Source organism: Lepisosteus platostomus, chromosome 11 (assembly GCF_059453375.1).
Source record: "Lepisosteus platostomus isolate fLepPlt1 chromosome 11, fLepPlt1.hap1, whole genome shotgun sequence".
NCBI classification, from domain to species: Eukaryota; Metazoa; Chordata; class Actinopteri; order Semionotiformes; family Lepisosteidae; genus Lepisosteus; species Lepisosteus platostomus.
In genome coordinates this window covers 44,850,728-44,994,906 of record NC_142621.1, presented here as the reverse complement: position 1 = coordinate 44,994,906, position 144,179 = coordinate 44,850,728, and the positions used below count along the sequence as shown (strand labels likewise).

General features: G+C 39.9%; 2 protein-coding genes across 2 annotated transcripts; both read left to right on the top strand.

The window, feature by feature from the left end:
- Nucleotides 1–47,154: 47,154 nt before the first annotated feature.
- Nucleotides 47,155–93,236, top strand: cox10 (cytochrome c oxidase assembly factor heme A:farnesyltransferase COX10). Its single transcript, XM_088599971.1, has 7 exons — nucleotides 47,155–47,283; nucleotides 48,557–48,696; nucleotides 49,261–49,588; nucleotides 52,006–52,130; nucleotides 84,352–84,422; nucleotides 88,990–89,222; nucleotides 91,936–93,236. Exons 1-7 carry the CDS (start codon nucleotides 47,253–47,255, stop codon nucleotides 92,346–92,348), a joined length of 1,341 nt encoding a protein of 446 aa, XP_088456097.1. The 5' UTR covers nucleotides 47,155–47,252; the 3' UTR covers nucleotides 92,349–93,236.
- Nucleotides 93,237–100,224: 6,988 nt separating this feature from the next.
- On the top strand, nucleotides 100,225–125,516 carry hs3st3b1b (heparan sulfate (glucosamine) 3-O-sulfotransferase 3B1b). The gene is made up of 2 exons (XM_088599972.1): nucleotides 100,225–101,190; nucleotides 122,294–125,516. The coding sequence occupies exons 1-2, from the start codon at nucleotides 100,619–100,621 to the stop codon at nucleotides 122,910–122,912; spliced, it is 1,191 nt and encodes a 396-aa protein (XP_088456098.1). The 5' UTR covers nucleotides 100,225–100,618; the 3' UTR covers nucleotides 122,913–125,516.
- Nucleotides 125,517–144,179: the final 18,663 nt, after the last annotated feature.

Genomic DNA, 144,179 nt, shown 5'->3' with positions numbered 1-144,179 from the left:
CAGTCTAAATATTGGTTTTAAATCGAGCCCAGGGAAATCAGAGGAATATTTATTAGCTTTCAGAGAAAGTGTGTAGATGTTGCTGCCAAGCTTTAGACCTGGAAGTGTCAAGTGTGATATATGGCAGGTTGGGAAAGGAAGGTCTGGTGTTTGTAGGATCACCCGCCTCTGTTCATTTGTTCTTCCAAGGGTACGTCAGCAAACGCCCAGAATTATATGCAGGACACACATATGTGGAGCGAATGAGATCAAACTGAGCAGAGACATTTCAGAAGGGACCTTGAAACTGGAACAGCCATGACTCTGACAACAGCCCGACATATTGGAGAAAGGAATAAAAAAAACAAATTTGCCGAATACTCGGAATGAGCATCCAGGGAATGCTCTGGAAGGAGTCTTTGCAGGCTGCTTACTGTTCAAAGGGGCCTGATTGTACCCCCAAAAAACCTTTTAGGTTAATGAATATAGTGACAGCATATTAAGAGCAATGCCTGTGCAATGCATCGCTTTATGAACTCCCTGACACCTCCAGATGCTTTGAGAACAAGCCATGCTCAGTCCTCCTAAGGTGCCTCTGGAGACTTACAACACCATCTGCACAACAAACCCGCTGTCACTACACACCATGCAATCCTCAGCCTTTTCCCCCACAACACACCTCAACATTGTCTATGCCAAAACAAAAATAGATGAGGGCCGTGAGAATCTCTTGCCTCACTTAACACCGGAGATTGTTTTTGAGAAAAGGGCTACATAAATAGCGCCCTTCTTTTTGATTTTTCTGACACCACTCCACAGCCACTTGTGCTAAGAATCATGCAGTCCCTTCTAATGCATGCAGTTCTGCTGGAGGTGACCAGTTTCACTGGGGGAAATTTGGAAGGTGCAAGATGTGAGCGGTCTCTAAAAACAATCTGTTGCATGGCATTTGAACTTCACCAGCTGCTACAGAGGGCCTTTGATTCAAGTCCCATCTCCTGCCATGCTTGAGTGTTTGCTAGGGAACTTCAGAGGAGCATCTTGCTGGTTTGTGGCATCCCACAATCCCTTGCAGCCAAGGGCAAGGAAAATGTAAGTCAGTGTAGCCAATAGGCCTCTCCTCCTGATTGGGTACATTTAGTGACTGAAGGACTTATCTTTGTAGAAAGATGGAAAAGACACCTATTGATCACTCCTCTCCTAAAATCAGACCTTGGTTGATGCAGTTCGAAGTGAGAAATTGCACTGCAGTACTTCAGTGAAAATTAAGATGGATGGCCTGAAGACTGTATCCTGCAAAAATCACGGTTCACTTTCTCGGTAAGAAAAAAGAACAGTCATAGCACGTGCACCTGTTATTAGTATGTGGAAGCTTTACTTTCTTTGATTTCACTAGTTACAAAAAAACGTGCTAACAAGGAAAACTGGTAGAGACGAGAAGAAACTCCAGAAGAGAACAGTGCTGAATGACATCCGTGCTGTAAGTAAAGCTCTAAGGCTGCACCCTAAAATGGACAATTGGTAGATATGAAAGAGGGGGAAAGAAATTCAGTTCACCCGGCAATTTATCATTGTCAGATGAGCGATAAAAATTACCATCTTTCATCAGTGATAAGCTGCTTTACTCCTGACTGCATGCCATCTTTCATCTTAAAAACTGAAATGATTCAAATAAAATTACTGAAGTCCCTCAATATTTACATCAGAGATCAGGCCTGGTCAGTCGGAAAATAAGTAATGAACATCATTTGTTAACGTCACTGTGGCTTGATGTATTTTTCATGGCTGCGCACACAGGGAGCACATTCCCCGTTTATACAGTTTGTTTTTGAACCTGGTGGTCTAATTAAATTTCTGCTCCGAACGTGCTGTTAATATCAGCCAAGCATGAAAGATACCTTGTTAGCTGTGCCATGTAATGAAAGCAGTAGACAAATTGTTCCAGTCTTGCGGCTATGTAAGGTCAAATATACTATCAGCGCCGGACAAACCTGCCGCTTTTTCTGTGTCCAGACTTCAGCTATGATCTGTCAGTCCGTGCGAGAGCTTGATGCAAAAAATAATCCCAGCAAATTGCTACCAGATACAAATTCATGCATGGCATTGCCATTTTATATTACAGTGCAGTAAATATCAGGAGATCTCTGCTAGACACATGGAATAATTAAAGGTCTTTCTGCAACAGAAGTGTATGAGTCATGCAGAGAAATTTACTTTTTAAGCCACATTGGTTCTTGAAAAGTTTTACGTATTTTTAAAGAGATACACGGATACATAATGCTGGCGAAAAGTACAAAGACCCCAAGAATGACTTCTACATCAAAAGCATGTAGTGTTACTACTGTGCCAGATTCTGTCATTTCTGTCATTAAGAAACACATGAAAAACACTTACAGTATGTATACATGTTAAATGTTTTTTTATGCAGCATATCATTGTATCATTGCAATGATACCTTATCACATTCCAGTATAAATCACACATGCAGGAAAATGATAATTTAATCTTTTTCAGTTCCGTATTAGGATTCCAAATAAATGTACAGTACCATGTATTATGTGAGTAACCTTGTCAGGTGGTGTGCAATTGTGTTTGTGTAAATTACTTTGTGTTGGAGGGATGTTGTGAAAAATGCTGAATAACCAAAGAACAAAATCCTTTCTTTTTCAGGGTATTTAAAAGGCATTTCCAAACCCCAACGTGAGGTACAGCAACTGTCAGTCAGTCACCAACACGTCACTACTCCTTCATTTAAGGCTCAGTAGTTTTACTTCGGCCAATCAGAGAGAATTAAACCACTGTTGACCAGACCGATTGCTATGACTATAGTACTTCAGCCGCTTGCCTCTCATATTCCTGTGTACAAGTACAGTACCTATACTTTTTTGTAGTGACATACTGTAAATATTTAAAGATTGCTGCCTGGGTATTTGGGTTTTGTCAGCGAATTGGCAAAGGTATTTTTTACAGATCACCGCATTTCTGGTGACTATATTTGACTCATTTCTATCTAGGATGTGGTGGTATATTCCAAAAATTGTATTTCCTTTTTAAATACTTGTAATAGTAATGCCCTATCACAGAAGGGCTCGCTTATTTTCAATTCACACGGCCAGCAATTACGTTAGATGCGTGATTCTGCCGGTGGCAGATTCGATGACGATTAGTAATGAGTTCGTTACAGTTAATTGTAAGCACATTTTACAATTACAAACTACCGTAACTACAGTTTTTACGGGGTACGATAAATGCCTTTTACAAACAAAACTTAACATTCCAATACAAAACCCACCCCCACCTATCTAGATTTATGTATTTGATATTTGGAGTTGTACGAGTAACATTTACAATTGGCAAGGCTCTGTAAAAAGCGAATACATCAGCCAGAAGCATTCAGAGTTAAATTCAAACGACACCAATGTTTCAGAGAAATGCGCTTTATTATCCTGTGCTGATGTAGCATCGTGATAAAAAACTAATTGAACACAGCTTCTAGTTGTTAAATGCTGACGGCCACGCCTGGAAATAAATGTTGGATTGTAACATTTTCTGAAATCTTAAAACCTGCTTTACAATCGCTTTAAAAAACGTGTTCTGTAAATCTAACCTCAAGCGTGCAGGATTTCGAATTTCTCTCTAGTCCTCGATGCTGTTGTCATCAGTCATAGAGACTTCTCTCCGAGCAGCTGCTGAGGGAACACCCAGACACCTTCATTAGTTGATTATAAACACCGACACTGGGATGCAATGAGTGACACGACGATAAATGATGAATTGGGCGGTCAGGACTCATTAACTTTTCTTCCTGAATCTTTTCTGACGAAGCTGATAAATGAAAAGACTTTCAGGCATGGTGGTTTTCAACAGTACGTTTCGTTCTGCTGCAGTACTCTGAATTTTATTTGATATTTTTGGAAATGAAAACTTCATTCCGAGCCTAGGTCCAATTTAAATGTCTTTACTTAATCTGCTTTCATTTTGCTGAATTAAACAATGTCGAATATTCAGATTTCCCAAGAGAACTGCGTGCGCGCCTGTTGGGAAAGAGTCCACAGAGGATTAAATTGGGTTTCTGTGAGCCAGCCCTGTCATTTAATTTTATTGCCCCAGAAAGAGAAAAGCAATTTGGGGGGAAATTAAAAAAAATGGAATTTTGCGAGTGTGTTATGTTTTCTAAAATACCTATTTCTTCTGTTGTGCATTTTATCGCTCTCGGACAACAGTAAGAGTAGTATATCCCCACACTGCTCACTCTCGTCAACAGCCCCTGCGGTCAGGAAGCTTAGCATTTAATTAGCGTCCTCTTTTGCTCAAATTGGGTGTGACATCATCCTCTTCTTTGCAATTATCGCTTCAAACAAATATGGAAAATCAATTTTCGTCAATGTTGCTGTATTGGAAGGAAAAACACTTCCTAAGTCCATTTAGCGACCGATTTAATGTTTTGGTCAGTAGAACTGTTTGGTGTGGCCATTAAATTCAGAATTAATACGTCATTACTGAAGAAGAATTTGACTATTTTATCGCCTTTTGACACGTGTTATACAGATGCTTTCTACCTATTCATAATTTGCTACAGGGATAAGAGCCCTTCGGCAGTGCAGGGCTTGTAATCAATTTCAAAGTAATGCATGGCAGCTCATACGCTGAAATAATTTCACAACGAATAACAACACCCAAGAATTAGATGCGTTTGAGTATTTTTGTTTTAATATTTAGGTATGGCTTAACACACGCAGCTGAGCCTCGGCCCCCTGGCTGCAGGAGAAGCAGGCTGAGACCCCCATGCAGACTGAGGGGTGACCAAGGGGAGCTGTTATGGTGGGGATGGGGTGGAGGAAGGATGCAGGGGATGGAAATGAAAAGAGAGAGTATTTGTGTATTTGTATGATATACACAGCTTTGAGAAATGCCGCCATGACTAATAATGATTTAGAACAGCCCGACAAAACTGGCTTATCTGTCATTATTCCCTCCCAGACCTAAGTGAAGAACAGCCATTTATAATGATCATCGCCACAAAAGTGTACTTGCAAGAAGTTATGAAGTTGTTTGGATGACACAAGCTAAAAGTATTCTTTAAATTATTGTGTATAGTTCATGCATCAGATGCATTATCTACTGTACACCTTAAGAAACTATACTTCATCTTTAATTAAAGGATTACAAGGATGTAGTGTTTGATGACTTAAAATGTTGGATATTTGCCATTAACCTGAAGATAGTTATGTGATACATGTGGTTCTTCAATCTTTATGTTGTACAATTTATTGTAAATCTTCACGTATTTTGTGAAAAGGTAAGAGGCATTTTCGAACACATACAGATCTGTTGACTCACCAAGTTCAAGGGCCAGTCAATTTCCCAGGAATTCCTAACAGCTCCTTATCCAATAAATGTGGGATCGGAAATTACTTTAAAACATCCCATTGGCAAAGCGAATGATGCAGAGAACAAATGGAATAATTATGTCATATCCATTTAGTGAGTGTTCTGCTCAACTTAAACGAAATGCATTTCCTTTGTGTGAAAAGAAAGAAGCATCGGAAAAACAACGACAAGACAAAATACACTGCAGCCGTCCCATGGGCAAAATATCCTCAAAGAGCTGGGCTTTGCAGGCAAATATTTTTTTTTTGCGAAATATTATATTAATCGTACTTCACCATACAATGCAGCCTGAAGCAGAAATAAATCAATGATATGCCTGTTAAAAACATTATAGATGGGTGTTCCCCACTTTAGGAGTCATCCAAAAAGCACATGCTCAGTTCCGCTGACCTCAAGAGCCCATACAGATGTGCCTTGATTACAGAACCTCACACACATCTGGGCTGTCGCTAGGTGTGAAGACCCTCAAGACCCAGCACCAATGGTTATCCAATCAGACCTGGAAGCATTTGGATACTACTTCTGTAAAAATCGACTGTCTACTGTGTGTTCAAAGTGTTCAATTCTGCACGCATTTAACCACAGTCTCTTATATGCATTTAACATATTGAAAGTTAGGAGTCCTTTTTCACCAAATGAAAATAAGTTTCAAAAGTGCAACCCTAAGTGTATGAAACAAAAACAATCTAGTATGTAGGAATGAAAGTAATGAATTTGTCTGCATACACTGTATACATAAAAACGCACAGCAGTTCTACAATACCATTAAATTATAGAATAATTAAATTCTTTCAAATATAGTTTTATCCATCCATCTGTTTTCAGTTTGCTTATTCTGGTGAGGGCTGTGGTGTAAGTTTAAGCAAATAAATAAAGATACAGAAGGAGTAAATCCTTTATGCTTTTTTTGGAGATCGGCTTCGAAGGGTGATTAAATACTGTATGTCCTGCCTTGAAAAAAAAAAGATTTTTTTAAAGACCTGTTTGTGAGTTAAGACCTGTTTTTGTTCTGATTTCTTCACTGTTGTGTTTTCATACAGGGTGGCGACTCTCATTTCGGTGGCTCTGATGAGATACAGCCAGGCTCTGGTCATGAAGTTTTACATAATTCATTCACACCCAGCCTTTCATGACACACAGAATGTATTACTCCACCAAGGCATGACAATAACAGAAAAACATCGATCAAACACGTCTTTTGCAGGCATGTGTAATAAACGTTATCTCTGGTTTCCACAGTCTGTCTGAGTCTACTGGAAAGAAATCTACATCCAGGTTTCTATTCGGCTGGTTTAGCAGAGCATAAATATACCATTTAATAGTCAATGACATTTTAATAAGCTGCATCTGACAGCTCGGCCTGCACACAAACACCTAGTTGTTCCAAGCCTCGCTGGAAAATTGTGATACACACTAATAGTTCTGTTTGAAGAAAAGAGACATTGTTTCTCTAACACACATACTGTAGCACACCCCATTATAGTCTGTTACCCCGTAAAATGAATTCATTTATTTTTTCTCCAGTCAGAGAAAGCTGCCCTTTCTTACCTGTGTTAAAGACTACAGTATGTTAGGTGTTCGTATTGTTCTGGATTGTTATTTCCTTTTTGTGTTTGTGAGCTCCTGGAATCTTACATATAGAGGTCCTCATTGTGTGATGAATGTGACATTGCTGCCAGTTGCACCTGGTTGTCCAAATTACTCATCACTTTCAAAGGCCCTGTATTTGCTCAAACGTTCTCTTGGAAGTGTAGCAGTGGTGCATCTGGGCGTGTTGCAGGGAAGGTGGAAAAATACTGCTGATCCTCTTGCACATTATGTGGCCGCACAGAAATAACAATGTGCTACAAAAACAACAAGCACCAGCCACCCCTCTTCAGTAGAGGTTGCCAGACATGTTGAACTGTCTGCACAAACACTGGGGGATAAGCAGGGTACTTTCGCTCATTTTGCACTCGTTCGGTGAAATGATTTTGGCAAAAAGAAAAACAAAACCTCCCAGAACGAAAACAAATCGAGGCGAAGACTTAATTATTTCCGCAGCACATCTGCTGCATTTTCTCTGAACGCTTTCGCTTTTTTATTGGAAGCCACGACCCAGTGCAGCAAAATAAAGACACTGGGTAGTGATTGTCCATGTAATCTAGGTGTGTGTATCTCAAAAATGGATAGATGGCATGAAAAATTCATGTGCAATTCTCGATGCAATTCTCGGAGGTTAGTTTGACTGACCTGATGGATCGGTCCTCTCATGACTTACTTAATACTTACACTGTAGCTCTCTTAGAATTCCAAGTCACTGATAGGCCACAATAGGAACACATTCCCGTTGTTTGCTGGCATAAGCCTGGTGAACAAAATAGCCACTACGGGTCATCTCTAAGGCTGATAGAGTGAACAATCCATTGCTTAAGAAAGAATAGTTGGTTAGAGTGTCATCTGAGGTATGCTGGACTCATACATCCAAAACAAGGAGAATGAAAGGGCTGATGTACTGTAGAAATTGTTTGTGGTCTGGCTCATGTGCTAGGTGTCTGGAGTGTAGAGTAGTCAAATGTGCATTTCACATAGAGAAGATTTAAAATAGCTGAAAAGGAAAGAAAAACATTCTGGCCATGCCTTTGGTTATTTAGATTAAATTCTCTCCAATTCTCCTTGGTACTGATTGAGATCAATGGTTTCTGCCGAATAAGTCTTTTAAAGTCCAATTCTAAAAGGCCATCAGCAATGCAATATATATGTCAGAAGCCCTCTTTTGTTTTCAGACTCTAATTGCATGATCAAATCTGAAGAAATCAGTATTAAAAGGAAAAATCAAGTCCTTCTGTTTACGTTGGGACCACAAGCAAAAACGAACTCAAAGTGGAATTTTACTGAGCATGAAACACAATTCCTTATGGAAAGAAAAGATTTGCCATTAACAGTGATAGACTACAATGATACTTGGACCACTGTGTTCCATTGTTTCTGTGCCATGCAAGCATAGTTTGTCTTAATAATAGATATGACGTCTGTAATGAAAAATCACGATCGTTAAAAAGATGGGAGAAAGTGCAGGAAACCATGACATTAGACATGTAACCTCATTTGACTGTAATGTCATAGCAAATAGAGAAGGAGTTCTTGCAGAAAGGCATGTAAGTGTTCTCCAACATTTTCTTTCCTTATGCAGTGCTTTTTGGAGACTGGCTTTATAACTCTGCTGTGTGTGCTGGATTATCATCCCTATTGAAACTGTTTATACACAGCACCAAATCAGGCCCTTTTGCAAGAAAAATGTGCTGTGTCTCACAGTGTGTCAGCCCTCCCCCAGACACTGCCTAAAGCCTCACACTGAAGGTGCTGTGGTTTACCTCCTGCTCTCTTACTGCCATTAAGGCTTTTTCAGCACTTTAACTGAAGGTTGTATTTATATTTACAGCAGAAGAGAAAGTGCATGCATTTGTTTAGTAGTGTAGGGTGGGTTTTTAGTGTGGAGGTTTTAAATATAAGAACAACAACATTACTACCCACCGTAACTGGAAAACTCAGGTAGTTTTTCTTATTTGGCAAAACATACAAGTATAACGTTTTCTCATGATCTACGAGTGATTATAAAGCACAAGGGCCCAGGAGTAACAAGCATTTTAAGTATTTTAATTTATAAGGTGCATTTTAAACACTCAGGCTGCCGCTAGTTACTGCAAACCTATATACAGCAGTCTGGCGTGATTCACAGCTCATATTGACATGAACAGCACATTGACTGTAACTCGGATACAAAGAGCACGACTGTACTTAGCTGTCTGGAGATCCCAAATGGGTCTTCAAATTTGGCCAATCAACATGAATTTATTTGCAGTCAGGGACCACACACTCCTGAAGCACTCTCGAGAAATGGCTTTTAGAGGCAGAGTTGCCTGTGGTACTCAGCTGCACTTTGCCATCGTTTACTGCTGATGGTATTGAAGGCCTTTGCTGAAATCTGTAAAATTGCCAATGCAAAACTTTCATAAGCACATCTTCCAAAGGACAAGATGGCAATAAGGAACCTCTTGAACCTTTTTACTAAGTATCGTGAGCTCCCATTTATGTCTGTGTGTTCAGAAAGATTAAAATACAGAAAGATCTAAAGCACCAATTTAATTTCAAATTTATTCCCTACTACAGGATTTGCATGGCTAATTAGTGGCAGTTCATTTTTTTCTATTGCCTAGCTTTGTACTGCCAAAAAGGGAATGAGGTATGTACATTCTGAATGGAGCTTATTTACTGAAATTAAGTTCAATGTATCTTAATGCTGCTGTAGCTTTTATGGGTCTTTCTCAATGTCAGACTCAGTTTCATGGCCTCTTAATATGTTTTATAATTAAAGCTGGAATTCGTTAATGGCAGAAGTGTCTGGTTTAATAACCAAAGTGTTTTCATTCTTAGGCAGCCTTTTGGGTCCTGGGATAAGGTCCTTCTATTACACTCAGGCCCGGAGAGCTTGTGACTATTTTTTCCTGCATACCACTATGGGATTAGGAATTATCTGTGGAAAGCATTATCATGAAAAATGGCTTTCTGCCTCTTATCCCTGCCATGTACTTTGAACATTTCTGCCTTCAAATAAGTAAAAGAATAGATCTATTAGAGCAGAAACTCATGTAAATAAGGTAGTCCTTCATACAGGAGAAAACTCTTTTAAGGATTATGATCTTCAGTTCTAACAAAAAATAACTAGGGCACAGTGCACAATAATGTGGAAAAAGACTGTTAACACCCCAGTAAAACCCAAGTAATGGTGACTAATAATTATCATAAAAGGATTTTAAAGAACATTACAGGGCTGACGTCAGTCAAACATTGTAGTTAACTCTGATTAAAAGTTCTCTTTAAATAAGTACAGGTTTTGTCCAGTGTACTTATATACAGTATAAACCTCTACAGTGCCCATATATGGTATATGTACTGTAATACTACTCTGTTATTTTAAGATTCACAAATAAAAGAATGAGTTTGTCAGCACAGTAGTATTATGGCAAAGTTTTGAGTACAAAAGATAACTCGAACCAAACAAGAACTAAATGAGTCAATTAATTTCAGGCTGGTTTAACAAAAGGGAGAGAAATCCTAGGGCAACCCTTCATGGAGTCTCTCTGCACAGTGGGATTGCAATGAAAGCTTTCGCACATCAGTGACTGTCCCAGCACAGGAGACCTGCAGTCACTCCTCACATCTCAGATTCATCTACAAGAAAAGCATAAAACCTGTTTTCATTTTTATTCTGTTCATAACATTTCTTAATACGTAAGTACTGCAAAGGAGAGAGTCTTCAAAACCTTGCTCAGCTGATCCCTATTATTATTTCAAATACTGTATATATTATTTTCCAGCAGCCATATCACCCTGCGACTCACAACTGGCAACTCACTGAAGCTCAGCAGGTGTGAGCCTGGTCAGTACCTGGATGGGAGACCTCCTGGGAAAAACTAAGGTTGCTGCTGGAAGAGGTGTTAGTGGGGCCAGCAGGGGACGCTCACCCTGTGGTCCATGTGGGTCCTAATGCCCCAGTATAGTGACGGGGACACTATACTGTAAACAGGCGCCGTCCTTCAGATGAGACGTAAAACCGAGGTCCTGACTCTCTGTGGTCATTAAAAATTCCAGGGCGCTTCTCGAAAAGAGTAGGGGTGTAACCCCAGCGTCCTGGCCAAATTTCCCTTTGGCCCTTACCAATCATGGCCTCCTTATAATCCCCATCTCTGAACTGGCTTCATCACTCTGCTCTCCTCCTCACTGAGAGCTGGTGTGTGGGGAGAGTACTGGTGCACTATGGCTGCCATCACATCATCCAGGTGGGGCTGCACACTGGTGGTGGTGGAGGGGAGTCCCCATTACCTGTAAAGCGCTTTGAGTGGAGTGTCCAGAAAAACGCTATATAAGTGTAAGAAATTATTAATTATTATTATTATTATAAATTATTTTCAGATTACATTCCTAAAAAACGTCCATCTTTGTCATCAGGAGAGACTCCATGTTTATTTTCTGTGTACAGAGGCACACAAACATATGACAGCAGCAGATTCCACTCCTGTTCAGATATTTTGCTGTATTACAGATCTGCAGATTCCTGGATCATTTTGCTTAATTGATCGTTCTCTATTAAACCAGGGTCTGCATGTCATATCTGGACAGTGGGTTTTGGTTCCAGGTTTGTAAGCTTTTTAGTCTGTGCCCATGCAGCATTTGGGCACATACTTCAGACTCCTCAGACTTCTAAAATCTCATCTTCAACCACAAGCACTGCACAGAGCCCCTTGACTGTGTGTTTTTTTAATCATTTGCAAATTAGGCCCATGTCACTAATAAAAATGTACAAAGCCTAGTTCCCTTCCCCTGAATGAAAACAGGGATTGTACAAAGTTTGGATTACACATTCCAGTTCACCGTTACAGTTTATTTTGTAGCAAAAATATTGTATATTGTGTACAGAGCCTTAATATAAGACTCTTTTGAGAACAGTGAATGTTCTTTAATTGGAAGTTCTGTGTCTAAAGTACTAAAGGCAGTAATGCCAATAATGAAAGTTCATTTTAATGTTGTTTTTTTTTATAGGGCTGTCTCACATTACACATCCCTTCGATGTGGACAAAAGACTTGGTCTGTCAATGTTGTGTATTTGAGAAGGATGTTGTGTGACATACTTGAAGGTGATGTATTCCAAAGACTCTGAGACTTACAGGTCAATTTGAGCACTTTTAATAACAAAACTGAAGAAACTACAAGACCCTTTTTCTTTTTATACATTTCAACAGGCATTCTTTTCTAGACCATGTACACTAATCATCTCAGCTCTTCTGGTGAAATCTCTGTCCCTTTTGCGATTTTTTAATAAACAGCATTACAGCTTCTTAAACAAAATTCTTTACAGTAAAACTGAGACCACACCCTGATCTTGTGTACTCTTCCTACACCATTATCATGAATAGTGTTTAAAGCATGTATCATCATGGTGTTAACAGTTTGCCGATATAAACAAAGTTTTTACAGTCACAAGAAGTACTTACATGTGTTTATTTGAACAAGCCAAACCTGTTATCTGTTGATTCTGCATGGTGTTGTTTGTGTCATCTGACAAGAGACGACAGGGAAGAATGAATGCCTTCTAACTTCAATATGCAAAACCACGGGCATTACTCTCACAAACTCTTATCTGACTGCTTCACAAAGAGTGCGTCAATGGTGCACTCTGCTCTCAAGGCAATCTCAAAAGCACATCTTAAAAGGGCTGTTTTTTTTGATACACCGAGAATAGTATTTTTAGCCTAGACCAACATGCCATGGAGGTATGATAAAGAATGGAGGAGGTGCCATAACACTCTGTCTTAGCTCTCAGGTGAGAGCAGTGTCTTTATGACCAGGGTGTATCTGGTCAGTTGGAAAAATGCAGGGCAGGGTCCTGACAGCCAGGCAGACAGGCTCTGTATGTTGAAACCGAAGCTGCAAGTGAAAGTTGGCCCAGCTCTGCTTCTCTAAGGATGTCCTTGACTGTGGGGCTCATCCTGTAAATAAGCCAGGAGTCACATTTTGGCATTCCTAAAACAACTCTGGATTTTATTTTACAATCCAGTTAATGTCACGTTGTAAATCAGTGCTCGACACTCTGCCGGGCGCCTCTGAGAAGTTTAGACCCCCGGGTCTTGTGAACCAATATCAAAACAGGTTCTAATAAAACAAATAAAACAAAGAGCCATCAGAAAATAAAAGCTGGATTTTGGCTGCCTGACTAGAACATTTACAAGACAGAAAGTCAGAACAACATCTATACTTCTATAGTTACAAAAGGGCCCCTTATGTAAGATAAAGTCTGTTAGAAATTGCTCACAGCATCTGCAATTTTTGTTATTGACCTTCCAAATTAAAACGATTCTGAACTCAAAACATGTGTTAGCAAAGCAGAATAGAAATGTGTTTTTGCCCTGTAATGTTATTTTGCTCTGCACAAATACCTACGTTCTCCTCGCCTTTCCAGTTTAAATTTCCTATGGACAATAAATGCCGTTATGCATAATATTGTAGAAGGCTACTCAAATGCAATGAAACACTGTAGATGTTTCTTGACTTCATCTTCTGGGTACTCTGGTTTCCTCCCACAGTCCTAAGACATACTTGTGGGTTAATTAGGGTCCTGGTGTGAGTGTGTGTATGTTTGTGCAAGTCCAGGGTGTACCCTGCCTATCACCATTGCTTGCTGAGATAGGCTCTGAGATAGGCTCTGGCTCCCCACGACCCTGAATTGGATGAAACAGTTAGAAAATGAATAGATGAATAGAAGTTTCTTGATATTTTTTAGGGAAGACAGGATAAATTCAAAGGTAAGAGAACATCACAAAGAGAAAAGGAGAATAAATGACAGACCTCTCACAAAGACATCTAGTGCAGGAAAGCTAGCAGATACCGTTTTCTGTGCCCATTCCACATGCAGACAGCAATTCTATCTGCCAATCAACTGAAAGGACTGTATGATTGTCATTTTTCATTCACAGGTAACAGCAGTGGGTCACAGATGAACTATTTAATGGAGTGTCAATAGCAGCACTTCCAAAGACACGTCTGAAAACTGTTTTCCAGAATCCTAACCCAGCTACTGATGATATTGTAACAGAAATTCACAATTCATAAATATATTTGTATAATAAAAAAAACACTTTATGCATCAAAGAATGCATGCCCTCCACTATTTGTCTACAGTGTTAGGATATATGTTTTGTTAATAAAATGAACTGTTCATAGGATCTGTTGAATGAAGTTATTATTCAGCAGAAGTGCTAACAGTGGAGACAATTATGCAAGTATAATAATACTAAAACTGAATCTAAACCTATGAACGCCTTCATTTAAAAGACACGGTCATTTATTGCCTCATTTTATTTAAAGCCCCAATTAGTACAGAACTGCTATGACCCAAAAATGACTCTTTAAATGAGCAAGGATATTTTATTATTATTATTTTAGAAAGGGGGTCATGGCAGTAAGTGATTAATTAAATTCAGGGCTTTGGCACACAGAACCTATTTTTGTGTACACATCTGGTATTCAGTTATTAGGTGATTAATGGAGGGTACACTTTACAAAGACTGTGTGACAAACTTAATTTGGTCCAGAAGACATTTTAGAAAAATGAGAGTCAAAATGTCACAGTATATTCACAAAGGATCTGTTACGGCTGAAGGACACTTAACCTCAGTAAATGGTTTTCAGCTACAGTGTTCAAGTAGTATTTATTTGTTTGTTAATATTTTATTGGTGTGATATTTCAGGCTACAGAGGACAGTGGAGTAATTACTCACCAACGCTTCTATATTCCGGAACAGTACTGGGTTCAACATAGAAAGCAACTTTGAAGCTGCATGTTTTTTCTTTGTCCATTTATTTAACTTATTAAGGAGGTAATGGTGAGCCATGGACTCACAATAACACTGTTCTTTAAGGTTGCCTTTCAATTATAAGACATATATTTTAAATATTGTGGAAAGAAAACAAAGACAAAACACTGTTTCTCTGTCAGGAGTCACAAAATTATTCATGGCAATCACTGAAACATCTATTTCTGGAGACAGACATAGACAGACACAAGAAAAAAACATTCCAGGAATCCCTTTTAGAACCATGGAAAACACTTTTATCCTTCCTTTCTCAGAAAATATGGATCATACTGAGTTAACAGATGCCTTTATCCTAGGTGATTTATATAAAAGAATCACAATCTGTGCAACTTCATTCACTGTAATTCAGTCAAGTAATTTAACGAACCTAGAGCACATTATAATATATTCAAATGAGAAATATAGTACAATACCGTACTTATCACAACAGCCTGCACATAACTACAAAGTCTGATATAGAATCTTAAGAAAATATCAGGATGCCACCTTAGCTGAGGAGGTGTAAGACTGTAGGATATATTGCAGAAACCCTCCCAGTGATAGTGATGGATAACTTAACCACCAGTCACCTGCCCTGCCTTGCTAAGTGGGGTTGTAGAAATACCCCCCAGGCAGCACGTTGCATAGCCTACAGGGCTGGTGAACTCTCACTGATAACTGAGACTCTCATCTGAAAGTCTGTCCAGCAATTTGCTTGACCTGATATTTATTGGCTGGGGCCTATGACACTGTGCTCACAGGAAGGGTCACAGCTGTTCAGGCCATTGAAAGCACAAACCTAGGCTTTGCTAAGAGCAAAGGACAAGGGGAGCACTATCATGACCAAAGCACTTGCTGGCTTACAAACCTGGGGATGTTCCTGGAGCATTCCAATGTCATCAAAACCAACACAGGACAGGCAAACACAGAGTACAGTGCCCTGACATCTAAATAAAGCTTTTTCCTGATGATGCAATAAACTAATTGTAAATGTTTTGTGTTAACATGATAGAATGTTGATATGACCTGGTACACAATGGAATTCACCTCTCAAACACAGACCTCTGTAGGGGATAAATTGAACAGGCTCAGAGGTTCCTTTTAATAATAATAATAATAATTGCTTACACTTATATAGCGCTTTTTCTGGACACTCCACTCAAAGCGCTTTACAGGTAATGGGGACTCCCCTCCACCACCACCAATGTGCAGCATCCACCTGGATGATGCGACGGCAGCCATAGTGCGCCAGAACGCTCACCACACATCAGCTATCAGTGGGGAGGAGAGCAGAGTAATTTAGCCAATTCATAGAGAGGGATTATTAGGAGGCCATGATTGGTAAGGGCCAATTGGAAATTTGGCCAGGACACCGGGGTTACACCCCTACTCTTTTCGAGAAGTGCCCTGGGATTTTTAATGACCACAGAGAGTCAGGACCTCGGTTTTACGTCTCATCCGAAGGACGGCGCCTGTTTACAGTATAGTGTCCCCATCACTATACTGGGGCATTAGGACCCACGAGGCCCACAGGGTGAGCGCCCCCTGCTGGCCCCACTAACACCTCTTCCAGCAGCAACCTTAGTTTTTCCCAGGAGGTCTCCCATCCAGGTACTGACCAGGCTCACACCTGCTTAGCTTCAGTGGGTTGCCAGTTGTGAGTTGCAGGGTGAAATGGCTGCTGATGTGCAAATTCTTCAGGTATATTCAGAAACGTTGGCAAATAAAATCTTATGATGACTCAAACAAGCCATTAAAATTCATAGAAGTGTAGAAAACACAGTAAGAAGTAAAGACAAGATATTAGAACTATGTGAGTAAAATGCATGTAGAAAACAACAATTATATGAAATGCAGAGTAAAGAATAGAAAATGTGAATGATAAGAGCAAAGCAAATAGTAGAATTAAGAAGTGTGGACAATCACAATCTAAAAACACAACTTGGAGTGACTGGCAATTCTAAAAATGTAACTATCCTCCTGACCAAATACTGTAGTTGAGGCTTTTAAGGTAATTAAATTAATTTGGAGAACAGTAACTTTAAATCTAAGATAGATGACTGTTTCTGCAAGTTGGAAAGTAAAAAATGACTCATGGCTGAAAGTGTGAATTGCTCTTGGAAAAGCTGAAAAAAGCCACTCATATCACTCTCAGTCTTTTGTTTGAACAGGAGGTCAATAAAATGCCCTCCATAGGCTATTATACTGTAAAGAGAACATTACTGATGGGAATTGATTGCAATCAAGCTTTAAAAGAGCTCGATAGGAGACGGTTGGGGGGAGGGGGCTATTGGGGGTGAGATGATCTGTACAGAAGTGCACATTAGTCGTTTTATCAAGCACAGGCAGAAGTTTCCCTTCTGTTCCAATTGATGAAGCTGTATGGATGGTACTAGCCCTGTTTAATGCACTCAGACTAACACCTGTCTGACTGATGACTTTCCTGAATTTAACACCAGCGAACCCTTTGTTATTGCAAATTTGGCAGCTTTTCTGATATTCATTAGCACCAGGATCTAAATAACAGATTGATCTGAATGAAGTACAGCCTGCCAAACAAACAGAGAGTTTGGGAATGAAAACTGAAAGATTTAAATCACACTGAAAGGTTAAGGTGATGTTTTTTTAAGGGGAGACTCACAACACCTTTTATTTTTATATTCTCTTACTGGTTGTTTCATTCTGCATATAATACTTGATGCCTCACTGTCCCTTTTGCTTACATTTCTATTTTCTCATTAAATTTTTAAATGCAGACAACTTAAAATAAGACATGGCTCTTTGGTAATTGCCAGCAATGTTGTGGCTGAAAGAGAACAGTAATCCACTATTCTCTTTCACAAACTGGGCTGCGTTTGAGACCAAAACCTGTTCCCTGTACTCAACTAGATAGTGTATCTGTGCACTTCTCTTTAAAAAGCACTTTAATTCCAAGTACTGAATGCCATCACTATGACAAACAAATAGCCCGCCACATTCCAGGCTTCATGAGAGTGCTTCATGCTGCTCAATTAAGATTATGAACCCATCTACATCATGGGAATCTGCCACACTAGAGCACGAAGAACCTAAGAGAGAACTCCAGTTAAGCATTCTAATGTCATGATGTTGTATTTCATGAGAAGAACATAAGAATGTTAGAAAAGAGAGGAAGTCCTCAGTGCTTGTTTGTTTGATGTTGCATAATGATGCAATGATCCCTTCCTGCCTTTTCTGGTTTCAAGGATCTGGTTTCAACAGCCTGGATTCAGCCAATCCAGGTCTTTTGACATGGATACCTGTGTCCTAGACACCCATCTACCTTTATGTAGAGCTGTGCAGCTAATAGCAGCCATAGCAGCCTGTTCTACAGAGTATTTGTATAGAATAGTTCATTGAAAAGGTCAGAGGACAATGCAAGGAGTTATAAAAAAAATAATAAGATTAGTGAAAACAGCTAGGAAAATGCAGATAATGCAGGCTCACCAAACCACTGACAGCTGATAATTACTGTCTCATGTGCCTTCTCCAACACTGACCACACATTCCTGACTTCACCAAGGGTGACAGTCTAGTTAGCTGAAAAGAAAGCAGAAAGCACCATTTTGAAAAGCATGACTTGCAAGTAGATTTTCTAAAAAAATGATTTGAATGTCAATCCAATCCTTTTTCTTACAACCTCTTTTGTATGTTTTTTGTGGAGTGTTTACATTACTGTTCAATTGCACGTGGGAATGATGGAGGATGACTTCAAAAGACTAAACTTCCCTCGCTGTGGGTCTGGAGTTAGTCATCAGTCCTGTAATATAATGAATGGAAACGAATGGAAAGTTCTGCCATGTTCCTTTGAGTAATTAGGAATACTATGTAGGACCCTTAGCAATTAGATTCCCGGAGATGATTTCATCCAAAGTGACAGCAATCAAAATGGAAGCAGTGGTGAGATGAATACGCATTCTTTCTTTGAAGTGCACAGTATACAATAAAGCTGATGGAACAACTTCAACAAAATAAAACTCAATTCTTTGCTTTAAAGGTGTGGGAGAGCTGCAGAACATGCCTCCCAGACTGTTTGTAGAGCTCTGAGTGCTCTAAAGCCATACAGTACCTTGCTCATTTGTGAATGCCCCACAGATAAGCACAACTTCCGAGTGCAGCCTTCCCTGGAGGCGGCTAAACACTCTGACCTTACGGGAATCTTGCCAGTGTAATGGGGGCTAACGAGCATGTGGAAGAGTGTGGCACACTTAAATCCTGATAGATACACTTAGCACCCCGTCCAAACGGAAGAACGCACTTGAAAAGACAAGGCGTCGTGCTTTCTTTTTAAAGAACAAATGATGATGAATGCGTTTGCTTTAATTAATATGCAGTGACAGATTAGAAATCGGGGTGGCTCTATCTTGCTCCTGCATGGGACTGCGCTAGGCAGACAGGTGGCAAGAGGCAAAGCAGGACTCGGTTCGCTCCTGATTTGCATACATATGACAACCATCTGTGCTAATAGCACTGCAATGTCTCTATCTGGCTCCATCTCCGACAGGAAGGGTTGCAGCAGGGGGGTGCTGCCAGAGAGGGAGCTGCAGCCTTTTACTGTGGGCTAACCTTCAGAGATCAGCTGATGGCTTTTACACACCAGCCGAAAGTCCTGTACAACATTTAATGATAGGAAGGTCCAATGTGGCAATATCGTTGCCACTTACCCAGTGTGACAGTAGAATAATTAGGGCTGTTCCTAGTTCTCCAAATGATTTATGCCACAGGTAAACCTTTAATTAATCTTTGTTGACTTGAAAAGCGTGAAAGCTTGTGAAAGTTTTTCAGGTATAGTTATAAAAGGAATGGCCCTTATCTAGCCATCGATACTACTGTAGCATATTAAAAGTCTTGTTCCTCCAATGTAAAACATAGTGGCTAATGGCCTGAACACCCCTTTGCTGAACACATCAGCCAGACTTTCCCAGCCACAGGCGAGAACAGGTTAGTGCCCATTAGTCTAGAGGTGTCCGATAGAACATCTTTCCGCAAAAGGGGAGTACCAGGAATACGGAATACTGCAGCACTGCAGTAACTATGTTCAGAAGGAAAACCCTTAAAATAAGGTAAAAGCCCCACAAGAAGGCATGATGGCAAACCAACACCTGTCTCTCCCTCGGATGCAACCAGACGAGTGACGGATTTGAGATACCACTGGCAGGGAGTGAAAGAGCAGGGGATCAGATGGAGAAATGCCAGAGAAATGAATATTGGAGTCCGTGACGTAAAGGTGGAAGAATTGAAACTTTGCCCAGTTCTCACATTTCAGCATTGCAGCATCACTTTCTACAGGAAACAAATGGAAAGTACTTGAAAGTACATTTAAAATATGACCACATCTTTAAATAAAAGGTTGTGGGAATGTGGATTCTATCAAGAAATGGTTGGGTGAGATACTTAGATCAATAACTGCTCATTTCCAAATTGGCTAAACAAACTAAATGGTCTCTTCTTGTTGGTGACCTTTCTTATGTTCTTAACCCCAAAGCACCAGGAATGTTCTGTACAACAAGTACTACTCACTAGAAATGTTCTGCCAGTTACAGAACAGTTTCATAAGATGGACTTTCGATGGTCATAGGTTAAATGTTACATGTGAGGAGCAAGATAAAAATCATAAATAGGTTAGTAGTGGACAGTTTTCTCTGATGTTCAAATGCTTTCATCTTGTAGGATAGAGGATAAAGGATAAAGGGTGAAGGATAAAGGAAAGAATGAGTAGGTATAAATGGGACAAATGTATTGTTTTTCAAGCATATAAAATACCAAATACAGCAACTTCACAGTCATCTGAGAAAAAAAGCTTTTTATCATCAAAGAAGACAATTTAGATTCATACTATAGTAATAATGATTTTCAGCGATTCCTAGTGAATATTCTAGAACATGCTCAATGTAACATACGTCTAAATGCATTCATGGAAAAGAAACGTGTATGGTCATTTTTGAAACTATGTTTCATGTCGGTAGACCACATCAACAGACCTGCAGACACATTCCGCCACTGGTAGTCAGTGTGGTGGGAGGAGGCACACAAGAGGCTGTGAACAGCAGCACTGCAGGTCACGGGTGACGAGCCAACAATAAGGGCTGATCATCTGGCGTTGTCTGACAAGCCCATGAACATGTGCGACCCTTTGTCTTCGAAATCAGATACCGTTAAAATCTCGGACTGATGAAAACCAGTGACCGTCTCAGATGACCTGCTTCAACCCTTTAATTAAGTGACCCCTTTCTGAAATTTCACATCTCGTACAACAGGAGGCAATGTGGAAACAAGGTGATCAAACATGAAGTCGTGGCTCTGGGGGTGTTGACTATATCCCTGCGTTAACTTGGTTTAGAGGTGAAGACATCATAATCACAAGGTTGCAGTCTTGCTCCAGCCTTTCTCACACATACACATATATATGCATTTTAAAAGTAAATTATTTCTAAATATCTAAAATGTGTATTTTATAAAAATGAATGTATGAATACATATAAATATATTATGAATTAAGTGATGTAGTAGTGTTATTAAAAAGGCACCTTTGAAATGAAATTCCCTTATTATTCTCTATTGGCTGCAGTAGCTCACAATTTTGAGTTTCCAATACATCTCAGCCTACTTCCTCTTCTGGTTCAGCCAGATGGTCTTGTCCATACTTTCAGTGGCAGACTTTTTAACGAAATATCCCCCCCCCCCCACTCCTCTCACAAACAACCATTCACATCAAACCCCACACCCACAAAACATACACATGTCATGAAAGCTGGATGTTCAATAGACCATTGTTGGTAGAAAGTCAGTCGCTAGAATATCCAAACACGCAGCTCTTGGTGTTTCATCACAGTTCATTTCAACTGGGCCAAGAAAAGATCATAAAAAGCATTAGAAACCAGACCAGCCATTCCAGCTTTCCATGGGAATGTCAGTAGATGCAATAATCTTATTCAGCCATTTCCTTAATGATCCCATGGAATCACTTTTTAACAACACGGTTGGGTAGTTTGCTCCAGACACCCAGGACTTGCTGTCGTTTATTTCAAGTCTTTATTTAGATTTTAGGAATAGGAATTTGGGCTCAGTAGTGGAAAACTAATACTAACAGGGTTTTGCTCTGAACACTTTTCTGAAAGTAGGGAGAAGGTATGCATGCAATAAGATTCACTTCCTAGTCTTTTGTCCCTGTATGCTCTTTTTGTATAGCAGAGAATGAAGTTCCACTAGACTGACTTTGTCTGTGCCTTTCAGAATCCGAATATGTGATACAAGTACTCTTTTAATGCCAAGTTGAAAATGCAGCTGCTAGTTGTACTAATAATATAATTTCAATCATATTTACTGTTTCAGACTAATCTGTGCCACAGTTTGCATGAATCTGTCATTTGTTGTTTTTCTGAATGACATAGGTTTATCAGTATAATAATAATAACAACAACAATAATAATTCCTTACACTTATATAGCACTTTTATGGATACTACACCCAAAGTGCTTTCCAGGTAATGGGGATCCCCTCCACCACCACCAATGTGCAGCCCCACCTGGATGATGCCATGGTAGCCAGAATTACACCAGTACAGCAACTGTCAGTGAGGAGAGCAGAGTGATGAAGCCAGTTCAGAGCTGGGGATTATTAGGAGCCCATGATTGGTAAAGGCCAATGGGAAATTTGGCCAGGATGCTGGGGTTACACACGCCTACTCTTTTCAAGAAATGTTGTGGGACCTTTAATGACCACAGAGAGTCAGGACCTCGGTTTTTCATCTCATCTGGAGGACAGTGTCTTTTTACAGTATTGTGTCCCTGTTACTATACTGGGGCATTAGGACCCACACAGACCGCAGGGAGAGCGCCCCCTACTGGCCCCACTAACACCTCTTCCGGCAGCAACATTAGCTTTCCCAGGAGGTCTCCCCTCCAGGTACTGGCCAGGCTCACTCCTGCTGAGCTTCAGTGGGTAGCCAGTTGTGAGTTGCAGGGTGATATAGCTGATGGCTGTAGCTTAAACAGCATACAGGAGTTTGGTCCAGATAAGAAAGAAGCTCACAGAAATGATGAGAGTGGACAAGAAACAAGATAAGCATCCCTCTGTGGCTGTATAGAGCTATGTAAAGGAGGAAATTCCATAGTACGGTCGTGGCTTGTGGTTAGCGGTTCAACCGGTACCAACAGGGAAAAACCTGGACCTTCTTCACTGCCAAGCACCTAGCTCAGTGTGAGGGAAAGAGAAGCCGCTGCATTTTACTGCAGATGTGAAACATCCTGTGAATCTTAGAGGAAAGACAGCAAAGGTGTTGACTGTGGACTGTGCCAGATTCTCCCAAAACACCTACGTCTGACTTTTGCAAGCAAAGCCCTGCCAGTAATACTGTTTCTCCACTGCTGAGCCCAAACTCTTATTCCTTAAATCTATAAAGGACATGGAATTTGAATAAATAACAATGGATTCGGTCTCAAGGTGCATGTAGATGGAAAACAATCAAGGTAACAGTATCTAGAGGCCACAATCTCACAAGTCTGACTAGCACCACTGTTTCGGTGTTTTCTATTTATACAGTGATGACATTCACAGGGGTTCGAAGAAGGAATCCTTGGCTTTCTCTGTTTATTCTCCCCCAGCAACACCCACGATCAGGGCTGTGCCCCTGCGGAGGACTTTATTTAAAAAAGTGTTGGCGTGTGGACACCCTCCATTCTCTCCTGCTTGCTGACAGTACTCACGGAGACCTGCCTTTGAGTTGGGGAAGTCGGCACAGAGGACAGCATAGGCGGAGGGGAGATATTCCTGCACCCCAGCAGGGCTGTGGGCCCTGACAGCTGTGGAGGTGTGAAACAGCAAAACGCCAGCTGCTGTCAGCCATTAAATCGGTGAGATTGTTCTCCCAGGGCAATAATGGCTGCAGGACAAATGATGATGGCAAGCTAAAGGGTACCATTAGTCATAATCACAACTTCTTCTACATTCATATAAGCCTGTGGCTGGTTATAAAAGCTGAGAAAGAGAAAAGTAACACTGAACAAGGAAGACCCCGGTAACCTCACTTAGAGAAACAGCAAAAAGGCTGTAAATGACACAATTGTGCTGCAGAAATTCCAGCTATTATCTGAAAAAGTGACACTGGAGGTGGGGAGGGGGGGGAGTTAAAAACAATGATCCATGCAAGTACAGAGAGGATATACACAAAATTATAACAGAGCACATACATTTACTGCAAGCAGAGATTCCAGACGGCTTGACAACTAAACATCTCTCTCTCTCGTCTCTGGTTTCCAGGATGGTGAACTACTGAGATTTGTTACCATCGACATTGATTTGTTACCTGTAATCAAACTCACCTTCAGTGATAATTAGTAAACCCCTCCCTCGTAAATTTATTAAGGATCTCAGTGAAATATCTGGGATAGAGTAAGGATCTAACAGTGGCTGAAGCTGCCAATATACTGTTGGAACACCTTGCAGCTGTTGTTCTACACTATTAAAGGAATGTTATCTCCTATCTGTTTTTCTCCCTGGCCTTCCATTTTGTGTGAATTACAGCTGTGCTCGGGCAGCAGGCAGAGCACTCACGGGTCTCTGAGGTGTGGTGATAAACCTGGTCCGACAGGCCTTCCATCCGCGCGGAGATACTTTGATTAAAGCGATTTTCATTTTCTGTGGCTGATGGCGCTCCTCAGAGGACGCAGGGCTTGAACCACAAGGAGAGGCAGAGATAGGAAGCTGAAAGTAATTTTCCTGCAAAATATTTCTGTCACACACAGTAGGACGAAGGACATAAAGCTAATAAATCAACATTCAGATAAACTTTCCCTTCAGAACAGAGCTGCTGTTCTACACCTGTCTAGAATTCCTAAGTACTTATGCTTTGCTCACTGACTCGACATCAGATTCCCTGTCTGCTATATTCTGTTTACTGAGGAATACATCTACATCATGAATTTCATTCTACATGAACACACTTCACAAAAATACATGGCACGTTCTACAGATTGAACTCCAAAACATTTTTTTAAATTATAATGTGGACAATATGTTCTATTGTTCCACCCTAATATAAATATGAACCCTAGCTTAAGACACATATAAATCACACATATGGTAATTAACTCCTGACTAAGGAAACTGAAATGAATTGCTGATATATTTTTCATTTAAATGACAGTCTTGATTATATGAATGGTTCATCCCCAAGGACACAGAATGACGGGATCAGATTCCCAAAACTCGCTCATCAGATATTCAGGAATCTCCTGGACTCTATCGGACCTCCTTCCCACACACATGTATGACTGATGTGAGTCTTTGAAAGATTCATGAGCCTGAAGAGAAGAAACCCAGAAACATAAAGCACATTCAGTAGTGTTCACATCGCTGCAGGTCTGTTTTATGTGTTAAGCCACCTCGTGATGTGACTTTTGGGATTTTTGTGTGTCCATGCTATATCTTTTTTCCAATTGCACATGCAAGTCGATTTTGTTGTTTTGTTTGGAAAATTCCAAGATGGAAGAATGCTACTTGTGTTCTCCGGTTCTCATCAGAAATTAAACCCTGTGTGACTGAGCTGAACTGATAACTAAAGTCAAGTGACTGCAAATAGGTCACTGTGTGCAGAAGCTTTTAATTAAAAAACAAAGGAGTCTAAGAAGGGGTAGCTTGGAGAGGAGAAACCGTTCATGCCTTTTCAAGCTGTTCAGGAAGGAGGATGGTTCGCAGGGGTGTTATTGGTAAGATGACACTATGCTAATATAGTGAAGTGACTCTTTGAAGGAGGAAGTAGGATGTTTGTTTCCACTTACATGTGCAGTAGAACTAGATTCATTCCAGAAAGAGAGGTTTGTAATCAGACAAGTGCACTTTGAACACACAATAGCTTGTGGTCTGAAGGAGTTGGCTCTTCACAACACTTGATGGAAGATCAGAGCTGCTACATGGAGCATTTAAAAGGAAAGACACAGGAATCTGTTTTACGATTCTGGGTATAGAGCCTTTTATGCATGTTCAACCCAGAAACTTAAATTTGTCATCAAGCAACAAGTGAAAAATGCTGTCCTTAACTACAACCCAAGATCATAGTTTCTGTGTCAAAGTACGTGCTAAAACATTCACAGGTGTGAGAAGCAGAATACTTTTAAGTATACATTCAGGTATAAATGACAGTTTTCAGGTTAACTAGGCTGTTGGCTTATGTGAAAAGTTTCATTCAATAATGCTACACTAATTACTAGAATTTTATCTTTTTAAAATGATATATCTCATTGAAGAGGATGAAGCTTTTTTGGCATGATGCTTTTTGGATTAATTAAGGAAGTCAACCTTCAGGATCAACAAAGAACCTCCTTTAAGATGCAATTCATAAAAATTCTCAGCTCGCCTATTTGGAAAAGAAGAATGAAATGAATTTTAAAACGTTAGTACTGCATTTTATCACTTGGACACTTGCTAAAGTAATTGAGCAATTAAAGTGATTGATTTATTCCAAGAGTCACGTATCTGTCTGGGGATTCAGATATCTGTACTGTAGCATTGAATTAGTAAGAAAAATGTCCAATTAGCATTCAAATACCTACTAGCAAGAACAAAGACCTCAGCTACAAAATCATTGAACACTTGCCATCCCAGTAAAAGCACTGATATGTTGCATTGATAATTCCTGTGCAACTGTTGGTATCTTCCAAGAATGGCATTGGAAGGTGGTGAACAAAATTTCCTTATTATTGCAAAGTGTAATCCAACATGTGGAGTATGTTTAGAGAAGACTGTTGTTCCAGGCAGTCAGTGCCTTGGATTAAACACTGATGTCATTCCAATTAGTTAAATCACCCCCTTGATTTAACATTTCATTTATACTGAATAAAAAAAAATCAACACACTGTTGGTAGCATATTTCACCTCTTAGTATTCCTTGGCCTTTATTTACCCTTTTTCAGTCTCACAGTGAAATTGGTTTTAGAAATAAAAATCCACAATCCTTCACCTGCATCTCCAGTGAGCAAAAATAGAGGAACACGAGTTCATATTTTCCCTTATAAGATAATGGCTGCATCCGAGCAGAGAGACCAGAGATAATATAAAATTTGTTTAGGTTTCTCAGAGTGTTGACATTTTGTAAATTCTGTAGAAAATAAACTCTACACTAAATATACCAATAATAAAAATAAAAATAGCAGTGATACTTATCAATTGTTGAGAAAGAAGTTGTTTATTTAAGACACAGTTACAAAAATGTCTTACAGAATTTGAGATTGCAGTAGATAATTTTATTTAGCTATAGTCCTCTTGTCATCCTTCCTGTTGTTTTTTTTACAAAGAAATGATCCCATTTGAGTGTTTGTTGTGCTTGGTATTGTTTGCATTATCATGATTTATCCTAAAGGATGTCTTCCATTTTCTAAAGGCCAGAGGTCAGCCCATAATGCATAATCTTGTTGACCTTAAGCTGTGCACAAAAGGCCTCCATTTGAGATGATGCCATATCTCAGCTACTGTATTGTTCTCAACCCTACAGAGGGGCAATTGACCAGTGGAAGATGAGCCTTTAAATGGAAACGACGATTGTCTCAGAGATTTGTCTGCCCAACCTGCACATATGGTGCTGTTTTTTTTATTGATATATGAACGAGATTAAACATGACACCTGTGTCAAGTGAATCCCCATGATACCGTTTAACCAGAGCTCTCAGCAGCTGCTGTACAGAGATTACCTTGAGGCAAAGGCCACCCAAGCAGAACAATATCTTTACATTACGCTTGTCCTCAGTAGCTTTGAATGAGATTTCTACACACAGCAAAGGGGTAATTAAATAGTGGTTTACTGGGGGAGAGTCGAGACCGCCACATCCAGAATAAAATGTAATTAGCTATTTAGAGTGCAAGGTATCAGACTTTACCTTTGGAATTGTACAGTATATGCTTTGTGCTAGTAGATAAATATGACAAAGAGAGAAAAAGAAGATACAGCATCTTATTTTTCATTGTTTTTCAAAGCATTGCCTCAACAGATTTTGATTCAGTCTGATTTCGTGATAGATGATACTCTTGTGAATAAGTTATATAAAGGAGGTCTGACTGACTAAACTTTAATTACAGGACAGACACTAAAATGCATTTAAATTGCCTTGTGATTGCATTCTTGTTCAGTTTCATTGTGTATTTCAATGAAACTTTCACTCCACGCAAAATAGGCTCCAAATGTCACTGCAATGGGTGTTACTTCAGTATACTACTGTAGCACTTGTGTAATATTCACAGAATTAAGTACTTTCGCTGTGGGAATTCTTTTAATTTATGTCACCTATCTAACAGGAGAACTCTGAATGTTTTGCTCATGAACTGGCTTTCAGACTGGTGATAACACACATCAGAAGAAAAGGTTTCCTTAATGTACTCAAAAGTAAGATCTTGCAGTGTTACATCACTGACAATCTCACTAACCAGCACATCACAATTCCATCCATCCTATCATTTTCTAAACCAGCACAGGGTCGCAGGGGAAGACGGAACTTCACCTGGCAAGCAACAGGCACAAGGTAGGACACCTGTCCATCTCAGAGAACACGCAGACACTAACAAACACACTCGCAGCTGGGCCAACTTTCCCAGACGTCAATCTACCAGCATGTCTTTGAACTGTGGGAGGAAACTGGAGCACCAGGAGGAAAGCCATGTGAACACGAGGAAAACATACAAAATCCACACAGACAACAACCCAGCTCTGAAATTGAACCCAGGGCCTCAGCGTTGCAAGGCAGCAATGCTAATCACTATGCTACTGTACTGTCCAACACATTTCTTTCTTATCACCATTGTAGGAGATTTACTCCTGATTATCCTGTGGATAACTCCTGCTCCCCATATTATAGGTAACATAGGTAACATGGGACACCAGCATGTCTTTGGGAAGAAACTGGAGTACCAAGAGGAAATCTATACAAACACAGGGAGAACATGCAAGCTGCACACAGATAAGTAGCGCTTATCTAAATCTATTTAGGGACTAAATCTGAGAGCTGTGAAGCTGGATACAAAGATCATGATGAACGTCATATGATTGTAGATAAAAAGCAATGTATCTGCTTTACAATACATTGCTTACACTTTTTAACATTTCAGCATATGCCAGGGAAAAAATGGAGTAAAAGGAAAGATAGCGTAGTTTGCAAAGCGGGCCACACTTCAGAAGAACAGGATATTAAACCAAAAAAAGGTTCTTTCTGCTCTTCTGCCAAAGCACTTTTTTTCTAAGTGATACAATATGACACTCCAGAGAACATTAAAAACAGGAGTGATTGCAGAGCCTCTCGGAACCTATATTAGAGGTGCTTAACCATGATCTTCGGCAGACAAACGAGATTTCTTTCAGTTATGAGATTGGAAACAGACCATGAAAGGCAACAGGAGATTACTACTCAGAAATTATTGCATTCACTGCATGAAAAATGAGGAAGGCATACATTCTGGAAACATATCAGAGAGAGAGAAAATGAGGGAGACATTTTGAATTCAAACTGCATTTGCTGCTCTTCTGTCTTCGGAACAAAGGGTCTCAGATGTGTTTTTACTGAAAATGTTGATAGGAAATGACCAAAACGTAACTTTTTTAAATAGGGTGTCCCTTACTTAGCACTAAGCTATAGCATAGAACACCTGCTGGAGCTCTAGAATCTCGACACAAAGGTTGTGGGTTCAAGTACTGTCATGGATGTCAGAAGGCATGCCGTGGAATGGCCAGGAGAGCAAAAAAGACCCTATTCGTAGCGGCAAAACGGGGGTTAGCCAGGCTCAGGAGGTCAGACGATGTCCTCAGGCCGTGGGGGAGATGACCTGGTGCTAGGTGGGTCTCAGGACATCCGAACCCTCAATGCTGAGCGAGGAGGAAAGGGTGACCCGGAAATATACAACCCCACACAAAGACAAACCTGAAGGACAAGCAAAGCACAGGGAAACCAGGAACAGGGCAGAGTAGGAGCGCCCCCTAGCTGTAGAGGGCGTGACAAGTACTTACTGTAGTAACTTACTTGACTGTAGGCTGCTGTATCCCTGAGCCATGTACTCCACCCTAATTTATTCCAGTCCACCCAGCTCTATAAATGGATACGAGCAATGCTGGGCATCATATAGATTCACATCCTGTTCTGGTAGAAGTGAAGTCTCCAATACCACTACTCTCAGCTTAATGCTACATAAACAAAGATAACAATCAGCATGATGAGCTACTATAAGCAAATATGGCCTATTAATTATCAGTTTATTATTTGTTCAGAATGTTTTTTTCAATCCCTCCGTGGGGGAAGTGCTGTGAACCCCTTAAGATTCCAGTGAATTCTTTTGATTCAATTCAGGAAGGAGAGAGCGAGACAGACACAAATTATGCACAAAATGTTGCCAGATGCTACTCATGGTGGGCCCTGTTCACAGTTTTATATGCAAATCTGTTTTTCACCTTTAAGTGAAATGGAACAAGTCAAGGGTTTTGATGAGGAGGAATTCTAGTCTTCCCTTTCACTGTTTTCATCAGCTTATCCTGTCTGACAAGGAAGCTTTAAATCTCTCAGTTCTTAACTCAAGAGAACTATGTCTGAAAGAAAAGAAAATAGGGGTTTTGATTGTACAGATGTGAAAGTAGGGAACAAGTGTCATGAAAGAAGAAAAAGTCTTACTCTCGTGGAATATAAAACTAATGAGAGGTTGGAAAATGACAACTGGTTCTGACCCCCTTAGTGCCAAAGAAGTCCCAGATAGACCGCTGAGAGGAGGGATGGTCTCAGTATTTATAAAGAAAGCTAGATATCTGGTGACCCCTTCTTATGCAAACGTAAACTGAGCTTGTTTTACATGTGTTTTTAGAGCTTCCTCCTCAGCCCCTTGTTGTAATTATTTTTTGATCTCACTTGAGAACAGATTCCAGTAAGGTAAGCTAACAGGCTGATCGGTGATAATTCCAGTTACTGCTTGAACATGTTCTCTGTTCTTGGCAGTCAGCACAATAGCACAACTCCATATGCACACTGCCACATGGTGATAGGGCTGCACCCACACTGCTTGAACCAAATCCAAGCTTCTTTTATTAACTTTCCCAATGCTCTTTAATGATGGAAGTTCTTTGGAACAGACTCAGATGTCTGTGGTAATTATGTTCGATGGGTGGAAGCTATATTTGCTAATTAAAATGGCAAAGTGTTAAAAAGAACAGAAATTCCTTGTTGGGGGCTCTCATAAAGTCCCTTTTCATTCACCACTTAAAACTAAACAGAGCTGTAATGTTCTTGAATAGAAGTGGCTTTTTTCTATTTAATTCCATTAGTCTTGCAGGAAGACCAAAACCTCAGAAGGTACCATGTTTTCAGATCAGAATGACTGTCTATACCCACAAAATCATCACTGACATACTGTACTATTGCTCAACTCAAACGATTTTACACAACAGAACTATTGCTACTTCAAATGCTACTTAGCGTTGAAGAGATCTATACAAACAGGGCATAAAAGGAGTATTACATAATCAGAGTCAGGAAAACTGAACTGTGAGCAAACAATCTTTGCTAAGATTAAAAAGATCAGATCAGGAGTATCGTTAATGTTCATCATTGATGTAGAAAAAAGACTAATCCCTCTAAAAACATCAAGTTGTTTACTTAAGTTGTTTATTTTTTATAGTTGAAAAATTAATAAAACATAACATTAAATGCAGCGAAGAGCAGGCCCCATCGTGTTCATTTTCAAAGAACATCAGCTGCCTTTGGAGAAGAATGTATACAGAATCTGATGCCTTTTTATTCAGAACAGTGCCTTTTGTTTTTCGATTAACAGTTGCTATGGGTGGTATTCTACTGAAACTGTTACTTCTTTCCCGTTGCGAGAACATAATATACAAACAGTGATTCAAAATGAGAAATCATGCTCAAGAGGCAGGCAGATGAAAGTTGGCATTCTACAACAGAGCACAGATCAAAATCCGATTTCAGAATATTAACCATTACTTCTGATTCCTGTTCTGTATCAGTTCACTTTACAAGATGCCCAATGGGAAATGTTTTGCTTCGGAAATTATTTCCTAATCTCTTGTACTGTCCGTTCAGACCACACAAGCATCGAGCACTTTCCCAGCTATGACTGAAACTCCTTCCCTGTACCTGCCTGATTTATGCCCCAGTGTCTGTGCAGTAAATGCATTAGTAAAGGAAATAATCCCTCTTAGCGTTCCCCTGTTGAAACATATTTGTAAAAAAGACTCTCTGTGGCTTGAGATGAGCTTAATCTTGGTGGTACTGTCAATCGGATTTATGACGATACAACGATTTGGACTTTCTTTCAAGACTCCAGGCCAAATCGTCCAGAAAATTCCATTTACCATTAGTAACATGCCAGCTGCACACACATGCACGAATCAGACTGTGCCACAGACATTACAGCACTTCTTCCTGGATGGGACATGCACTTCATTTTCGCACAGTAAAAGTATACTGTGACTAATTTTCTAATGCATCATCAGAGCTCTCTGCCTGTTAATTGCAAATATTATGCATTTATATGCATTTATATGCATTCACAGTGCAAATATTTTTCACTCTATGCATAATTTATTATTCATTTATTTTGCCTGCATTTTATTATTCTTTATTTTTCTTTATAATTCTTTGCATGGAATAGTCACTGATTGATGATGTTGCATTAAGAACTGAAACAATACTGTTTTTTACACCTTATAAACCATGTATGATGTGGAGACTTTCGCAACTAGATTTTCTTCTGCACGTACTATTTACTTTTTACATAATTGCTATTAATCTGGGAAAATGTCTCCATGAAGATAGTAAGTCTTGACAAAGGGCTAATGTGGTGGAGTTCCTACAATATAATATACATTATTTTAATTTTTTTATAGATATCAAATGGCATTCACATCTAAATTATAAATTATAAACTGCCAAAATCACTTTGTCTACTTTCACCCCAGGTGGAATTTCATTTTGCAAAGAACAGCGAAGAAATAGATTTAGAGTGTGTGGGAATCCTTCTAAGGATTGGAATCCAGCTTTCTACGTCTGCTGGTTCAACAATGTGTGAAGCAAAAGCTTGAGACTTTTGTGAGATACAGTCCACCAGCTCAAAACGAAGCAGCTGGGGACATTGAAGAAAAGAATGCAGCAACCTGCCAGCCAGATTCTCAAGCAAACAGCAGTTTGTAATTTATCGGTTACAACATGCTTCCATTTCCATTTAAATCAAATTAACCCCAGGCTATTTATAGCCTCCATGTTCACCTACGAGAGGCCCAAAGCCTTCAGGTCACCTCAATCTGTCAAAGATATTCCTTTGATATGATTTGTGTGGTGCATAGAGGCTCTCTTGAGATGTACGTTCCCACCTGTCTGGATATTTGAAGCTATCAGACCTGCATTCTGTGACATCTGGATGGAGGAAAGAAAGAAAAGTAAACGGTGTACAAATAAGATCCTTGGAAGTCGGCAATGACTCTCAAACTCCACTTGCCTCACAGTCACATTACAGCAGGCCCATGGGAAGCATTCTAAGAACAAGGACAAGTCAGGGCTATTAAAGCTATGGGGGCTTGAATATTAAGTTCTGGTGTCATTTTCAGCACCTCAAAAGGAATAAGAAAGCAAAGCAATATCACTTTCAAACACTTGAGGAAAACCCGAACAAGGTCACGTTAACAACAGGAGGAAGAAGAGAGAAAGACATGAACCAGAGCCTTGGCCAGGATCGAACTTGTTAAGTCTAAATCTACTCAGCGATGGGGTCACATCCTGAAATACATGTTTCATTTAAGCAACAGTTTGTGTTTTTTTGTTCCCTTGAATGTGGAATTTTCTATTACCTAATGGCTCCATCTGTGTGTTTTTTCCTCCAGAAGAAGAAAATGGAGTCATTTGAAATGTGGATTTCTGCATGTAGGAGCAATGAGTCGGGAATGCTGCCTTTGGTCGGGAATGAACTTCAGGAGATTCATGGACTCTCTGGATTTTCAGTAAAGTGGGAAGACTTGGCGCAAGGGCACACTACAGCGACCTAGAGTACTTTTGATTTACACCTGTACATACACATTGATATCTTGACATTACTTGTTTTCCTGAAGAAAACTGATAGATAAGAAAAACATAAACCTCATAAAGCTGGAAAACTCTGACATGATACAGGATGGGCAAAAAAGATCAAAGAGCTCCATCTAATGAACATCACAGGGGTGATGGGTATGACAGAACAATAACCCATCCATTCATTTCTAACCACTTTATGGTTCAGGTGGCAGGAGAGCTGGAGCCCACTCAGCTAGCGATGGGTGCAAGAATGCCAGTCCACTGCAGGGCTCACAAACACTCACACCAGGGCCAATTAACCTACCAGCATGTCTTTGGACTGTGCGAGAAAACTGGAGGAAACTAATTGAACCCAGGTCTCCAGCCCTGTCTACTGTGACACCAGGCTGCCCTGCACAGAAACCACCAGTTGGAGGATGAAGCACCACACAGACTCTTTTCGTCATTGGATACACATTTTCAAAAAGATTTTGCGTTAATAAAATGTTCTATGAGGATTTAAGAAGCATTCAGAGGAACACGGAGAGACAGACGTTCAGTGGCACTCTAAAACAGGATATCCTTTAGTGAAAAGAGGTCCAAAGCAATTTTTCAATTACTGTATGCCTATTTACCTATGTCTATATTTCCAAATGTCATTATTAATTTCCTCTTATATTAGCAGACCTACATGACTGTTTCTTTAACCAGAAAATTAGAATTACATATATTAAATTCCTCATTTAAATAGTGCTAATCCACTTACAGATATAAAAGTTAAAAAGATGTCTAAATTGTATTTTTGCAACATCCTAAAGAAATAAAATAATGAAATTTGTTATTTAATTGTTTGGAAGGTTATTTTTTAGAAAGTCACAATGCTTTACTAAATGGCATTCTTCATCTTCATTTCAGAACCAGAAAATTGAATATTATCTGATTGCCCTGATAATAATTGCAAAACCATCAGAAGATAAATGAGGGGGCAAGCAATTGGTAATACAGGTTCACAGTGTGTCCAGCAGACTGAGTGAGTGTATTTCTTCCATAGCTTTGGCTGTATATTATATTTACAAATGCAATTACTTATATCCAAAGTGCATCTGCTGTCTTTTCCCTGTGTGTTTCTTTATGCATTTGTGTTTGCTATGTACAGTTGCAGCTATCTGTTTGAAAACCCTCCAAACTCCATGTCACCTATTATGGTTAATTATTAATTTGTGTATTAAGTATTTTTGTTGAGCTATATTAAATTAACAGAAATATACAGTTTAAGTTTAATTGAACACCCCCAAAAAGTACTAACGTATATAGATAATTCGAACAGACGTGCGAGTTATTTCAGAATCTTAATAAACCTCTATGGAATCGCAGGATTACTCACACTGTATCTTAGAGTAGTGCCCTACAAATTTTAGTCACCGTTCGCTAGGATGAACAGTAGAGTGTATATCATTGTCCAATATGTATTTTGACAAACCGTTAGATGTGTGTCTGACTTTTGCAAAGGCATTGTTCGCAAATCGTGAATGTGTTCTTACTTGGCGTCTTAAAAAAAATGAATTGGAAAAATGTAAAACGTGTCACATTTCCAAAGTCACTGATGCAAGTGTTGTTGAAAAACAAATGGTTCATGGGAATGTCAAATGACAATCTACTGGAGTTTGTCCACAATGTTCCTTTCATAGTTCAGAATAACCATTCTTCGGATATACAAAATAATCCGGGTTAATGAGATCTTGGCGCAGCGGTCTGTGTTGAAAACGGTCTGGAACTGTGCAGCTTGGTGCCCTGGAGAGCACACCTTACAGGAAAATTGACCTTCGATATTGATTTTAACCACCTGCTCTTCAGTGCATTCTTGAAGCGTGACACGCAGAGCAGGACGTTATATCTACAATAAAAGACGAAAACCCCCTGTGCAAATGTTTTCTGTTAAAATGTAAAAAAAAAAGTTCCGACTTCCCAGAAATATTGGTTTGAATAAAAAAAATACATTGGAAAAGCACGAGTGCACTATCAATTAAGGAACGCTCTTCATATCTACCTTTTCCTCATTATGTGGAAACGATGGCTGTTAATTAAATTTATGCACTGATAGGATTTGCTAGTTTTCTACCGTCGTGCCTTTTGCTCTCTGTCATCCTGGCGCTTTTAAGGGCGGATGAAAAATTGCTAGCGCAGGCGAGCCAGTAGAGAAGGGGATAAATAACGCAAGGGAGCTGATCGCGCCCGTCTGTCGGGAAATTTCATTAAATGCTGATGGCCCCTAAATGAGATGAACTGCGAGGGACGCTGCCTGTTGTTTCTGTCGCACTCCTGTAGGCCGTAAACATTTATCTAGCAGACACGCAACAGCGAATCACCCGCGGAGTCCCCGGCAAGTTGGTACTTTAGTTCATCGCTTGAACTTTTCGATCAGTTTGTTTTCTGGACAGTCGGGCTGATGTGTTACAGTTACAGTACATGTGATTCCAGGGAACGCCGTCAACGCTCGAAATGCATTTTCCACAAATTCACAGATTTATAATTGCATAGTTTTTTTTTTTCTGGAGCCAATAAACACCAAGATAACACATTAAAAATACAATACATTTAACGCCTTCGGGCTTATTGCATTTTACCGATTGTGATTATCACACCCTATTTGTGTTTATCCCGCTACTTAACCAGGTTAGTTAACTGAGAACAAATGGTCTGTTATATGACAACAGGGAAACCCATCTCGGCCTTTACTGGATCATTCAGTGCTGAGTGAAGCGCTTTGTTGAACTGTACAACAGCTCCGCTCCAGCTAAGACTTGAACCCTTTAAACTGGAATTCTGAGCCTGGCCTGCTGGTGTTCTAATGGAATAGAATGGCGCAAATGTTTTCACCTAAGTGAGTTTACTTGACCTCACTGGTTTACAAATCAATTAAGCACAGGGCACGTAAAAGCAACATTGTAACGAATAATTGACACCTACCCCCAAAACTATAGGCAGTTTAGTAGGGGGTAAAAAACACAACTTCCGAGTTAACTTTCTTTTAGTTCTCTAAATTTCTCTACGTTCTAAATTGATCAATTAAACACAGGGAAAGAGAAATCCAAATGAAACAGAAAGGTAATAAGGAATCACAGAAATTGAAACATATGTTTCTTAACCAAAAAATGACCTGTAACAATATATTAAGTTAAAAGGTTTTTTGTGACACTTTTATTGATGGGGAATTGCTATCACTATTATGTTCCAATAAATGTCAAAGGAACCTGCCAATATTCTACAGTTAAATCAGATCTGATGACAGGACTTGCTTCTGTGTACATTTTCTGAGTCTGAATTTTATGTTCCTTCAGTCTTAAAGGGTTTTAAAATGCATATCAGTCAGTTTACCCATTTTCATTTCTTTCTAAATATAAACATATCTTATTTAGCAAATATGTAGCTGGTCAGTATCATGTTTTCCTCTTTGGAAAACTATATTGGATTTGATTCAGGCAGTTAAATTGTACCGCGTGCATCAAAAGGGTTATTCCTAATCTGAAAGGTGAACTTTTGATCACAGCTTCTAAAACAAAGAATATGGTATGATTCACTGGGCTGAGATTGCTCAGGTATTTTTACCAGGGGTGTGCACCATTAATAAGAGTTGACCATTTAAGTAAGACATCTCATGAACCCTTACTCGTTAGTGAGTGTTTTGGCACAGCGATGACTGTATTCCCACTGTAAATCTGAAACTCTTAGTGAAGGTAAGGACTTGGGTCAACATTGCAGACCTCTCAGAAATTAAATAAAAACAGGAATTAAAAATATTGACTCCGGTAAGTGACTCAATGCAAAAGTTTTTATATAAATGTTTTGCAACAGTTATTTTAATGACCAGCTTACACAAGACAGACATAAGGCTTTTAAAAGAGCCACTTAAACAATGTTGCAAATTTTGCTGAAGAAATGCAGCCAGATTTATTCACATTCACATTCTCTCTCAAAAAATGCTTTCAAGCTTTAACTCTTAATGCATGGAGAAACAGAATCCTCTTTTTTTCCTATTATGAAGCACATCATAACAGCTAATTAACTCTTTAAGAATTAAGGTAAACAGGAGTACAAATAGTTTCCTTGCATGTGAATTATTGATATGCAAATACTGTCCCAGAAAATGTTGCTTTACAAGATCACTTTAAAAAAAACTTTGTATTAGTATGTGTCAATCAAAGACACTTTGGGAAATACTGCAGTGATGTTTGAGTTATTTAACTCTGAGTTAATGGGTATAAAATAGATAGTACAGATAAGGAGTAATGTTATTAATGGTAAACCAGAGGGATATGTATTGGTGGTGGTGGAGGGGATTCCCATTACCTCCGAAGCACTTTGAGTGGAGTGTTCAGAAAAGCACTATATAATTGTAAGGCATTTATTGATTTTATTTTTATGCACGAGGATCCCTGATTTCCTAATTTATGCCAATGATCTAAAATATAATTAATAAAGTACCAAAACGGAGGATAAGCAAACACTAATAGAACCAGCAAATGAAATTCAAAAATAATTCAAACCTGATGACACCTAATGTAGCCACTGGCAGAGTTTTGCATGAAGGTAACAGAAATCTAAACTAGACATACAAATGGCAAACACCAAACCTGACTCATATGAAAAGGATGTCGGTGTTTATGTTGACACTTCGTTTGCATTTTTTAGACAATATGGGGAAGTGATAAGAAAGGTAAAACAGAATGTTTGGATATGTGTATGATATGACCTCATTGAGAGTGCAGTGTACAATTCTGGTTCACGTCACAAGGTAGATGCTGCTTCTCTAGAATCGGTCCATAACAGAGTAACCAGACGCATTCCCAGGATTATCAAACAGTCTTGAAAAATTGGAATGTTTTTTTAGTACTCCTAAGCCAAGGACGTTTAATTTTACTAGACCAGAATTAGTTTGTGCAAGAAGCAAAGTGTGACATAGGGCTGAGATACATTTAAGTAGAGTTGTAAAGATGATGTTTAAAAATAAGATTTTATTTCAGGGTGGAATGTAGACATGCATCCTCTTCCAAAAACAAATCCTTCTGGACCTCATCCTGTGGTCTTCCTGTAGCCTTGGTATCTGTGTATAAAAATATAGCACAAACAGATTTTGTTAGATACTCGCAGATTTATGACATAAAGTGAAGGGCCTATTCTCATCTGGGCACTGAGCCACCACTGGCTAGGAGATTTACAGCTCAGATGACACTTCTGATTACTTTCGGACACTGAGGAGAATTGGACATGGCCCGTTTTTACAGAAGGAGCAAACCTCAGCCATACAAATACGTCTAGGCCTGTCCCAGCAGAATCAGCAGTTCTGAAAACGTAGTCCCCTTGCTGGAGTGAACTCCTCCCTTTCAGCATCAAGGGGTTCAGCTATACCCAAGTGTAGGCCAAATTGGACTTGTTAAAGGTCAATAAATAACAGATGCGAGCTGATGGGAAAACCACAAGGAGGAACAACGACTGAGAATATCCCTGGAAAAGGAGAATTTCACAGACATTTCTGTGATTCCTTCAGCCACATATAGAGTAGTTTTACCCTTGTTTTATATTTCCTTTTTGAAGCTTTATGTTCACCATTGTCCAGGCCTTAACAGCAAAAGGTCAGCCAAACCTTAAACTATGGCTTCCAAATTCTATGCAGCTCAGATTGGATTTTGGACTGGGGAATGTTGTATATTGTGAGATGTGCTCGATCTAAGATCTAGCTTGAAGGTATATGATACTGCCAAGCCCCTGGTGGGGCTGTAACACCAGACAACGTTCTGCTTCTTGAGTGTCAGAGTCATGGTCAAATGAAAGTGAAGCACATGGTCTCCGTTCATAAGGGATATGCCATGCCGTTTGTTATTTTTTTTATATTGGGATAAAGAGCATGGTTTTCCAAAAGGTGAAACCCAATTTGTACAAATATCCTTTTAGGTTTTTCTTATTGATTTCCACAGCTTCTAAAATAATTCCATCTAAATGAAAATGTACCTTCATTTATTTATTTTAAGGAGAGAAAAAAGGCACACAAGAGGTGAAATACTTGCACAAACTTTTTTCTCCAATTTTTTTATGAAGAGGGTGTAAAAGGATTGTATGCTTCATTCACACAATCCTGATTCAAGCTGATTCAGTCATGTGAGTGGATGGTCATTTGCAATTCATAGGGGTGTTTTACTTTCTGATTTCCATGGGGCACAGAGTCAGCACTTTCTCACGTTTTTTAATTTTCTCTCACGACTGCTCCACACTGTCTTAATATCACTTATTATTATTATTATTATTATTATTATTATTGTTATTATTATTGCTTACACTTATATAGCGCTTTTCTGGACACTCCACTCAAAGCGCTTTACAGGTAATGGGGATCCCCTCCACCACCACCAGTGTGTCGCCCCACTGATGATGTGACAGCAGCCATAGTGCGCCAGAACGCTCACCACACACCAGCTCTCAGTGGAGGAGGAGAGCAGAGTAATGAAGCCAATTCATAGATGGGGATTATTAGGAGTCCATGACTGGGTAAAGGCCAATGGGAAATTTTGGCCAGGACGTCAGGTTTACACACCTACTCTTTCCTAAAAACACCCTGGGATTTTTATTGACCATAGAAAGTCGGGACCTCGGTTTTACGTCTAAACCGAAGGACGGTCCCCGTCACTATATTGGGGCATTAGGACCCACACAGACCGCAGGGTGAGAGCCCCCTGCTGGCCCCACTAACACCTTTTCAAAACCCAACTAGGCGAGCGACTGGTGTCCCCCATGTGTTCTCCCCCTGACGATGACTCTTTCAGATAAAACCAACACACCACAAAGGATTCCAAACAAGACAGGCCTTTCAAAACAACGCTGGTTTTAAACTTGTTCAAAAAATGAGTTGCAGATAAAAGACCAGGCCACTGTAAAGAAGCTCCAAAATAAGCTCTGCTATGGTGGCTGAACTGAGTAATAACATTCACTGACTGAACAGAGCTGGTTCACGAGACGCCAGACCTCAGTACTGATCCCCCTTGTTCCTGTGGGAGGTGCACATGATAAAAACACTTGTATGATCCGGAACAGTCTGAGTGGGTTCTTTCCAGCGACAAAATATCTGTCCACCACCCTTCTGGTTTTGCACAGGCATCTTCTTTTAGTGTGTCAGGAAATGATCTACGTTATTGCATGAATAAAAGAGCACAGTTGACATCAGCTACACATCAGCATGGTTTTCCTCAAACCACAAACTCAGCTGTTGAATCCACCCATGTCCCGGTTTTAGTCACTCAGTAAATGGCTTCCATTCTATGGGCCTCATGTCTTCTGTTAGAACTTGGATGGGACTATGGCTGAAAGGGTCACTTAACAAGATTAATGATCCTTAACCAGTTATTAATTTAGCGAGGGAATCCAGTTTTAACGAGGAGGCCATGACCATGAAGTAAACAGGCATCTGGAGCTTTTCTGACCTCACTTGTAAACTGACAACCTGCAGTGCAGGCAAGTGAGTGCAGTATCACAGGCTTGTCCAGATTTCCGGGGTTTTTAATTCTTGGCTCTAACCTCCGCAAGCTCCTCCTTTTTTATCCCCCTTGAGAACTGGAAAACAAAATCCAATTCTTCTTAAAAAAACAATTTTCCTCGATTGCTGGCTAATCCCTTTATCCCATGCTGGTGCCATGTGGGAGAGTAGCTTTCCCTTTCACATCTTCGGGTTGACAAGGTCTAAGACGCCAGTGCAGTGGTTGTTAGACAACTCTGACAACAGGCTCTTGCCGTTGAAATCAATTATAGACAGGAGAGCATCCCTCCATCTGTTTCTACTTGGTTTTGTAGCAGTTTTTTTTTTAATGCAGCTCCACAGCTCTTCAAATGGCGCAGTACAGAAGGCCAAATGATGGCATGTTAGCTTCTGAGACACTATTCATAAATCCTGGAGATTCACTAAAGTGATGACAACGTGTGGGCTCCCTCCTTATCGTGGCAGACACTATATTAGTCAGGGGGCCCGTCTCCATTGTCAGGCCTCTCTCACTGCTTGAGATGTAAAAAAACATGACTCAAACAAACTGAAAGGCCAGATCTGGGGTGGCAGAGTGCAAAGGACCCCCTTAATTATGCCTATTAATGGCCCTACAGCGCTTTGCTTATATAACCTAAGGCCAAGGTTACTCTCAATTGATTCAGTATGTCACCTCTTTCTATTGGGTGCCATAATATTATTTTTAAATTGGCAAGCCAGATAAATACTCCTGCTTGCAGATCCATTAAAACACCTCTTCTGTCCCACTTTTCCATGCTTTGTTAAAATTTGAAATTTGAAATTTGAAGACAAAGCCTGGAAATGAAAACTGCACAGTATTTTCTCTTTTATTTAATTGAACTTGTAGTTTATAAATGGGGGCTTCTTCCAGTTATAAGGTTTAAAGCTGTTAAAATAAACACATGGGTTCTCGTTCTGTGATAAGTAAAGAGTTTTCACATGAATTTAGCTATTGAAACTCTAAACTGTGTCTGCATATGTATGTACTGTACATTCTCCCCAGTCCGAATGAAACCTCTTCTGTGGCTGGGTCTTTACTGTGTTTAATCTAGTGTGGTTATCCTTACAGCAGGAACGTAAAAACCACATCATCATATTTAAATTTTAATTTGTTTAAAAATTCGGGCTGGATCATCAGTGTATTTCTTAATTAAACTTTTTATTTTTGTGAGTTAAAAATGTTTTAAAAAACTATAAAGACTTTGTTAAAGTTATTTTCTAAACACACTACAAGGAGTTTTGAAAGCTGCAGTGTTCCTATGTTGTTTGTTTTGCAAATTCAGAGTTTGCCAAACTATTGATGTGAACACTTTTGTAGGCACTTCATTGGTTTCAAAATGCAGAATGTGTTCTTTGTGGTTCCTCCTCTTTTACAGCACACATTTCCATGTGATGTATTAAAATATTTAGATTGGACTAACAAATATTACATGCTGGATCATGAATTGATGTTTTTTTTCCTCTGCAAAGAAAAAAAAGAAACAGCTTCTTAGAGATGTTGTAATACTGTTGGATGAGTATGAATAAAGTCCTGTAGTAAGACTTCATAAGCAGGCAGCGAGTGTTTAGATAAACTCATTATGAAACTCTGTGCCATCAGTGGAGAAGACAATGTAAAATTCTTGTTCTTTGCCCTCCATATTTGTTCCATCTGTTCAACAGGTTGTTTAGTTTGCTAACTATGAAAGGGACAGAAATGCATATGGCAATAAAACTGTTTTATGAATTCTTTTTACTGCTATTGGTCTCCCGGGACATTTAACTCATGTGTGTATGCTGAGTTCATAACTTTCACTCCTCATTGTTCACAGTAACTGCAGGGTTTGTGTGTTGGTGGTTGGACATTTTGCATGCAAGGATGGAGATGAATATTCTCTTCTAAAAGTTTATTTCAACAGTCACATTTCCAGCTTACTTCATTCTCTCCCACTTCTCCTGATAGCTCTCTCTTTAATTGCCACTTTATCCAGTAAGACCAATTGGAACACAAGGATACGTATATTTAGTAAAACTATTTACAAACTGAAACAGAGAATTCTATATAACTTAAAATACATTAAAGCGCATGACACCACAACATTAGAACTCTTACTACATAACTGAATAAAATAATAACAGATGATGTAAGCTTACAACATTAATATCTAACTTGAGATTTTCAAAATTCACCTGAGGAACACGTAGCGATATGAAATCAAGACAGATGGAGAAGGCTCTGCAGCTGAATTGTTGTGTATTTCACTCTTTTTTTTCTTTCGCGAGAGGAAATAACCTCCATTTGTTTGTTTTATATTTTCTGACATAGCTCAGAACCTCTTATGTACAGTACAGTTATTTTACTGCAAGTGAAGCATGAAAACAAAGGCATTGTAGTTCTCTTGCATGCCTGTTATTATTCCTTTCTGATTTATACCAAAACCTGACTCCTTGGTGGTCTATGGTATTAACATATTCATTGTCTTTTACAGCAGACTTCCATTAAAACACACTTTGGAGGGGCCTCCTGATAGGCTCATGGGGTAAAGGTGGTCTCATGAGTGCCCGAGTCATGTCACTAGCTAACAGTGACAGGGAATACCCGAGTGGGAATGTTGGGATTAGTCGCTAGGGCTCTATGGGCTCTCAGTGACACGGTGATCCCTGAGGCCTTCAAGGTGCTGCCAGTCTCTCTGTCAGTCAGAGCTGAGCCTCCTGTGACACGCTGACAGACGAGCAGCTTGAGGGTGGGAGGAGCCTGCCTCCATTCCCTGTGTGCGGCTGCAGGGTTTGTTCATACTTGAACTGAGACACAGAAAACGCACAATTGCCAATTCCAAAAAATAACTGAGTAGAATAACGTATTCTACACAAAAAAAAATATATGTTTTGGAAAGTATGGTCAGTCTGGCTGGCAAATATTTACACTGACAGTCCTTAGAGAAAAGCTGGTTTTAAGGACTCTACATTCAAGCTTAGTCAAGGTAAATTCAAGCATAAAATAATGGTTGTGTGTTGTGTCTAGACGATGAAACATTTCTCACAAATAAAAAAATGACCTACCTAATGCCTAGGGTTATTATTGTGAACTAGTGTATAAACTGAGATCTAAGTATCAGGCTCTGATTCATTTTGCTCAAAGCAGCAGGCTGACTAAATCTACAGCGTGCTCATTGAGTGATCCAATGGGTATCTAATCACTCTTACAAGTTTGTTGATTTTGTTAGCAGTAACATAATTAACTGTACTGAAGGCAGGGGCAGTAAATTAAAGGGGCGATAGAAGAAAGCAAAATAACATCCGCACTGTCACAGCATTCAGCCTGGCCTCAGAACCTTCCTCCTTCTCCGCCAGAGTGAACCAAACGAAGCCCGTGCAAATGTGTAAACAGGGCAGTCAGTGTGTTGAAATATTGCACTGGTGACTGACTGAAACCTCCAGGTCTTTGGCAGAGATGAATTATTCCAAAACACTAAAGATAAATATTGTTTCTCGGCTTCGCTTGTGGCGGGAGTCCTGTTTCTCAAAGTTCTGAATGAGTTAGTGTTAACACGTGAGTCCTGACACACTACGGAAGTTTCCAGTGACCTGTACCACCAGCACAGATTCAACACACACCAAGCTACATGCCTCAGAGCTGCTCGAGGGTCTTCCTCACTTACAGCTGTAATCTGTTAGCACACAGTCCTAAATGAAGCCTCCTGAATTATATGTGGAAGAAAATATGTACTTTACAGTCTGTTAAACACTAGTTCACATTTGAAAAAACACATATCAATCTCCGTCCTATTTGTATAGTATGATTTTGGTAGTAATGTAATTATCCATCCATCATTTTTCTAACTGCTTTATCCAGTACAGGGGTGTGGGGAAGCCTGAGCCTATCCCAGCATGTCTTTGGACCATGGGAGCAAACAGGAGCTTTTGTAATTATGTGCAACTTAAATTTTCTTTGACAACCTTTTTTGTATTGCCAGGGTTACTGTTAATGCTGCTGTGATCGGCTACTTCCTTAGTGTTTTATGTAATACAGTATGTTTTACACACTCAGTTTTAAAGAAGCATTTTTCTCAGTTTCATGTGCAATAACTGATATATATATATATTAAAGAAATAGTGTAGATAACTCTAATGAAACATTAATACTGTATTTCCTTATAATAATCTAACTTGAGATAAATAGAGGGAGCAATATCTACTTGTGATGTTCCAACGTTAATCAGCAACTTCATTGGGTTTGTACGAGACGTACACACTTGACAAGTTCAATACTTCTCATTCATGTATCCATTTTTTTTCCGAATTCACAAATTTAAGCCTAGACTACTGACATAATATCACAAGTGCATATTGTGCGTGGAGTGGCTCACTGGGTTACACCCAGCAGAGATCCAGACTCCCTGATATGAGCCTGGGACATGTCAATAGTCGGGTCCTCTCAGGTTTGGCTGAAACAGCGACCCCTGTGGCAAGGCAGTAGGCTTGCAATGACATCAGCAAAAGACCTGCCCCTTTTCCTGCTGGTGCTAGCTCTCTGGAAATCCAAATGTAGAGGCTGCAGCATTGTGGGAGTGCCAGTGAAGCTCATGGCCATGAAATGCTTACAGTGGGAGGAAGGCATTTTGACACAAGCTGAATAGACTACTATATGATGGATGTTAGGTTTTGCACTTTAATTTATCAATTTGTGTATCTGTTACTTTTTGCACTATCACTATTTTCTTTTTGCAGTTGTACCTAATAAATATATATTTAGTGACAAGAGTTGAAATGTTAATAATCTAGGAAATATTATTCTGAGTTTACCGTGCATTTCATGTTAAAATGATTAAAGTCAGTTTATCACCTGAGATTCATTACATTTTTCTCCTTATCTGGGTTTGATCGTATTCACTGATATTATCAGTCCTGTATCTTGACTGGATATATCGTATGACTTATACGCTCTGAAAGAGAGAGCGTGAGACCAGTGCAACGTCTCTAGAGCCACAAGAAGTCACGGCACTCATCACCGTGTAATGATAGCCGTCGGTGTGTTACAATAACAAACAGCGCAGCATATGGCGACAGTGAGACGGCGTGGTACGATAGCGGCAGCACAAGCAGAACTTTGCTTCGCGACCGGGTTTGCTCTGCGCCTTGCAGAAACTCTGCTGTGTCCGGCAGGACTGATGAGGCGTGAGGTCCGCAAACGGGGTCGAGCCCAAAAGACGTTTGGGAGTGTGGGGCGAGACAGAGTCCCAGAGGGTCTCATTCCCACCAAAACAGACGAAAGAAGCAAAAGCAAAAATCAGCTTGAGCGCCGTTGAAGTTTCCTCAGGTCTCCTGTTCCACACACAGCAGAGCCTGAAGAGTGTTACCGCAGTCCTGCCGTGTGCATGCTGGTGACACGGGCCGGCGCTCAAGTCCATGTCGTCACTCGGTTGCTCCAGGGGGTTGTCCTGTCTCTCCCGGGCTCCTTCCCAGAGATATCCTGGCTACAGGTGACCTATGTGCTTCGTGTCCTCAGACCGAAGAAAAATCAATTCACTAATAGTAAAATTAATTTACTATTAATATTTCGTTGTAACAACATTTTTGTCTAAGTAAAAGAACACGAGAATATATTTCAATTATCGAGGTGAATTTTATTTCTAACTTTTTGATTTATAATAACATTGTGCCTTCGGCGCTTCAAGTTCCTCACATTAAAGCATAATGTACATACAGGGGCGAACACGTGTATAATTCCCAAAGATAAAGGGCTAATTTGTTTCTCGCCCTTTCTGGAGATGGAGAATTCACCCTCACTCCGGCACACTTCTGCGTGCGTCACATTTACTATCCCTTCCCTATTAGGAAGTAACCCGGAAGGGATTCGGCATCTTGGAGGTGAATATGGCGGCTTACAGTACGTAAAGAACACGATGTGAAGCCGGCGCTTCATGCTGCACGATCATGTACAAGACTCCGTGTAGGAAGCTGACAGGTATGGATCCAATACCTGATAAATTCTGTGGGGCGAGTATTGTGGCCCTCGGTTTTGACAAACTGTCGGAGGTCGTCGGAGACAATAAAAAAGTGATTTTTCAGTTTGCAATGGCCATGTATATTTTGCCTGACCTTCTTTACAACCTTGAAATTAACTTGACAGTGTGCTTCACATTCAGCAATTTAAGCAAAATAGCGAGTCACTTAGCATTGTAAGGATATTCGAATTTACATATTAGGAATTTCTTCTGTGCCTTTTTTTTCATTTACGCTTTAAATGGTGAAACCCCTTCCCCCATACTGTATAGCTGCTCACTCGTACTCAACACTTTGCAGTTATTTGTAATAATAATAATAAGAAGAACAAGAACAACAACAACAACGTCGGTGTGTAACAGTTTTAAATGAACTGGATTGGCCTTCATATAAGTCATCCAGAACATATTTAGAATTTGCTATTTTAGCACTGGGTACACAATCCGTTTTCCGTCCCAGTTAATCCTCTAGCAAAAGTAACATTCAGATAGTGATTTCGCGAGTGAAATTAACAATATGTTGTTCTCTACTTGACCTTGATGTAACAGAAAAGTGGTAACCCATTGCTGATGCAAGAGAACTAGAACTTTGCTATTGCCCTAATAGGTCACCGATAAACCGTAAATGTGTGAAGATTTGGACCACATAGGAGTTTTGATCTACGAATTGTGCTTGGCTCATATGACTCGGGAATAGTGAAATACGGTCTTTGGAAGTTACAGGGCTTTGATGTTTTTGTGTAAGCTACTTAACTGACCAGCTCGTCTGTTTCAGTGGTCAAAACGACTACTTGTTTCACCTGTTCGCAAATTAGTGATTTAAGGGTGGTAGTTACTAGCTAATTGATCCAAAGATCAGGTCCAGATCTTTCTCAAAGCAATTCAGTATATCACACATACTTGTATAAAGAAACATAACCTTAAAACCTTCTACGTTGAGACTCTCCAGAACAGGGTTTGGCCACCTGCTGGATTTCAACATCAAGCTACGGTCAGTAGGAAATCTGTGTGATGATATGTACAGAGTCAGTAAAGTCAAGCAGTGTCATATTATTGACTAAAAGCAATATCTGACTGCCTAAAAACCCAGTGAAAATGAAATCTGATTTATTTTAACTGTGATTGAAAGCCCATTAACACAAGGTGAGAAACTGTTTTAAAACAGCTTTCCTTAGAAAATGTCTTTTGAAAATCATAGTACTGGCCCGTTGTGTGAATGCTGTGTCTGTATTCCAGGTCTGGTAGGTGCTTGCGTTTTCCAAAGTCTTGAAAATGGAGCCAGGAGTGGCCACAGCACTCGCTGCCTTTTACAGCTGTTCAGATCCAGCACTTGTGAGCGCATTACCTTTCAGCACCTTAACTTCCTAAAGCGCCAGGTAAGAACCGTTGTTCATTTTATAGACCTCCATGGCATTCCGATAGTTCTCTTGGATTGAGGCAACAATGAGTAACGTCACAAAGAGATTGGACAAACACCATACCTTCAGCAGTAGATTTGTAGATTTTTCGCATTTTTTCCATTCAGTTTTATAATCTGAAGTGAGCAGTAAGACCTGTTAGTTCATTACTATTTGATTTTGATCTTGGGGCTCTGAACCCACATGCAGATCCATTTATTATTTTGCCTGTGAGTACAGAAACCACATTGTTGTGCGTGTCGGAATCTCCAGTGTCCTACAGTAGAGACAGAACCTGGTAGAGGAGGGGACTGAGGCTAGTGCCCTGTTGGCCACATGAGTCATTGTTTTGCTGGAAAAGTAAGAGCACTCTGGCTGAGTAGCCAGCTGAGCCTGAAAAGGCAACATCAGGACCTCGGGTTTCAGTCTGTGCTCTAAATGCCTGACTGTGCTGCTTGAGCCTCTCGGGAGAGCATGTGATTTCTGATGAGCGCCAGTGTGAAACCCCTCCTTTTACTTTGTTTTGTTTTCTCTTTTGTACAGTATGTCACCAAAAACACCAGGGGTTTGTGCCAGAGGGCGAAGGCCAAACAGGAGCATCTGGTAGCCCCCCTAGAAGATCAGCAGCCCCTCCTGCAGGAAGAAACGGTTATCCGACAAGTGCAGCAGATTCCCACTCTCAAGCCACCCCCATGCACTGTAACTTTACCCAGTGAGACCTGCATACATGAAGGCAAGGCATCTGTCCCTGTTTCCGAGGAGCCTGCTACTAGTCAGGATGCTCAAAAGGAGAAGCAGTGGAAGGAGGTCAAAGTGAACCTGGAGGATCTTCCTGGGATCTATGCACGACTGTCCAAAATCAAATTAACAGGTACTCTATCTGCTCTCTGTTCCCAGTGTACTGTGATAGCCAGGGTTTCAGAGTTGTGGACAACCACAGTTAAGTGAGTTTGGGTGGCTTTTAGTTTGATTGAAATTGCATTTCAGCATCATGATCCACGGTAAGTTTTCAGTGTTTGAAGCCTACAGGTGTTGTTCTTGTTATCATCTAATGAAAGGAAAACAAAGTGCACTGTTTCTTCAAGCTTAAGGGTTTTGTTTCTTATTCATACTCATGCAGTGACCATTTGAACATTCAAAATCAATATAGGCCACTTGCTAAGTCATTCATCTGTATTTGTTCAATGATTTTGCATACTGTGAAATCTACAAGGAAAATGGTTTAGATGTTTGTTGAGAGCCTAATAGCATAATTCTCACATTGGTATATTCTAGTAACCCCTCTGTTTAATAGACTTGGCTTTAACAGACTTTGAATTTAACCAGACGGGGAATTTAGTCTGTAAAAAATACAGGACTTTCCTAATAACAATGGGAAAATGTACAGAGAATAAAACAAGGTAAAATGCATACTACATAGGTTTAAATTCCGAAATATCAGTAGTGCCTAATATAGGGTAGGTCAGTTACATAAGAAAGGTATTGTTTTGTGTTTCATATGCTTTAGCAAATTTTATACAGTATATTTCTGACACATAATAAAGAGCTTATGTTTTTGATACAAAAAGGCAGAGACTCAATTTTCATTAACTGTATTGATTGCTATTGTTAAAAAATTATTCAGAACATCCTGAACCCTTGTAGATATATATTTTTTCTTTTCATATGATATTGTATTTGTAGGCTGCGAGAACTTGATTTGCGATTGAACAGACATTCAGCAATTACATACACTCCTTCCCCCCATCACTCCGTTAAACTGAGGGTTTACTGTGCTTTCGACCACTGGTGTGGCATTAATAATCTGTTCACGTATCTGTTCTGGAATGCCCAAAATCTGTACTTTTTATAAAGATGACATATCCGAGGAGATGGTTTTGTTTTTTTAAAGACTGGGTGTCAAGGTTTGAGAAAAGAAAGGGAAGCAACCAGAAGCTGATAGAGTGTGAGCCCATCAGAGTCCAGTACTTGCCTTGCCAAGAAGGATCAGAAGAAAAGTGTGAGCCGTGGCTCTTGAATCAAGGCTGTGTGGGTTTCCCTGTCTCATTGTCTCCCTGGTCTGGGATTAAGTATAAGAGGAATGACTGCCATGAGGAGGCACTTCAGCCCTTGTAGTCCATTTGGTAGTTAGCAGCTAATTGACCCTGTGTTATCAGCCATTAGTTCCTTTAAAAATAACAGGGTGTCAGCTCCAACAATGTGGCCGAGCAGCTCGTTCAATACTCCCACGGCACAGTGGTTGAAGATGTTTCCTGCACTTCCATGTAGTTTCCACCAGTGTCCTCTTGTCTGTGTTTCACTGTTCGGTGTTCTTGTGTATTTTGATTACTGTGACGAGGTCCCCCTGTGATCTCCTCTACTGAAGACTCACGGAGTTCAGTTCTTTCAACCTGTGAATGTAGGACGTTCCCTGACGAGGAAGCACGGTGCTTCTTATTGATTTGTGTGTCGGGCAGCATGTAGACATAGTCAGCACTGCTGCTGCCTAACTACTGGATCTTGGGATTGATTCCGCCTGGCTGTGCCCTGCTCTGGACTCCCATTCTGTCCAGTTTTTGTCCCGCCCTGTGAATCCAGGATGGGCTCTGAGTCGCTGCAAAACCTTATCTGGAATATGTGGCTTTCTGACAATGGATGGATGGTTTTGTGTTACTTTTACTGATACAAAAATGCAAAACGCCTCCAGGTTACACCGTCTCAACAGGATCTTTTCTTGACTTAATCCTGGGTAGAGTAAGATATGGATGTTTGCCTAACCTCTTGATTCATTGTTACGGGGTATTTGCACAGAAGGTTTTTCATTTTCTTTTGTAACACTACACCAGGTGTTTTGTATGGTTTCTGGGAACAGTGAATTGAGACCATAGATAGCATAACTGTTGAAAAGCAAGCAAAAGATACATGTAGAGGAGCAATTAACAGTTTATATAATGTCCCTGTTGTTTTTGATTGATTTGAATTAAAATCAAATGGAGACTGTCTTGCCAATTTGAGTATATCTACTTGGATTTGTATCCCACGATGCCATCTGGCAAAACATTTGATGTCTTGCCAAATGAAACAGATTTGCAGCAGCTTAAACTTAATCTGTCAGAATTAGTCTGGAATCAGGTATAATTATTTATGTATTTTGTTTTCCTAACAAATTAATTTCTCAGTAATGAAAGACTGATCTCATAATTGTGGATAAATGACAACACAGAAAGCTCTGGTAAATAAAATCAAAATTCTCCTTTTCCTGATTTGTCCTTATCTGGCTGAACATTTTCTTTCATCTGTCTTTTCTAGCCTTGGTTGTCACAACAGCCTCAGCTGGTTTTGCGATGGCACCGGTGCCCTTTGACCTTGGCTGTTTCCTCCTGGCCTCCCTGGGAACGGGCCTGGCTTCCTGCGCTGCCAACTCCATCAACCAGGTCAGTCAGTCAATTTCACATGCGTGCGGCCGGCTGGGCAGCAGCTGGCATCTGCCACGTTTTAAAGGGGGTTCTTAATCATTCTGCCCGATACAAAAGGATAGCCTGCTGCTCGCGTGATTGGTGCAGTCACTCCTCCATTGCCAAGACTGACAGGTCTGATACCAGTATTAAGTGGCACCAGTGGGAACCCATTCTCCTGGCCACCCTTGACGTGTCACGTTAGTATTAAACAAGGCTTATGCCTCACTGATACAGAGAAGGATTTCTGCAGGACAAGAGGTAAACTTGGAACTATTCTGAGCATTTTAAGACCAAAGCCGTAAACAAATTGGTGTCCTTATTGATTTTTTTTCAGAAGTGATTTAAGATTTTTGCAGTGTAAGATGAGCGAGTCAGTGTTTAAGCACGGGTGGAGTACAGTCATCTGGTAAAATCTACTGTTTTATGACACAAAGTCAAAAAATATGTTTCATATTGCATATGTATCCATTGTTTCTAAAAACCAGGAGAGCCGGTTATGTTATTTTTCTGGAGTGGTGCATTCCTTGCCTGCGATGCATGTTTTGAAAGCAGCAAATCATAGAACACAGACTATTATTTTTCTTGCCGAAAGCTTTTCAAAACCCACAATAACAGGGCAACCACTCGAAAGTTTTAAATACCTAATCAGCTTCTTCTTTTTGCTTTGTGTTGACATTATCCATAGGAATGCACTCCGTGACTTAACAATATTAGTTTAATGGCTGACCTTTCCTGCAGCCCTTCGTTGAACTCCATTTCAAGTGGCTGCAGTCTATAATTTAGAGTAGGCGCTGATTATACAGCAGGCTTAAGCCCTGGGGCTTGTTAGCTTGCCTGTAGCCTGCCTTTGCGATAATTTGTAGAGCCTCTTGCCTAATTGGATGTTGAAACAAAATTGAATGACGGCAGCATAAAACCCTCAATTTCTTTTTTGCTCTTCTCTCGTTCTTCTGGACCGAAGTGATCCGATTTCTCCCAAACAAATTGTCTTCAGACTAACTTCTTAAAAGTAAGGTATCGGATATGTATGTTGACCTTACATTAGGTCCCGTGCATTTGATAGTCGTTAGGCTGAAAAACCACTTAGATCACTTTTAAAAAAATACAGAATGAATCTAATTGTGTGAATTTTGTCTCATTTTTTTTTAAGTGTGCATGATCCATGCGAGCAATAGTTAGACATATATGTATGCTCACGACACGCGCGGAAGTTCTTTTTTCATTCACAGTCTAACCTCGTTTTCACCCTTAAACTGCAACAAGTGTGCTTCAGTGTTTTAAAAGGGCTATGAATTCCAAAAGTAAGTTGACCACAACTGGGATACAACAGACACGCCCCGAACTGAGATTGACATTAAAATTTGTCTCTCTCTCCTGCCGCGAATCTATAGTACCGGGCAAAAATTGCGGTGTCTTTCTCCTTCCTTCCACCCCTCTTTGTTCCTGTGAGTATTTCTTGTTTTGACTGCAGAGGTGGCCTGGGGCGTACAGACGGCACTGCCTTTCATCTCCTCCCTGATCAAAAGCCTGCACACGGTGCTTATTACAAGCGTGGTTTCTGGTTGAAGGTTAAGGTGAAGTGAGACGATGTTGGAGTGATAGTTGTGATTGGGAAGGTGGGGCCGGTGTGTGGAGGCTGGACTCATTTACAGGACATGATAGATGGAGGAAAGCTGAAGCTTCTGAGACCTATTACTGTAAAAAGTCATGTCAATTCTACTGCGTTTGATGTGCCATGCCTTTGAAGTCTAATAGGCAGGCAAGGTTAAGGAAGTGGTTAGTTTCTTGGGTTAATTTATGAATCAACTGCAGAATATGGGGGAATAAATTTTAAGGAAATGTAAACTATCTTGGGACTCTTTGAAATGGAATTATACAGTAGGGTGATATGAGATCGTAGAAACTAAGGACGTTATTATTAAAGGTGACTGATTACTTGTGGATGTCCATTTTTTTTGTCATGAAAGTCTTCTCTTTACTTTACTTTTGGCACCAGCTACAGTGGATGTTTATGAGGACTGGACTCTGGTTTCAGGCTTGACGTCCGTGTTTCCCACTTGGTGTGGCGAGCAGAGCTCACTCGTTTGCAAGCCTGTGTCTAGATTCCTATAATGGATCCTTGCTCACCTTGGTAGTAGCTTTCATGCTTTAAAGCCTAGCTTTAATAAAAAAGCTGCATATTTCGTCTTATGCTCCTTGTGACACTGGTCTCCATTGCCAGGTTCTAACTCATACTCTTGAGTACATGGTATTTTTCAGTACAGTAGTTGCAAGCAAAGTATTCCATCTCACAAAGTGTAGTATTGGGGAAAAATAAATGATTTCTACCACTGGTACACACCTCCTGTCCAGACGTGTGGCAGTGTTTGCTGGGTTTTGCTCCAGCTGATGATCTAATTGAGCTAGTTTAGCTTAATTAGCTTAATTTGAGCAGTTTAACACTTTTCGAGGGTCATCAGCTGTTGATTTAAAGAGAACTCTAAAACATGCTGGATTCTCGCCCTTGAGGACTGGTGTTACACACATATGGTCTTTTTTTAAACCAGGCTGTCTACTTGCTCATTGTACATTTTGTGGTTATAAGCAGGCTGATGCCCATTCTGATTCGTCTGCACAAACCTATCTCAATGTCTTGGCCAAACCAATACAAGAACTAGTCTTGGACTCTGGAGACAGTCTTAAGATTTTGCTCCTGTTCCACTTAACATTAAAATAAATTATGAAAAAACTGGATTTGATTTGGTGTAGAGCAGAGATCTCCACCTCTGGAGAGCTGGAGAGGTCTAAGCTGCCATGTGGTTATTAAATTAACAATTCCTAAAGCCTTGGTACAACTTGATTGTGATTGATTTAGCAGGTGATTTGTTAAACCGAGTAATTTAGTGATTGTTTGGAACCAAAACCTGTGTACCCTCCTATCTCCATGGACAGGTTTTTTCAATTGCACAGATGCTTTGTCTAATTGATCAATAACTTATAGGGGTTCCCAGTGTTTAGACCTTATAAGACCAACTCGGAGGTTGTCCAGGACCTGGGTACGAGATGTCTGGTGAAGGGTGACAAGTACTTTATGTAAATGCCTACATCTGAAGGCAGAGTGCAAAGAGAGAGAGAGAGTGACTAGTTACATTTTCTTCAATCAAACTGCAATGTGGGACATCCAGGAATCATATCTAAGTCTGTGTCTTTACTAGGTGCTAACATTGTTCTTCTTTGCTTAATTAAAAGGTTAGCTAAAACAAGGAGAGTAATTAAATATTCAGCGCTCTTCATTTTAAAGTTTTGTTTTCGGAAGAATGTAATTTTCTTAGCGTAATTATACGCATCGCAGCTGAAAGACGTCAAGTGACGCGTAATAATACAGTGTTCGCTTATGCGGCAGGCTTCAGATCTTCTGATGCAGCCTGGACACATTCTGCACTTCCTATCATGTTTCCATCCTCTGAAAAAGAAAGAAAGCGGAGGTGGCACGCCCTTACCTGTGTAATAGATCTGAACACTTGGGTCTTTTTTTAGTTTTTGCAGTCCAAAAAAAAAGCTTCAGATGTGGTGCCAGTTTTGTAAAAACTAAATAATGCCATAAAGAGAGGACGGGGGAGGGGGGAAAGCACGGGCTGATCAAAGGCTCTGTGGAGATCAAGAATAAAACAAAGGGCAAAAAATGTGGTGGTTTATCGTACGCTGTCTTCCATTGTTTTCCGGAATCTGTGGGCCTGGCTTGATCTTGAAACTTCACAGACTTGGAGCAAAAGACTGAATGTGACCACATAACCCGCCGACACACACACACACACACACACACACACACACACCCCCGGGCTCATTCCTTCCCTCCTGGGAATCTTTTTAAAGGATTAACTTTTAAAAACGTAAAGGTTGGGGAAACGACAAGAATGGAATTGCTGAACCTCAACACCTCAGCCTCCGCCAAGGCCTTTCTCTCTGGAGTGGAAGCGCTGTGGGCCCTGTGGATTTTTGCGTTTCTTTTCTAAAAAAAAACAACAAATTGGCTCGCGGCTGAGTGCTGAAGCGAAGGACAGCTACCTAGGGGGTTAGAAAATCTGTAAATACTGTACCTGGGTCTCCGGTGGCTCTGACTGGTGTCTTTTCATCAGTCAGCATCTCCAGACCAGCAAACAGAACCAAGGGTGTAGGAAACACTTCTGAAAATGTCAGTGTTGTAAGATTGACAAAAACAAAGCTGTGGGAATTTTTTTTTTTACACAGGAACCTTATCTAGAGCCAGTACCCTGCAATATGGACGGAGAAATCGAGTTAGTCTGGCTGTGTAGGAGGGGATTGGTTTCCTGCTTAGGTATCACCACTCCTTGTGTTAGGTCAAGACAGACAAAGTAATAATTCTGTAAAAGTCAAAAGAATTGCCTAACAAAATTTCGCTACTGAGTTCTGGAACATAAAACTTAATTGCTTAAAGTCATAAGGGAGCTTTGGGGTTCATGACCTCAGTGCTTGGGAAGGAAGCTGTTTTGACATCGAAAACCCTGAGGTCAGCTTCTGAAGATTAAACCACAACAGCAAACACTGCAAACTGGTGGGTGGGCAGCTCCAATATGCTCTGATATAGCATTTACAGAATTCATCTATTAGTCGCTTGTGTTTTCTAATGAAGCAGCTTTGGTAATGTAACTTCTTAAACCTGCTCTAATTGCATACAAACCTTGAGAGAGATGGTGAGCAAAAGCCTCCATGATTGACATTCTTGCTTGACAAAATTAGAGGCCGTGATGCCCTCGTGGTAGGAGCCCAGACCAGGCCTGTTCCACAAACTGGAAGCTCAAATGGGAGCCCTTAAATGAAATGAAGAAGAAGCTGAACAAAGCAGGCGTTGTTCAGGGTGCAGTGTCTGTGCTAGAGGTAATTTCTTCAAGCGAGTGTTGCAGGAATAAGGCTGTAATTGGCAGTGAGTGTGTGCTCCCTGAGGTCATCAGAGGAATGGGTTTCAGGGTGTTCCAGGACTCGGCTCTCCCCTGCTGCTATCAGTCCACACTTCTCGCTAATTCACCTTAATTAGATAATTGGCTTAGAAGACTGTTCCAAGCTGTGCTAAGAATCCCGGGGGCAGGGAAGGCCAACAGCAAAATAAATAGAATCAGTTGATTTTTCTTCATTGAACCGAGAGATTAGAAGATTTATTTTAATTATTGGTTCCCCCTTGGACAACCACCCTAAGAGCTCCATAGTCCCATTGAAACGGGGCACATGCTGCTACATTCAGTTGCTGGGGTGTGTGAAAGCCTCAATTTTGCACCTTACCGTCTTCAGACAGTAAAGTCGAGGAATGAATGGGCTGCACATTTTTCCTCTGATTGGCTTCACTAATGTTTCTACACCAGTAAGCATTTTTGTTGGCTCCTTCTTGCCCACTGAGCCCCATGCGATACTGTTTGTGTTGTATGGAAAACGTGCAAAGGGGAATAAAGCAATTAAAAGATTGATTGGATTTTTACTGTTTGAATTTCTTCTTGGAGAGGATCTTGGAGAGCCTCGTTAAGGCTTTGTTGTTATTCCTGGGGGACAATGTGTTCACCTTATTTGTCTGAACAGCTGAAATATGAGCAGGAACAAGGCCTGAAGCGGTCAATAAGCTATCAGCTCCTGGCTTCACAAACTTGGTAAGCTCTTCCTTTAGGGCTGTGTGAGCATAGCTGGCAGGCAGCATTAAAGCAAGCAAATGGCTTTGCCTGTTTTCACTGACAGGAAGGAGCTATGGGAGAGCTCTTTGCTGGCCACAGGGTAGAAGAGCACACATCGTTTAGTAATTTGTTCAACACAGGTTTCATTAATAAGATATAAGCTGCAAACGTATTAATCAATTACATTCATATTTAGGATCGTTTGATCGGAGCATTCTCAGTGCACTTCACGTAAATTATGAGAAGAAAAATGTGCAGAAGAAGCAGTTGGGTCATAGAAAAATTCACATCTTTTCGGCTGTGGATCCTTCTTCTCTACAGCCGAAACATTGTGTTTCTTTTCTTCTGTTTCTTTTCTTCTCCCTACTTGAACTAATACAAAAATTGCTCTAATTATGAAATTAAAAGGAAGAATTAAGTAAGGTATCGTAGGCCATCGGGAACAAGTAAGTCTCAGCAGAGTGGGCGTTTTTGATATGATCAGGAAGTGTGTTCTAAAGAGAGGGGTCTACCGCAGAAAAGGCTCGATCCCATTATGGTGTGAAGTCTTTTAACATTGCGGATCCTAGAGACAGCCGAACGAAGTGAGCAAACTGGGTTGTGTGGGAAGAGTAATTGGAGGTGTGCAGGAGACAGTGTAGTGGCCTACCTTGATAGGTCATGAAGAGGATATTAAGGCCTCATATATATACAATGAATGTTTATTTTCAGCAATTAATTAATGCTTTGAATCTGTATAGCACAGCACTTTTTTCCCGAAAGGGTCCCGTAATGCTTTACATATATCACTGAAGTGCAGGGCCCACCCTGGTGATGCCCAGCAATCACACTGGCCTGGCAGCCCCACTCCAGAGCCACTCATGTGGAGAAGAGAGAAATTCCTCCCATCGCGAGGGAAGTTGAGGGAGGCCAGATTCTTCAAGCCCAGAGTCTAATTTACCAAGAACCACAGGGTGAACACCTTACTCTTATAAGCACTGTCTCGGAGACTTCAATGACTGTGTAGTCAGGACCTAGGACAGCACAGTGTCCCCAGTCACCATACTGGGGTGTTGTTCTGGTCCAGGATGAAGCGCCATCTACTGGTGTTGGTCATCTAACACCATCTTCAGCCGCAACCTGCTGACCCTGGAGGTCTGCCAACCCAGTACTGACCAGGGCCTGTACTGTGGATATATCCACAAATATTTTATATGCAAAGTTTTTTTTTACCTTTATATTATTTATGCAACTATTGCTTTGTTCTTATTTGTAACTTTTACAATTTTAAATTAATGTAAAAAAAAATTTTTTTACTTTCAAGCCTGTCAGTTTGACATTAATACTTCTTCAAGAACCAGATCCGAAATCGAATAGCACTTCTCCATGAGTAAAGAAATCTTCCTGCTTGGACCACTGTACTGTACAAAGGACCAGACAGTGGCATTTAATGGAAGCAAACACAATTCTTTTTAGCATAATATAAAATTCACCTTAGAAGGAATTTACATTAAAGAAAAAAAACATCTGTTAATTATAATATTTAAAGTAAATTCTCTAATTATCACTCAGGGATGTACCTGTTCTTAAAGCTTGACATGAAGTTGTTAGTTTGATTAAGGTTTTTCTATTTTTATGTGCAGTTTGTTTTATTTTTAGTGTGGCAGTGCAGCATATAATCGTGCTACTGATTATTACCAAATATCAAGACACAAAGATCTGAGGTATAAAATTTTAATAGGCTTTTCAAACTGTTACTTGATCTAACTCTCATAATACAGCAGGATCTTACAGCAAATGAAAAGTTTTATTAGTCTAGGAAGGCAAGCTGCTGTCCAATTGGTTCCTGGAGACCAGCTGACTGTCGGTGTTACATTAGCCCGAAATGTCTGTGTTGCACTGGGTGAAGCTGCAGGCATTAGTGACCCGTTTTTCTTCTAGTTCAAATTTAAAGGAAAAGGAGATGTTATGACATTTTGGACTTCATTCATATCTTAGTGCCTTTCATCATACTGTTGAGCAGCAAGGAGGTGTGGATCAGGACTTCCTCACCAGAGGGTTATGAGCTCAGGTCCTGACTGTGTGCTTTCTCCCACTTGTTCTGTCTATGAGCAGCTCCAGTCCACCCAGCTGAATAAATGTTTAACCAGTTTAACCAGTAATGGGAGTGCAGGGATAGTAGCTTCATATAGGCTGCTGGGTTCATAAAAGGACTGTAACATTAACATGTCATTATACAGTCGTTGCCAGGTCTTAGTACATTAGAGAGGAATTTCAGGGGTACGGCTGATGTCAGTAAGATCAGGATTTTGTATCCAAGTACACTTGATTATTTCATTGAGCCCCCAGATTTAGATAATCCAATCTTAATATTAATTTTCCATTTTATTGTTTCCCTGCAAGCAAAAAAAAGTATTAAAACTACCTGTTAATATTCGTACGTATCTGTAGACACTGGGTCACTGGTACCTGGGCTGGGATGTCAGAAAATACTGGGGTTACTAGGATCTGAACTAGGGAATCAGGAGAAACTGGGGTCACCAAGCTTGGGAAGAAGACTGACAGCGTGGGTCTTCTCTGAATGCAAGAGTGCGAACACTACTTCATACTTCTGTTTAGGTCTTTGAATACACCTGTGTATACTTCTTCTGAATCTTCTGCAAGGTAATTTGCAAGGAAAAAAAGCAGAATTAAAGTGATTTACAATGAGTCTGGTTGTTTCAGAAATCTGGAAGAAATGCTGCCGGATGTTTTTTTTTTTTTACTATTGCGTAGAAAGTAAACCACGGTTATCATTGAAAGAGGTTTGATCACAGCACCTTTCTAAAGCCCTTCAGTCTGGATTCTTGAGTTAAAAAGAATCACTACTGTATGACAAGTCATTAGAAGAAATGATAGAGCTCGGTTTTTCTATGCATATTCTTTTTCAGGTTTCATTTGCATGACACAGGCAACATTAGCAGGGGCAATGTTCTGTAACAGGGAGACAGGGATGCTCTGTTTTAATCTAGAGCTGGGACTTTATTTTAATAATTGATTCATCCCTTTAAAATCAATTTATGAAATTAAGAATGAAAATAACCTTATATAAAGCAGAGTGTGTCTTAAAGAAAAGGGGACTTAAGAAATACTTTGAATAATTATAGCACTCGGTTATAACAGTCATAATAAAAGAGTAGTTAATATTAATATTATTTATTGCCCCTCCTGCCAAATTTGATGTGTGCATGCTTCCAAAGCTGATGCTATTTTAAGTCCTAATATTGTTTTAGCAGGAGTCTTTCCTTTATATGGACAAGAGCTCATAGTTCTTAGTTCTTATTCTTTTTCACCAATCACTAAAGCAGCTGGATAGAGCACAACATTCTCCTTTAGAGAAGGATAGATCTTTGAATTGGATCTTTGAATCCGATTGCGTGTTCCGTACCATGGGTTGAATTGCATTTATCTCTTTTGTATGCAAAGCAAGGTATATTCTCTCAGAGCACTGAAAAAGTCTGCCCTCTCATTTGATTGGTGCCAACTGAGATTAAATGAGGATGGCTTTTTTTCCATGGGCTTCACCCTGTACTGTACCCCTGCAAGTGCCATTAGTCGTAACAGTATCTTGCACCACACCAGCTCTCTTAAACCATCTTCAAAGACAATCAAAATGTTCAGCCTGCATTTATCTGTTCCCCAGTGAGAGGTAACGACAGAGTATACGGTTTCAAACAGTATAAAAATTCTTCCCATATGACATCACCTTTTTTGCCTTTTCTCTCTGGGATTCAAAGATCTAGCGATGGTATGTTTTTTTGGGAAGTGCTATAATGTAGAAATCTCCCTGTTTTGGAGGAGTCAGAGCTAGAGAGTGTGTTTATTTATTGGGTGTTTGCACATGTTGAGATACCAGTTCCTGGTGCCACAGTGGCATTTGGACAAACACCTGGAAACATACACATGGGCAGTTACTTCTGTGCTTTCTAGCTGTCCTATGTACATTTTACTGTTGGTCATGTGTACCTTGCAGCCATGGCAGAGAGCTTTACATTTGACCTTGACTCCTATCAGGATATTATTACTTTGCACCATCAGTGGGGAAGCTCATAAAAGGCAGATCTAGAGTTATGGTTTGTACTTGATTTTATGGTTTTCTGCTGCTCAGCAGGATTCTGGTTTTCAGGCCTGGTGGTACAGTTCTGCTGATACTTTCTTGTTTTCTGTCAAAACGCTTTGTGTAAGAACTGTAAGAATACAGAGCGCTGTCAATTTTGAGAATGTGCACCATTGCAATTGAAGTTATCACAGGGTGAAAACAAATAATTTTGGCACTTACAGATTTTTAAGATGATGCCAGCTGGTTTTAAAAAAAAGTAACTTCCATTGTCGTTGCTTTGTGCCAGCTGTTTTTTTCCAGGAGTTAACAGGACATTTTCACAAATTGGCCCTCACAAATATAATATCTCATACAAATACCATACTTATCATCCAAGCTTCACTTGGCCCCAAGGTTGTGGATTATTATAGGATTCTAGATTTTACTTTGTGGTGGAATTCTCGGATGTTGATAATGTCTCTCGCTTTATTTCTTATGAAACAAGCCATTCAGATAAAAGAGTCAAGCTAATTGCATTGAAGCTGCCTGCTTTTCATGAAGTAATCCAAGTGAAGACTGTGCTACTCCAAATACTTTGAAGACCAAGATACATTGATTAACATGCCAGTCAGTGCCTATGGGAGGCATTAAAGACAGATGATCTCTTTATCTCTACTGTGGCTTTGAAAATGCCACTCTCAATCATATTTTCCAACACGTAAGGAAATGAAAGAGAAATCTACCTTGACTGGAACCCTTAGAAGTGTTTATTTTTCCATGAAGTCTGAACTTCTCTAGCTGGGGGAAGCGCCGAAAAACAGAGAGAATTTTTTTATGTTACAGCTCGGCACAATTGACGTTTTCCACAGCTGTTCATTGTTTAAAAATAAATACCTTTTCACCTGTCATTAACTATTGTGCTTTAACATTTCCATCACATAATTAATAACACTTTGGATGTTTTCGTACTGTACATATATGGCTAGGTTTTGCCAGGCATAAGCCAGGAGAAATATTGTTCAGTTTGTCCTTCTGTGATATTAAAGGCATACAGATTCATTGGAACTTAAAGATGAGTTGTTTTGATTTTTTTTCTTGACTGCTGAATGCACTCCATTTTTCTAAAAAGTTTGAACATTTTTTTAAGTGTCTACATTTCAGGAAATAAATTCTGTAATATGTACAGCAGCGCATATACTGGTCACTGCTTAGCTTTCATTTTGCACAGTGAAATTGATGGTGGCATAATTATAATTATAATTATAACATACATCACATCTGGGCTATTTCACTTGGAATGGAAATTTTTGTACCATACGTCATGTAGCATGAGAAACCTTTCTGATTAAATCATTATATATTCATTAGAAACACGCTTGGCCATAATGTAGACAACAAATGTAGTGTCATAGGCGCCAGTCATTGAAATTCCTCTGCAGTTGTGTCCTTCGGTGATTGTATGCTTTATTGTCACGCCAAACACGCGCTATTTTCTGTCATTGCTACAGGAAGCAGCAGAACACAAGCACAGCTGGGAATTTAAATGGGTTTCTTTAGCACTTAGGGTAGTAGGAAAGACAGGTACTTTGAAAGAGACCTGGAAAAGAAGAGTCTATTAAAGATCTTGGAGGAGGCAAATACTTCCCCTCCAAGATCAAAGTGTTTCTTGTGGCGAGATGTAACTTTCTACATTTCTTTAAACAAAAGAGCCTCAGGGGTACCACCAAATGTAAAGGTCTGAAAAGGAGATATGGGAAAAGGTACAGCTACAGCTTCATTGAACAACAAGACATACAGGCACAAAGAATACATCGGTTCAGATCTGCTTAATTACTGTCAGTAGTGGTTGTCAGTACACTCTGTCTCCCTTTCTGTTAATAATTAGCTTTATAATCAGGGTTTTCAGCTGTACACGGTCCGCACATTGAGTTGTAATAAGGCAGTCTTCGTGTTGTATGTGTTGCTTTAATGGTATATTATGACAGTTTTTTCTATCCAAAAGATTTTTCCTCATATTAAGAAGAGTTTTGTGGGGGAAAAAGACCATTCATTTTTTGTCTATGTATATTTATAAAATAAATGAACTGGGAATGCAACCTTTTCCATCATGGAGCCCCTGAAGAATGCATCTCCCACTTTTTTGTTAAATATTCAAATACATATTCAGTTATATTTTCTGGATAAGTTAATTTAGTATATTATGCACTGGGCTGGTTAGCAGTGTTCTTAACATTACAAATAAGCTGTTTGGTCTTCTGATTATCGCAGTTTAGCTGTGTACAAGGAGTCTGTTACAACAAAAAAGATGATGTCTCTTGCTGTGGAAAATGTGATAAACAGGATGTGTCTTTTATCACTCCTCAGTTGAACACACTGTAGGAGCCCCACTGATCACCTTAGAGAACATCTCATAGTCTCTGCCTCATGTTTTTAAAGTAATGCAGACCATTGTTGTAAAAATAATATCTTCCTTCAGATCCTTACAACCATTCATGTTTGTGCTTTAAAGGGGTAATGGGTAACACCCACCATTAATGCCATTGAAGTCACCTGGACCAAACGTAAAGCATGTCACAAGCTGCAAAATGATGCCATTATAAAGCGGACATCCTTCTGAGATGACCTTTGTCTGTCTCAGTAGACAACATAAATAATACAAGTGCAATTAGTTGTTTTCTGGATCACTCTTATGTAAAAGGAAGGATCAATTATTTAAAACCGAATTATTTATTGTAGGTTTGCATTAAACATTGGGTTTTCCTAATGATCACCTTCTCTGTCACCCGATGGCTGAGATAAGGCTATGATTCTCGCAATTCTACATTCTGGTCAGAGTGGGTTAAGTGGCACTTTGAGCACTGCAAAACAAAAACAGACAAGGACAACATTCTCTGTCTCGCTTCACATAAGCCACCTCTGTCAGCACATCGGCTCCCACACACCGCTCTGAGACTGAGGATGAAGTGTGTCACACACCTATTACCAGAAGTGTACTGTGGTGGAAGAGGATAAGCTAACAGACCACTGGCAAAAGCACGGCACTGTTGTGTTGGTGGTGGAAACACTCTGGAATGTACGCTGTCAGCTCGAGGCGTGATTCTCAACATCTGTGAGGAGCCAGATGGAGATGCAGCCGATCACTGCTTTTAACAGGAGTAAGCAGGGGATTTGCTGCTATTGTTCCTAATGCGAAACTTAAGATAGCAGTGGCTCATACTGACTTGTAGAAGTTGCACTGAAGGTAGTGACATTGCTTGGAGCCCATTTTGCCAAAAGCAACAAGCTCAGCCGTTGTGTGCATGTGCTCTCAAGGAGTTTCGCTGTCCTTCGTAGTATCATGGCAAAACCTTTTATGAGATTCTTCTTATGTGTCAGTGACAACACATTGACAATTTTCAATGCTCTGACGTTTCACTTACATTCATTTCTTAGGCTAAAAGTATTGTAATCATAGCTGTCTTCAGTTGTTTTAAAGTGTTCATAGTATCCTAAACTGCAAGCCAGTTGTTAGTCTTGCAGAGTTTGTAGAGCAGTCACACGCTTCTGCATGCTCACTCTTCATGCAGTGTGGAGGAATAGTTAGGGCTCTGGACTATGGATTACAGGGTCATAGGCTCGGACTCTGAGTAGTACTCTGCTGCTGTACACGTCACTCAGATTGCTATAGTAAATGCCCAGTTGTAAAAAACGGATCTCAAGGTCGTCAATATAAATGAGAATCTGTTCTCATCTGGTTATTAAATAGTAAATGAATTGCTTCAGAAATATCATAGGTAGTACATTTGTTTACAAAAATGGCAGATCGGGTTAAACTGTTTGAATGTGCTTTAGGTTCTTGGAGATTTTTATCACTGTCTGCCACGCCATGCTTCCAAATAAAAAAATGGAAGTATGATATTTAATTTGTGGGACAGGAATAAAAAACTGTAAGAAATTGCCATCATTTTCTAGATGCACTGAAACATGCAATCTTGAATTAAAGTTGGTCAGGACATTTTTCTCTGATTCACTTTCTCTTAAATAAATGCATCATTTGCTGCCTGACGTCATGTTGTTTTGTGAACCTTGATAACTGTGACTGAAGACAAATTGTATGCTGGCTGGTGTGTGTAGATGAACTAGGGTATAGTGCTACTGTTTGAGTGCTTTTTCTCGCTGCAACCTGGGCTTAGTATGATCCTGAAAGCTGTCCATGAATATGAGCCGAGCAGCAGAGCTGATGTCTCTATCAGCTCTGTGTGATTTTTTGTCCTCTCCTTTTTGCCTTACTTAAAGTAATTGATTACAGGGTTATGTGGACTTCATTTAGCTTATTCTGTGGATCTGTTTAAAGCCATTATGAAAAATTAACCACTGCCTTTACAATGATTGTAGAAGGAAAGCTTGTGGTATGCTCCCCAAACATCTGTATGCCATCTCTGCCTTCATGGCATCTCTTTGCTCATCTTTATTTTGTCTCTGAGTGAAAGGAATGAAATTCCTGTTTTTTTATTTAAAAATGCTCAACTTGATGAGCAGTCGAGAGCAGCGTATCACTCGTGTTATGTTTCTAAATGTGCTCCAGTCCACCAGGCTGTATAAATGGCTGACCTGTCCTTAGCCGGGAGCCCATCCAGGAAGATGCTGTGCTCTCAGTTCATTTAATGCTCCAGGTTACAGGATAAATATCTTTTAACAGTGAATCAGTAGACTTGTGAAGAATTGCAGTATTGTTTCAGTAGCATTATAGCCAGCATGTACCGAGTTGTCAGAACAAATAGTTTTTTACATCTGTTTAACCTTTGCTAATCTGAACTTGTACAATGAGTAGTATTGTAGCTCTCAGGGATCATTTTAGGCCACTCAACAGGTGGTCTTTAATATTGTATGCAAAACGAGCTATTCAAACTAAAAAGGAATAGAAGAGGAATATTATAGCACTCCAGGCAGCTGTCAGAATCTGCAGGCAGCATCCTCTTAGGAGGGCCAAAGTTGGATTCCAGTCACAAGCTGAACCTCCTGAGCGTTTGTGTATTGTCCCTAAGATGTTGATGTAGCAGTGTGTTAGCGTATACCTGCACTTTTTGTGTTTGAGCAAATGCTTTTGGGAGCTGGTTTACATCTGAAATCAGACCTCTCGTCAGGGGAGAAATGAGAGTCACCTGCGAAGAATTATGAGGTCTGACAAATTTGATTATGAGAACGACATGATCCCATAGATTGAGTAATGGAAAATGATTGAAAGTAATCAGTCAGTACAGATTTTGTGGTAAACGCTCTTTATTAGATAATGTTTTGTATGTTTGTCTATCTTAGAAGCCAAAGAAAAAGGTAAAAAAAAAGGTACTCAGAGGGTCTATGTGTTGATTACACATAGGAAGGTAGGGCTCCTGTAATTTGATTTGTAACGGCTGACCACCAATTTATGTATTTTGCGTGTTGACATGTCGTTAGAACATTAAACATATCTTTCAAAGAACCCATTGTTCCCATAAACAATTTCTTCAGCGGGAATGAGGTTAGTACACTGACGGACAGCACATCATATGCTCATTGTTTATGTTTCCACAGCACGGAAACGAATTGTTGGTAATGGAAACATGATGTGAAACCTGGACGTTTAAAAACGAATGCGGGCAGTGTGTCCCATTCCACAAGCCCAATATAAACAAGTCCGTGCTTGGAGAGCGCCCGGTTGTGCAGTCTCCGGTCTCGCTGTGTAAATGTATCTTGCGGCAGGCAGAGCGACGTCTGTCTTCATCAGTTATAGTTTTCCTTGACGGATAAAAAAAGATGGAAGGCTGACATTTGGAAAAGAACGCGGCGAGCAGTTGCAAGGACTTACCGATGTTTTGCCAAGTTCCTGACGGCCTTTCTCTTCAGCGGTGACGCGGTAATTTAGAGACGCAGGGGTTTCAGGTGGGCCGGCTGGAGGTGTTAGTGGTCGTGGCAGGATGAGAAGGCGGCCTGAAATATTGGATTCTGGGTGATGAAAGCGGATCCCAAAACCTCCTCATGATTATAGCCTGTACTCTGGCTTGTATGTGAACTGCTGTGTGTAAACATTAGATTCTTCAAACAGTCTCGCATCTGAAATTTAACTTCCACAGCTTTCTCTCTTACATGAGCATAGACATGTATTGTAAATGGCAATGTGTTGACTCTTTTTTTTTTCCCCCTCTTACTGGTTATTTGGAGGGTTTTTTGAAATTTGAAAGGCATGCACACACTCGGTGAGCTGTGTTTTTACCATTTATCTCTAGCTCCCTGAAGGTACCATTTCCACACTTTGGTAAATCATACATTTCTGCCTGCTTCTTGGAAAATTACAAGCTGACATGCTGCATTTGCTTAGGCTTATTTTGCATAAAGCATAGCATTTTGACTAATGACCGTGTTCTCCTAAAAGCAGGAAATTATGCTTTGTGAGCAGAGCAGAGGCCCAGCTATGTATACTTCAGCACTTGCACGCTATAGCATTATGATATATCCTTGGTTCTGAGATGGAAACAGAAGAATGCTCCAGAACTTCTTTATGCATTTTTGACATTTGAAACTGCAAGAAAGATGCTCTTTGGGCCAGCATTCTTAAATGTTTTCTACAAACTTGGTGACAGCATGTTTAGAATTACAAATATATTTACAATGTACAACTAGATTTAGTGCATTTTTCCTTTGTTCTTGGTATGTTAACAAAAAGCACTGCAGGAGATGTATTTGCAGAACATTAAAAGTATTGCAAACAATGAAATGGTGAGTTTTTTAATGCACTTAAAATGAAGGCAAATGCATTAGCTGTATTTGTTTAAAATCTTTGAACGCCTAAGTTCCCTGACTTTTTTTTAACCTCACCTCAGAAATTGGCTTTACTCTGCATGGCAATTTAGAAATGGCAGTGTGTTTCTTTTGCAGAGAGAGCAAGATTAATAACCACTCTAATCTGCCTTAAAATGAATTTCAGTGATTAGCCCAAGCCTTACGGTTTGGAACTAAACATTCTTTACGTTGACTGAAGGCAGGCATTTGTGGACCTGGCTGTCTGTACTACCAGGGCTCATTACGGCTACAGGCAGGAAAAGACTATGCTTAATGCACTGCATGCTTTATCTTCCTGCATTGTTAAGTCCTTGTGGGGTGTTTGGTTTGGTACCATCTTTCTGTTTGTTAGTTTAGGAGCCAAATAAAAAATTACAGGCTGGGATGTCAGTCATGCTCTAAACCCTCTAACCCTCCTGAGGAGTTTCAACACAGCTTGGAACAATGTCCTCCACATACCAAAATCGCTCCATGCCCTTGGAGTAATTTTCTTTTTAGACATTCCTTCCGTTAACTCCTAACATCTCGTTGGCAGTGTGGTGGAGATTTTCACTAATAAAATTTATAGGAAGCCACTTAGAAGACAGCTGCTTTTTTCCAGTTTTGTCTCATTTTCGTGCTTCAGTCCATTAATTTGGAATTTTGCCTGAAGGCCTTACTTTGCTGGCATCCTTTGAAATTTGTTTGTGATGAGTCCATACAATTTAGCAAGTTTTGATAATGCTATTATTTATTGCTCTTTATTGTTTTGCACTTCATTTTGCAAGATGTATTTTGCCTGATAAGAATCAGAGGGTGCCGAGCCGTAACATTGTCAGTATGCTGTCACAGTAACCAAACATTGCTCTTCATCACAAATGGGAGATCCTTTCATCCAAAAGAAAAGCAAATCTAAACATGTATCGTTTGATCTCAAGTGTCCTAAAAAGCTTTTCTTTTGTTCAGCCTTTTAGCTTTAGATGCTGAGATTTGTTAGCTGCTAAGATTTCTGTATATACTGTCTTGATGTTCTGAACTTAACTTTTACAACAGTAACACAGTAAGCAAAAATGGACCATAGTTGCTTATTTAAAGCGATGTGATGCAGCAAAACCGTAACACTTGGACAATTGTTTAGCTCAGGGTTGTGCTTTTGCTTTTCCTGAGAAACATGAAGGCAGCCTTGACTTCAGGCCATGACAGGCTGTTACAGCGCAGTCTTGGGTGGCTCTTATCTCTCTCTGAAGCCGTGGTAATGATGTCCGCTGCAGGGCCTAAGGGATCAGGCTTGTAATGGGTTTTCCCGGGAAATCTGCGGAGCTGCTGCCATTCCTGAAACGGAAACAAGATGGATGTACTGAAGCATTAACCGTCCAAGGGAGATTCTTTCTAAATATTTACTTAGGTCTGAGCCTGATTGAAGGGATTGGAATGAAGACATAACTAGATGAACAGTGTTTGGAATGCAGTCCGTTGCAAATTCCCAGGTTATTTCCTCTCCATACTTTGAAGAGTCTGCCGCAATTTTTACTTTCAATTTTATACTGATTTACTGTTGACATCCTTGTTCTATTAGAACTTGGTAGAATAGTTATTGAAAAGTCATTGGAATTTCTGACGGATATCGTATAGGCTAAGAGAAGAGAATCATAAAACAGTCAAAGTAATGGATTGTTTTTATGTATTAGACACCAAGTTTTCTTGGTGTCACACTGAATGCTAGATTGAATCTTGATGTACTTTTCTTGGTTATGTTTAAAGTTTTTTCATTTGTTGAGGGAGAAAACTCTAGAATATGGCTGGAAGCTCAATTATTTTAAAGCTACATCAGAGGGGGTTTTGTTTAATACCATAAAGAGTGCTGTTGAGTTTGCCACAGATTCTGGAGAGTAGCATCTGCCGTTCCAGGCTGTGTTGTTTTATTTTTAGCGATCAGTGGTAAATACGATGCACTCCGCACCACAGATAGCTACATTGGCTGAGCTCCCCGGTCCAGTCCAAGCAGAAGATTCAGATGTCCTCGAGTCCCAGTCTTCGCCTATTGAAGGCCACAGTGGTTGCTGGGATCACAGGTGGTCCAATGGAATTGTCATTTTGCCCACAGCTGCAAGGCGCCTTGACGGTTTGTGTTTGACTTGTCATCCCCTAATTACTGATTACACAACTTGCGTGACAGGCTGAAAGGAACCAGAGCCAAGCAAGAGGAGCTCATGGAGAAGAGAGAGCTGCCCTGAAAAGGATTGCAACATGTCAGTCTGCATTGGGGAACCCCCTCCCTTTTCTTCAGCAGCTCCCCAGAAAGCTTCATGTCTTAACATGGCTGAGAGAGAACGTGTACCTACAGATGGAAGGGCAGGATAATACCACCTGCAGAGCCTGTTGTGCATTGTTGTGCATGACAGGAGCCAGTACCCACTGTATAAAGTTTGTTTAATTTATTTTCTACTAAAATATGCAAAATCACAGCAAAGAAAGGCAGATTACCTGTTTTATTTAGCATTTTCTACTTGCGGCATGTATTGAAATTTTAGATGTTGAATAGATTTTAAAACGTATGTGTAATATTACGGAGCTTAGCGGGTTAATGGATGGATGTTCTTTTTTTTTAATTGTAGCTTTGTAGACCTAAGCCCGGGTTAATGTAACTTTCAACCCATTGGCAAACACATTGAAAATCATCTCACTTCTACCTAATGGAATCCTGCTGTCAAGAACTGAGTTTAAGTCCAATAAACTGTGTTTTAATTTGGGTCTATTATGGCTTGTTTCTTTTTCCCATGTGCATGTTTTCTTTCTGCTGTTTACTTCTAGGTGAATTGTTTAAAACTTTTAACTGTCATTTATGGAAGCATGTGTCAGGGGAAAAAAGGCTCAATATTCCAGCTGTTGACATTGCACGGGGTGTGATTACATTTTTTAAATAGAAAATATAAAGTAATCTTTACCAACCCATTAAATTCATGGGATTAAGATGAATCCCGGTTTGCTTGGAATTCTTTCTCCCTTGACGTGCTTTAACTTTGCGGATTTAAATGATGAGGCTGACTAAGGCCAGTGTGTCCTGTCTTACTGATAGATAATTGAATTGTTTATACATTTTTGTCTCTTCATGTCAAAGGGAAGCTAGTTCTGAAACTCAGGGGATTACTTTGTAAAAGTTGTTTACTGAATCCCAAGGATTAGGAAATGATATGATAGAATTGTCCGGTCTCTTCTTTTAAAAATGGGCATTTTGCTTCTTTATGCCATTTTGCCAGGAAGTAGTCACTTAGTCTGAATATTTTCTCATTGCTGCAAATGTCTGGGAGCCTGGTATACACTCATATCTGGGCACTGTACGTTTGCAAAGCTAAATGGTTCAAGACACTGGTTTTGAGATTTCCTGGTTTGAGAGAATTTGTATTCAGTAGAAGTTTTATTTGGTTTAAGATCTTAATGAAAGAATGCAAAGTAACCCACGAGCTGCATGTTTTAAATGCATTTTAAGCAGAATGGTACTGTCTGGGCAATTACAGAGACATGCTAAGTGATGGCTAACATTTTCCATGCGATGCATCTTGCACACTTAGCATACACAAGCGCGGCACGACAAGGCAATAATAGCTTTCAAAAGTGATAAATAGAAAGAAGCCAGATAGCAGGAACTGAGCTCTTCACAGGGAATGCCGAAATGAGCACACAGATGCCACGCTGGAGAAAACAAGCCCTGTGTTGGTTCTGATCAAAACTGACAGCCTGCTCCCGTGAACTAGAATCATTCAGTTTAAGTGACAGCCTGTGACTGTGCAAGACCAGGGGACAGGGAAGAATCAAGAGGTTGCATATTGCTCATTTAACTAGTAAATAATAAAAGCCTTAAACCTACAGAACAGTAAGCTGGAGAAGTTAATTCAAATTTTGCAAGTGGTAAAAAGGCTATGCAGTGATCTTTTAAAAAAAACAGCAAGAATCGTACATTCCCGGGAAGCGCATTTTCAGTGCAGTCCAGCTGGAAATCCTACTTTTGCTGTGGGAGAGACACTGTTATACATGTGGCTTGAAAAATGGGGTGTTGGGAAAGTTCTGATGCTCCACAAGTGTCTCCCGGCCCCTTGAGGTGGGCTGGTCACCTTTTAGTAATTTAATGATCAGAAGATAAAAAAAAAATCTTTTCTCTGCTTTTTTTTGAAGAAAGCACAAAGGTTTATTTGTGGTGCTACAGTTACAATGTAATGAAGCAATCATATCAATGAGGTGAGAATGAATGAGAAGTTCATTAGCTACGTTCAGACCCAATACTGTGGTGGCTCACTAAATATCTTTCATCCCTTGCAGAAATGCGTATAGAAAACTGTACTGATATCAGCTGGTGACCTGTACCTTCCAAATCAGAACATTTCAAAACTTAGTCACTTTTCAGGAGGCTTTCTAGTGATAATTGTTACCTTACCAATAGAAGTTAACTGGTGAGCAGTGTAAATCAGTTCATTCCAATAAATACTAGTTCGGACCATTCCCAACCCACTGTTAATTCCTCCTGGAGCCCAGGATAGTTCTGACTAGGGATACCTGCACAGTCCTGGCTCGCTACATGCTTCTCACCCTGTAATGGGTCTTTTTTTTTCCCCACATTTCTTTGTTCTTCTTCTTACGATGAAGTCTCAAGGCAGATGCGAAGAAAAAAAAACTGGAGAGGTTGGAATCAACAGCTGTTTGCCATTGAAAACCATCAAAGAACCTCTGAACCATTGAAAGTGCTAAAAAAGCCAGATCTGTTCTAGTGGTGTGCTTCGCTGTTGTGGTGTCTTTCTAAGCTTGGTCGGCGCGAAGGATAAAGCAGGGATGGTGATTCCTCTTTTGTTTGGAGCGTGATTAAAGAGACGCTCGGGTCAGGGTGGCGAGAGGGAGACTCAGCTCCAGCCGGTGTTACAGTATTCATGCCTGCCGTCTTTGTTTGTCAGCCTACCTGCATGCCAGAACGCGGCAACTCTGAAGAGCACGTGCTGTTCAGTGGAGGTTTTGTGAAAGGGCTGATTGAAAACATGCTCTGTTCTGAAGCCGGGGAAGCGTGGAGCCAGCGAGCCGTACAAAAGACGTCCCGCATGCGCCCTCGCCTCGCGGCGGGACGTCCGAGGGGCGGCGGTGTCACGGTGATAATATCAACAGGTGTCGGTGTACCCTGGTGCTGCCATTGATTGCGAGAGGGGAGCCCTGGATCGCTGTCTCTCTTCATGTGGGCTCTGAGGAAAACCGTTTCAGAGTTCAGGGCCAAGTCTTCTGGGATTAGATTGTTTTTTTTACATTTAGTGCAGCATTTCAGTGCCTGTTTTCACCAGGGCACTTCTCCTGCCCCTTTCATTTTTCCACTTTTATTTTTCACCCTCTGATTCATGTGCTTGGTTTTTTTTTCTTTGCTGGCGGATTTTGTGTAAGAGATATGAGATGCTCTATGATGTAGAAAAAGAGCTTGCCTTCACCCCTTTTCCGGTTGACGTTTGCTATGGGCAAGTACAGAACTGCCGTTAATATGAAAAAAGGTAGGAGAAAAAGAAGAATAGGTAAAATACAATTGTGTCAACGTACATTTTATGGGTTATGTGCTACTATCATAGAAATTATGAAAATAAAAAGCCATTCCCTTTCTTTCCGGTTTATTAGAGATCTCAGTTTAGCACATTCACTTTAACTCCTTGCCTAACTTCTGGATTTTTGCCTTTTTTTCATGGTAACTCATGAGACCTGGTTTAGCCCAGGCTCGTGTGCACCCCTGTTCGAAGTATTCAAAGTGATTATTAGTGAGAAAAATAAGGGGCAGCAGTGTGGAGTAGTGATCAGCGTTCTGGACTTGGACTGACAAGTTATGGGTTCAGTTTCCAGGTGAGACACTGCTGTTGCAGTGTTGAGCAAGATACTTCACCCGAATTACTCTTGAAAAATCTACAGCCATATACTGTACATGGGTGTTAAAGTAGATTATTTTGGATAAAAGCAATAGCTAAATACATTTGTAATTATGAAATATTCCACCTATCTATCACAAAACTAGGATAGCAAAGATCTGCAGATTATGATGCACATTTATTTAAAAATGACAGCACTAGCACTACCATTGGTATGGTATGCTTCCGTGGTTCTGAGCAGCACACTCTTTGTGCAAAAACAGAAAGTGCCTCAGTTTTCTCTTTTGCTTTTTGCGGTCTCTCCTCCCTGTCTTTCTCCCTCTCCATCTGATGCGCTGGCTGGCGCGAGATCTCAGGCGTTTCACAGGTTGTCACTGCAGATCTTCTGCAGCACAAACAGCTCCCTGTGTATGTCCACCTGCAGCGATTTCCCTAGAACCTTCTTGCCTGGTGCCAATTCTGGATGCTCCCCCAAGTCCTGATGGAGAACAGTTGTTCCTGGAAAAGGACGAGCTGTTGACAACTCACTCCGGCTTTCTGAAAAGCTGGCTGCAGTCTCATCTGGCACAGAGATCTGATAGGAAGGAGCCCCACTGGCCTCCAGTCATGAAAAGGTGATAGCAAAACGTGCAGCCCCTTCTTTGTATGTTGTCAGGCAGCTCAGAATACTGTTTCTCTGGAATCTCTTAGAAATAGGCAGCAGTTAGAAATATCCACACCTTGGCTCTTTGTTTTTAGCCCCTGGAGGCTTTGTTAGCACTGATTTACCAATTGCAGCATATTCATGTTAACATCTGTGATGGTTTTGTCTAGTTTGCAAGACCAAGTGGTGGTGTGTTTTTTTTTTTTGAAGGAATGCGGTTTTTTTCCTCAATCAATTGCTTTAACTCAAAATACATCTACGGCAGTGGTTGGAAATAGCCTCCTCCATACATTTTTGGTTGAAATGACATCAGATTCTCAAAGTGTCCTTCCTCCCCCCTTCAGTTGTGGAGATGAACTAAACTGCAGTTGCCCTTATCCGTTAATCACGTATTCCTAGCCTCCAAAGTTTACAATTCCTGTCACTATGTTGATAGCAGAAACACTCCTTCTAGAACTATGTAAAGAATACCACAGTTTAATTGCTATGGAGAGTCCTAAAATGAAAATGAAGCTAGACTTAAAGCTAGGGATGGAAACCCATTTTGCTCTTTAATCGCTACAGACTGTAAAATCTCTACTAGTGAAAAATTATTTAACATGTGCATGTTAAGAAATAATGGGTTTAAAATGGGAAATGTCAATGAGTGTGAAAGCTGTTTAAGCCTGCTCATTAGTAAGGCGATGAAAATAAAGTTCATATCACTCTGAAAGAACACAGCCACTGATGTTGCTTTTAACCCACTGCTCTTATGAGGGTCATGGCACTTAGTGCATTCTTGTTGGTTAAATTCAGTGCCTTTGTTTGTTGTCTAATCAGCGGTTTATACAGCCAGCAGGCCTCCTGAAAAAGTCCCCCTGATTACAGAACACAAAACAGGCTTCAGTTTTACTGCAAATACATCAGTGAGTTCTTTATCAAGAGCAGTAGAAGAGGATATGTTTTAACACATTAAGATTGGCATCCATTGTTGTTCAGATGACATCGGTACGATGGGGAAAAAATATTGAAAACACTAGCTGCAGGGTTTTCACAGTCTTGTGTCTTACTTGAAACCTCTGACAGAGCAAAGGGGTTGATTTTTTTTCCCCCCAAAATCAGGAATGTGTATATTATCTGCCAGAGCGCGAGAGGATAAATCTTTAAGATGAATCATTTTAGGCTATCTAGCCCCCCCCAAATGGTGTTACTGCAAATCTAAAATCCAGTGATGCAGCTGGTCTGGTTTTCTCAGTGTGAGAGAGCTCTGTCTGTAAGTCATCTTTCAAAATGAAATCCCCAAACCTGTTTGTGTGCGCTATCAAATTGATATAAACACTAGTGGTTAACAGCATTGAGAACCTTTCATTGTCTTTTATATAGCTGTGAATTATGCTCACTAAAAGCTATTTTAAGACACCTGGGGTTATAAAATGGAGCATATAAACAATATAAAAATCCAGTGTATGGAGAAATAAGAACGGAAGAAATTCTACAAACAGGAAGAGGCCATTCTGCCCATCTGCCTCATTTGGTTGGTAGCAGCTAAGTGATCTGAGAGTCTAATTCAGCCATTTAATGAAAGAAACCAGGGCATTGGCTTCTGCAAAACTAGTTGGTTGGATTGTCCAAACAGCCCAGCCCCTTGTTTAAAAAAGTGCGTACAGGACAGTGCCAATACTTGGAGGTTAACATGACTTCAGATTCAACAGGCTTGTGAAAATAATTTGGAGTAAATGTCTCACGTTCTTTACTTTCCTCCTGCGTTTTTAGAACAGTATCTAATGTAATCTTTTTTTCAAATCGAATGTTTGATTCTGTTTAGGTGGATGCCATGGATTAAGCATGTAGCAAAGGTGCAGGTGGAGGAAATATAAACGGCAGAAGGAAAGCAGGACTGTGGTTGTTTTCAACTTTTTAGACAAACAGAAACATGTCATCGCCAGCTGAAAACGTGAGTCACGGAAGAGCTGGGAGGCCTTGATAAATGACCCTTCTGAACAAATTAGTTCGTTTGGTCACACTCCGATAGGTTTGCAAGTTAACTCAAACTTGTAATGACTAATGATGGGAGTCCTCTTGTTTGTAAGTTGGGAGTAATGGAACGTGGAGGCCTGTCAGATAATGTCGCTCTGTGCCATTGCTTTTTGAACTCACCTCTAACCCCATAGCTGATGTATGGGCTTCTTATCGGTGTGTTATTTCACAGGCTTTGTAAAAACTAACTGAACTCCCCTGGTAAGGACTTTCCAGCAGACAGCAAAGGATTGATAGTGATTTCAGCCCTGAACATGCTTTCAGAATTTTTATTTTCTCCCTATTGCTCTTTTTTTACACCATTTTGTCCAGTTGAGCGTAGAGCAGATAAAAAGTCACTGCTTATTCCTTTTCAGTGTGTTAATGATCATCTTGACCCCCTCTTTCTGACCTGGAAAATTAAAAAGACACATAGTGAAAAAGGAATTTGTCCTATCTGGGTATCATTTGAAAGATTAATTTGTTTGTGGTGGAATAAAAAGTTGTGGTTGCTTCACTGCGCATTGCTTTTTCCTGTTGTGATTGATGTGGGGATATAAAAGTGGTTCATTTAGGCCAATCCCTGCTCTTTGCAGAAATGTCTTTGTAGCTGTTTAAAGGTAGCCAGATAAGAAAATTAGGCATTTTTGAGTTAAAAAAAGAGGTGGAAGGTTGGTTGGCTGTTAAAACAAAACTGGGGTCATTTAAAATTAGTTACAAATTAATATGTGTCTTCCAGGACAGGAAATCTGCGTCTTATTGGTCCTCTAGGTTGGCTGGTTCACATTTGCAGAAGTCCTGGAGATGAATCATGGGCTAAATGTGAGCTGTGTTGTGCTTGCACAGAACTGAAACGAGGTCTTTAGCAAGGTTATCAAAGCTGGACACCCTGGTTTCTTTCATGAAGCAGCTGGATGAGGTCTTTGGACCACTTAGCTGCTATAAAACCAAATGAGATAGATGGGCAGAGTGGCCTCTTCTCATTAGTAACGTTTCTTATGTTTTTCAGCCTTTTTAATGACAATAATGAAAGCCTTTATTTGGTTGATCTCACAGTGTTGTTTTCAGATCCGTTCGTGTGCTGACAGTTGTGGGAAGTATGAAGAACCCAGCTGGCCTGGAGAATGTCTCCTTTATGACGAGTGTCGTCATTTGAAGTGTATGTATATGTGGGAGGTTCCCTGACCTCCATACCCCAGTAGGAGGCACAACACAGAAAGCGTCCGGGGATCCGATAAGGGAATTTATAAAACCGTGAAATAAGCAGCTTGCATTGCGCGATTCCTCTTTTCTAAAAAAAAGATGAGTCAACTTTAAACTGTGCTGCGCTATGAAGTGGGTTTTTGGAAGCACAGGGCAGAAAGGACACACTTCAGTGGTCTTTCAGCTGAATTTGAGTCTGCAGCGTTTCTTAAAAAAAATAAAAAAAATAAAATTAGGCATGGTATTTCCCCCAGCCCCCAGGAAAGCAAAAGCTTGAAAGGTAAATATGAACCAGGAACAAAAACAGTCTTTGTAACGCAGATGCAGTGGCAAATGCCCAGATTTCTTTTCTTCACGTAAACCCAAACTCTGCGGATTTGCAGTATTAAAGGATGGCATCTGAGATGTGGGGAAGCGCTTTGTAATGTTTTACTGTGAAATAAAACAGAGCTGCAAAGTATTAATTGGCTGATTAAAATAAGGACAGTTTAGCACATCGTTATTCAGAAAAGAGCCCATTAATCAGGTGAAGCCTTTGCCAGCTGACAACTTGCCAACATTAAGCCCTCATCCAGGGGGACTTGGAAGCGAGCTTAATTGAAGAGGCTTTGAGAGGTTCCAGTCCAAGGCACTTTCGAGCATCCTACGGTGTCTGTAAACGTCCGGTTTAAAAATTGAACGATTAACCAGCTTTTCCACTTTTCTGACACTTCACAACGGTCTCATGAGAGTCAGTTAGGGCTGATCTATTCCAAAGATCTTGCGTGCTGGACATAACATTTTCCTTATATCTACATATATATGTGTGGATATTTTTAATATATATTTTTCTTTGAGAACCAGATGTGTGATGTGTAGGTGGTGTGTTAGACTGCAGCTGTCTCTGTTTTGTCTCCTCCTAGAATGGAATGGACTAAATATCGCCGTTCTGTGACAGCCGCAAAGTGTATTAGATGAGCAGAGAGCATGTCCTTAGTGCATTAAGGAGCCCACTTGTTTGTTTTTCCTTTCTTTCTTATAGCTCACATATGAAGACTTTAAAACAGTTGTTGAACACTAGGTGTGGTATTCAAGTTCTGCCTTTCTTATTTTCCGAACAATTATTATAGTCACTGTTTCAAAGGAAAACTTGATCTTTAAGTTTCCATTTCTTTTTGCAATCTAGTGAAATTTTGGACCAATCCAAATCAAATCCGTCAACAAGCGCACCTTCAAGGGCAGCTGGGTCCTCCGCCGAAACTTCGCAACATCGAGAAAGTTCTGTGTTCATGATCCCAGCGGTCGCAATAAGGCTGTCTTACAGGATTTTTCCTGTCCAAATGTGCGGTAGCTTTAGTGAAGTTGAATCACTTGCAGCGTTTGGTGTGTAACTGAAGCGCGTTGGGGGAGATGGGGGAGGTGGTGGGATTTGGAGAAACAGCCCAGGAGTTGGCCGGATGATAAAGGGGAGAGCACCCTGAGCTGGGACTGGACAGCACAACCATGTGGCTTGGGCAGCAGGCTGGCAGATTATTAATCACACGCTGTGTGTGTGTGTGTTGGCTCGCATCACTTCCTCTTCTTAAAAAAGAGGAGTTTTGCATCTCCAACAACGAGACTTTTAATTAACCCCTTCTCCCTCGTTCGTAAGATGTAACGGCGTGAAGTCTGAAAGTGGAAGTTGCAGAACACTGTTTTAAGTATGAACTAGTAGTGTGTGGGATGAGCAGTGGATCCTAGAGTATTGATCTAGGATTGATCCTCATATTAACACAGGTCTGAGCTGCATGGAAGGTCCTTTATGAAGAAACCAACTACAGTATGTTGGACTGAAGGAAGAACCTTCTGGAAAAGGAAAGCGTCTGGAATAAAGAGTGTGTTCTTGATTCTAAAGGACGAAAGCGAAGCGATGGCGCAGGTCTATGTACTCAAGCCAGAATGCTTTCCTACAAAAACCCAAGGAAGTTGATCCTGTTTAACTTTTCAATCCCAGGTACCCCTGAGTTTTTAACACATTCATACGTGACCTGTTACATTTGTTTTCTGCTTAGTGGTTAGTGAAACATGAGACGCCAGTCCCGTGGCTTCTTTTAAAGAGCGATTGGATGGAAGCCAGGGATCAATTAGTCAATTGATTAAACCGAGTAGATGGCTTCCTTTGGTTTGTAATTTTTATATTCAGACAACTCAAAATCAATGAGGAGGAGTTGGCATCAAAAGTTTAAATTTTGGGGTTATCTTGAGATCAAGCTTCCCCCCTGCACTTGAGAAGTACAGTTGTCTGCACTCTCCTAGCTCTGGTGCAGATCAGTTTATTAATGCTGATGTTATTTTCAATTCAAAACACAAAACAAGACAAACCAATGTGCCCACAGGGAAACTTATAACAGAGTGTTTTCAGCTTCATACTAACTACTAGAGAGTTAAACTTAATTCTATAAATCTCACACAAAAAAGAAAATGGTAAATTCTCATGTACATGTTGTTCAGCCGTATTTGCGTAAGAAATAAGGTGACATTTTCTGCTTTCTGCTCTATTTAGTCACAATACCACTGAACAAACATTGTTGTTGTTTTTCTTTTTTTTTCCCTCCTTACTACAGCATCCACACCTGTCTGTGGTATTTCTGTCGTCCAGACCTGGGCCTGTCAACATTAACTGTTGGGGGTCAACTCCAAATAAATTTTGGGACACAAAGGGTCTGAAAGCAACAATCTGGCACATCAGCTGTCAATGTGGAGTAAATAATAATTTGGGTATTTTTGGACTCTTTGTTCCTCCCCTGATGCTACACCCACACGGTGGTCTTTAGGAGCTCTGGGCCACAGCAGATCCCAGCAGGTGGGGCGGGACTGCGCTGTGGCCAGGTGGAACAAGGCAGGCAGGTGCTGACAGAGGAGGCAGGTTTGCTGCACTGGAATGTCTCCTGCTGAAGTAGAGCTGCTCTGCTTTAGTTTCAGTAGAGAATTGATAGAACTGAAGCAGACTTGCTAACTAATGGGGTTGCTTGCACTGATTCGGAATCAGTGGAAAACATAGTGCTAGGCACCAGCAGGTGATGTCTTCCTTTCTTTATGCCAACTAGGCTCTCTTTAATACATATGCGTCATATGTTTTATTCTGCTCTCCAGTGTTATCCCTTAAGATCTTAACTACAAATATTTGCAGTGTGTTAAGAATATTTTGTCCTATGGCTCATGTCCTGTTTGTGTTTCCAAAACCTCTCTGCATGTCTACCTCCTGCCTGTAGAAAAATGCTGTCTTCTTTCCTCTGAAAAAACTATATACTGTATATACAGCTGTTCCTAAAAATTCTTGCTACTGCCTGCCTACATAATCAATCTGTTCAGTGACCCTCCATTTCTGTCAGTGCTGTGCCTGTTCCTGATTTCAGTCAAGCTGTAGTCTTGCAGGTTTAAAATGAAAGCTGTCACTGAAAATAGTTAGTATTGCAATTTGCATTTGTTTTACTTGAAAAGGACAACAACGGGACACAAAAAATGGACTGTAAAATAACTTGGTGGTGTGAAGTTTTAGTAAGTGAATCAAACTCACTAACCGAAAGTAATATAGGGAGTTTTCTTAGGGCAAAATGAAGTCACATGATGTACGAGACAGAAGCGATAGAAAAAGACTTTATCCAACTGCGTAAGGAAATAAAACATTTCTTTAAAGAGGTTGATCGTATGAAAATGAGTTAAAAAAACCATGTAGAGAAATCAGACTGGTCACTGGCACAGTAAAGTTTTTTCTGTATTGCACGCGTCTGTGTTAACTCTTCAGTGACGTAATCTAACGTAATCTGTGTGTAATCTAATGGCGGAGCGAGATGAGGCCTCCACAAACCGCTTACTGCAGTAACTTGCAGTGGGGATGTGTGGGAGGAGGTGAAGTCAACTCCGTTTTGTTTTTTCAGAGATGAGACATGATTTAAAGGTGGCAGACCTTCAGCGGATAACAGTGAGACATGACTTCCGATACGTAGAGTAACCACACTTGGCTAGTGATTTAGAATATTGACACATTTACATTTCTTCCGTTTGGCAGATGCTTTTATCCAAAGCGACTTACAGGACAACTGCAGCCGGTCAAAATGCAAAGGGTGAAGATAACAGAAGATCTGTGCATCGCGTGTGAGGAAATCGACACTGATTTCTGGTGGAGCTTTGCTAAAGAGAGGGTGTGAGGAACCAATGAGTGCTTCACGAAGTACAAAAACGAACAAGCACCAGACAACTTTGCCTGATGCATATCCGTGAACACTAATTACAGGACGCATTGTATATTGGGGGGGGGGGGGGGGGCTGTTAAACTGGAAAGAAATTTGTCACCCACAAATGCAAAACAGCTGGCCATGCTATGGGTTTTATCCAGTAAGCATTTTCATGTTTCTGCTTGGTGAAATAGTAGATGATACTTCTGACATGTGCAGAAAGGAGGCCCAAATGAATTATAAAGCCACTCTGGAGTTTTGTCAAATGAACAAACCCCAGAATACGCATATTGCACCATAAGCCAGACATGCGATTGAAGCTCAAGAGCCTCTTTAGCTTTTCCCTTTGTTCAGCCTACCCAGGAAAGAGAATTAACACTTTGCCCTAGCAGCGATCTTTAGCAACAGCTGTACTATACATACTGTACGCATCACAAATATTGCAGGCTATAAAAAATAATACGTACTGCAGACACGTTACGGTGAGATCTGCAGAAAGTTTATCCTTGACATCTGTGAAACTGGCGGTAAAATATTTGTAGCTGAGAGTTACCACTGATGTTCAGGCAGGGCCCAAATTTCTGCAGTTCCACAACTGGTTTAATGTGTGGGGAGGAGGGAGGAAAAAACAAAATCATTTTTCTTTGTTCCATGTTTGTTTTAATTGCAATCTTGCCTGAATGGCAAAGCCCGTTCAAGTACTGCATGTCACTAGGTGAAAAACACTGAGGCACGGTTTTTCAAAAAAAATGTCCAGTACATAGCTCTCATTAAAAGTTATGCTGCTGGAAAGAAAGAAGCCCTTACATTGTGTGCTGTTCTCAAGATAATAAAAAAGTCAGTTCAAAACTTAAGATTTCGCTTTAAACGCAGAAACATATTTTCCTTCTGGTAGTGCTGAAATTAAAGGAAGTGTGATTTCATCTGGGTGAAATAACGACTTGCACTTGTGGAGAATCAGAAGACGCACTGCCCTAGCAGTTCTGCGGTCTGGCTTGCTCTTTAAGGTAACTGAGAATATATGAAGGTTGGCTGAACTGAGGAAACGTTCGTTAAATCTGTAGGCTTTCTGTTGTCACAGTGATGCAGTAAATTAGAAAAAAAGTGAATTATCTGTTTATTAGTTATTTTATGTCTGTAATATTTCATCGTAATGGGTCCAGATATTATTTGGATACAGGAGAGTATCTGTTTTCTACATTACGTGCGCACATGCACACGGCATATTTTATTTCTACAAAAGACGCGTCTTTAATAGTCCCATGTGTTTGTGTTTTACTTAAACTACCAAACCCTGAGAGAAGACTAAATTGCTGATTCCCTAGAGCAGATTATAAAACAAAGGCATTTTGTGCATCATATGTACTTTTTTCCCACTAACAGCCTGATGTTTTCCAAGTGAGAATTTTAGTTTGTTAAAGAAGCCACTTGTTATGTGAGAGCAGCTGTTAGATATTTGTATTGATAAGCCATTTCCACGTAGCCTTACAAATATGTTTATAAGAAAAAACACCAATTTGTATTCAGCCTTTGATCTACACTGTACTGTGCAGGAGTAGTTCATTGTATTGTAATTGCAGGCGGTGTGTGGGCCACATTTCTGTTTATTCTCTGTTGAGTGCATCAGGTGTGTATCATTACTACCTGTAAAAAAAGTTAAAAAGACCTGTTGGAATATTGGTTCTGTATTTGAACACCCCTCAGGAGACAGTGCTGCGTGATTCTCTGATGCCCTCTGTCAAGTTGCCTTTTATTCTGATATATTTGTCTTCTCTCTGTCTTTTTGTCTCTGCCTGCAGTACTTTGAGGTGCCGTTTGATTCCAACATGAACCGGACAAAGAACAGACCGCTCGTGAGGGGCCAGATCAGGTAGGCGCTGCCTCATGGCCTCACACACCTGCCAGGTGTAACCCGAGATGCACAGAGGCCTGTCTTCTCCTTCCTCTGCGCTGTGTGGAGTGGATAACGCTTTAAAAAACAGGTTTTTAGGGAACAAAAAAGGACAAAACAAATCCTAATTCTGCTGTAATTTTGGCTGCTGTTTTGCTGCTGGAAAAAGAAAATGTTCTTGTTTTTTATTATTAAAACTTGGTTGATAAAAGGTGGCAGGGCAAGTTTCTAGAGTACTCGATCGATGTGCTGGTGTAAGAGCAAGATCTCATGAGGACAAGCTGAAGAAGCAGATAAGTTCCTTCAGACAGATCTGCACTGTATGGACTCAGGGTGCTTGCGGTCCATTTTAAATGTGACAGTTCATTTCAGATGCTATTTAAAATGGATAACACTAACTGTAAGGTAAAGTAATCTCCGTTTTCAAACGGCACTGTGTAAGTACATTTTACCACAGGCTGTCTGTTTAGTACACCACTGCAGTACTTGTGCTCTTCTGGACTTTAAGCAATCATTTGCTTTGAGAAGGTTTGGTGCACCATTTTCCAGTTCCACAGCAACAGCTGAAGTAGTATAAACACAGTATAACATTTTTCAAGTCATGCATTGTTGGTAATTGTGCAACTTTGCACAGCACGAGAGAAATGTTTTGTGACATCTCAGGGTCATAAAAGTATTCTTTAATAGGTCCTGTTCTTAATAGTTTATTATTTAAAATGTGAGTAAGTTTGCCTTCTATAAACATTGTGTGGCTGTAAGCTTAATAAATCCCTAGCAAATGGGTTTCCAGTGTTGATCTCCAAAGTGACAGAGACTAACCTGTAGCCTGATCTGCAGCAGCTGGAAGTCAGATTAGTTTGTGTTTTATTTCTGTACTGTAGACGTGTCGTTTCTTTGCAGTAACCAAGAATTATTCTATTTTTAAATTGGAGCCTGTTTTCTAAATAAGAATGTCGTGGCAGTTTTTTTCTTATTCTCATAAATAGCAAGAATTGCCAAGAATCTGTAGAAGTAATTAATTGAGTTAATTAGAGGTAGTAAAACAGAATTGTTGATGGGAGGGGTCTTCTGTGAAAGATACAAATTGTTGTATTTCAGCCATTAATAATACTGAACTAGAGTTTGTAAAATGTTTTATTGTTTTGTATTTCTGTACTGTAGTTACTGTAGTCATTCTTTTGCAGTTTTTATTCTCATAAATATCAAGAATTGTCATTTGGTGAAAGCTTTATTGGTGCAAACACCTTGGCTTTTTATTTTATTGTATTATACGTTTGCTTTTGCTTGCAGCTCCCCATGCAAAGTGATCTCACTTAAGTCATTTGACACAGTCCTGGAGTTAACGTCTCCTGTCTGAACTTGAATGGTCATCGCATTTCAATAGAGGAATTCCTTTCTATGAGGGACGTCCATGATTCTATGGCTTAGTAACGGAGGGTATGGGTTCATGCTGTTGTATGCTTGAGCCCAAAGCTTCACCCTCACCAATGCAAAGCTGTATAAAGTTGTAGCTGTACAGAGGAAGTTGCTTCGGGAGAAACTGTCAGACAGATTATTATTAATAATAATCCTGCACACCTGATACCATTACCAAGCCCCTTCCTTGCTGGGCTGCTGTTCTTTTCGTCTTTTTCGTTACCTGTCTTCTTCCTAGCAGAATTTCGAGTGCTGCGGAGAGGCAGTGCTTGCTGGGGGGGGGTATGATAAATCTGTGGGAACTGTGCCCCCCCGTGGTGTTAGGAAGCTGCCCAGATGCTGCAGTGCGAGTGGTGTTTCACGGCGCGTTCGCTTCAATGGAAGCCCCGTCTGGTTGCATGAGGCGTGTCAGAGAGTGAGGTCGGACCCGGTCAGCTCGCCCCCACGTCCGGGCCCCTTTGGCGGCAGTCCTGTCGGCGATGACCCCTGTAACCTGCGACCTCCCAGCCGCTGACGCCGTCCAGTGTTTCTTGGTCGTGCTGGCAGGGGTGGCAGGAGTCTTCGTCAGGGGAAACCTTTGTCGGGTTGTTTTTTTTTATTCCTTCAAGGGAAGATTTTTTTCTGATGCCTTAGAAGGAGGGGGGCAGGCTGGATAGACACGGCGGCAGAAGGAATATTCAGAAATACTTAAATCTGGATCTTACATGTGTAGTTTAAGGCATATCTTGCAGGAAACCATTAGTCACAGAGTATAAGGGCAGCAGAATTAATTCATTATTTTAGTAATTTAGTAATTTGAAAACATGATTCCCATATCTCTGCACTTTTTCTACCTTTTGCCTATTATTATGACTTGGCTATTAGTCTTATTTGTAGCATTTCCTTTTTTCCACCTTTTATCTAAGCGACAGATAGTCTGCTTCCTAATGGGTTTCTGACTAAAACAGTTACTTTCCACTGGACAGACGGATGTGTTCCTGTGTGTCCGGCGTGTCTGTAAACTAGCATTGGGGTTCCTGGGCTTTATCAAAAGGATGCTGATCATCTACTCAATCACCACCTTTTTTGTTGAGCTAAATCCTGGGCTTATGGCATGCCTGCAGCACTGCGCCAGCTTTGAAGATAAATGATCTTATCCCACAGACAATATACCTTACCCCCCATGCTCTGTGTGCTCTGTGCATGTTGGAATAATGTCTTTAGCCACTGCCTAGGAAGTTATGAGCAAAATGACAAGCGGCCTAAAAGGCTTAAGGGGATTAATATGAAAGCTCTTGTCAAGGCAAAAAATGTGACCAAAAATGACAAAGAGCGTGTATATGCCAGATCAAAATGAAATCAGTTTAGTTAAGAGAATAAAGGCCAAAGCCTAATAAAGTCTATGATTGTAAAGGGGAACAGAATGCTGGCTGGCTCAAACATTTAACTTAGCATATGTAGCATAGACAGAGATTAGAATCTTGACCAAAAGCAGGTTGCAGCAAGGCCTTGCTTGGCCAGTGGTATATCTTTTTGCTATTAGTTCTAGTGCTTTAGTTCTAGACATCATTCTGTGTCAGTTCAGAGGCCAGATGTCCACAGAGTGCTGCTTTGGAGTGTAATTATTTATTTACACAACTGTAGTGCCATGAGATAATAAATGACCTCTCAGTGCAGCTCAGTGAGTCAGGAGTAGAAATGAGCATAGACGCATGCTGTAACTTAAATCTAAATCTTTTCTGTGTTGTTGCAATTGTGTAGCAGCATTCTAGGAGTTTAGCCCGTTTAAAAGCTTAAAAAAGTGGCCTCTATTTGAGTGAACTGTAATTTATTTCAGAATTTACATTCACTGCAAGTATTCTGTTTTTATCGCGGATTTCAGAGGGCTGTGGGAGCCTTTAGTAAGCTACCCAGCCATGCTGTAGGAGCCACAGCCACTGCTGCTTTCAAGAAACAGCTGGATGATATTCCTTGGATCAGTTAACTGCTTCTAACTTCTTTTATTTCTAACCTTTCTAATAGCATTCATAATTTCCTAAGATTCTTACGGAAAAGTAGGGATTCCAAAAGATGAGAATAAGCACAGAAGAATGTTTGAACACAGGGCTCGTACTTTGCCAACCCAATCGATAGTTCTGAGTACAAACATGCTATTGCTAAATTTGATTAAACTCCTGGTAAAGTCATTTCAGTCACACTGTAACATACTTTGGTCTTAAAATCTTCAACAGACTGGACTTCTTTTATCTTTTCTTCTCAAACTAGTATTCCTGTTGACGTTTTAAAAATAGAATGATTGACGGACATTGGCTGAGAATTACACAGGCACCTTGTACAATTATGTGTTACTAGGTGCGTGTAAACACAGTACTCTGAGGGAGTAACAATTATTTTATCAGAATGACCACTTGTGTTGATGTAAAAATGCCTTTTCAGTTTTCTATCTAAAAATGGTCATCCTTGGGGGGAAAATGAAACATATGATATGCAAAAGCATCCCTTCCTCTGAGCTCACCCAGTGAGCTCTGGCTGATTCGGCTGCTTCTCGGTTTGGCAATGGTCTATTCATGGCCAGAAAAGAGGTAGCTGCCCTGCTGGGGGGGAGGGAGAGGGTCGGGGGGCCACGGAGGTTACATCCCTCAGCACCTTGGCCTGTCTGGCAGAGGAGCCAGATACCCATCTGCCCCAGCTGAGCTCTCGCAACTGTCAACAGGAACTCTGCAGGACGCGGAGAGCTGTGTTAATTATTAACTGCCTGCTTATATGCACAACTTTCGGGGTTGATGTTCAAAGTGTTTGTTTTTTTTCATGTGTGTATGTCAGCGGGGGGGTGGGGATGCGGTTTCTGTGCCAAACACATCAGCCTGTGTTCCGTGTAAAGCCAGCGATCGCTAAGCAAGCCACATTTTCTATGTCAAAACTCAACACCTAAACAAATTGCGCAATACTTTTTTTTTTTTCTCCAAACACCCTGCCATTTCTTGCCGAAGTCGTGTATGCTTGTTAAATTTAGAAAGCACCAATGTGGAGAGATGTGTAGCAGATCCAGCCCATGTGGGTGCCACAGTACCGTGTGCACGGCGGCTCTCTCTCTAGGTCGCCTCGTCCTTCCGGCTCTGACCTCCCTCCCCCTTCTTGCTGTGCCTCTCAGCCCGCTCCACGCAGTGTCCTTCGCGGCCGCCTGTGCCATCCCCGGCATCGCCCTGCTCACCCTGGCCGTGAACCCGCTGACCGGTGCTCTGGGGGCCTTCAACATCTTCCTCTACACCTGCTGCTACACCCCCCTGAAGAGGCTGAGCATCTCCAACACCTGGGTGGGGTCGATCGTGGGGGCCATCCCTCCCGTCATGGGCTGGACGGCAGCCACGGGCTCCCTGGACACAGGTAGGTCAGAGTTCCCAACACGCCACAGGTGGAGCGTTGCAGATGTACAGACCCTTAAAAATAGAATCCAAACGTGCATTAACGATTTTCCTACATTCAGTGAGGGTAACAAGTGCAGGGGCTGATGGTTTACCAAACCTCCCACCCAGCAGTGTCTCAGTAGACAAGCCATGATCCTCGCCATCCACTCGTACAATGAAAGGAAGTTAATGACAGGAGGTGGCGTCTGCTCTTCTCTGCACTGACAGTGCTCAGCTGCATGGGTAATGCAAAGCATTACCTTGATGGCTTTAATGCAAGAAAGATTAGTAGTTTCTAAATCACAGATCTGCAATGCATCCCAGGGTGTATAACCCATACAGATATGGTGAGCTCAAAGATTTGTGTGTGTTGCCATTTTTCTTAAAGTGTAGGCTCATATATTTTAATCTGAAACATTTCATTTTGCTGTGAATATCCTTCATTTTAGTAATTGCTGTTGGGAAATCCTAATTGGCCACCTTGGGAAACCCCCCTAATTGCAGTGCTTCATTTTGCCTTCACTCTCACACAGGCTGATTAAGGGGCGCTTGGATCTTGCACAGAAACAGAACATGAGGAAAAAAATCCCAGGGCCTTGGAATCTCTCGATACCAGTGTAGCAGGAAAAGAGCTGATCAAAGCCTAGTTCTGATTAAACATTACTTAATTTACTGTCTTATGTTTCTAAATAGTTGAGCAACTCCTTTAATTTATTGCCTTTATTAGGTTCAAAGAAGCAAGTGGGCCTGGAAGAAGGAATGCAAGAGGTTATTCCCTGTAAAAAATTCAAGTAGATGTTATGGTGACTGCGAATTCACTGTTTGTCTGTCACCAGTCATCTGAAGAGCAGGCAAACACAAGTTTATTAAATAGATTCTGATCTTGAATGGTCCTATTTTTGGACATCTAAACATGTAGAGAGATAAGAGTGTTGTTTTTTTACATAGTAATCTAGACTATTCCAAGCAAATACAGTGTAATTCTGAAATTATAAAATCATTACCAACAGAGCTACATTCATATCAACAGAGCTACATTCATATCAGCAGAACGGAAAGTTAAAAATAATTGTAGCTCTTCAGCCAAAATAATCAGAGTGCAGATTGAGGTGGTGTTGCCTTTGCCTTGCGTTTATGAAGCAGAGCAGTGGCTGGGCTTGTATCAAACTCAAGTACACGTGCTCTCATTCTGTGTTTTCCTGAAAATTAAAGGAATCTTCAAATCCTCGATGACACTGAGAGCTGGTGGTTATGAAGTATTATATATATTCTTTTACCCCTCTCTGTGGCTTCATACCTTGAAAGTAATATCACATATTACTTAAAATATCCCTAGCCTGTAATTGATTAACAGTTGATTAGTGGCATTCATTAAGTTTCCCCAAACACTCTTATTGGTGCAAGTACAGTAGATGCTTGAGAATTGCCTTTCTTCCATACATGCTGAAGTTGTGCCAATACTTCCTGCGTCCGTATTTTTTAGGGATTTATGGACTTACATAGCCCAAGGGGAACAAACAAGATAAAAGCCCGTGTTTGCCATCTGTCAAATTTAAACTGCTGGATTTGTATGGTTTTCTGGCAGCATTGTTTTAGAATCCATCCCTATCCCTGTAGCACCTCTTCTGTTTGCTGTATATACAGGATGTGAAACACGAGACGGTTTCCATCCTTTTATGGCTTCTTCCTGCCTGGTTAGCGGCCTGAGGAATTTGCAGGCGCCGGTAGACGCTTTGCGAACCCTACCGCAGAGGCCACGCCGGGCACGGGGTTTGGGGTGTGTCCGGCGCCGGCCGTTGCCGTGACGATGTTTGGAAAATGGAGGGACGGAAAGTTGTGGATCGTTTAAAAAAAATAAATTCAGCCCTTTACCACGCATTTCACATAGGGCTGGGCGATATAGCCAAAAACATTATCACGATAAAAAATTTAATATCGGTCGATATCGATAATTATCACGATACATGTCAAATCATTATTTCTTTCAAGTTTAAAGGCAGATTTTTTCTCCTGACTGAAAGTTGAAGAAACCAGACAGTTAATTGGTCAATTAAACAACTCTTTATTTTAAGAACACAACAAACACTTGCCAAACAGCAGAAACATTGAACAAATCTGAGGTAGAGAGTATTCAAGTCTTTTTTTATGTCAAAATATGCATGAGTAAAATTTACAAAATAAATATCTTAATAGAAAAATTAAATACTGCACTGTGATAAAACACACATAGAAGATGGCTCAGACAGACTGCAAAGTTTAAAGTGCTCTGTTTTAGGTCTGATCGTAAAAAGCCAAAATATCTCCAAATTACCGAAGTTGAATGACCTTTTCTGTCACCGATGTCATCGTCCTTCGAGCTGGTCGTTGGCAGCACTACATTTGCTTCAGTGTCGCTCATTTCTCCACTCTTAACTACAATCCTATCAGCCACCACCGTGTGGGTAAACACCACCACGTTAGCAGCCCAGTCTGCAACACGCACGCACACTCGCGCAGTATTTTGTGCGCATGCGCATATCATGCGCAAAGCATAAACATATATATCGAACATTTATCGAACTTTTGTTGGCAAGTGTAAATTTAGAGTGTAAAGATAAAACAAAAATCGCCAAAATGTTGATCACTGTGCTGACTGAAGAAACAATGCAGACAATTGGCCTGACTCTGGCTGGGGCTTGTCTTCCTGTTCCCAGGTGCGTTGCTGCTGGGAGGGTTCCTGTATTCCTGGCAGTTCCCCCACTTCAACGCGCTCAGCTGGAACCTGCGGGAGGACTACTCCCGAGGCGGCTACCGCATGATGTCCGTCACCCACCCGGGCCTGTGCCGCCGGGTGGCGCTGCGGCACGCCCTGGCGCTGGTCGGCCTGTCCGCCCTGGCCCCCGCCCTGGACGTCACCACCTGGGCCTTCCCCGTCGTGTCGCTGCCCATCAACCTCTACATCAGCTACCTCGGGTTCCGCTTCCACCGGGAGGCCAGCCGCGGCAGTGCGCGCCGGCTCTTCTTCTGCAGCCTCTGGCACCTGCCCATGTTACTGCTGCTCATGCTCACCTGCAAGAAGCCGCTCAGGGACAAAGAGGACTCGGCCGCCGCCGCTCCCAGCCACTGACTGGAGCGCCCAGGCGTCCGCGGAGAGCGTTTCGGGTTTTGTTGTTCTTGTCGTCGTTAAATGAAATCGGGGCTGTCCTCACCGCCTCTTTTGTACCCAGAGGCCGTCCTCGAAGTGCCTTAGCTGGTCTGCCGACCCTGGTTTGCAGCTGTGCTGTCTTCTTGGGGAGGTGGGGGTGAACGAAGGCTTAAGAAGTCACTTGAAACCCAGTGAAGTGTCTATAAACAAATCAAGGGAAACAATGCGGTGTTTTTTTTTTTGCTTTGGTCTGTGCTTCGTCTGTTTGAAAGCATTTTTTAATTTATAAAGAAAAACTTCATGCGTCCAGTTCATAAGTTCAAAGTAAAAAATGTTTTCGTTTGGCCATTGAAGAAAATGTCTGGGTATCCAGTCTGATTTCTAAAAGGGATTGGTGTATCAACGTCAACGTATGCTCGAATTATAACTGGCCAATCGCGTGCTTTTACAGGTTTTTTTTTTTTAAGTTGAACGTAGAAAATAACTTCTGCGATATTGGTGAACATCTACTGTTTCTATTTCCACACAGACGTGTCATTTCAATAGCTGCTGGGCAATATACGGTTAATATCTAAAACACTTCTCGTTTTGTAATTTTGTTCCGACTTACAACTCGGCTGTTCTGAAATTCAAAGGGACGCAGACCCCTTGAATAGAAAGGGAAAGTAATTGCTGTATGATGTCATTTGAACGTGAGGACAGCCCTCAATAACCCAGATGAGGCTCAGCTGTGGCAGATCTTTGCTAAGGTAGGGGACGCAACGGGGGGCTTGTTCTGAATACTGTAAAAATGCTGTCGTTTGTCACAAAGTAATGAGCAACAAATGTGTTGCAAACCAATTAAAGAATCACTATTCTTTCTACAACAAATACCGGTGGCTTCGCTTCGTTATTCTTGAATGCGTCCAGATAAATCCTACAAGAATGTGGATCCGTGGCTGCTTGTGTTTTGAACATTTCAGATCCATATCCATTTCTTTTCACAATTACCTCAACATCTGCCCACGTCTGATTGAATCTCTTGCGTTATTTATCCCTATTTAATCTGTGGTCAAGTTTCCCTCCAGTTACGACATTCATTTTCCTGGATTTCACCAATGTAAAGGAGTTAGGATTAGCCATCTTCTCTCTTATATGACCGAGTAATTTTCTCATAAACTCTACGTCCGGAATAGATTGCCTTACATTTTTTTTCCACATCTCTAAGGAGCAGGAACAGAGCAGGCTACCAGCTGTCGCCACGTAAAAAGGACTCGACCTGTCTCTGTATTCAATATCAATAGCAACACGAGAAGTCCAAGCATCGCCTTTGCAGTGTTGCAAGATTGTTTTCTGTTTCGCCCAAGTCACTGGGGCAAACGTAGTGTGTGGTTGTGTTGTCCACACCATGCCTTGGTGTGTATCGTTAAGTGATTTAACTGCCTCTAAGTTTCAGTCCTGCCAAGTTCTTTTACCTCCGTTCCAGAGACCTTGGCAATCGTGTCTAAAGTTACTTCTGACACAGGCGTCGCTGAACCGGCGATGTGGATGTGTGGGGGGCAGCTGGATTCATCAGAGAGAGGTGAGGACTGCGCGTCCTTTCGCACGGATTTGTGTTATCACCTGAAAATGGTCACTTTCGGGGGGGACGCTATCGTGCAAGTTAGACAGCCGGTGAGGCCTTTTGTGTAAAATAATGTATGATTTTCAAAAAATGACGTTATGCTTAAAATACATATATATATACTGTATATTAGCGCGCTTCCCAGTGACCAGTGTTAATGTGCAAAGATATAGTCAAAAAGGTCAACGAACCGGAGTGTTGCCGCAAAAGATCACTCTTTTTACGAAGATTAATCCGCTGAAAAATTCCTGGATATACTATTGGTGAGTTCTTGCTTGTTTCTTATGTTATGGGTAGTAGTTGCCAAGAAATGAACGTATGCCATAAATGCAATATAGCCACTCAAATTAATTTAACTTTTTGAAAGCAAAAATGTTTGGCTGCATTAGTCGCTCAAATGTTTTTTTTAATGTATCAAAGAAACCATCGGTGTTCCAGCTTGCCAGGGAGTCATTATTGTCAGCAGCCGAAATGATCCGATCACAGGCTGCACGCCAGGGCTTCCTAACTCCAGCAATCGGGAGTCCGAAATCCTGCGTCTCCTCAAATTATAAAGAATTCTTCACCTTGGAGAAAAACTTGGTTTATCTGTAGAATTTGGAACACCAGCTGCGTTGTGTATTCACTTATGTATTTATAATTGCGATTCCTGTGTAAAGTTTTTTATAGAAAACGGGCTTATAGCTCCGCTAGTTACTAATAATAAAAATATTAAAATGAACGAGGACTCGTAGATGTCGTAGGGGGGGAAATGGGTTCGTGTGCAACAAACAACTGTTTGATTTCTTTTGTTTCCAGCTTTATAAACCCCCTCAAAGCACGGTGCTTACTGTTAACATCTATTAATTTTTTGCCATCACGGACACATGATGGAGAGTTTGAAATCCATACCAGAATCAACTATATTAATATAAAATATTCACAAACACTTCAGTTCCGGCACAGGGACTCAACTCGTATTCTTGCAACCTTGTGCGATAACCTTCCGAATCTGAGTCAGTTCGTATTATATAAGAGCTTTGTGCTGAGTCAAGAAAATAGTTTTTAAAAGTGTATAGCTCACTAATCATAACCCGTCTGCGTCAGGCACAAGAATATTAAAGATGGTCACGCTCATATTTCGAGTTTTGATAACTGCAAGAGGAGGAATGGATATGAACCTTTATCAGGCCTCTGTCACCAGCGTGACTATTATAACTAGTATTAGGATTTTTGTTACTCAAGGATGGCAAAGCTATGCTAAACCAGCGCTGGCAAAAATGAGCATTTCACTCAACCCTGCAAACTTCAAAGCGTTTTCTTTCTCCCAAATACGCGCACATAATACTAGCATACGCTATGATAAATTACACATTGACATGATTGTTTCTTCATGCGCTGCCTTCTTAAAAGCAAAATGGGGGTTAAAATGAATTAACCAGGACGTCAAGCGACTCATTTCATTACGACATGCACTGTCACTGACTATTGACTTGAATGCACGCTGACAAAAATGGAAAGGACTCTTCCCCAGCAATGACGGCAAACTTTCAATGGCCTGTAGTGACAGCACCTGCTCTTCGGGATGGGACGCCGCGCGGGTGAGCTCTCGGGAGTTTAGATTTGGGCCTTCAAAGCCTGATGCGGGGAGGCTGTGATGAATGTATTGACTTACGTTAACTAAGTTATCTCTTGTCCCGAATGACCCCCCTTTTCGGCACGAGTTTCGGGAGGATTGGCAGGTATCCACACATCAAACCAAAGGTCATTCGTGGTGGAACTGCGGGAGATGTCAGAACATCTGCTGGGACCGCGGCCGCCTCTTTCGGCGCTCCTCTGAGGCCAGTGGCGATTGTCTCGGTCTCGTCATGTAGAAAAGGGACTCCGAGCCCTGTCCCACCCGCCTCTTATATTTTAATGCTAATGTCCTGGAGACCTCAGTCGCCGCAAACAGATGTACGCCATTCGGTTTATGTTGTACTCTATTTGTCGGGGAGTCGATAGTAAGACGCTTTAGGAGGATATCAAATATTAGCCAGGCCTGTTCACAAAGCACTTCTGCGAGGTGTAATGGAGGTCAGGCGGTCGCATCTTGTAAAACGAAGTGGTCAAGGGAAAACGCATAGCCTAAATACATATACCCGTGGAAATGTGTTAAAACAGGGCAAGTCGAGGTGCATATTATAACTATACTGTACACATCAGCTTCCATTTTGTGGTAACGCGTTGAAATGTAATTACAGCACTGTATTGAAGTGGAACAGATAAGAGCTGGACTCGGGCAACATGACAGCTCATTAGATACAAGTCACTGATCGAATATGAGCAACACTCTTGCCCTGTTAAGAGTTTTAACGTGCTGATACTGGCACGGGACTTTTTCACCTGTAACGCATTTATTTTGGTATAATATTAAAGTATATATATATATCATAATCTAGGAGTACTTCATTAGGTATAGTTGTATTTAAAATCGAAAATAAAACTGGGGAGTCTTATTTGCGAAAAAAATAGTGCGCAATCAACAGACTTTACGTAACAGTTAATTTCAGATTATCTGGTGCAAAAAGAGTTGTGTGATAAAAATATTTAACCTGCTCCACTCCAATAATCGATCAACAGACGGATATCAGGAATTGTACTCCTAACCCGAATGCAAAAATCTCACAAGTGTCTGAACAGCGTTGTCCCGTTGAAATAAACCGAAACAAATCTCAACATTGTCGTAGAAAATATATTAAAGAACCACTACAGTCGTCCGATTTACGTTTTTGGCTATAAACATGTTGTGAAAATAAAATGAAACATCTTGATTTTGTTCGTGGTATTTATTCGTTCCGTTATGTTTGTTTTCCGGTTAAAACGTATTGGGTTTGTGAACAGGACTAACGTTGCGTTCATTTAGCAAGAGGGAGTGAATGTAGAGCCTACAGGAAGACTTAAACGGGCTTTAGTAATCAACACTGAACGCGTGTAAAATATTTTTTTTAAATAATAATATCCCAGTTCCTTGTATTCAGGAGAAATACGATTTGTCGTACTGGGTTGAATGCTGACTTCTACTGCAGGGCATTCCAAGATCTGTTTAGACTTAAACTTAAAAAAAAAAGTTTAAATTCAGTCAAGAACGATTGACTGTTAAGCCTGCCCGTGTGAGGAAAACGTTACATTATTTGTATGTTTCATTCAGGTTGATTAATTCCTATACATTGTTAAATTGCTGGGCAGCTGTGGCTGTGACAGAAGCTGTACTTAATTGGTTGGGGTTGAAGGGGGAAAATTTGCACCGCTTAAAAAATAACGAGACAAATAAAGCTTCTTAAATCGCCAGCGAATAAAATTTGATGTCTTGCGCGATAGGATGAATAGCAAACATTGCAAATCATAGCAGTAATAATGAAATAACATCAGGGGCGATGTTATGTAACACAAACCAGGACAGATTCCCAATGTGTTGTTTTGGAGCTTTTAGGAACAGGTTTCGAAATCTCATTGGAAATTAGGAGAATAAGAAAAGACCGACAGTAATTAATTAAAAAAACGGAGCTATAAGGAAGAAAACGCAGACTTCAACAAAACTTAAGTTTCCGTAAATAACACGGGCTGGCATTCCCATACAAAAGTCCCGGAGAGAGAATCATTTCTGAGCTCTGTTGAATCTCAGATCGCTTTCAGATCTGGTCATACTTAAGTATTTACATACATGCCGACCGACAGACGTCCAGCTTACGTTTGTGTGCGGAACGCTTTGTGCTTCAGAGATACAAGCTTCACTAATGGTATTTAAATGGTAATCAAAACTTTCATAGTTCTAGTTGAGAGTGAGCACTGATTATGTCCACCGTGCTCGTCTGCCTCACATCCTTTTCCCACGGATCTCGTTTATTTCAGGTTCAGGGGTGTCTCATAGGCTACACTGACTGCCTGTGCATCTTAAAATATTTGAATAAGATATCTGAAGAAATGTATCATACATATTACTCCAAACGCAATGTGGGCAATGTTCTGATTAAGGTTTTGGATCCTTAATAACAACAACACTTCTGAAATATTTCGAAATCGCCCAGGTTGAATAAATGCCCGCGATTCTAACCGGGTTTCTTTTTTTTTTTCCTTGTGAGCACAAGCATTTTCTAAGAGAGAAAAAAATGCAAACCGAATTAAATAAAATTGTTAGATATTTATTGATAAACACCCAAATGATCCCTCAGAATATTTGAGAATATCCGGGACATATAAATAAAACAGCCTACCCGACGAGTAATTAATTCAAAACCTATAACCTCTTTTCTTCCCAATATGAAAAGTGAGCAAATTGGTTACCGCAGGAGACCACTAATTAGCTACTAATGAATAGGGACTTTGTTTACAGAGAGTCTATTTGGCACAATATCAACGAAATATCTAAATAAACTGTTTTGATTAACTGTCGTCCAGAAACAACGTAATGGTATTTTACGCCGACGTCCTACGAAGTAAACTTTATTTTGTAAGATGAAGCCGAACGAAATCTTGAACGTTCCGGTCCCGCTAGCAGAAAAACAGGTAGCAGGTAGCAGGGAAACAAACGAGCTTATCGAGGTAGAGACCAATTAAGAGAAAACAGTTTTAATAACAGCGCCTTCCACCCTAGTTATCGGGTGTGACAGTTTTGAAACTTCAATTTTCAAATTAAACTAATTATAATTTTCAGCATTGACGTAACAGTGTTGCGTTAGGTTATAGCGATAATATTGCATCGTCATTATTTTAAAAGAATAATACACCTTATTTTTTGTTAATAACCGGTTATTCTTTCTCGACATACGTTTTTATTATTTAAAATCTTATATACCGTGTTCTCGTTTAGTTTTTGTTTTTATGTCATTAGTATCATCAACTCTCTTTGCTTTTTTGAAACAGTTAGTACGTTGGTTAACTATTATCCTGGGGTAAACGAAGAGCGTGGCCGTTTATGTTTACAGCTTGTTAAAATAAGCGTGGTTGGAAAATAAATGCGAAACCGTTATAGTCTGTTTCCCGGTTATTTTCAGAGCGAGTTTTACTGTTCTCTGTACATATTTCCACGCGAGTGACTCCCTCACAGAAACACTCAAAGCTATGATCTAGTAAATAATATGGGTGACCCGTCGTACATGTATATGTCTTCCCTATTCCTTACTCAGTGAGCGGTGATGGATTTAACCTTCGCAATAAAATTGAATGTCTCTCATTATCACTTTTTTTACAGGAAAAAAATATCATAGTATTTCCCCCATCGGCTATATACACCCAGGAGAGCCTATGTACAGAAATACATTATAATGCATTGGTTTTGAGTCTTAAAACCGTGTGCTGTGCACGGGCTTTCACATTCAAATGTGTCTCGCTAAACACAAAAGAAACTTTTTAGTACCTAGATTTCTTCTCCTCATAAATTCTAAGTATTATTTGGCACAAAAACTCAATACTAGTATTTTGAATGCGTTCACATCGTTAGATGTCACATTTTGAGTAGTAAACAACTTTATTATATACGGTTTTAATATACTCTGTTTGCACTACAGTATATCCTTAATCTGGGACAAAAGTAGAAATACCAAGTTTGGACTTTTTTAAAAGTGGCCCTAAAATGCTACAAATACGCTACACACTTCTAACTTTAAGAAAGGAAAGCTTGATTTCAATATCGGCGTTATTAATGTTTCGCTTTCTTAATCGATCAAGTTGACCATATTAATCAGAACATCTATTTACATACAGTAATATAGAGCATGAGACAAGTAACTTTAAAAAAGCATGTACATGAAAATGGGGTGTATATATCTCTGCCTAACGAAAGTGATTTTATCGATTATAAAATATGTCATGGTTGTTTATATTCCTTTTATATTGTAATTGATCCGAAAACTCCTCGTCGAGTAACTGGATAAAAGCTGAAAGTTGCGCGTCTGCATTAATAATGTATCGTCGTGAAAGATTGGGCTGGAAAGCGTCCCCTGAGATGCGTCGCCTGTGTGTGTGTTTGTATGTGCTAAATCATGCTTGAAAACAGAGAGGAAGAAATTCACACCGGGTGGACATTCTTGTCAGGTTTCCCACCAAAAGAAAGATTTGTAACACTTCAGAATCTCTGAATCTGGTTCTAGAAGAAGAATCCGGTTTAATAGTTCTTTAGCCAATGGGAGCGTTCCATCCCCTGCACTATCCTAAGGTCCCACGCTAATCCCCGCCTCGCTTTTCTTTTCATAGGTCGTTTTATATCAACAAATGGCTAATTATTTCTCTGGGCTCCTGTGATAGGGCGGCTGACTTGTCAGTCATGCGCACAGGGCTCTGTATAAGGATCAAGTATTCTGCAAGGGGCTTGGTCCTCGCAGTAGGTAGTAGGTCGGGAGAGCGAGATGCGCCGAGAGAAAGCACAGGTTGTGGAGCGACTTTGAGGTGCACCGCTTGCAAATTAAGATCCATGTCTTTTCTTACATGTGGCAATTATGTCGGAAAACTGGCACAACCCGTGTTGAGGTAGAACCTAAATATATGCTATTTATTTCAACCTAGTTTATTTTTTTTTAATTTGTTGTTTTTGCCAGAGGTGTTGTCTGTTACGCGAGGATTTCGTTTTTAGTGCTACCTGGATTTAATTTTGCCAATATGCCTCTTCGGATTATGATTTACACACACAAGGCTTATGGAATATAGCCTGATTTGTCACAATCTGTATGCGATTTCCTTCAGCCCAGTGAAAAAGAAACTCTTGCTGCTCTGCATCATGCTTTTGCTGTGGGTATATATGTTGTATTCCTGCGTGGGCTACTGTTCCACTATGCCAAGTTTGATGGTGGACTCTTACCGGGGGAAGGACATTCAGACCGCCGCCAAAAGGACAGACAGCGGGGGGACAGATCTCATGTCCAGACTGCTCCCTAGAACCCAGAGCTGGGTGGACTTGGAAACGGACTACGATGAACCTCCGGTCAGGACCGCTTCCAGAGACTTGCTGAATAACGAGATCGAAGTGGACAGAACTGACGACTGGGAAGAGATGAGAAGCGAGCAGAGGTCTCTGGAGCCCAGCGCCCTGTCGAGTTTCTCGAACGGGTCGGGCACCAAGAAGCTGCCCCAGGCGATCATCATCGGGGTGAAGAAGGGAGGCACCCGCGCCCTCCTCGAGTTTCTCCGGGTGCACCCCGACATCAGAGCTGTGGGAGCGGAACCGCACTTCTTCGACAGGAACTATGACAACGGGCTGGACTGGTACAGGTGAGCGAAAGAATCATGTTTATCTCTCGGCATCGCTGTTCTTGCGGTAAGCGATGAACACATTACACGCGTTTTTTTTTAAAAGTCTTTTTTTGAAAACCGCAGGGTTCTCCGAGCAAAACTGTTAAAATGTTTTCTCATGTTTTTAAACTGTTTTCACGTCTGAGATACATCCGCAGGGCGGTCACATCGTTTAACTTTAGTGCGAATATCCTTGTACAGCAGCATAGCTCTGCGCCGGTTTTGTTTAATACTGCACAGCTTTTAATTTTACGAGCATCGACCGATTAATTATTGTCTACTTTCATGAATAAGTCCGCTCGGCGAGCGGCGCAGATGCCAGTACGGACGCTAATCCTCGGGCGATATAAAAAGGGAATAGGTTTGTTCAGTCCCAACTTGTCATTTTCATAAGGCGGCTCAGCAATCTTCAGGGATTCAGTCTTAAGAAGCTAATTCTAAGGTTAAAATTTCCATACAGGACGCAGTCCAGTGCTTGCCACACACTTGGAATAATCAATTGGAGTGTATATTCTTTAATTCAGCTAAAACGCACCGAATATAATTCACAAAATTCCCTCGACCGGGTCAGAGCCTTAAAAATACTTTAAAAGTCGTACAATAGGCGGTATATTCATCATTACTTTTTTAAATCTGGAAATATCTTCTGCCGATCTTGCTTATTTTTAGGTGTCTAATAATGGGCCCCCATAAATTATATTTCTGTGGGTAGAAAATTACCCTAACTACGTGTACTCGCTCAAAGAATAGGTTTAATTACACATGGAATTGCATTAACTGTATAAAGGCACGTTCAATCGAATAGATCTTACGATGCTCCTTAGACGGAGAATCTAAAAAGTCTTACATTTTAATTACTTTCTTTCAGTGTTGACAACGCTATCCCCGGGAGTAAACAGCTTCGGCTTAATAAGACAGCGCTTGCATTTTATTTCAGAAAAAGTGCCCGAGGCCATCCTTACATGAATATTACATCATATTCTGCATATAGTGTAAATAATATATTGCCGTCAGAAGGCGAGCCGGGCATTATCCTGGCTGTGATGTCTGTTATTATTATTTTAAATGTTGGTACTTCAGGTAGTCTGGCTTGCTGTGCTCCAGATTTACGGTTTGCCGTTGAGCAGTGATCTCTGTTGGATAAAAGCGAACACTGCAGGTGAAGTCGTTTTCATAAATTGCTTTCATAAGTATTTGTAAATGTCAGTTACTGCCGCCTTAACAGTAAAAACAACCAAAACTTGTTTTATACATCTTGGCGTTTTTTTTTGTTAAATAAGATTGAGATAGGCCTGTAAATAGAATTTCATCAGTTGCGGCTTAATTATTTCTTAAATTCACCAGTGCCTTGCAAGCCGTAAATCGGTGTAATTCTGAAGGTTTTCGTCATGATTAATACTAGCGAAAACGGAGAAAAAGTAAAACAAGTGTCTGAATCTTCCGAATTCGACCGGGGCCCTATTGTGTTGCGTTATAATTTAAAGCATTGCATTCAGGTTCGTCAATTTAACAGAACGAGCACTGTAAATACTTTATTAAGTTAGAGAGAGTATGAAACAGTTTTTTGTTGCATGGCGCTGTCAGCATATATAGATTATAGTGATAATTCGCTATACAGTACTTCAATTTAAAAAGGACGTCATTTAAAACAGGGGGAGACCGACGTGGGGCATCATTCTCATTTGCCTTTTAGAGCTGTAGAAATAACAGAGCCCCATTCTCGCTTAGAAAAAGAATCGTAAATAACATTTAACAGCAGTGAATCTACAAGACAATAGAATCAGAGTGTCTTAAAATGCACTTCTGAGAACTTTCTAAACTTTTGTCTGATAACCTAAACAGCCCGATTCGCTTTTGTAATAGTATTTGCATTTTAATTAAACTGTAAATCTAAGAAAAAGGCGGAGAGTCTTAAGGTTAACGTACTATTAAAAACCTTCGAAGATTTTAACTGGACTGGAACGTAACAAAAACGTTTCTTTTACCCTGAAATTTACGTAATTCAACATGGTTTGTTGGAAGGAGCGTTTGTTTCAAAAGACACGAATTTAACACGAATTTAAACCAAAACTGCTTAATTTGATTCAAACTTGTGTATTTTGGAACGTTACAATGGATTGATATTTCTGAAAATGTCAGTATTAATTTGAAGACGCTTTAAAAAAAAGATTAATAAGGAATCGCAGAAAGAACTATAAATTAAATTAATAACGGGACTCAATACTAAACTAAGCGATTGCAGCATTCAAAAACGCCAAATGCATTACCTGTATCTGCAAATAAGCATTAAACTTTACAATTACGACTAAGGTGGGGATTATGTTTATTAAAATATTTTGATATTTTTTAAAACTGGGTCTCAATTTTTTTTCTGTGTAAAAGACCTAGAACCGACACTATAATTTAAAGGGATAGAACTATAGTTTTTTTTAAAGTAAAAGCAAAACTTTTAAAAATATACTTAAAATATACTTCTACTCTCATACGTACAGGGATACAGAATTCATACACCGGAAAATTAAGAAATACATTTTCAAACCTGTCTTCACAGGTATTGCTGCTTAATTTCAAAGGTTTACAAGAAACAGAAGACCTGATGCTACTTCACAGTGCAGAACAGCTTTCTTTCACGTTGATGAAAACCAGTACAGGGTCGTAGTATGTATTTTGCTGAATAAACGGAGTTCGTCTACTCGACGAAAAATAGAATGAGTGTGCAAGAAGTTCAGACACAATATGTATACATTTTGAACAGATTGTGATTTTTCTTTTATAAAAAGTAAACAGAAAAGTAAACTGTTTTGTCTATTTCCCTTTATTACAAAGAAAAAAAACGTTATTTTTTTTCTCGGCGTAGAATTTTACAAGGTGCCACATATCTAAGACATGTAGCCATCTGTAATGCAGTTCGTAAATACTCCTTTCATTTTTAATTTACAGCATTACCAAAATAAATGATTTTATAGGCAACACCTCGCAGGGTTTCTTTCATTGCTGAAAAAAAGCTGAACATATCAAATCAGCTAAGCAGGCTCATATCTCTCGCTATAATGACCCATTAGGTCCATTCGTTTTATCATTTAATTGATCGTTTTTAATCCGGTAATTTTCTTTATCGGTGTCGGGGATGGCCTGGTCGATAAATCAGAAAATCCGGTAGCGAAGGTCAACACAATACAGAAAATGTTACAGAAAAACAATAGAATGTGAACGATTGCTTGGGGTCCCATTAGTGCCTTTTAACCATGTTTACTGTGAAAACAGGGAGCGGCTGACAGAGTGTCGATCCCATAGTTTAAGAGGCAAATGAAGGAAACAAGCGTGTGTCTGCAAGCTATTTGGAGGTATCTGGACCTGGGATCAGGGGCTGAATCTTTATTTAGGATGCTTCAGTGTGTGCTCAGATCTCTTTATCCACCCAAATCCCGACTACACCCCCCTTCTCGTTATCTAATAAAAGATAATGGAAACGATGTTAATGCCAATAAAATGCGCCTTTGTGGAGGCATTTCTTCAAAGCTAAGCGAACTACCGATCACTCTCTATGGAAATTTAAAGTTGGAAGTTCTTCGAAACGGAGTAGAAATGTACGGGGTTTTACACGACCCCTAGAGCGGCACAGAATAGACTAATTACAGATGGGGATTTATCAGACTTTAGAGATAAGTGTATCTTTTACATGGGAGCCAGCAAGAGTAATAACATATGGACATTTGTGCTTAGCAGCAAATATGGCCTTAATTTTGACTTAATCTGAGCCAGGTTAAACTGTAAGTACTAGCTCTTAAAATTAGCTGTAGCCTGTTAGCTCTCCAGTGAAATTTTACTTGGCATGTTTTAATGTACACAAGGTAGCCAGAACCTAAAATTAAAACGTGTCATAAAATCAGCAACTTGCAATATTTGGTACCCTGCTTCAAACTTTATAGCTTTAAGAATACCACTCTACTAGGGTATGGTGGGTTTAATGATGTGCCTATAGCTGACTGACGGTTTCAGACAGATGGTGTAGCTTGTATGTGTGGATGCCACAGGGGTGCTGAGAGGTAGGTGGCGTTTTCTTTGAGGGGGGGTGTGGGTGAAGAGAGTGGGTGGAGGGATGACGAAATGTGGCCAGCGTGCGGGAGGAAAAAGTATTTTAATATCATGCACTTGGTGACCCCCCCCACACAACACATCGTAGACTGGCCATATTCTGTATACCAACAGATCTGGTTTCATCGCCTCACCTGTTTTCCAACTGTGGGCCGCCCGCCCCCTTTATTTTGAAGTCAAGTGAGCCGCATTGCACAGACTGATATTACTAGGAGTATTAGCGGTCTCATCCTTTTGGGTAATGGCCCTGTGTTCTCTGCTAAGGCGAGACGGACTAGTGGCATCCCAGTTGCCAGTCTTGCAGAGCAGTATCAGTCACGGTCTGGCCATGCAGGGAGTAATGGAAATTAAAGTGTCTTGTTTTTGGAAGGACAGCTGTGCTTAGGGAGTAATAAGTTTAATTAATGGCCAACTAGTGCGCCCCTAGGCGCTGAAGATATTAACGGTTCTTTTCTGGACTTTGTTCACTTATTTTACGTTTGATAATGGACAAACATACTTCAGTGTTTTACTGTAAGAGCTGAAATTCAGCTCTCAGTCAAGTTGCAAGACAAACACAGACCTTCAGTCTGGATAATCATTTACATATTTTGGCAACACTTTACTTTAGCTACAGTTGTATTTACAGTGGGTTTGTGATGTTTAGCGTTCATCAAAGCTAGGTATGAAGTGGGTTGTTACTGAAAAAATGTGAATGTGTGTTGTATGCAAATGTGGTCCAAATATTTTCTCAGTTGTTTTGTTTTTTTTTTTACGTGCAAATTAAATTATCCTGTTTGGAGGAGGAAATAAATCTTCCACTTTGAATTTTGCAAAGCAAATAAAATAATGTAAATAAAAATATTTTTTTACTCGCACTGAGATCTAAAAGATCAGCTGTTTGTTTTTTTAAAAGCTTGCAAGCTCTCCAAAGTGTCATGAAAGTAAACACAGGACAATGAACTGTGAAATGCAGCTGTCTGTAGAGAATGTTTGCGTAGTGGAAAGTTTTGATATATTAAAAAAATAAGAGGAGGAACAGCAGGCTTTCTTCATGAGAGAGGAAGCCATAATTTACCATTAATGCTCCTACCCGTCTTATTAGTGTCAGAACCTTGACCAAGGACAATTCAAGCTGTTTCATAGGACAGGATTATGGAGGACAGTGAACAGATACAGAAATTTTAATTGTGGTTAAAACCAAATAGTTCATTTAAGAGACACTGGAGCACAAATTAAAAGCATTATTCTGCTCTCTGAAAACCTAAAATGCAGTATAAGCATTACTTACTAAAACCCACTTTTCCTCTTTCTGTTGTTTTATTGCACAAGAAAGTTTTCAGCTGTACTGCTTCACATGCCATTATTATTACTGTAGGTACACACACGCAAGGAAATTTCCCCATTCAACAAAGTCATTAACATTTGTCCTTGGAATCTCACCAGCTTTATTTCATGAAACTATACCCAGCAATGGCAACAGATGCATTTCACACCCTTATTATAGTCTGACAGGATTTATTTGTACTAAAAAGCAGGAAGACGATTAATTCAGGCCTATAGACATTTTCAGAGTATAACTAGCAAGTAGTATCTCTCTGTAGACTGCTGGGTGATTTATTGTTGAAGAAGAAGGAATAAAGAAACTATGAGAAAAGGCCATTTTTTCTCTAGTTTCTGTGGTATCACATTTCAGTATTATCTCCTCCCTGTAGCTTTGTCCCTTTAGCAATGCATACTGTATCTTTTTTTTCCTCATTAAAAGACTAGGTTTGAGGAAAATCTTCATTTCTACACTTAACGGTTGCTGTTAAGTATAACTAGATTTCATAAAATGGTTAATTTAACCTAAGCTATCTGCCTGCAGTTTCTGCTTCAAAAGTACTTTGATATTCAACTTTTGACTTGTTTTGCAGTTATGGCCTTCAACAGCAGGTCTGTTGAACCTGTACTGTACATAGCTCAAATGTATTCTGGATCTGTTTTCCCACTGTTAATGTACAGTTTTCAGGACTTTATTTTGCGCTATTGACTTGCCTCCACTTTGCAAGTTGATGTCAGAATGTAGATTTCAGAACCCGAAAAATGGATCTCCTCATGTCTGTCATTGATTTTGACTGTTTTTCCATGGTGACTGCAATCAAATCAAAACATATACAGTCATTAGAAGTATACCCTATAGATTTGCTAACCCACATTCAAAGCTCATACTTTGATACACACTTATTACAGATGTACCCCGCATACGTAACATAAAGCTCTTCATTAAAAAATCTTCATTGAAACTTGTTTTATCTGGTCGTTTGAAGGTTACATTGTTTCCACGACAGAACAGTATTTGAAATAGGAATTTAAGGTATTTGGTTTGGCTTTTGTTCAGATGTATTTTTCATCAGTTGTTGTAATTCAGCATACATGTCAGCTTCTTAATGTTTAAAATATTAAAATGAATCAGTCCTGAAAGAAAATACAAGAACTTGTTTACACACAGACATTCACACAATAATGTGTTATAATGAATATTCATTTGTACTGTGTTATACTGAATAATACTGTTCAGTAACAAAGAGGAAAAAACTGTTTTGGTGCTAGATTGTATGTTTAAGTGTCTGAAGTTGATGGGTGCAACAAAATGGGCATTATTATGCAATACTTATTACTTATGAGTAATTCCTTTCTTGAGGTAGTAGTTATGTAATAGTATATCCTACATTTATGGTTTGCTGCATTATAATTAGTGTTTAAGTAGGTGTTCCAGCACTGATGTTTAATTTGAAGGTGCTAGGACGCTTCACACACAGAGCTCTGAGTGAAGGTCATTTCATTGCCAGTTTAATCAGAGGACGATTGAAGACACAGTTGCATCAGTGTTTTGTTAGCACAAGTTTAAGACTTGCAGTATTTAATGGTGTCCCCTTTCTGTTTCTTCATTGTGCAACTCAAATCTTTGCAAACATCCTTTTACTTTTCTAAAAAAAACAAACAACACTGTTCTGCAAAATTACCTCTGGGTGTGCCACAGGGAGATGCTCCTTATATGTGATTGAAGCCGTAGGATTTTTAGCAGCTATTTGACTTAAAATGCAGGATAGTTGAAAAATGCTGGCTCAACCAAAAAGGGCTAAACTGTGAATTTCCCAGACTGTGAGAAAGTAAAACAAGTTTGGAAAATAAGATTAGGCTTTTAAAATGAAATTAATTTCTCTCTTGAACTATAGGCTGTGATACTGACTGACATCCATTTATAAGTTCTTATCTAGTTGTTCCAGAACTCCAAATGGGATCAAGGATAGAACTAGATGGGGTGATCCTGTTTTTTGACTCTGCCCTGGATAATTGCTCTCTGTATTTCATGACCACTGTCTCTAACCCCGTCCGTTCCTCCTCCACTGGGAAGACACTCCTTACACCCTGATAAGCTACAGCCTTAGCCATCAGCTTGCACCTCTGTGTAAACAGCAGTATCTAGAGAATGACTGATAACTGGGGACAACTGTTCTGTTGAATCTAATGGGTGGCCAGCACTATTCCTGGAGAGCCACAGTCCTGCAGGTCTCTGTAGGTACTGTATCACAGAATCATCAGTCACAGGTTAACTGGAACGAATGTTAATTGTGAACAATTATGCCCATTAATCGATCTGCATAATTTAATGGCTTTTGAGAACACTGGCCAACCCCAGTCAGTGAGATTGCCTGGTCTATCTTACAGTACAACTGCAGAAAATTAGGTGCCACTATTAAACTATTCCTTGGTCATCAGACCTTTGCTGTTTTAGTTTTAGCTAGATCTTTAACAGCCCTGTCTTGAAAGTTCATGGCAGGAGGTACTTTAGGTGACATATAGAGAAGTAAGGGCTCTGTTGGGGTTGACTTGTGTGCCACCTGAAATACAAGTATAACGTTAGTCTTTTGTTGGTCTGTAGCCTATCCATAAATCTATATGTCTTCCTGATAATAGATGAAATTTGCAGTGTTAAGGCACACCAGAGGAAGCTCTTTGACCTTGAGCCTGTAGCCAAAAAGAGGGGAGATGGAGACTGATATGGTGAGCTATATGAGCTGGTTAATGAATATTGGAATATAGCAAATCTGACAGTAAAAGAAGTACAAACATCCTCTCAAGGCAAAACCATAAGAACACAGAAAGGTGACAAAGAAGAGTCATTCAGCCCAACCTGCCTCATTCATGCTTTAACACTTTAAAGTATCCTGGATACAATGAAACCTTGCAAATCATTAACATGGGAGTAAAAAAAAACTAAACTGAAGAATCAGAGGTTAAAAAACAAATGTAGCCTTTTTTGTAATATACAGTATGTATTTGCTCTGGTGACTCTTACAATTAGTTAGGTAAACATATTTTAAAATGCTCTACTAATAAGATTTAACGGCAAGAGGGTTTTACATACAGTAGTGATTCCAGTGATTCTCTTTCTTTTGAACTTTGTAGGTTTTCAGAATTCCAGCATCTGGTGTTAAGTGACAGAATAGGTACAGTTCTGTTGTGCTTACTGTAAAACACTGGAATGAATTTCTTCCCCATGTCAAATCTTTAACTGGCGGTGAGAATGCCCATAATGTGTCCATTGATTCACACCTCCCTTGTGCAGCAGGAGAGGCTGCCAAGCATGCTGTCTTCCTCATGTTAGGGTAAACTCTGAGGCACTGGCACCTCTGTTACACACTGTAGCATTTCATCACCCAGGACCGGTCATTTCTGTATCGCTGTGATACACTCGAGAGAGAAGTCGACAGCCTCTTCATTCTCCTTGGCCTTGGCAGCAGGGCGTTTGTGCTCGTTAAAAGTGGAGCTTGTGTGTTTGAATCCTGCATCTGCTCGAAAGACGCATTGTGATCTGTGTGTCTGAAAGATGTCTTTGAGCCAGACTCGTTCTCGTAAATTAGACTGAAATGCACCATGTTTGTTTTCTGGCTTCCTTATTACTTCCTTCTGATGTCCCGTCCCTCTCGTGAGAATTGAAGCTCATGTCTGAAATAAAATGGAGCCGGCGTTGGCATTTTGTTGTTTTTTTTTCCCTCTGTAAGCAGTGGCAAGGGACTCTTGAATTCAGAGAGCTGGACTTTGTTAACGAAACATGATAGCCTTATTCTGATGCACCCGCTCATAATGAGCATGTAAAGAGTTTACAATAAGGCAAAAAAAAACATTCCAAAAAAGTACTCAATATGCAATTGACTATTTTCATGTCAGCACAACACCGCTTTAAAATATAGTCTAACGTTTCAGAATTTGCAACTCTGTGGAGGTAACAGTATTATTTCTGTTTCCTGAATATATTGGAATGCACCACACACCAAGCCCACCTGCACAGGAAAGTGTTAGTCTCATGACAGTGAGTTTGTTCACCTCTTATGACTCCGTCACAGCAGAGAGCGAAGTGCTGTGATCGCCTCCCATTGACTACACACAAAAAAAAACCTTCGGAGAGCAGCCAGCCAATTAAAACATTTCTGTTTGAGCAGGAACCACCAGCCAACCAGCTGACCAGCAGCAACTTGACTTTTCTCCTTTGAAACGCAACACAAAACGAAAAAGAAAGACCAGCTTGAAGGCTGACCGGCAGTGTTGGCAAAATAAAAGTCGCCCGTGATCACAAATTAACAGATTATTTTCTCTGTGGTCATTCTTTTCCATGCCCCTACCTCCCCACCCCCTACCTATTCTTGGTTCTCACTGTGTGCCTTCCCCACCGGCAAGCAGAATAGGGTCACATGTCATCTTTCCTCCGTCCAATCACATCGCAAAGTTCTTTGCCAGCTACAAAGCCGAGCAAAACTTCTCACAGCAGGCCTCCCTGCTCGACTGAAGGAGAGACTCTCTCTTTCTGTGCCTAAACTGGCATGGAGGTTGGGGGAGAGGGAGGGGGGATAAGGGCCACTTTCATCACGAATTACTGCCAGCTAATTGTAAAGGAGAGCCTGGGGAGAGGGGAGTGGTCGGGCTACTGTGGTGGCCTGGCCCCCATGGATGGTCATTGAATGCTGGCCACAACAGTTGAGAAAACATGGCCGAGGCGGGCAGGAATCTCCTGCTGGAGACGGGAACAAAAGCGATTGAGCTCGACAGGAACTCGGTGTCAAACGCTCATGTTTCCAGAAAGGCTTTTGGCACACACAGAGAAACCCCAATGATTGTTCTTGGTCATTCATACAGCAACCGAAGAGCGCTTGCTCCTCTTTAATTTTTTTTTCTTACCCTCTCCTTGGAGAAATAGATTACTATCCCCTGGTGAAAGTCGATATAGAACAGGGGAGGAAATGAAGAAAAGAAATGATAGAGAATGTAGTTTTGGGAAGTGAGCATGCTGTTTTTGTCACTCTTGTCCACAATCCTCACCCCTCCTTCTCCTCCACCACCACTGATTATGGTGAATCAGCTTATTTTTAATGAGGTGATAATTTGGATGTTGGAACATGTCAGGAACAAGATTGAGCCCCTCCCTGCCAAGTTAATGGTCATTCCTTGGTACTGAATGAACACATATTGCCCATTTGAAATAAAATCCCCCTCCAATTTCCTGCAATCCAGCTCTGTCCTTAAAGTATTGTTAATGATTGGCTTTTTATATCAGGCACTAACTTGCAGGAACTACAAATGCCTCTTGGGTTTTATCTGAAAAAATTTACACATCTTTAGAAGATGGGGGGGTGGGGGGGTCTGCTGTTTCATTGAAGGTGAAATAAAAAATAGAAATCGGGAATTTCTATGGAAAATGTCCTCATTGTTTTTTTAAAAAAACACTAGAGGTTTATGCAGAGCAGATGATTGTGGGAAAAGCATTGTCTTCAGCTCTTTGTAAGGTAATAAGTTCAGATGAGCACAAACCACTTAAGTTTATTGCGGCTGAACTACAGTACAAGCTAATTACTACAAATTAAGAGTTGATCTGTATTTTAATTTCTACATGCCATGTTTATAGGTTAGCAGAATCTCTTTTTGGCTGCACTTGTGCTGTCTCACTCATGGTGATTCTCAGAAATGTGAAATGCTCAGCAAGCAAATGAAACCAACCTCTCCTTTCAAATGTTTTTTTTTTAACATGAAACACTGGCTGGTGCACTAGACCTGCAGTTTCTCATTCCTCTTTCCCTAAGAAGAAAGAGTTATACTATGAATTATGTTCATGAATTTCCAGATGTATCTGACAGGACTTGTCACAGAAGAATGAAAATTGTACAGAAAGGATGAACCAACTGGGAGGGAATTAGGAACACTCTGTAGCTCACACATGTTCACACTTTTAAGATGAAAGCAGTGTGTTTTGATCTCAGACTATGACTTCTTATCTTCTGTAAGAGTTTTACATATAAGCCGACAATCCTTCAGAACATACATAGTACATATATATATATACTTACCTGTTTGAAAAATATTTTTGCTAGATATTTGTCCAGTTTTCAATTTGAAATATGTAGTATCCTAAAATGCAATAATACGGAGCTCAGATTATGCCCAACTTTACATTCTTTTCAGAAAACAAAATGGTTAATGCAGATCCCTCCACAACCCTGCTTCGGGATAATTTTCTAGGTCTCTAATATGTGATATCATAATAAGCAACATCTAGGCTATCATCCAAAACTCTGAAATTGCCCGGAGGTTCTAACATGACACGGCTGTCATTCTTCTTTTCCTAAATTAATAGCTTAATTGACATAATTTTTACAACATGGTTTATTGATTGTAATTTACCAGGATTCAAAAAGACAGCTTGTCTGTAGGAATTTGTAAACACATTAATTCCCCCCTAGCCCCAGTCTTACTGTGAATAATTTAGATGTAAAAGCACATTATTCTGAGGAAAAAGAATTCCTACCAAAGCTAGAGAGATGGAAGAAAGACTCTCTGTGCGTTCACATTCTCATCTGTCTTTGGGCTTCTTTTAAAGCCTCTGTCATTTTAACAAAGTGGCCAAACTAAACAGGGTATGTACGTGTATAAATGAGATTTTGGGGTATAGAACTGGCAAGTGAGTTTACCTACTGTTACCCTGTTCTGGCAGTGAGAAAGAGTCTAATAAGGACAAAATAAAGTTGTATCGCCAATCCCAGTACGTAAAAAGTCACGAGATGAGGGCATGTTTTTAGATGTTGCACTATAAGTGGATTTCAGACACACTAATACTTCAGACAAAATAATATTAATAATTACACGGAGTGGAAGTAAATAAATCCATGTATGTCTGGATTAGATTAAGATGCACATCCTGTAAGATTCATGCTTTTGTTTAATTATTTTTAATAGAAAATATGGAACAAGATCAAGAGTGTCCGTATGCTGTTAACATTATCTGATCTTTGGCTTTGCACCTTCTGAGAAAAGCTTTTTTGTTTCCTTTGAGAAAAGCAATGAAAATACGGATTTGAGGGTATCCGCTTGTGTTTGACGACATTTCCAGATGCAGAGTGCTAGGCTGCACATACCTGTCTGTTTGGAGGACTGCTACCTCTTCTGTCAGACTGCTGTCTCTGATACCTGAGCCCTGTAGCCCAGTTGGCTGGGCAAACAACTTAATCCCTGGCAAGGACACAGAGAGTCAGATGGAACCCAAAAAACTTTGATTTGCTGAAAACCGATATTTGCTGATGGGGTTCCCAACGCCATTATCTGCGGTGTCTTTGTCATGTTTGTTCTAGGTACCATCACACACACAGCTGAGAAATGTTACCCACCAGTTCCAACCACACCAAATCACATACAATGAAGTTATTAGTAAGTATCTGTATCTGAAGCAATTGCTGTTACAGAGCACTATAAGGGCTATACATGAGTAAAGTCGGATTAGCCCCTGACATTCTGGCTCTCTCCTATTGACTGCTCATCGATAAGGTGGGTCACTAACAGGTTACTAACACCTACTGCAAACAAACTCTGGCTGACATTAATTACCTGGGATTACCAGCACTAGCAGTTTGATAGCATCGCTGTGATAAGGAGGCTGCCAGTTAAGGAGGTTGGACAGCTCCGGAACGATATCTGTGCTATGTTTTTTTAAACAGTCTTCAAGAACACTTAAAGTATTATGGCAAGACAGGTAGTGGAAGTGGATAAATAGGAGAATTAAGAGGAAGAAAGAAGGCAGGGAAAAGGAGTGGGAAAGAAAGCAAAATGGAGGAATTATTTCAGCAATTTAGATGCCCAAATTCCAGCTCTTACCTCAAAATGGGCAGCCAAATCTTAAAAAAGCCCTGGGATTTAATCACTCTTGGTGAATCCTCACAGCTGTTTACCCATTTGGAGGAGGTGTGTTTGAGGAGTCAAACGTTTACTTGTCTGAAATTTTCCTTTAGTTCTGCTGACTCTGCACCAAATCGGCTTAAATCGGGTGAAAATGACAGCACTCCCAGAGCCCCTGCGGATGCACAGGATGTAAAGTATTTGTCCCTTGAAACTGGCAACTCTGAAAATGGTTTCTTGCTTCAGCTTTATTTATACCACATGGCCAACCTCCAGTGCTGCCAGATTATTAACACTTGGTAATTTCATTCATCTGGCAATCAGCAAGTGTCTGTGGTCTGATGCAGAAAGCAGTAACAACTTGTCTCTCCTAATGGGAAAGAACACTGTCAAATGCATAAATTAATTGACTGATCAACATGGATACATAGAGGCTTCAGCTCTACACAGCACATTCCAAAATGCCCCTTTAAGTATCCTTAAAGTCTGTAATGCCTCGTCTATCTGAAAAAGCACTGCGTCTTCACACTTTTACAAAGAAGCTACTATTTAATTTTAATCCTTACTAACTGATGTACATGTGCCATAAAAAACGAAACAACCTTGAGGTCAAACCTGCACTTTTTTAATGGTCTGACACCATTGCTGTGCCCTACGGTAAACCAGAGGGCCTTACCTTATCCAGTCTCCAATGAAATTTGCAACAGGAGAAACCGCAAGCTTTTGCGCAGCAGTGGTTAATAAGAAGGTAAAAAACACGCTTAGCTGACATTTGTTTTCTGCAGTCAAGGTTAACTGTAATCTTAGAGCCCCGGGTTCTTATAATTCATGGGTTTATCATAGCAGACTGGACTGAGAATTGCAGTGAATTCCTGGGAGTATGTTGGGCTGTGCTGCTGTAGTCAGGAGGGTCTGTTTCTCTGGGGCATGGGCTGTGAACACTTTCTGTTCTTTTTTTAATGATTCCCAAACCAAGACTCTTAGCTGCAGGTTAACATGCTGTGCCTCATCACAGATGAAATGTAGAGTTAACTCTAACTATCTCGTCAGTTCTAACCCCAAATAAGGCCGTGACTGTACAGTGGAAAAGAGATTCTGGTCATGCAACTGGCATTGCTTTTTTAGAGCCATAAAACATTCATTTTTTATAGCGAGCCACATCACAGCTCTTTGGTTAAATGTAATGTCCGCCTCTGCTAAGTGGGTGTTTTTCAAAGTCTTGCTTCAATGTCTCAATTGTGTTTTAAAAATACTCATCAGCACTAGAAAGGATGTGACAGCCTGTCATAAGCAGCAATTATGTGCATGTAAGTGCATTAACCTAGCTGTAAATTTCCATTCGATCCCTTCTGGGTAATGGCAACTAGGTGTTGTGTTCTGCAGTCTGCATTATTCATTTTGATGGAAGTGGAATAATCATTTGATCATTTTTTGAAGATATGTACAAAGTGGGGCAAGCAGCCCTGTAATGTTATTTGTGAATTTTCTTCAATCCTTTTTCCCCCCATTGGTCTAGATCTTAAAAATTATGTACAGAATGTTAGAGCACTTTAAATATACAATTGCAGTTGTTTAGTGTTAATATAGTAATATGCATATCATGAACAGAAGTAAAATGTGAAATATGTCTTTTTCTAAAGAGGTGAAAAGAGTAAATAGATATGAAACATGCCTGAAAAGGTATTCATGTTTTTTGCAAGGAACTGCTTGTCTGTTTGTGTGTAATTACAATTATGGGGCCTGTTTCTATAACTCCTGACAGTTCTTGTGAGGAGGTGAGGTTCATAAAGACATGTCTGTCTTTCATGTTCTTTAAGAAACGTGTTGTTACGAACTGTTTCCTGAGTAATGCGGTTTGCCTCAAGGCGGTCATTGATCTGAAGCGTGATTAAGCCACAATTATTGGAAGTGGGCCGAAGTATATGAGTGTGTGTGTGTTGAGAGGCAGAGAGGGAAACCGCTTTCATTCAGAGCAGCTATGAATGGTCAACACAGGCCATGTGTTACAGGAAGCTGTCGTGAATCTACTCTTGATGTCTCTTCACTGGTTATTTAATGATTGCTCATATACGCTGACTTGTGCTTTGAAGAAAATTGTGCCTTGGGTGTAATTTACCAATGTGTAAATGATAAAATTACAACCAAATTTCTTTGGAATTTTTCAGGTATTATTTGTTTCTCTTTTAATCTCACGTAATGGCCTGGATTAAATCAAAACGTCAGCAGCAAATTCCCTAACACACCACTTGATTGCAGCTTTCTGAGATCCAGAGGCTTCCCACTGGAAATACACCTTTAATAATACATTCAGGCTTTGATGTTAGAAAGCACATAGAGGTTTTGCTATGATCTGGGTCTGTGACACAGCTTCATATAGTATGGCTTTGTTTCATGGGACACTCATTCTGCTTCACAGTCTGTTGTGTGAATTTTGTAGTATGTTTTTGCTTCTATGAGGTGCAAATGTTGTGTTTTAAAAACAAGCTTTGACGTGTGCTATTTCAGAAGGAGGAAGTTGGGGTTTCGGGGCATGTCTTTGTGCTTGTGCTAAACTTCCCTATCTTTCACGCTTAGAGCTCAGGAGAGGCAAATTGAGAAGTAAAAAAGCTACAATGACAAAAAGAAAAACGAATCCAGCAGGATTTCCGAACATTGGCATCACACAGAGGTTCGAAGAGTTTCAGATGCACGCACTTCAAGAGCACTTTTGCGCGTTTGAAGGTGCCCTGTGAGATGCAGACTCTTTATATCTTATCGTCTTTGTTTTGGCATCTCTTTCAACTTGGGAAATACTTACACGGTAGGCTGCCTTTCCTTGAAACAAGAAGACACGTTTCCTCTCAAATCTCTCTCTGCTGGATAAGGCTACTACAAACAGGGCCTGAAGAAACCACTAATAATATTTAGAGAACGAAGACCTGTCACTTAAAAGGCACTAGGCGAACTGCTTTTAAACCATAACATCTTTAAAGTCTTCACCATAGGATCACAGGAAAAAAAACAAAAGACTTCTGTGAATGTACCTACACTTCAGTCTTCAAAGACAAATGGATCCGTTAGTTAATACATTCCTTTTTCAACATCTAGAATATGATTGCACAAATGTGAAGTTGCATAATGCAGAGATATACTAAGAGAATCTTAATTTGTTATTTTAAAACTGTTTTTCTTATTCTTCTATAGAGGCATTGTAAAGTTAAATGTTATAGTGACCCAATTTGCAATTTTCTTTAATATTTTTCTCCCTCTTGGTCCAGATCTGAAAAATTCTACACGGAATCTTTAAACACTTTAAAGGCAAAGTCGTTCAGTTTAATGTTCATGTCTTGATATGCATATTGTGAACAGAAATAGATATTGGAATACATCTTATTTCAAAGAGCTGAAAAGGGTACATATATATATATATGAAACATGCCTGAAAAGGTGTACGTGTGTTTTGCAAGGAATTCCTTGTCTGTTTGTGTTTTATGAAACTCTTTTCATTTTTCTGCTGTGACACTGTATTTCAAAGATAAAGAATACTTCATCCAGACTTACAGTATGTTTGTGGAAAAACAAAGGTTTGGCCATCTTTAAGTAAGGTTTTCTTTTTAAAGGGTGTTCAGCAGGGCTGCTTCACAACAGTGACATTCCTGATTCCCTCTGCAGACACATGGCATAGAACAAACGTGAAGAACTGAAGGAGAACCGACTAGGAAACAGCTGTGATCCTGGCATTAACAGCACACTTTTCTCAAGAGTGCTCTTGATAACTCTCCAGGAATCTGTTTTGCCTGGGAATGTCAAGAAAGTGTTGTACTCAGCTTCAACGAGCACCCTTCATTAGCCTAAACCAGCTATTCGCCCATCAGCCGCAAGACAATGGGTTCAGGAAAGGTCTGTGCAGAGAATGGCAGTTTGCTGATGGAATGCTTTAAATGGGTACCTCATAAATCATACGGGTTTAATAGCCATTGTGTCCTAGGGAGGTACCCCCATTTCTAACACTAGCTGAGGCTTTTTTCGGCTTTAGGGTCTTTATATGCCTTCCCTCTCCTGCAATTAGAACGAATGGATAAAGTCCAAAGGCTGACTTTAACCGAAGAGATCTCAGCACATGGTGTGTCTGCCACTTGGCCAGTCTCCTGTTGTGGGAGGACAGTTTTTTCAGCCCCCTAGTAAAGCACTTCCCATCAAAGGCAGGAAAGGTGTTTGGAAATTCATCCCATTTTATGGAATTTGGTGTTCCGCTGCCCTGCGTCACCGTATGACTCAGCATTTTTAAAACAAACATGTTACAGAGGCACCTTTCACTGTGCTGCAGCACAGTGAAACTTGAAGGGGGGAAAAAAAACCAAGAACGTGAATTTAATCATCTCTAATTTTGCATTCGCTTACAGGAATATATATCTAAATGTTCTCCATTCTTTCCCCGGAGTCATAGCCATACTGACTCTGTGACGCTATTCTCTTAATTGGAGTAAATGAATAATTAATGTTGTTTTCCATGCAGGTTTATTAGGCACAAAGAATAAGTGCCAAGTCTACACAACAGCAGCTTTCGTGAGAAGGTCCAACAGGAAAAACATAGAAATGTTTTTTTCCCTTCTCATATACAATAGGATTCTTTCATGCAGTAGTACTGGTTTGACCTTTAAAGCAAAGCTGTTCTAGGCTTGAGTTATAGGAGATGAGGCTTTCTTAACTCGGACCTGGCCTGCCTGGTTCCTGTGCTCCTTTTGATGCAGCAATTAAGGGTGCAATATTGTCATAATTAGACGACTGGCTCTGTCTTGCAAAAGCTGTTGATCTGGAGTTATCTGCCAAGAAATTTCCATTAAGCTTATCATTAATTACCTTAGACCGCCTTGGGTATTTTGAACTCGAACCTTGTTGTCGAAAGGGATTTTCCACAAGGTCTGTGTGGTGCTTGGGTGTGCAGCCTGCCCCTTTACAATGTCAGCAGAGGTAATTTGTCAGAAAGAAATCAAACAATTTTATTGATATGAAAGACCAGCAAAACATCGTAACTCATTTCTTGGCATGGATTCTCAGTTCAACTAAGTCTTTTTCCAGCACATCATTCTCAGACTAGTCTTCTTACTGTACAGGGCCTTTCCACTGTTAGGAACTTGGAACTCTAATGGGTGTTGGGAAAAGTGAGTGGAAGCTGCAATAATGTTATCAAATTGCTTTTTTGCTGGCCTTGTAATTTTCATGCATTTTTGTGGAAGAAAATGCATCCTTGTGCTGATTGTTAAATAGGGTGTGATGGCTGTAGAAAGTGGAAGCAGAGCGCATATGAGTAACACAACTGACTTTTCCACTCCATTCTCCTTTATTCATATGATCTTAACTTGGAAAATTAAGTTAACCAATATATGCATACCATGAGGTTTTAAAAGTCAAAGGTGTGAAGTGACAAAGAAATGCAATGCTATTTACAAACACAGCACTAGCTTGTCTTAGATCCAATTCTACAAAGGAACAGAGTTTAACAAATCTAAAATTCATTTTTACATCTTAACCTTAAAGAGCTATTATAATTAGCAGTAGTAATGATCATAATAATATTTGTATATAAAGTCAATTTGGTTACAAATCATATATATGTTATTCAGCTCCAGGGCCTTGGGTTCAGTTCTGGGGTGGAGTGTTTGTTGAGATGGAGTTTGCACATTCTTTCAGAGTGCGTCTAATCCACTGTGTGGTTTCTTCCTGCGGACGTGCTGCCTAGGTTTGATTAGCTGTTCTAAGCGGTCTCTTCCTCCTTGGCCCTGAAATAAACTAGTATTCTGTCCAGGGTGGAAGGACGTCTGTATACCTACATGCCTTACAGGAGTAAATGGTCTACAGTAAAAGCATGAAAAAGGATGGATATTTATGTAGAATATGAACTGAATTGTGAGAAACGGAGCTATTATTTTGGCCAATACTAAAACAATACTTTGGTTCTGGCACAGTTGCATTAGTGGCACATAGAGCTACATTAGCATTTCAGTTGCATAGCACAGAGCCTGGCGGTACAGGCCTTGAGGGGCTGGTGACAACAGAATGACAAAGTGTGCTATCTGTTTGCTTACTCCACTCTTTCCCCCTGACAAAGCCTGCCGATCGCTCTCACAGAGAAGTGTCAACAGATTAACCAGACCCAGACAAAAAGCTCTCCTAAAGGCGTAAGGCCGAGAGATTGGATTAGAAAACAGCAGCCACCTGTCATGTGTAGCTTGTCAGAGCAGAATGGCCTCCGTCATTCTCAGTCGGTGTGAACTGAGGGCTTGTTATCTCTGTGCAGAATCTGACCCTGCCATTCTTGGACCAGAAGCAATTGTGTTAATATATATCCTAGAAAGGGTTCAGACCCACGTTCATTTGTCATATTAGAGGAATATGACATACAGTCCATGTTCAGGGTCTTTATTGCAGTGTTGCAATTAAAATTAATTTAATACAACTGGTCATATAAATTCAATCAATGCTTCTTGACTTTCTTTATTATTTTGAATTATTATTCACATCCCCCCTTCAATTAAACAACAGTTATTTTGTGGGTCTTCACCCATATATTAGGGGTGATAGGGTCTTGAACTTAAAGGGTTATGCATGTAACATGTTACACACTAGAGCAGACTGTTAGGCTGTTTGTCCTTAACAGGCTTTACAAAATAGTTGGTTCAATTCAGAGAATTTCCACCTAAATGTGTACCCATTACTTCATTTGAAACAGTTCATAAACCAATTAACCTACTAGAGTGAAACAATGAACTATTCAGTGAAAACACACATTTGACAAAGAATGCTTTTATTTATTTGCATCTCTAGCAAGAAGACTTATTGAGCTTCTGATATATCACAAAGGAGGTTCAGTGTGTGCATTTCTCTGGCTGGCTTTTCCTGCTAACAACACAGCTTGCTGAGTCAGCTGGACTTTCCTAAAAGGCACATAAGCCTTTACTGTGCCTTAAGTGGTTAATGGCTGAAGTAGGCCAAGATGGATTTAGGATAAGCCAGCAACTTTCTAGCACTAGAGACAAAACTGTTGTCAGGAGGGAGTCCAACTGGGAGCCCGGGAGGACACAGACAGTGTTCTTTGTGCAGCTTGCATAGTGCATTGCGCTGTAGGTCAGTGTGAACAGCCCCTTGATGGTTCACAGTTATTTTGAGAAGTGACAAGATATAATTCCCATATTTCTTATAGGTAGTTAACACACGTTGAATTAACACAATTTCCGTATACCCTGTATATACATATATACTATATATGGTTAATTATAATATATACGCTGATTAACTTATCATCAAATCATGTTTTTTAAGTGCTTAAGTTCATGGCTCTGGAATACAAATGTATGCCAAGAATAGCAAAAGGAGATGCTACTCACAATTAGACATTTATATCCTTTTAAAACATTTTCCAATCTATATTAAATATTAACATGTAAAGTGCTATATGTATGTTTTTATCTCAATTCTCTTGCAGGGTCTGAATCACTGTAATTCCCACAGTGCCCGATTTCCCTCTGTCAACAACAGAATAAAGACAAAATATTGCATTTTTTTTCTTCAGATTTACTCCTCAAACCATCTCAGTCTCCATTTGCATTATATTGTATTGTGGGGTGATGCAATATGTTAGGTATTATTGTATTGCCACAAATGGAATCCATCTGTTTTTCTGCTGGTGCATTTTGCATTTCAGTATTGAAAAGGGCTTTGAAATGCTAATAACCTGACTCACAACCTGTTTGGTGTTTCTTATCAAAGCCCAATATCCCTAATGCCCTCCCCTTTACACCCTTTCCATCTCTTCTTTCCTCCCCCTCAGGGACCTGATGCCTAAGACCCTGGAGGGCCAGATCACCATGGAGAAGACCCCCAGCTACTTTGTGACCCGGGAGGCTCCGGCTCGGATCTGCGCAATGTCCCGGGACACCAAGCTGATCGTGGTGGTGCGGGACCCCGTCACCAGGGCCATCTCCGACTACACCCAGACTTTATCCAAGAAGCCCGACATTCCCACCTTCGAGAGCCTGACCTTTAAAAACAGGACTACGGGTCTGATCGACACCTCCTGGAGTGCCATCCAGATTGGCATCTATGCCAAGCACCTGGAGAACTGGCTGCAGTACTTCCCCATGGGCCAGATCCTCTTCGTGAGCGGGGAGCGGCTGATCAGCGACCCGGCCGGAGAGCTGGGCCGAGTCCAGGACTTCCTGGGCCTCAAGAGGATCATCACGGACAAACACTTCTACTTCAACCAGACCAAGGGCTTCCCCTGCCTGAAGAAGGCCGAAGGCAGCAGCAAACCCCACTGCCTGGGCAAAACGAAAGGCAGGACCCACCCCAATATTGACCCAGAGGTGGTGCAGAGACTTCGGGACTTTTACAGACCCTTCAACATGAAGTTCTATCAGATGACTGGCCATAACTTTGGATGGGATTGAAAACAACATATCATTTCAATTTGTTTTATATTCTGGCAAAAGATTTGTGGAGATATTGCTATATATATGTAAAATGTACAGAAATCTATTTTATAATAATTTATTTTTAATTTCTAAGCAATTAATTCACTAAGCTGCCTAACCATATTATATATAACATCCAGCCCACTTTCCATGTTGCTCCTTGAACATTCCACAATATTTTTCTTTTTCTTCTTTCACAATCCTGATAAACTCCTTTGAGTTAACGGTGCTTCCAAGTGCAGAAGATCTTTAGTGGCTGAAGGAAAAAAAACACACAAAATCAAAGGAGAAGAAAAGCACAATGTATTGTGTTACGGGTATTCAGCATTCACAGACAGTGAAAATCATTTTTTAATGCATTTGCATTTTTTATCATGATGGTACTTAGTTTTTTGATGAAAATTACCCAGATCTTTTCTTTGCAGTTTTATACACTCTTATTTTACCATTTAAGGATGTTATGTTAATGCTAAAACAAGGTGGTATATTTTAATTGGATTTGTTCTAGATGCATTTGTAGTGTTTGGGTTCTGTTTGGGTAGTACTGTATGTCAGTCATTTTCAATAGCCCGACCCCAAACGATAGAGAGCACACCTAGCTAAGCCAAAGGGGTCTCAGCTAATGCATAAGCTGATGCATAATATGCGTTTTTAGTTAATAAGTAGATCAATAGACCAATTGCTACTTATAGTGAAATTTCAGTTTAAAGAATAATATTCCCCCTGTGCTGAACTTCAGGGCCTTTTGCAATCAAACTGTGATTTATCAAAGGGTAAATTGCATTTTGGTGACAGAGCAGCACATGCTGGCATTATGCTAATTGTATAATGCAACTTAACCAGTTGATCCATGCTTTTAGGCTCTTGTCCTAGACACAGCTGAAGCAAGGAAGACCCCCCACCTCCCGTAAACTAGCACCCTTCTAAAAGAACAGTGGGGCACAACTGCGTGTCAGCAAGACACTTGCACAGAGCTGGTATTCCAGGTCGTGAATCTGCGAGACTGCAACATTAGCATTGCAATGCAATTGTTGCATTGTCTCCCCCCCCCAACTGGAGGGTTAAAAACAGATAAATGGAGAAGCAGATTGCAGTCTCAGGATCCTATTGATCAAACGCCCTCTTGCTCCTGAAAACATCATTGAAGCCTTGTGTATACACTGACTTGGAGGCAGCTTTACAGTCACTGTTGGATTCATATGAGGCCACATAGTAACGAGTGTCATGAAATCAGTGGTGTTTTATGGGAAAGTGGTTGAAGTGATAAGTGGAGAAATTTAGACTTGCAATCATAGGTAATGGATTTTAAAAAAGAAATAGCAAGACGAAAAAGGATAGGGCAAGTGGATTTTGTCCAGAAGCCTCCACTGCTGATTCTGCTGAATTATTTTAGAGTCGAGTTCAGTTTTAGAGCCAGAACAATTTACGGTGCAGGCTTTGTGTTGCTTATCTATTTTCAGACATGTAATGGGGTTTTCTGGTGAAAAGGATGATGTGCTTGTTGCCAAATTCGGAATATGTTGGTCTAAAGAACTCGGCTTTCCAGTTACGCAAAGCTTGAATCGTTCTGCATTATGTTTGCCTTTCTACTTGAATACTGTATATGCAAATGGCAAAAATATTTTGTTATGACACATTCTGCACGCTTAACCTTTTCCATTTGGAGCAGCTGCTGCTAAAGAATTAGTGAAACAACAATCTGCTTCTGTCATGTGTGACACTGTTTTGATAGTATTTGGGAAAATAATTTCACTGCATTCACTTTGAAAAAAGACATCATTTCTATTGCCCAGAATGAATGTAAGTATCATTATTTAGAAAGGACTCTCTGGATTATTTCACACTGAGGGACAAGCATCACTAAAGCACTGGCTGTTTTGTCATTTTCAAAGGATATTTTGTTATTTTATGTCTTTCAGTGGACAAATGTGTGCCTCTTTGTGGTCCAGCAGTAAGTGATCCCTTACCTTAAGCTAGGAGGCAGCCCATTTGAGGAAACGATAAAATATTTTCACAGCTGTTTGTAGATTAACATAAAACCAGTGGGTAGCAACTAAAAAAAAAACTCTTTAGTGCAATGGATTTCCTTGTGTTGGAGAGCATGGGTAATTCTCAAGGAAACGGCACAAGGATTTTGCGGTTTAACATGCAAATAAGTGCTTTCACTTTACAAGAAATTATTATGTCGAAGCATCATATTAACACTTTGGAACAGTGGAATTTCTGAACTCAAGATTGTGAATTGCATTTTGTGTTAAGAGGAAACCTCATGAGACCTCGGGCTTGTGGGTAATTTGTTTACTTTGTTGCATTTATTTATGGTTGAGTTTTATTCAGCCTTTTAGAGTTACAATGTTAGCGATCCCTTTTTTCTGTCTTTCCCATGTAATATGGTATTTAGGATAGTAAATCTGTACATATAAAAAATGAAAAATAAATGTAAATCAAGTATTTTGTGGTATGTACATCAAAAATTAATTTTACACCGTGGAAAACAAAAATAAAGGTTTCTAGAGAATTAAATACTGAACATTCATACTATTTCTTTGTATGATAAATAAAATATATATTTTACCAAAACGTTACTGAGAAGTGCGTTTGTTTATTCATTGTATTTAAAAAATGTTCATGTCATGGCTTCACCTGACATTTCCCAGGATTAATATGGGATGGCTCGCTGAAATCAAGTATTTAATTTCTAAGGAAGGGAAATGCATCTATATTGAATCAGTTTCTGATACGTTTTTTGCCTTTTAGTTCTTTTAGTGCACATGGGTAAGTTTGGCTAAGTCTACTAGGATGAAAGTGCTTCACGTTCTGCAGGGGAGACTTTTACATTTCTGTCCAGCAGTAGCATTGAGAGCTCACAATACAATACCTGTGTTTGATGTAGCCATCTTTGCTATACTGGCAATAAGTAGCCAAAATGGACCTCATGTTCTGCATTAGTAGGAATAGTATTGTGCCAGTCATAGTGTGAGTGGTTGGAAAAGTAAAGCAAATAAAGGCGCCACTTGAAACAATTTTTCAAAATCTGCTATAAAAACATATGATTTTTTAAAATAAATATTACATAAAAAGAGATGTTAAAAATGTACAGGAACATCAAACCTCAAGCACCATTAGTTTACACTGAAACCAGACCTTATGAAATTCTGAAAAATACAAAAACCCTATTTTAATTTATTTTTTTTAGACTTCCTGCAGTAGTTTAAGAACAGGTTGCACACTCAACAGTAATTAATGTTGAATGGATTCCAAAAATCCCCACATTTTTTCAAAAGCATCATTGACAGAGCTGTCATATTTGTAGCCTTTTTTGAACTTTCCTAGCAGGTAAAGCTGTCTCATGCTTTGGTTAGTTCTGGTTAATGGATGTTTCTGGTTATTTCGCTTAGAGTGAGCAGGTGCCAACTTGGATATTTGCTATTCAGTGAATGAAAATGAGACTTTCATTTTAGACAAGTAGAGTATTCCTGGTTAACTATGTTAACCACTCAATGGGGCAGTTTCACTGAAAGCAAGCATGGAAGATACCTCCATTCTGATATCTCAGATTAATGTGTTTCTTGTGCACCTTTCTTTAGAAGTTTAATGCTTATGTACTGAAAACCAACCATAGTAACTATATCATTTTATCATCAAAGTTTTTTTCTATTTTGAATTCATTTAGGTTTTTAATTGAATGGTATTTAATTGGTAACTTATATAATATTCTATTTTGAATGTATACAATTTCTATTTTTATTAAGAGAAAAAAAGGTGCTTCGGGTAGTTGCCATGATAGTGTGGGAGATAAGGCTGTGGGGTTAGCACTGGAAAATAGACTGGGAGGCAGCTTGCTTGAACTGGAAAGAGCATGCTGTATTTATTTGTACCTCACGCATGTTCTGGAATATATACCTCTTGTCCAGAGTACAAGGGGCATAATGATGGACATAAAGTGATAACTGCCCATCCTAGTTCACATATGAGATATTGCAGTCCTTAGAATTTCACCAGTTTTTTTTTTCAGCACTGTATGATAAATGTGGAAATCAAGTCGCTTAATGTCACTTTTTAGTTAAAAAATTCTGATTAATCTATGTATGAAAAATGGAGGAGTAGCTCTAACAACAGTACAGTATATCAAACATGGAAACCAATGAGTGACTTGTGTAATACAAGCAGGTTCTGCAGAGAAAGGCAGTCGAGAAAAGAAAAGCTCCGAACAGTTGTGCTCTATTGCTATGGCCACAGACACATGTAGCTGCACAGACTGAAGTTTTCCACTTGGTCTCCTTGCTATATGTCTGCAGAAGAGACAGGTGCTGAAAACAGTGAAATCCCACCGAGACAGAGGATGTGAAGTGCTTCTTACACCGATATATGCAGCTACACCAGTGGGACTAGGTGATTGTGCCTCCCTCTGGGAGCAAGCAATAGTGTTTTCAAGATTTGCTTCGAATGTGATTACTAGCAACTAATATGGGGAGAGCATATGTTTGGAAAGAAAATTCTGTTTTTTTAAAATATATAGATATATTATAGTATTCTTCCTGTTGCATAAAATTCTATTTCAATATATGTATAATTCCATTGAATTTTGTCAAACATACCCTGTATTTTCTGCATTGTGCTGTACGTGCACTGTATATTGGCTTACTGTATGTTGTTGCTTCCGTTCACATGTTAGATATTTAGCAATGTCAGTCAAATCAGATCCTGTATCAACAAGCCTGTGTAATTGCTTCTTGGAGAAATGATACTTAAAAAGTGAATAATTAAACTGTGAAGGCTGTGGTTTGGTGCACATATTTAAATCACGTGGGGAAGTTCATTTGACTTATTCTGCTTTCTTTACATTGTGACAGAATATAATAGCTCATAGTACACCTCAATTTATGAACAAATAGCTTGATTGGATTGCTGTGATGAGTCAAACCAGAACTGCGTGCTAGCAGCCTGCTCTAAGTGGGCGGATCAGCAGCAATTAACCAAGAAGGTGGAATGACAATAATTATTGCGTTTTCAGCCAGTGACTTGTTACAGTCGCTCTTAGCCTGAGGCTGTTTTGTGCAGTGCTCCTGTTGTTTGCATGGTTTGAGGGAAAAAAACACCTGGTGATCGGAGGCACGCAAGTCTCCCTCATTCTCCAGCCCGTTATTATGTGGCAAATTTGATCTTATTAGTTTCACCCAGCAGAGCAAATGCACGATATCCAAAACAGACTTGTCACAATGGATAGAAACATGGCTGACAGACAAGGGGCTTGTATTAATAATGTAGGCAGCACCTACAGCAGCTACTCGCTGCTCTCAAGGCAGAAACCAACACTTGGGGTTCACTCTTGCATTATAACACGCTAGCTGACCACAGATGCCTTAAATAAAGCAGACTGTATGTTTGGAAATGGGTTTCCACAGATAGGCATTCTGCATTTTTAATCCTTTCTGACCCAGATTTTAAAAACTCGTGATCGTGTATGGAGTTTGTTCCTTTTCCTCTCGTAAAAGAAGTCAACAGTTCCAGTTTTTATACAACAAACCAATGCTTTCTGGGTTTTATTAAAGAAATAAAAAGCAGAATGCGTGCTGGCTGTTTGGCCCGGTTCACTGTGCCCTTTTCCTTGATACTTCATTGCTTGTAAGCAGGAAAAAGACAGATGAAAATGGCGGACTGCTGATTTCCTTCTGGCTTTGAGAATCAAAATAAAAAAGAAAAATGTTCTGATAATTCAATGTTTATGCAATCTAAACCAACTTTGACTGATGTTCCTGCTCCAGCAACAACAACTTTAATGATTAAATTAATAATTGATGTTTTAAATGTTTTTTAGAGGCTCCAGAGGCAGTTCTAGGCATGTAAGAGGTAAGGAGGGGATTAAGCTCCTCTTACTTTTTCCAGCTACCCACAGGAATGACATTTGCTTTTAGAACAGACACAATTGTAGACCAGACAAGCATTTAATCAGTGACAATCCTAGGGCAGATTTTGGTTGGAGCCATCTTTTTATAACCTTGTAATTCATACATCAAGCATATTGTCTGACCCCTCCCAGATGTTCACCTGGCCTGGACACAGGCATAAGATCCTTATCGTGATCATTTCTCAAGATTATGCTAACAGACACAGAAACAGAGAAAAAATCAAAAGAGGGAAATAGTCCTCAGACGTTGAAGCTTAATTATGTAAACCTGAGATTGTATTCTCCTGGTATCTACTACTAGATAATTACTGATCAGGCTTCTGCTAAAACCTGGAGAAGGCTGGCATCATTATTCACTGGGTACCTGTTCTGCAGTCCTTCGAGGGCCCTGCGTTTCTCTTTCTTCAGGCTTCAGTTTTAATTGTCGGTTGATCAAATCAATTTGTGTGCCGCACTACTCAATCACTCTTTTTTACTGCTGTGGCGTGGAGAGACCTAGCCCCATCGTTTTCTGTCATTCTGTCGTTTTCTAGCTTTTGGCTATAATAAATAAAGCTGTCATCCTCCACAAGAATCCAAGAACAAATTCTTAAAGTGTTAATACAATGAGGTCTATTCAGTGGAGATGGGTCTAGGAACAGCATGCATTTAACAAATTAAAATACCTTGGTGTAATGATGTTATTACAATCAGCAACACTATTAGTATGTGAGGGTCTCTGCGGCATATTTGTGTATAAAAGGATGGAAAACACCTTGAGTGGCCTTATTAAAGTGTTCTCAATTGCAGCTGAATTTCAAATCACTACTGCAATTTGGCTAAATATTTGTCGTGCCCCAGAAATAACACACAAAACAGAAACCACAGCCTGCTCCAATAGAAGCAACTATATAACTCTCATAAATTACTAAATTTAATCCCATTTATCTTAAACAAGCAAAGAAAACATAAACCAATATATTTTTGCAGTGTTTATTGAAGATTAACTCAGGCTTAGTCAGGGAGTTTGAACTCCACAAGTTTTTAAAGGAATGGAAATGTTTAAACAAACATAGTGTCTGTTAGTCAAAGAGCCAGTTGCAAATAAACTAACCATGTCAGTATTTCTTTGAAATCATAGTCACTGCTCTCACCACTGTAGCAACATCTGAAAGCACAGAACGCAAATTGAAACAAACTCTGTGGGCCAGTTTTCCCCTCAAATCTCATAACCAAAGCTGTGACTAACAGCTCTTATTTTGTTGAAAGTAAATAAGGATGTTTATTTCCAAAATCTAACACACCAAAACCTTAGAATGGTATCTATGATAGACGTATAAAAAGATGTATACTGTGCATTTATTTTTAATAATGTATGTTTTTTTATTCCTTGGCATTTGGATAATCTGGCTTTACCTTACAATAGGGGTTCTCTAAATGTGTTGGACTACTCATAATGATGCAAAAAGGCCTGTTTCTAGACATGTATAGAAACATGTATGTATAGAATTATAATTACTATAATAATTATTATATTCCTGACCAAAAGTAACAAAAAGTCAGTGTATGAACATGAAAGGGATTGCGTATTGATAAAGTACTGTTACCCTGATGCCAGGCATAAATTCTTGAAAGCCTTTTGGAAAAAGGTTTTCCATCTGCTTTTTGTGTCACTTACCTGTATGACCTTTAATGTCTGCTATCCATTATTTACACACCTGCCTGAGTTGTCCTCAGCAAGCCAGTCTGTCTTTGTGTGTGTACGTGCAGCCTTGCTCTAATTAACTCGTCCCTGCACAGATGCTTAGGGGGCAAGGTGGAAATGCTGATTATCCGGCTCAGTGGATTAATGGTTAGGGTTATCTGGAGCAGGAAAAATACAGTGTTGCTCATTCAACAGGTCTTGCAATATCAATATGGATATTGCCATAAAAGAAAATTAACCGAAAATGTGCAGAACAGATGTAGCAATTTAAGAAAAAGGTCTTGTTGGTAGAGGTACCCGTTCAGCCAAGAAGTTTAAAAAATAAAACACTTTTGGGTTTCTATAATCGTTCTTGGAGCAATCTGATCATCAGTTTTGGGTACAGGGTGAAAGATGGCCAGAGTAATCAAGGGCAAAAATTAATTTGGACTAGTTTTGTAAGTAGTGTAATTTGAACACTTTGTGCTGTGTAGTTTCTAGAATTTTGCAGCCTGTTTTATGAAGGTGTGGAGTCTCTCTGGTAGGGCCTAGAAATTTTAACTTTTTGCCATCTTAACCTTCCGTGCAACTCTCTGTGTGAGGAAAATCCTTTTCAATCTGTGAATTACAGTAGTATTTAAATGTAGTGAAAACAGGGGATGTTACACATAAAGCTAGCAATTGTGTGTTCTCTCTATGTATCATTTTCATTAAGACAAAAATAAATATGAAAGGAATTGACAGTTTCCAAAGAAGGTTGTGCAAAGGCTGAAGAATAACTGCTCAAAGGTTTAGCTCTCTGTGTTGTACTGTTTGGCTGGCACAAACAAAGGCTCCCAATTGGCCAGCACGGTGTGCCCACTGAGCACCAGCTTGCAGAGAGAATTGGTGAAAGCTCCTTTCCTGTGATTGCATGCTTCAATGTGTTTGCCACAGAGTCTCCTGCAAAGCCTGTTAACTGTGGTCAGGCAGACACTGATGCAATCAATAATTTAGACTACAGCAAGTCACATATTTCTTTGGCTTGTACCTAAGCAATAAAGGCTCTCATTCAGAGAACAGCCTTTTCAGTTTCAGTTTGAACCAGGGTTAGCCCATTATGATTGGAATGACTCGATAGGTAAGCTTCAATAGGCTGAGCTATCCTCAGGTTGTAGTACAATGGTCACACCTTTGTTTCGCCTGGTGCCTGTGAGCTTTCCGGACTGTCAGAGAGAGCCTTGCCTCTCTGTTCAAAAGATGCTAACTCTCCTGTAGACAATGCTTTAATAGCAGTGGGAAAAATGGTGGACTGGTCTGATGGCAAACATCCTCATTCCTCAATTTGGATCTGAGGGGTCATAGCAGTGAAACCAATTTGATAAAAAATCTGTGATTTCAAATTGCTGGAATAAAAAAAGAAATTGCACCGTACAAATTTAAAATAATAATTAAACTTCAATTCAATTAATTCAGGGACAGGGGATTGGCTATAGTCTGCTTGAGTTCACTACAGTAGGTGCGCCAAATCTAGCTATATAATATTTATATCACTTCTGTATACTTAATGTATATTATGGTACAATATTGAATTACAGCCATTCAACAGTTTCTATTTGGCCCCACAAGTAATATTAAAGGTAAAGGTTCTCATTGTGGGATCTTATTGTGTTATCCTTTGATTAAAAAAACTGAAATATTCTTACATTCTTCTACTACTGTGTGCCATGTTTTGCAAAGGCTATAAAATGGGCAAGATTCTAATGGGTTTAAAGTACGCAAGGACAGTAATGTCTTGAAATCATTTTAAGTGTTAAATGCAGGGTGTGCATTGCACACGGTGTGGTCTGGTGATGTTTTGGCAGCCCTAACTGGAACTCTAAGCTCCTCAATGCTCTGGTTATATGAAGCCCCAATGAATGAAGTTTTTCAGTTGTGTTTATGTAATTCGAGATTTGGGGTTACACCGAGAACATAAATAACAGTCACACTACCCGTGTTATTAAAGCAAGCTCCCTGGCTGGTCTTCATTTGAGCTCAAGTCTGGAAACCATCTAGTATATTACCACTTCCCAGGTCAGAGCTATGGGGGTCTAATTCCTTTTTACTCACATTTACTGAAAAGAGCTCTGATTCTAATTAGGGTTGATTAATCCATCCAATTTTGCAGCACATGAATTAGAGCCTGTTTGAGGTGGTTTTCTTGGGGGAGCTCCTCATATCATCTAGTAAGAAACTGAACTGGGGGTGACAGTTCTCTCTTCCTAGTTTTAATGTCACTGTTACATCAATCTGATGCATCTCGTCAGTCAGTGAATTAGTGTAATAGATTTATTCTTTGCAGATTTCAGCCCTAGAGTGGATACCATCTTTCCGGTCTGCAGGGATGGTTCCTAGAATATCTTTGAGAATGATCAGGGAGAACAAATTGTTTATTTCAAGATTAGGTCTAGAAGAACAGCATCACCACACACCATAACCCAGGGTAGCATAAAAAGTATTGCAGGCAGTCTAATTTTTATAGAATTTATTGTCTTACCAACAGTATACAGTATATCAGTATGTATGTGGATTGGCATAAAACACATTTTTCTTTGCAAACTGGTAGCAGACAGGAAACTATCTCATCTTAAATGTAACATGAAATCTTCCTCCCCAAGTCCTCCCCAAGCAGACATTTTCAATTATAAGCCTCTATATCTTTCTAAATCTGCTCTTTCCTGTGTTGTTACCACCCACAGCAGGAGTTGCTGAAATTCTGAGCATCATTATGGACACTACGCTCTGGAAGGACAATTCTTGACATCGATATATTATATAAACTTCGATTTAACATGTTTACGACCTGTTTACTGGGAAAATGCTTCAGGTTTGCTCTGTTTTTTGGTTACTTAGTGATAGGTGTTACTTTCATGTAACCATAAGGTGACAAATTAAGGGCATTTTAATGCTTCAAGGGGATGTGATAGAGCATGAGGTGAACCTCTGATCTCATAGCTGACAGGTTGTGGGTTGAAATCACTGCTGGGGTACCCTTGGATGAAGTACCCAGTTTCTACTGGTTGGGGACCAGCAACACAAGACAGTAATCCCTGTGATGGACCAGTGTCCCATCCATAAGGAAGTCACTTGCTCTCAGTCTTCTCAGTACTATGATAACCAAGCCACTATGTTCTAGTATGGATTCTGCCATTAATGCTTCAATAGGTTTTCATTGTTTTCCATCTGGATTCAAAATACCAACTTGAACAAGGGAGCCTGCTTGCACAAAAACATTTATACGAATAACACACTTTAGATTTGGCTCTCCAAAGTATTTATGAGAGATTTTGCAATATTTAAAATAACACATACTTCACAATTTGTACCAATGACAGAATTTCTTAATGAAACTTTTTGCATGGGAGCCTGTGTAGCATTTTTATTTCTAGTAGAGTCTGCAAATACATGATTAGAATATTTTTTGGTGAAAAAGTGTTTTTCAGCTGTTTGGTGTGTGACATACTGATCCTAAATTCGTACACGGGGATAACAGTTTTTAAATAACATTCCTTTCATATTACAGCTGAAGTTTCAATAACATTAGAAGGGAAGACAGGTAATTAGTCATCCTTCATATCATAAAGTTATACATTACATTATGACATTATATCTCAAACTATTTTCCCCTTTGAAATATGGATAATAAAAGAAATCCACTTCACACCTTTGGCACTTGTTCAGATGTCCATTTGATTATTTTAAGGTACTACATTTTTCTTACTTTGCTTCTCTGCCAGCTTTTTAACAGGGTGTTAAATTAATGATAAAATCAATTAGATTTAAGTCTGCCTGTCTTTGAGAGCAAATCTTATTTAATCTGCACTAGCAGCTCACTGTTTTAGAGGAACAGAGGCCTCCATGGGGAGGAACGTTGATATCAGAAGGAAAAAGGCAGCTCTGAAAGACCAATCCATTCATTTTTTAAGCAGCCTGTGGAATTGCGTTGTTGAAGGACTTGGAATTTCCATAATCATGTGCTTCCAGCCTGCACAAACAGAATGTGGTTCTGAGTATTTATTATTCTTATTAGAACTGGAAAATTGTATTTTGTTTTCAGGGACATAGCCTCAAACCTTTGATGTTTGCGTTAAAATAAACCCTATAGTTCCAGTTCTTTACAACAGAAAATGATTTACCTTTAAGGGGTAGACTGAGAAAATTTAGCACCATTGTTAAACTTCCTAGGATAGTTACAGAAAGAGTGCTCTGTAAATGTGAATGATAAATGTGGTTGTAAAAGATGAAGATGATTACTGACCAAGCATATTTTTACGGGACAAGAATTTCTCAAATTCAGGAAGTGTAGAAAAAATTACATTTAATCACTAGGCTGAGTGTGGAGCATTTTATTAATGTGAAGCAGGCCTCCGTCAATGAAACTTGGCTATCATAACATGTACTTAATGTCTAGCCACAATACATTTTAATTGCATAAGAAAAGGGATTCAAGAGATAACTGAAGCTGTAAAGGAGTTGAAGGACAACACACATACGTTCCTAGGAAAGTCAAGGAATGCAGCTTTTTCCTGTCCATTTTTCACATAGTTGGAAAAGAAGTTGTAGAGCAAACAAGGGCCTAAGTCGCTGTTGGATACATGCTGAGGGCCCTGCCTGTGCTGGAGTTAACAGAGATCAGAAAAATAGACAAGAATACAATCAGGAAAGGTAGACAGCGCCTCAACATCCCATTGCTGTTAGTAGTTGTTTCACCTCAGTTCTAATCATGCTGAATGTGACATTTTGTGTTGTGATGTGTCAGAGAAACACAGAGCCATGCATTTCATCATACTAGTACTGTTAGTTAACTAATCCTTAGGGCCTCTATCTCTGTCATATTGTAAGTGTAAGTGTAAGCGAACATTTCGAGAGGTGGCCAGCACCAAGTTTGAAACAACCTCCAATTTGCGTGTATTTCAAGAGGGAGACTGGATGGAATAAGATCAGCACAGGCTGGTTAGATGCCACTCAATCTGGTCTGGATATCATCTGGATATTAGTTTCAAAATGGTGAATTACCCTACTGAGTAAACACAATGGTATAGAAAGCCAGAATAGTCATTAAATAGAGTTAACATTCTGTTCCAGTAATAAAATATTCAAATGAATGGTATGGTTAGAAACAGGAAATGTACAAATCCAGCTGTTTTGAAGTCCCATGGGACGTTATGGTAACTCTTATATGCCATTATATGCAAATAAAGCAATGAAGGCAATTTTTTGTAAAAACATTTTGTGATTTTGTGTTTCTATTATAAGTTGGTTTTCTGGTTTGTACTGAAATGTTCAATGTGTTTAGTTTTGAATATATGAAGCTAAATGTGCTTTGCACCACCAGTGAATCTGTATTTATCATGTTAAACTGTAACCCTTTTTTTCTTAAATATTGATACATTGTTTTCAAGGGAATTTATTGTTATACCTTGGCTTATTATTCATCAGCATTTCCTGGGCAACTTCATTAATTTCTACAGCTTCTTGTTCAGAGGAAAGAAGGGTAAATGATTGAAAGGTTTGAACTGAGATCTTGGCATTTTCCATCAAAGAAGTTTATTTCTTTTAATGATTTCCTACAGGTTTTACTTCAGTTAAAAATTAATACCTTCAACTGCATGTAATACCTAGTGTAGATAAAATGTCTTTGAGTGTTAGCTGGCTAGAAGCAGTAAAAACCACTTTACAGCTTCATATCAGTGAGGAAAAATGTCTAAAAAGTGAAATTCCTATATCTTCTATGTGATTGCTTCTCAAAAATGTATTTTTGCATTTTGCATATTCAGTTACTGTATATACTGGCAAAGAAATGAAAATAATTCACGGTTTTCCAAATGGTGTAGCACACAGAGGGTAATTAAAACACACATTCTCAGTGTTTTTTTAAAGTGTTTTTAAAGCAGTGAGTTGCCCATATGATCAAATTGACAGCAGGATGAAAAGGGTTTGTGTGCTTGGTGAAGTGATAGCTCATGCTGGGTCTGGTGAAGGACTGCTTTACAATCCAAAACCTGCGATGATACAACTGAATTCAGAAGAAATAAACCTGAAACATGCATCCACGGTACACTGAGAGAAAAATACATTTGAAGTAGTCAGAAATAAAAATCAATCTTGAGTATGAATGGATAGATATAGCTGTAAAACTGTATTCTGTTCGTTGTTACTGTATTACTTTATTGCAACTTTGCCTGACAATCAATACATCCATGTGTAAAGGCCAGGAGTGAAGCCATGAAATGTCCCTGAATCTAGACTAGCACCGTGGTCTGTAAAGCCCATGATACAGTCACTGTATCGAGAGCTCATCCTGCTGGGCTCTATATAGCCCAAACACTGAGGTATTTCCACAGTCCTTGTCTTACAGAGACGCTCTGGGGTGTGGTGTGTGGGATCGCTGTCCCAGACCATGACATGATGGGAATTGTAGGAGTTTTGCCACTCTTCATTCCCAGTCATCGATCTTGTGAGGGCATTCTGCAGCATTTAAAGGAGAGCTTGGCAGGAAGGAGTTGCGGTTTAGCAGCAGGATGAAATTTTTATGATGCTAAATCTAGACAGACTTTTAGTGTCAGTCAGGATTAACCCAGAGTATGAGCACACATAAATAATTGAGCTGGGAGAAATCACCAGACCCCAAGCTAACGAGTGAAAAGGTAAGAGTGCGATAGGGAGAGAAACCATGGAAATGCTTATTTAAAAAAAAAATCAACTGATTAAAACTTGTGGAGTCAAGACTGAAGAGCAACTAAAAGGACCCAAATGTTATTTGGAACTTGCATTTATCAGCATTACTGAGGAACGTACACATTATATTCATTGCTTAGCAGAATTTGTGAATGTGCTTGTTAAAATTTAAAGTTGCCTACCTAGAAAAAAAAGGTACCTAGTGTTTTTTTTCTCCTCAAGCATTCATTAGGGGAAATTGAAGAAGTTTATTTTGAGACAAAGAAAGTGCAGTATTTTTTTGTCCAAGAGTGAAAACTGAAAGTTATACTGGTGGTGTCTTGCATATATTTAATTTCCTGTGTCACATATTAGCCAGCAAATCTCTGAATTTGAATGAAAAATGATTTTACAAGCAGGGTTTAATTTTAAGAATCTTCTCCTGCTCCTAAAAAATATGTTACTAGTATGACTATGTTTAATACAAGTAATAGGAAACAATACAGTACATTACAGATCATACATATTTTGTCATGGCTCAGGAGCTGAGTTTTGATGTATGTCATATGTATTAATATATTCCAAGTTGTTTTAACATTTTCTGAACATCCTAATTTCCTACAGTATTTTAGAATTTTGATGAATCTCTAGGAAATTGTTTAGGACTAATATAAAGTGCTCTTATGATTTCAGAACACTATATTTTATGTCAAAATTAAGAGAGCAACAATAAAACTTCTATCATTTGGTTTTTACTGTTTCAAATGTTCTAATCATATAGAAAATGTTTTTGTCTAAGCTGTGCCCTCTGTTGGAGATCCCTTGCAGCTCCTGCTGTACTGATCCCAGCAGGCCTGCTGTATCGCTGCATCTCTTTTCAGAAGCCAGGCTAGGTCAGTCATGCTTGTGTGTAAAAACTACTCTGTTGTTTCAGACTCAGCTGTCAGTCTGAGTGGGATATTGTTTCAAGAGGGACAGTACGCCTCTCTCACTGTTAGACAACACGGAGCTTGCATGCCACAGAGCAGAGCCCCAGCGGTGAGCTGGGACAGGTGCAGACGTCTGGAAATGCTCAGACTTTCAAAGCATTCTTCTTCTTGTAGAGCACCGCTTTATAACTGTGCCGGAAGATCCAGCAAATCTATTAGGTGGAATGAGTTTCCCACATCGAACTGGATAGCAACAAAAACACATATACAGGTACATATCTTCACAGGTCTTTTTAAAGGTTTTGACATTTATAATGTTAAAGATTCCTTTGCATTTTATTTTTCATATCCCCAAACCAACATATTGCATCACATTTGGAAGTGTGTGATCAGGTATAATAAACCAGTAATGAACGTCTCTTTTATTGTGATGCCACGTGGGGCGGCTCCCACTAGGGACACAGGCTCTCGCTGGGGCCCTGATCACAGACACTTCCCACACACAAGTCTTACTTAAAGTCATACTTTTATTTATTGACTGGAACTTTGTAAAACTATGGTTTCTGTCCAGCACAGCAATAGGGGTGGTAGATCTCCTGTCCGAGGCAGGCAAGAATGTAGCAGAAACATGTATAGGTACTGTAGCCCTGAGACTGCAATCTGAATCATAATTTTGAAATCAGTAAGAAGTAGGGAAAATTGCTTTGAGGAGATAATGAACTACTTATACTGTATATGCTGAATTACCTAGGGGCGGCTTAGCGTAGTGGATAAGTCTCTGGGCTCATGACTGGTAAAGTTATTACCCTCACTTTTAACTATAATATGTTACTTTTTTAAAAGAAACATTCTCCAAAACTGACAATTAGCAGTTCCAGCAGCAATTCTATCTTAAAAGATAAAAAAATCTGAAGCTCAGAAGAACAGTTTAGCACACATGGGCAGAGGAGGGTCAGCTGGCTTCACTCATTTGCGTTGTGATAACTTATTTATTAATATTGCTCCCTTTGTATTATCATTCCCTGTGTGCAGTGAACTCAGATGATACATTTTCATTTGTTTAGACCCCAGTGAGAGAATAACGTTCTTAGCAGTATCCAGAGGTACTGAAATGTTATACACTTCCTCTGATTGGTGTAATTTTGGATGAAGAGGTGCCACATAATCTTACACACCTGAGTTAACAAAGAAATACAAATATGTGTTTTAAAACGACATTATGAAATCTAAAAGCCACATCAATTGTAAAACAAATTAACAATGTAATTATCTAAGTAGTATACCATGCATCTTGTGGGGGGAAAATGGTTAAACTCTTTTTTAGACTTTTTTTAAACATTTTCAACAAGCTACATTTCAGAATTTTTTGTTTGAGATAAGTGCACCTCTGGGAGCCTTAAGTCGAAATATAGAGAAGTCAGAATACAGAGAAATCAAAGACAACACAGATGTGCAAAGCAAGGGACTTTATTGTGAGTTAAAGGCGTGTATTTTCAAAATGGCACCCATTTATCAAGGCTGAAAGCTTCAAGACTTCCATGGGCTGCACTATTTTTTGTGCATGGCTTATAAATTTGTCACTAGCTAACCCTACAATCTGTTGTTAGTTTTGCAGACCCTTTTGTACATGTAAAAAAACACATCACAAATGCGGTTGGGTGCCACACTTTAAAGTTGTTGTTTCTTAATTCTTCTTCTGAGAAGTTTTAAATACGTTTGTGGTTATTTTCTTGTGGAGTCACGCTACTGTTAATAGTGATTTAGAAAAGAATTTGAAAAACATCTAAGAATATGAGTCCTTTGCAAAGTTAACGATCTTAGCTAGTGGTTGTTTTCATAGCATTATGCTGCTTTAGATTGAGCAATGCAGGGATCGACATTTCTGGTCCTGGAGAGCTGGGAAAGCTGTGAGAAAGTGTTAAAATGAAGCCAATGTCTTGCCGATTCAGGCTGTTAAGGGCCCAGATGAGTTGCAAACCTATAGATAAGACTTGTATGTCTGTACTGTAAAACTGCACTAGGCATGTCTGGTGTGAGGGATCATCTAATGTTGGCTTTTGCAGGGTAATTTATAATACCATCCTTTTGAAAGTAGAAGTTCATAAGTAGTAAGTGACAGAGGTATCAATAGAGCACACAAGATAATAAAGCAAAGCATTTGTGTTAGTGCATGGGGGCACCTTAACTCTCTTATTAAAATCTCACACCATTACAAGAGAAAAGGTACTGCCAAGATTGTTTAATGAACTCGCTTGAATACCTTACGGTACTTCAGCTGTATTGTCTAGCTCTGTACGAAATGATTTAGGATATTTTGACAGGCCAGAGCTCGAAATCCCATTGAGATTCACAGTAGGATTTGAAAAGACCCCTGACTGGGAAATTCCCATCTTTCATTGCTGTATTAATTCAACAGTAGCATTGCAAGGCTGATGATCTTCTACTTTCAGTCCCACATGTTATGCCAAGGGGAAAGAAGACAGGGGACATGTGAGCCCAACATTGTGGTATTTATGCAATTTATATTACACATGTGTCTGTGTTTTGATGTACTTATAAAAAGGTCTTCATCATAATAGAAAAAATAACACATGCAAGAATATGAGAGTCTAACAGGAAATAAGCGTGCTTTTTGCCTTATTTATGTGGTTGGCTGTTTATAATTTTTGCATTGGTATAGACATTACATTTTCAGTTGCTATTTGCAATGAAAAACTGCCTGCCTCTGGGTGTGAAACTTTTGTTGGTTATAGATTTTTATAGATTTTATACTTTTACAGATTTGTAGAACATTTTCTAGATTTTAAAACTTTTATAGAGTTTTTGAAACAGTGAGGATAGTCCGTGTTTCAGAAATGTAGAATAGGTAAAGTCCTATGCTGTTAAATGACCCCTGGATTGACTAAGCAAAAATGGCTAACAAGTTTTTAGGAAATGAATTGGAAAAAAATACATTTGTTTTATTTGAAAGCTCAGATTCTAAATTTAAATACAATGTTTTGGCACAGGGCTCTCTGAAGAATGTTTATCAGAAATCCTAGGTATTTTAAAGATGGAAAGAAAGCTCCAAAATACGTTCAGCGTTTAAAAGCTTGGATTCATAATATTATTCCTTTCAAAAAATAACTCCGAAACAAAATGACAATGCCGGCAATCCTATTTAAAATAACCACTGCCTTGTCATTGATTTTTGCCTCAGGCCAGAGTAGTAAAACACTGTAAGGCCACTCACTATTGCCAGACACATAATGATTCATAAATATGGCCCCATGTGCCTTAATCTAGGCATAATAGCTTAAATAGAGATCCAGTCTATGATAATAATACAGTTTTAAGCAATGAAATTGTTTTTAAATTCAAGAGAGGGATGCTGTTCCAGGCACCAACAGCTTGAAAGACAAATGACTACTCAATAGATTATCAAATTTGCATAATTTAAAAAATGTTTTTGCGGAGCCTGGAGAGTGCAAAATTTGCATTGTGATCCTGCCAGCTCAGTGGGTATTCGGAGTGCTGCTTGACAAACAAAAGAAGAAGAGTATTCATTTTATATAATCTTTCCAAGGAGGAGTGTCCAGTCTCCAGGCACGTTGATCAGAGTCCGGGCTTACAAACAAGAGACCAGTTCAAGGTGAAAGCTATAAAGTTTACAGGCCAACTGTTGATTTGATATGGTAGCATTTTGAATGTACTCATCAATAAATCATTTTCACTGCCTACACTCCAATCAGCATGTGTGTATTGATAGTGTGATTAGACAACAAAGATAAGAGACTGGAGACATTTTCCACATATAGAGTTACCTGCAATTATTGCAGTTGTCTCTGTAAAAGCCACCATTTGGATGTTTCTCTTTTTCTGTTTTGACAGGAGGTTGCTATAATTGCTTTTCCTCAGTTTCTGTTCAGGAAGTAAATTGCACCTCCAAAGTGATTTTAAAACTCCAAGGGGCTTTAAAGGTAAAGGCCGACTCCATGAAAGGTCTCCCTCTGATATTTTGTTGCTTACGTGGTAACTTATTAAATGTCAAATCATAAAAAAATGAAGAATATTCGTAATGAAATGAAATTCAGCACACCTGATTATGACATCACGTTGCTGTCAATAAAACTACCCTAGAAAAGGAAAAATGAGATTGGATTGGGAAATGAATGAAGTTGCCGCAGTATATTAAGTGCCTGCTTCTGCTGTCATTGCAGGATGTGTTTGTACTTTAAGTGCTACCATCATGTAGCTCAATCTCATCAGATTTCAGAAGCAAAGCAGGAGTAGGGAAGGTCAGTACTGAGGTGGAATGCCTCTAAGGAGAATCATTTAGATGCTGTAAATCAAATCAGTTGGTGCACCAGTTGGTGGTAGGTGGCAGAATGTCAAATCTGATGCCCCAGTATGGTGACAGCAGACACTGAGCTGTAGGAAATGTTGTTCTGTGGATGAAATGTTAAACTTCTATTAGATCAGGAAAGGTGGCACTCTTTCTTAGAGTGGGTTGTTTACCTCCTGCACACTGACTGCATTCCATTCTGGATGTGCTTAATCCGGTCTTTCTAAATTCCCCCTTTAAGTCAATTGGTAGAGTTATTCAAAGAATCTCCCCATCTGTAACAGCTATGAACTGGGCACGGTGGCCTGGTTTTAGCTCTGCTTCTTCGCTGCTCTTGGGTCTGAGTTTCAAAACCAGATTGATTTACCTGCTGTGCTGAGTTTGCATGTTACATCTGTGTCCATGTGGGTTTTTGTCCTGGTATTCTGCAGAACAAAAAAGGTTTCCTCCAACCTCCTGTCTTTAAATTTTCTCTATGTGTGTGTCCTGCAATGGACAAAGCTCTATCACCCTGCCGCTCACCACTGGGAGCCCACTGAAGCTCAGCAGGTGTGAGCCTCGATGGGAGACTCCTGGGAAACACTAAGGTTGCTGCTGGAAGAGGTGTTAGTGGGGCCAGTGTGGGTCCTAATGCCCCAGTATAGTGGTATGGACAATATACTGTAAAAAGGCGCCTTCCTTCAGATGAGATGTAAAACCAAGATCCTGACTCTCTGTGGTCATTAAAAATCCCAGGGCGTTGGCTTCATCACTCTGCTCTCATGAGCTCATGTGTGGTGAGCGTTCTGGTGCACTAAGGCTGCTGTTGTATCATCCAGGTGGGGCTGCACATTGGTGGGGGTGGAGGGGATCCCCATTAGCTGTACAGCACTTTGAGTGGAGTGTTCAGAAAAGTGCTATATAAGTGTAAGGGTTATTATTATTATTTGCTTCTAAGGGGGAGAGGGAGGGTCCCAGTTTACTAGGTCCCTTGCCAGGTAACTCTCAAAGATCATTTTATTACTTAGAAATCCTTTAAGCCTTTAGAGGAGTTTTGTTGGCTTTATGGGAGATACGGAAAAATGTTATTATATTTGAAACACAGCACTCTAAGGCTTTGATGAAACATGGATGTGAATTTATAGGCAATGACAGATCTGGGATAGCCCAGGACTTAGAAAGGAACTTATCAGGTTCCCCCTGCTACGACATACACTTTAGTGGTAGAGAAGCCATGCTCTAGATATGGCTAGTTAATTCTGATTAGTAGTAGCCCGGACGGGCCAGAGTGTTGATATGTGGCTACTGTGAAGTCAAGGCAGAATCAATCACATGCTTCCTCACAAAGCCTGTGCACAGAACAACAGGGGCACAATAGCAGCAGTCAGTCCCACGTGTCACTCTGGGGTTACATCTCTTGAAAGGGCACTGATCAGGGAGACCTGCATATGTCATGTCTGATTTGTTGCATGGTACATACCTCACAGTTACAACTCCATGAACTTGAAATAGTGTGCTTCCTTTAAATCCAGCTACATAGATTGATGTTTCAAGAGATTATAATAGCACTATACACCAGATGATTTCCTTATGAGTCAGACTAATTACTGTAGAAATAAAATAATGTGAAAGAGAATATTTGTGTATTCCTGTTCAGACTAAATTATAGGAATTGCAGAAAATATTTAGTGACAGTTGGTGTTATTTTCTAGGTTTTATAATTATTACAGTATATGGCCTTAAATGTATACATACAGTGATG

Coding starts and splice junctions, on each gene's coding strand:
- cox10 (XM_088599971.1), top strand. CDS start 47,253: ATGTACAAGACTCCGTGTAGGAAGCTGACAG. Junction 47,284..48,556: donor TCCGTGTAGGAAGCTGACAG/GTATGGATCCAA, acceptor TCTGTATTCCAG/GTCTGGTAGGTGCTTGCGTT. Junction 89,223..91,935: donor CACGGGCTCCCTGGACACAG/GTAGGTCAGAGT, acceptor TCCTGTTCCCAG/GTGCGTTGCTGCTGGGAGGG.
- hs3st3b1b (XM_088599972.1), top strand. CDS start 100,619: ATGGAATATAGCCTGATTTGTCACAATCTGTATGCGATTTCCTTCAGC. Junction 101,191..122,293: donor AACGGGCTGGACTGGTACAG/GTGAGCGAAAGA, acceptor CCTCCCCCTCAG/GGACCTGATGCCTAAGACCC.